Source organism: Melozone crissalis, unplaced genomic scaffold, assembly GCF_028551555.1.
Source record: "Melozone crissalis strain CALT ecotype California unplaced genomic scaffold, PUWL_Pcris_2 ptg000033l_1, whole genome shotgun sequence".
In the NCBI taxonomy this organism is placed as follows: domain Eukaryota; kingdom Metazoa; phylum Chordata; class Aves; order Passeriformes; family Passerellidae; genus Melozone; species Melozone crissalis.
Window position 1 is genome coordinate 8228525 of NW_026535811.1, and position 121896 is coordinate 8350420.

The 121896-nt window shown below is 42.7% G+C and overlaps 5 protein-coding genes across 10 annotated transcripts; 2 read left to right on the forward strand and 3 right to left on the reverse strand.

Moving 5' to 3' along the window:
- Nucleotides 1–17921: 17921 nt before the first annotated feature.
- On the forward strand, nucleotides 17922–79141 carry PPARA (peroxisome proliferator activated receptor alpha). 4 transcript variants are annotated; one of them, XR_008483292.1, is made up of 8 exons: nucleotides 17922–18026; nucleotides 31864–32108; nucleotides 33933–34093; nucleotides 35035–35173; nucleotides 37556–37758; nucleotides 40556–41003; nucleotides 41180–43640; nucleotides 79130–79141. XR_008483292.1 is itself a non-coding variant. In XM_054281819.1 (8 exons), the coding sequence occupies exons 3-8, from the start codon at nucleotides 31901–31903 to the stop codon at nucleotides 41425–41427; spliced, it is 1407 nt and encodes a 468-aa protein (XP_054137794.1). In that variant the 5' UTR covers nucleotides 17922–18026; nucleotides 19597–19652; nucleotides 31864–31900; the 3' UTR covers nucleotides 41428–44024. The 4 variants fall into 4 exon arrangements, 3 of the variants coding, with proteins under 3 accessions (XP_054137794.1, XP_054137792.1, XP_054137795.1); XM_054281819.1 differs by lacking the exon at nucleotides 79130–79141 and adding an exon at nucleotides 19597–19652 and having other exon boundaries at nucleotides 41180–44024; XM_054281817.1 differs by lacking the exon at nucleotides 79130–79141 and having other exon boundaries at nucleotides 41180–44024.
- CDPF1 (cysteine rich DPF motif domain containing 1) lies at nucleotides 51319–59105 on the reverse strand. The gene is given in 3 exon segments (XM_054281788.1): nucleotides 51319–51465; nucleotides 56795–56906; nucleotides 58993–59105. Coding segments are annotated over 3 exon segments (372 nt in total).
- On the reverse strand, nucleotides 66620–73700 carry PKDREJ (polycystin family receptor for egg jelly). Its single transcript, XM_054281789.1, is given in 5 exon segments — nucleotides 66620–67101; nucleotides 67362–67398; nucleotides 67401–67503; nucleotides 67505–67568; nucleotides 67733–73700. Coding segments are annotated over 5 exon segments (6654 nt in total).
- TTC38 (tetratricopeptide repeat domain 38) lies at nucleotides 74011–91257 on the forward strand. 3 transcript variants are annotated; one of them, XR_008483293.1, is made up of 15 exons: nucleotides 74142–74167; nucleotides 77606–77683; nucleotides 78136–78217; nucleotides 78553–78724; nucleotides 79672–79845; nucleotides 80674–80749; nucleotides 81795–81914; nucleotides 84037–84096; nucleotides 85133–85171; nucleotides 85921–86002; nucleotides 86800–86965; nucleotides 88883–89042; nucleotides 89317–89390; nucleotides 89852–90208; nucleotides 91220–91257. XR_008483293.1 is itself a non-coding variant. In XM_054281822.1 (14 exons), exons 1-14 carry the CDS (start codon nucleotides 74031–74033, stop codon nucleotides 89943–89945), a joined length of 1401 nt encoding a protein of 466 aa, XP_054137797.1. In that variant the 5' UTR covers nucleotides 74011–74030; the 3' UTR covers nucleotides 89946–91147. The 3 variants fall into 3 exon arrangements, 2 of the variants coding, with proteins under 2 accessions (XP_054137797.1, XP_054137796.1); XM_054281822.1 differs by lacking the exons at nucleotides 74142–74167; nucleotides 91220–91257 and adding an exon at nucleotides 74011–74054 and having other exon boundaries at nucleotides 89852–91147; XM_054281821.1 differs by lacking the exon at nucleotides 91220–91257 and having other exon boundaries at nucleotides 89852–91147.
- A 2087-nt stretch (nucleotides 91258–93344) lies between these two features.
- LOC128940407 (zinc finger CCCH-type antiviral protein 1-like) lies at nucleotides 93345–120890 on the reverse strand. The gene is made up of 15 exons (XM_054281791.1): nucleotides 120594–120890; nucleotides 118566–118698; nucleotides 115709–115958; nucleotides 115491–115601; nucleotides 114402–114470; nucleotides 113363–113449; nucleotides 111688–111789; nucleotides 110152–110275; nucleotides 108778–108943; nucleotides 106801–106921; nucleotides 106150–106246; nucleotides 105659–105740; nucleotides 95709–95839; nucleotides 94421–94572; nucleotides 93345–93846 (listed from the first exon to the last, which is right to left on the reverse strand). Exons 1-15 carry the CDS (start codon nucleotides 120872–120874, stop codon nucleotides 93491–93493), a joined length of 2262 nt encoding a protein of 753 aa, XP_054137766.1. The 5' UTR covers nucleotides 120875–120890; the 3' UTR covers nucleotides 93345–93490.
- Between the last annotated feature and the right edge of the window lie 1006 nt (nucleotides 120891–121896).

Sequence of the window (121896 nt, forward strand, 5' to 3'; positions counted from 1 at the left end):
GGGGTTAAAAACAAGACTGTTTTTTCTCCATGAGGGGATTTAATATTTGGGTTAACCACTTGATTAGCAAGGTTATGACCTTTGTTTATGGAATAGCTGCTGTATTTCTAGCCCAATGAGAAGAAAAGCTTTGATGTCCAGAGTGCTGATAGTGAAGTATGTATTTTCTCTGGGGAAATGTTCTGTGTCAGTGAGGAGCAGGAATGAAGTCTAATGAGGACTCAAAGGAGCTTCTTGAATAATTGTCTGGGCATGGGGGGGGAACAACTAAAGTGACAAACTTACCAAAAGCTTTCTATGTGAAGATATAAAACCTGTTTGGATATTGCTGTAATTCTTTTGGAAGACTGTGCACACACTTCTTAAACACAGTGATAAAGGTGAAGAAAAGTTTCAGGAAGAGAAATGCCCTGGGTTCTGAACTGAGATTTCAGTAGAAAAGGTAATTAAACAAAAACTGACAAAGCAACTAATGGAAGTTCAGGCTGTACTTCATAGTTCCAGCTTACTCCATTATCCCTTTTCCCTCACATTTCCAGCTCTCTCCCTTCCCACCGAGCCCGGAGAGCTGCCACTAGAGGTCAGGTGTTCATCGCTCTCCTCACTGCCATCAATCACCTCTCGTGCTGCTCGGTTAGAAACGAGCCTGCCTGAAAACAAACTAGAAATCAGAGCAAGGAGGAGCTGTGAATTTACACCCCGGTTATGTGTTCTTCACAAATCACAACATTTAAAATCTAGTTACGATTTCATGTGAGAAATCTGCAGTACAAAGATGGGATTTCCCAACAAAGGCAAAGAAAGCATTGATTCAGGTGCTGGACCAAAACCAATGGAGAAGCTATCAGTAATGGTGATGAAAATAATGATTAGGTACAGTACACGTAGGTTTGGAATGGTATAGGGCAGGTTCTGCTGTGATTTTTACCAGTAATGATTATTCTTCTCACACAATTATTGTTTGCCTGACCAATGTTTTGGTCTCTGCAGAAGTGAGTGCCAGCTGGACAGGCAGCATGAGCTGGGGGGCAAATCAGCTACTTTGCCCCAAAAAGAAGGATGCTGGGGGATATCTAGGGCTGGGTGCTGTTTTCAGTCTAAGGCTGAAAACAAAGGACATGGGGCTAAAGGAACTGGGGGAGAGGATGTAGCCAGCTGAAGTTCCCATCATACAAAATGCTTGGGAAATCAGGTTTTGTTTGTTTCCTGGCACACATGCAAGGTGTGTATGGCTAGGAATAGTTCTATTAATTTTTCCAACTTGCTCTCAAGCTGTTTAGTAACTACACAGTCAATATTGCTGCCTTGTGCAAAAATACAAATGCAAAATTTTATTGGTTGGGTCTTTCCCAGTGAATGTAGTGAATAGTCATAGAAGCTAACACAAGTAGAGCAATCATTCCAGGTCCAAATGTAGGCTCATTTCATCAATACTTATGTATTTTATGGAGGATCATGATGATTTTCTGAGCAAGAGCCTAAGAAACAAGAGCCTAAGAAAAAAACAAGAATTTAGTGGCTTAAAATGAGATGTTATTTAAGTTAACTAAGCCAGCACAGGGTGGTGACATCAGAGAACCCCACTTAAGTTATTGCCTCCCAACTCTACATTTCCACAGGGAGATGTATTAAATGAATTTATGGGGATAGATCCACAGGCCAAAGGCATGTGCAAGGGTATTTAGCAAGCAGCAGTTGCAGTCTCCTGATAACACAGCTCCAGAAACTCCAGCTCATTCCTGGTGCTTCTGAAAGGCCCAAACCCAGCCCAGCACGAGGAAGGAAACTCCCCCCTTATCCTTCTCTTTCACAAAGGTGTTCCCATGGCATGCCCCTGTTCCACAGATCCAAGCAAGAACAGGGATTTTGCTTTCTGTAGGAGAGATAAAAAATCATCTGCTGTCTTTCCTTTGTTCAATAAAAGAGTTGGGTTCAGTTTTCTGTCAGAAACCATTCAATAGCAAAGAAAGAGCTCTAGGCTATGTGGATGCAGCCCTGATCAGCCCCAAGCATCACTGCCATTCCAACACTTGAAACTTCTGGTTTTGTAAGCTTTTCTCTTGAGACATCTCCACAGAAAAATCTGGAGAGTATCCAACCTCATTTTAAAATGTATTTCACCTAACATACAGAACATCTTGTGTAAACCACACTGAGATGACCTTCAAAGCCTGTTCTTTCCTTCACTGCCTCTTTCAGAGTGTAGCAAATTCTCTTACAGAGATTTCTGATGGTAACAAAAATCATTAAATATGTCCCAGAGCAGTCTTTTATTCATTGGCATCACTATGTTTTCAAAATATTTTCGAGGTGTGTTGAAATAACTAATTTGAATTTGCTATTTAATCTGTCCTTCCATGCAAAATTGCAGGAGACCTTCAGTGCAATGTCTTAGAACTGTGACAGGTGAGAGGTGGTATAAAATTTCATCATGAAAAAACTCAAAGCACATCAATTCCAAATTTTTGAGAGATGTAACTTTATCAACAACTGGAAAAACAAAATAATCTAAGAGTAAAAACTTGAATTACCAGTCATACACATTAGGAATAAGGAAGAACTGTGTTTATTTAGGTTTGGGAGGGTAGGCTTTGGGGTTTTTGGTAGAAGTAAGTCTTTTTATCTTTGTTCAAATGGTGAGTGGCTGCTGTTCTAGGCAGCAATATGGAAAGGGAACAAGCAGTTTTGTCTCAGGTGTTTTCTGTTCTCTCCACCTTGTTTTTGCACAGTGCAATCACCGGTACAGAAGTCCACAGTTACTCAATGTCCATTTACTGCATGCAAATATTTTTGTTGTGATAGAAACATTATTTTAGAGGATGGCACAATGGCCTTGTTACTATTTTAAACCAGCTGCTGGTAATATGAAACTACTCCCAGAGTACTTGAAACTGCTACTGTATGGTTTGCTAAAACTGCATTTAGGGTTTGTTTCGTGGCTTTGATGACTACATTGCTCAGATCCTGCTGTGCCTTGTACTTTGTTTGCTCAGAAGAGGGACTACAGCTTTCTTTTCAACCAGAGAGAAATTTAAACAGCAAATATTTAATTTTTAGGCTTAAGTAATTTCCAGGGGGATATTATTTGTTATTTGTAGATAGAAAGCTTTATAAGGATTTAAAAAATAGTTTAGAGGAAATTACCTATTTGTGTTCTTGTAATGCCATAAGACAACTGCAAGGAGAAATGTTTTTAAATGAGAGAGGAATGGTTCTATCAAGCAAATGTGAAAATAAATTCAATAAGTAGGCATTCATCCTAATTTAGCAGAGAAGCCATGTATATACCTTGAGTGTTAAAAGGTCAGTCTAAAAGATCACCTGTTATATCAAACTTTCACTGATTTGAGGGCAAAAGATCTGCACTCACAGTTGCAGCTGTTTTCTGCAGGGCTGAATTTTCACCAAATCTCATGATTCTACAGGGCCTGCACAGTTCTGGGTGCAGCCCTGTGAGGTTTCTGTGCCTGCTGACAAATAGGAAGAATAACTTTGTTAACACTGAGTGACTGCACTTAGTAAAGCTAAGCCACTGCAGGTGGTTTTGAGTCCTTTCTTTTCTGAAAAGCAGTGCTTTTAAAATCCATTTAATGCTGGAAGTTAAATTAAATGCAGCAAGGTGTTCTCTTCAAGCTGCTGCCTTCATCTCTCTGTAAGTTCAGGCCCAGGTGTTTGGAGACACATCAGCCAAAGGTGAATATACACAAGGAATATGTGCATCCATCTATTCCTGACAAAGAGATAAAGTGACTGGTACATGTGGAGTGCAGGAGAACTGACCTCCTATCAGCTGCACTCTTGCTGTGTTGACCACTTATACTTTTTGTAGTGATACAAGAGGAAAGCAAGCATGCAATTTTACTGTTTGTTAGGGTTTTATAAAGTAACTTTCTGGCTATGTCTCTCTTCTACACCAGTGAATCTGGCAAGGCAAAAATAACCATATTATTCTCTCACAGCACCCCCCAAAAATAGGTTAAAACTGCTCCCAAGGTGTGGGGTAGACAGGGTGTAAGGTACTGATAGAGACAAAAGGGTGGAAACATCAGTAGCCATTCTGCCTCCCAGCTCCTCTCAGAGCTCTTCACTGTCCATTAAGTACAATTTGAAGGCCTCTGTTTCTTTCCTCCTCAATGTCTCTGCATTTGGTACGTCTCAGCAGTCCACTATTTTCCTTTTTTAATACCAGCTTCCCACTGCTGAGCCTCAATCTGAATACCACCCATGAAAATTGATGAAGGTGCCAAGTCCAGCGTGGCGTTTACAGAGCAGAGCTGCCACATCAGGCTTTCATTGTGACCTCTGTTGTGACCCTGTGTCCTCAGGCTCTCCCTGGCAGTTTGCTGCTGCTGTAGCAGCAGCTCCACTGTGGGAGGAGCTGCCCCTTTTTTGCAGCAGAGCTCTCTGCTCTCCATGAGGAATGAAAAATAACAGCGGTGGGTTCCAGTATGCCTGGCATGAGGGATGTGGCTGCCAAGAACAAAGGCTTGATCCTCGTGTTCCACAAAAAGAACAGCTCAGTATACTTAGCACATTGCTCCCAGTGATTAATCCAGGGAATAAAGGTGGGCTTTTTTCCTGAGGCACATGAATATTGTTTAAAAGTACAGTTTTATTCTCTTGGAGCAGCAACGCCTTAGAATTGAATAGCCTAATTTCTACTAGTGCTATCGTGGCTTGTGATTAGGAATGGAAAAACAGTATAAAATAGTAGCCTACTGTATCAAACCTATTCGTTCAATAATCTTTTTGATATCCAGGAGCTTATCAGAAACCTTGTGTCAGGTACAGACTGCACTGGGTACAACCTGCTATTCTGCTGGAGCAGATGAAGGCAGATCAGCTCTGCAAATTCAGAAAACTGCACATACTGCAGGAAGCATTAGGTTCATTTTCATACATTTGTATTATCGACTTTTCTTTTAATGTAGGGTTTGTCTCTTCACTCCAAAGTAACTCAACCTAGAGGCTATTCAGTGAAGAGCCTTGCTGGATTCAGGCCCACTGGAAACTATTTATCACTGTTTACAGAAGAGAAAAGCAGGGCTACCAGATTAGCAACCAAATCCAAAACTGCCTTCAAAGTACATTCTCCGATAGCACAATACACATCTTTCAAATTTATGGACATGAGTGGATAGCTGAGAAAAACATGAAACCATCATTTATCCAAAGACAGCCTGACTTTCATGAGCCATGGGAACAAACTAAATGTGCATACCTTCCAGAAGCAAACACTGTAGCCAGGTCTCAAAGGTAACTCAAATCTGACTAGATTAATTTAACATCTGTTAGCTGAATCAAAGCATCATTAGTATAATATACATACCAGCTGTAAAGCTTTTATTTCTGGAGTGAAAAACCAATATAAGAACTAGAGACAGAAAAAACAAAAAAAAATGGTTGGTTGTTCCATTTGGACTCTCCAAGGATTTACAGAGTTTAGGAGAAAAAAATCACCATTGTATTTTATTTTTAATCAGAGATTCACTGGGTTTGGATTAAGTGTATTTTGATACCAGTATTCCACTCTGATTTTTGAATGTCTAGTTTACCTTTATTTGGGTAATAAATCATATTTTTCTGCATATAGTTCATGGGATTGGTGGTGGGGTAATGACTGACTTGAGCCTTTCTTCTAAGAGCAAATCAAAGTTGCTAAAATGTCATAGGATCTTTAGCTATGTACAGGCAAACAGCACTTTACAGAATTGAGAGAAATGGTAAGATTTAGCCCCAAAGAACTGAATAGTCAGGTAAACAGGAATTTAGTATAATTGCATTAGAAGTAGTCAATGAAGAGTTGGCCAATTGGAAAAACAAAGTTTGCAAAAGAAATAGGGCTTGAAGGACTATCCTTTGTATCCTCTCTTGAAGGATACAAAGAGAGCAGGCGAGGACAGTGTGTGCTTGTGAAGAGGGACATTGATCCAATCAAGGGGTTTGAAGATGGGGGAAAGATAAAAGGAATAAAACTAATACTGGTGCAATGGGAAACCAAACAACCCACCAGGGATTTCAACCACTCTTTGATCTGTTTTTTAATATCTGGAGAAAGAGGATATGGCCTTTACCACCTTCTTCCAAAGTATGGTTTAACAAACAAGTGAACTGATGCAACACTTTACAGCTGCAAGGGGGAAGATCTCCCTTCTCTCCTGTCCCAGTGTCCTCTCCTCACCCTTGTCCCTGCTCTGCTGTTCCTGGCTCCCAGCTGAGGCAATGCAAATCCCTGACCTGCAGATAACTAGCCAGTCTTTTGGGGGGGTTGAAAAAGGACATGAATACTAAAGCCCAAAGAGGGTAAATTGTGGAACCTGTGCCTGAAAGAAGGGGTAGGAGGAGGGAATGTGGTTTTCCAATTTCAGCAGTGCTACATTGATATTACCCCAGAAGGCTCCTCTGCTGCCAGAACACTGTGAAGTGCAGTTGTGTGACACCTGGCTTTGAGGCTTTCTTCCTGACTCAGTTTCCACTCTGAACACTAGCCTATGGCATTGCCCTTCATAAGGAAAAAAATTCACTTTTTTACTTTGTGTTGTAATTAGTTTTACTGGGTCAAAAAGAAAAAAACAAGAGGCTTGTGTTTGTTTTTACTTACAGCTGGTGCTGGAGCACAGTCACAGGTAATAGCTAATCTAACTGTAAAATCTGAGTGGAGGCACAGCTCCTGTAATTGCAGGGCCAGGCAATCAGGTGATGTCAGCACACTCCAGGCTGGCTGGTGTAACCTCAGTCACCCAGAGCAGTGCCCTGCCTTCCCCGCGCGGTGCCACGCGTCCCTCGCGCTCTGCGCGGCCTCTGGGGCCTCCTGCGCGTGCCCTGGCACAGCTGGGGACGTGTGGCACAGTGACAGGGCACTCACCTGCTGCGCTGCTCCTGGAGGCAAACTCCCAGAGTGTATGTGTGAATGAGATGTACAGGGCAGGCTTATTGACAAGATCTTTTTTCTTTCCAGATTAAATAGAAATAAATTGGAGGGATACTGAGATATCAGAAACATTTGAAAATGCAAGCCTAACATTAAACAAACATTTGTAATGCTGAAGCTCAGGATAAACAGCAAATATTTTGTGTTCTCTAACAAATATTTGCAGAGTTGCACACAGATGAATTAGGTAATCAGGGCAACTGCTGTCAGCAACTCAAAATGGGTGCAAAACTATATGACACAGCTCTAATTAACCACTCTTGTTCTTGTTCTTGGAGGCTCCCAGAATGGCATCAGTGATCTGCCTGTTATGTTGTCAGCATTTGGGAATTTCTGGGGTCTCCAGCTATGGCTGTAGAAAGGGTGAAGCCAGATAACCAGTGTGTGTGCACCCTGAGAGACAGGCAGCTGGCAGGAGACCAGCTTTGGTGTATTTGCTGTTCTACATTCAAACCATACGGATTTTGTCTGCCAGTTTCTAGAGCAAAATGTACCTCAGGACATAAACAGGAGGTAAAAAGGGAGAAAGGGAGAGAATTATATTAAGATATGCAAAAGATAGCAACAATTTCATTTTTTTTAAATGGGGAAATAATTCAGTTAAAAACAAAATATCTGATAACAACAGTACACAGAAAAGCAAACTTCACAGGCTGCTCCTTAGACAAGTTCTTGTTCTTGCCTATTTTAAACCATATACCCAAGTTTTCCTTTTGGCTCTTGCTGCTTTTGGAGTGAATGAACTGATACGAGAAAGACAGTTTCTTCACATTTTTGGGTTTTTTAACTGGAAAGACATTTGCTCAGGGATTATTATGAGAAAAAAACTGTTTGGAAAATATGCTGAATATTGCAGATGTATAGCTTAGAAAACATGCTGGATTTTCATCTAGTTCTGAACACAATTTCTATTTCTTGCACATTCAGCATCAGTTTTGACAAGGTCATGAGGTTTTCAGGACCAAATGGAGCATTTCAGTCTTGGTTTCACTAAAGAGAGATGGGTCTTGCTACACAAGGATCTGTCATGTGCAATTTTGTTTACTTGGGACTGTTTGCTAACCTCCAGCTTCAATGAGTCACGGTATTTTTACTGCCATGCTGTCCATTCCATAGGCTTTAACACACTCCTCCACTTAATTATTAACAAAGTCCAAAGGTATCCACCCCTCTCCCACACAGATCTTCCAGCTAAACACAGCTTTGAAACCTCTTCTTATTTAAAATTGTTCTTTACGGTTTGGATAAATACAGTGTTAGCAGTTGATGCTTTCGTGTTGCTGCAATGACGTCCTTCCCCACGAAGCTCCTGCTGCTGTTTACATTCCTTATGTCCAAACAAGCCAGACTTGCCCACACTGCAACAGATATCCTCTGGCTTGGCTCCTCGTGGTCCAGCTGAAAATCACCTCCTTTCCCAGGGTTCCCTGTAGTCACTGAAAGAAGCTCTTCCTTTTATTTCCTTATCCCTCACATTCCCTGCCACAGTCACCTTTTCCATGTCCTTGGTGAGGCTGGACCAGGGTTTGGTGCCAGGCTGACTTTCAGGGTAGTGTAGAGGACTAAACTTCAGCCCGTGCTCCTCCTGGATGTGAGGCACATGCCATGAATTAGATAATGAAATTATTCTTATTTTCTGCTGCTATTTTCTACTATTTTTCAGTTTCCTGATCTGGTTCACAGCACAGCCCGGCAAAAAGCTGGAATTGGGAACATTGAGGAGTGATGCAGCATGGCATGAGAACAAATAAGGTAGTATTGAATGTTGGGATGTTTCTGAGGCCACAGGATCAGAAAACTCCGACCTTTCTTTTGCTGGCCTGGGGTAAGCCAATTTCTAGCCAATAATGAGCTTGTTAATCTTATAACAATGTGTTTTCAACTCTCGTCTGACCTCCCTCTTCTATGTTTTTTAACATTTTGTGTACAAATTATTTTATCAAACACTTTAAACAATTTTAGAAGTACAGTCTTGCTTTAAAAAAAACCTGTCCAGGACTTAATTATGAGCAGCTCCTATTCACACAGCAAAGCTGCTCAGTGTGAAGAGCAGTGAGAGGTACTTGAACAAGAACGTGCACAGTCAAAGTTTAAAAGAAAAACTGGTACCTACAAAGCAGCAACCCCATTATCTGTGCTTTTGTTTTGAAGTGTGACTTTTAGATGTGCAATGATTGAGCAGAGAGTCCCGATATGAGCTGTGTGATTGTTCATCCCGAGGCAGCTGTGGCTGAGGCCCGGTGTATCAGTTGTGAGCGCTGGAAAGAGCTGGGTGTGTATCACAGCAAGGTGTTAATCACAGCCTGGAAACCGGGTAGGAAAACAATCTAAGCTCAATGGTTACTCAGCTAATTGCTTTGACTAAGTCTCACATTTACACACCCAAAGCACCCAAACTCAACATTTTTACTTGACAGTAGAAATACCTCCCCTTCCTCCGGGGGAGATAAGTACCAGCAGTACAAGGGAAAGGAAATGCTTGCATTAAGGACCCCGGAGAACTGCAAATCTGTGATTAGATGAGCTCTGGGAAATGCGCTGGTGTGGACACGCAGCAGCACTACCACCCGGGAATATCCTACTGTGTGCCACAGGCTGCCAGCTCCGGAAACGGCAGCAGCCTGTACTTTCCCTTCGATTGCCTCAGCTAAAACCAAACAAACCCAAATCGGCTTAGCTTTGAGCTCCCCTTCAGGAGCCGCCGGACTTTGCACCAAAACAAGCACACATGCACGATTGGCACTGCATCTCCTCAGCTGCTCTGGAGGTCGTACAATGTGTGCACAACCACTGCAGCTCCCTGCGTGCTCTGGCAGCAGTACAGCCTGTGCAACCACTGCACACCTTGCTAAAGGTGTGCCTACACCTCTGTTGCATGAGATGTCCAGGGTATGGAGGCAAACAGAAGCTGCAACTTCAGTTTTCATTTCTGCACTTGGACTGAATTATTTACAAAGCAAAATTATTTAGGACAAGCTGATATTTTCACAGCAATTCCTTCTTGAAATCGACATAAAACACGAGTGAAGGCCCAGGAACTTCTGCAACTTACATTAAGGCTGCAACTAAAGCTAGACAAGGATAGATAAGCACTGATGCTGGGAAAATTGACCAGTGCCAGCATAAGCTGATCGAGGCATGCAAGGGAGTAAATACACACTGCAGAGGTGCATAGGAGGACATATTAAAAAGAAAACCAACTAGAAATTGCTAATAATTGTATTAGGAAACACAATTTACCAAACATTCTGTCTTGCTTCTTTTTGTGCTGTGTCATGCTCATGAACAGGCTGTGCAGGGAAGGAGCAGTTTCCTGCAGCATTGGTAAAGGACAGCAGAGAGTGCACCGGAGGTTACAGGAAAGGAGAGTTGGGAATTGGAAGCAGACATCAAAGGGGGTACAGAGTTGACGTAAATAGAAAAGAGACTTGAGAGGGGACAGTGAAAGTTGTTAGCTTTAGCTGGAGACAGGGGAGAGCGAGGGCCAAAAGATGTGTTGCAATAGGACTTGTGAGTAAGGTCTGAATCACAGTTATGGGGGGACAACAGGGACAGTTTTAAGTACATCACCCAAGAAGAGAATCTCAGTGACATGGATAAAACACCAGCTGGGAAACTGAGACTGGGAAAAGGGGGCAACAAAGGCTTCACTGAGCCAACAAAACAAAAGCGGGAAACCTGGATCAGAAAGAAACAGAAAACATTCAAATAGTATTCAGTTCAAAGGACTTGAAATACAGGGATAAATGAATTAAAATGTATTAAACAATTAAATTAAGAGTACATTTATTTCCAAGGATAATAGGGAAAAATCTGCCAAAAAAGGAGGAAACCTTTTCCCTCTGTCACACTATGGCAAGTCCCACATTGATCAAGGAAAGGAAGGAGCAATTCACCCCAGAAAGAGAATAACAAAACTTCTCCCCAGTTCAAGATACCAAGCAGTGATTTGTTTTCTAAAAATGTATACATTTATTATATTAAGCTTAACTGATTTTTAGCAGTTCTTAAGACCAAAACCAAAATGCACTAATAAATCTGTTAAATCCTGCTGAATCTGGTAATGCAGTGTCCAGCACAAAAAGAAATTTATAGAAAAGCAATATTGCACTGGAAAAAGAAATTATTCAGATGAGAAGGTAGGGCAAATTTGGGAAAGAATAGCCACAGCTGAGTTTTAAGAGTAATTGGTTATTGCCATAAGGTGTTTTCAAGTCAGTAATTCTCTCTCTACTTCCTCCCCATCCAGCATGGGCTCCCCCCTCAGAAAAAAGATTTAGGACAGCCTATTTTACTGTAGGAAAGGTGCTTGCTCTGCTAATAGTTTTCTTTAAAGAACTTTTTTTTTTATTAAAACAAAGAAATGAAACACACTGGCTGTAATAATGATGAGGGGGTAAACACTAAAAAAAATTAATTCACCAATTCTCAACCTGGCTGGCAATCGTGTAGTGAAAACCCATAGTGACAATGACAGCACCAGCATAAAGAGTAGTTAGAGGAATTCTAAACATTTTGGCTTAAGAAGGGTTAATAAGTTTAAAGCACCATGATCTTACATGCAACTGCTCTGAAATCTTTTTGACACAGGAAGAGATGAATGGACACCTGCAATGTTTGATCTTGACGCTCTGACAAGTTATGAATTGTTTCAGTAAGTGAAGAGTAATGAGCGAAGTAACTTTCAAACATGGAAAGAAATTATCTGAAAGATCAAGGCTATGCCTTATATAGATGGTGTGGCATGGTGAACATCTCTAACAGAAATTAAATGTAAGTAACAGCTTCATTGCTTATTTTGTTGGGAAATTTAATCTCATCCTAAATTTTTTTGATTGAATGTCTACATAGTTTTGTGGAAGAGTAGGCTTGTGTAAACCTGTAAGTTGCATCCTGCTTCCATCCCAAACCTGTCATAGTAAAATGAGGCAGATGAGTCTCATGTGACTTATCTAAATGTTTTCATTTATCACCTTTAGCCTTAGAGCTTTGTTCTAATCCAGAAGAGAGACATGCATCTAAAAACAACCAGCCCTCAAATCCAGCCTGACTTAAAACCAACAGCAAAACAAAGCAGCACAGATATTTCTGTACCCAGACTGCTGTGCTCAGAAAGAGCTTCATAAGGAAAGCTCAGGGTGGATACATCTCACTGTCTCCTCCTTCTCTTCATCAGTTTTCTTGGCTGTTGTTTGGGTTTTTTTAAGGGGCTTGATTTAATGAGAGAGAATTGTGCTTCTAACAATGATTTGCATACTGCATATATTGAATAAATCAGATTTAATCCTCTCCTGTTCATTATCACATGAAACTTTTGGCTTTGACATATTTTGACCAGGCACAAAGGGGCAGGATCCAGCATGCACAAAGTTATACAGAAAAAGAATCAAATTACACTCTGGCAGTTTTCTAGACTTCTGCTAGTGACCTCTGCTCATAAAACTTGTTGCTTTGTGATTGTTCAGGCTCCTCTATTCTTTTAATAAGAATGATCCAAATATTAATGTAATTAATTTTCCATTAGTACATGTTGGTTCTGTAAGGCTTCAGTAGGCACTCACAGAGAAGCAGAACCCTATCTATGCTATTTCACTGATAAAGTGCTGGCTACAATACTGAGTCTCTGCAGTTCCCACTTCCAATAAATACTCAAATGGGAAGGCTCTATGGCTCTATCGACTTTGTAGTGGAAGTATTTCACCATGACCCAGCAAAAACAGGGCCCATTGTCTGTTAAAATCTCTACCATCAAATCAGCAGGAGAAACCACAGCAAATATTTGAGTGCAGGGTCAGCCCACTTCCTGCATTCTACCCATGGCTGGAGGAGGTGGCGAGGGCGCTGCCAATTTTCCCTGGTATGGTCTGTCCTCCCAGACTTGTGAATGAGTCTGTGCTGACTTGGAGCTGCTCATCTGCTCCCACAGAATTAATATGAGAGACTGCATATCTGGCCTTTAAATAAATGAAAAGGCATTTCTCTTTTGCAAATGAAAATGTTTTGGGATAGAAATGCTGTGCACGGCTGTGCAGGCCTCTGACAAAGCCAGCTGGCTGCTGGAAAGATGGAAAATCAACAACTGCACAAATCTGGCTGCTTCTTCCACAACTGTCGAGCTCTTAGGCAGTTGTAATAAGGTTATTGCATATTAATAAAATATAATACTAATTCAAGGTTATTCCAGCTAAAAACCTAGTAAATAATCTAACTTCTGATTTCCAAAAGCTTGCATATTTAAATAGCTGATGGATTTTTATATTTAGTATAGGATTAAGTTTTGAACTGTGATATTTACACAATCAAATCAGTAATCTACACTTTAAAAGCTCTTTCAGCACAAAAGACATTACTACAGTCTCCTATGTAAATATTTTAAGCATGGAATAGATTCTCCTCCTTTACCACTTTCTGCATCACCAGTCATTTTCGTGGACAAAATATTTCCAAATTCTTCAGAAGAATCACTTCCAGAACAGGGGTTAAGAGAGCTCTCCTCCATGCCTGGAGTAACACAGCCCTCCCTGCTGCAGATGGAGCTTGCTACATGTTTGGTGTGGGCCGAGGAGCCCACAGCTCATAAACAGGAAACAACCCACAACTCATTTTGAATTCCAATAAATATTTTGTGCTTTACTGCCTTTGGGACAGCGCTTGTGCATGAGTCAGGGCAAGATGAGGTGTTGATAAAAAGCTGAGTCAACCTGGCATGCCTCTCACTAGCAGCTGTGGCAAGTCCCTCAAAACGTGCATAGTCCCCAGGCAAAAGCCTGCATCCATTCCAACACCTTGCTCTAGAAAATTCTCCTGCAGCACTTGCATCATGTCACCTCAGCTGTGGTGAAATATGTAGGTGTTAAACTGGGAATTAGCCTGCTAAATCAACTGATTCTTGTGGCATTGGGTGTTGGCCAGCTTGGGACAGACCGTGAGCAGCTGTAGTTGTTGAGAAGTCGAACTGTGACCAGAACCAGTTTGAAACAGTCTGAAATGCTTTAAATCAATATAAGGCTTTTATTTACCTTCTGTTTTGCATGGTCAATATTGCCTTTTGCTGTCTGGTCCTGAGCCATGCCTTTGGGGGCTTTTCAGCCTCTGCTGTTACTGTTGTTTCTGCACCGAGTGCTCTGGTATTCAGGGCCATGTGCTAAACCCAAATTTATGAGAAATGTATGGAATTAAGTGTAGTGCTTGCTGCAGTAGTTTGGACCAAACCACCAAAACAGTGCTCTCTTCCCTTTCTAGGCCTCATTTAACTTCCCATTGGAAACATCTGAAGTGAGTCTTATTTTATCATCCCAGTACTGTGCCATTGACTACTCAGCTCACTAATTAAGTGAGATTCCCGATTAAATTTTGGGTTTGGTTGGTTGGTTGTTTTTTTTTTCTTCCCCACATGGAATGCAAACGTGAAAGCAAGCACGCATTTATATGATTTTGAGAAGTGTTTCGTAGAGCACAGATGGATGGGCACAACCACGGCCCCTCCTCGCCGGCCCTCAGGCAGGCGGCGCTCACCGCGCCCGCGGCAGCCGGGCCGCGCCTCCGACCGGCGGGGCTTTATGCGCCCCTCACCGAACGTCCCGGGGGCTCAGGCTCGACCCCCTCAGTCCCGTGTGCCGGTAAAAATGCGGGAGCACGGAGGGAACGGGAGCCGGGAGGTTGTGAGGGGGGTGAGGGAAGCGAGAAATGTGAGGGCACTGAGGAGTTCAAGGGAAGTAGAGGGATGTGAGGGCAATGTATGCAGTGAGGGGTGGGAGGGATGTGAAGGGAGTGAGGGCAGCGAGGGGCGTGAGGGCAGTGAACGGAGTGAAGGCATTGAGGGCAGTGAGGGGTGTGAGGGCAGTGAGGGGTGTGAGGGCAGTGAACGGGGTGAAGGCAGTGAAGAGTGCGAAGGAAAAATTAGGAGTGTGAGGGGTGTGAGGGCAGTGAACGGAGTGAAGGCAATGACGAGTGTGAGGGCAGCGAACGGAGTGAGGGCAGTGAGGAGCGTGAGGGCAATGAGGGGTATGAGGGCAGTGAACGGAGTGAGGAGTGTGAGGGCAGTGAGGAGTGTGAGGGCAGCGAACGGAGTGAAGGCAGTGAAGAGAGCGAAGGAAATGAGGAGTGTGGGGGGTGTGAGGGCAGTGAGGGGTGTGAGGGGAGCGGGGCCGCCCCCGCCCCGCCAATGGCGCACGGCCGCGGCGGGAGGTGTGTGCCGACCTCACTTCCGGGACCTGTCACCGGCCGCTCCCGCCCCGCTCCCGTTCCCTCCCCGCTCCTTCCCCGCTCCCGCTCCTTCCCCGCCGGCAGCCGGGGACACGGCTCGGCTCGGCCCCGCCCTGCGCGGCCCGTGGCAGCGATGCACGGTACTGCCTTAGGGGCGGCCTCTGCCCGCGCGGTGCCCGTGTCCCGGCCGGGGCGCCGGCAGGAGGCGGGAGCGCCCGCCCGGGGTTGGGTGACGCCCCCGGCTCGCTAACGCGGCGGCGGCTTTGCTAATGACCTGTCCTTTCCTCTCCTCCCCTCCCTGCCATTCGCTATTACTTATCTCTCCGGCGCCGCGCTGTGAAGCCCTCGGCGGAGCGGACAGCAGCAGCCGGAGGTAGCCGGCCCGGGGAGATGCTGTAGCGGCTCCCGCTGCTCGCTCGGAGCGGAGCCCTGGCCGGCTGCGGGAACGGGGCCGAGGGGCTGCGGGACGGGCAGAGCGCCGGCCCGGCGCAGGTAAAGAGACTCCCGGGAAGCCCACGGGGAGCGGGGTTTCAGGGCGCTGGAGGTGGGAACGGAGAAGGGGGTAATGCGAGGGGCTGTCACACGAGGGGCTGGTTGGCAACTGTCATGTGTCCCAAATGGAACATCTGGATTGCCCTTAACCTGGAATGAACTCGGGCACGAGGCAGAAAGTGCGTGCTTGGAGGTGCCCGCTGCTGGCTTGGCTCGGTCCGGCGGGCTGTGCTGTTCCCGGCCGGCTGGGCAGAGGAGGGTCCTCTGTCCCGAGGGCGAGGAGCAGGTCACTGGGAACGCCTCCTGGGCTTGTTCTGCGGTTTGCCGCCTTCTTGGTTGTCCCCGTGGGGCTGGATACTTGCTTTTCAAAAAGTATTCCCCGAGTAACAAAGGAAATGAGTTGGTAAAGGTGTTGCCTTGTATTCATATGAAGATTGGCCCAGTCTCACTCAATGACACGGGAAGCTGTTCCTAAGCTCTCTGATGGAAGTATGAGCACAGGATTCGTCACACAGGATTATCTGGAATGATAATGTTTGGCACTTTTGGCATTGGGTGTCTTAGTAGTACTGCACTAATAAAGGTGTTGCATAAGTTTTGTTGTGAAGGAAAATCGTGGTCAAACTCCTTGTATTACAGAACATGCACAGACTTTTCTCATTGGCACCTGGCTCTGCTCACCTATTAAAATTTGCTTTGCAGGCAGCAAAACGGATCAGCTGTAAAAACGATTTCCTTTGTAAATCCTGAATCATTGATGTAGCACTGAGGCTGCTACCTGGTCTCGTGCTGAACTGAGGCACTTGTGGTTCGTGTGATGTGGTCACACGTCTGCTGAACCCAAACCAGCACCGTAACTTCTGTTGGCTGGCATGAGCAGCCATCAGCTCCCAGTGGCTTTGAGTGGCAACTTTGGGAATTTCAAGTAATACAATGTAGTGCATGGGAAGGATGAGGGCATGCAGACCTTACCAGAGGTTTGTGGAACTCCCCAGACTGCATGCTTGCTGTCTCTTCCCATGTTTGGAAGGAACTCTTAGCATGGTCCAAAAAAACATTCTTATCAAGCTGTTGGTGCTTTATATTGACTGTCATCCTCTGCAGTCAGGTGCATGGGGAGTTTTGGCTACCTGCTGGAAACACCTTGTGGGTTTGTCACTTGCTTTTCAGTAGTTCTTTAGTGTCCTCATTTTCTGTTAATACTGTAGTCCTCATAAAGGGTATAATGAATTTTAAACCATGGAGAGAGGGTTACACTTCAGCTGTGATTTCGTGCTGTTATGCTTTTAGTATTTCGTGTGCAGAGTGTTATAAAAATATAAGGGACAATAATGTCCTACAGGAGAGTAGGATATATGGCCTAAGATGGTAATCTTGTTCTAAAAATGGATTCTAATGCTCACTGTTGCCCCAAGGAAACATAACTTTTCTAATTATTTTTTCAGAAGCAGCTTGAACTTCAAAATTACAAACAGCTCTATTATTGTCCTTACTTTTCTATAGCTTTCCTGATGAGATTTGGGTTCTGACTTCTGCTTCTGTTGCACATGTCATATTTTTGCAAGGGGGAAAACAGAAAACACCATACTTACCTTGGAAAACAAATGAAGTTGAATTCATATTTCTTAAATGTACAACCATATTTTCTTACATAATTTTGGAATTTAAACATATTTTAATCCACTTTTTCAAAACCTCTCTGCATCTCTAATTTGTTTGATATTTTTAGCTATATATGCTTTTTAAAAAATATATAGACCTTATAAAGTATATAAAACCAAAATCTCTACCTTTGAGATGTAAATCCTCAAAATAAAGGTCAATTGCAAACACATCTCATGGGGCTGTGTGTGCACCTTGGAAACTGTAACTGCTCTAAAGGTGTCCACAGAAAGACTTTGTGAGAATGCTCTTTAGGAGTAAAAGTATTTTACTCTATAACAGATAATTAAAATATCACAGGGCTGTCACTATAGTGTTCTCAGTTGAGTGGTTTTGAATTCTTTTAGTATGAAAGAAAAAAATCTGAATTATATTGGGATATACCAGTTATATTCCCTAGCTAGCTAGATGTCAGTGTGGTCCAGCTGTAAAACTAGGGACATATTAAAAAAACTCAGTCATTTAAAAATTATCTTAGCCCAAGAGAAATGAAAGCTTTTTTTTCAGAAGAAGCATAAAGAAATATTTTTCTTAAGTTATATTACATCATAGCCATGTAAAATCAGTATTTTAAGCCCTGGGGGATTTTATTGACACTTTTTTTTCTTTTAAGAATGTCAGCAGCTTTTTATTGATGAAGAACTGCTTGTTATCACCAATCTGCACATGAAATGGAAGGAGAAAAGATTCTGGAAAACAACTTCTGTTTCAGCCTTGCAAGATGCTGCTTGAAGGGGTGAGTACATACATGGACTGGGCACAGAATCTCTGTAAAAAGTGATTAATGTATAGTCAAATGACAAGGAAAGAAATCTGAGCATGTAGTGGCAATAAATAGCTGATAACCAGAAAATAGTAGTACAATCAGGAGAGCAAAGTCAAACTTCCTTATAGTCTGATATCTTATAGTCTGATATCTGCTGCTGTCTTAGGTGCTAGTCAGTAGAATTCTGAATTCTTAATATTCTAGAAGTAGAGTGCTCAGCATTTCAAAGGACCAGGTCTGTTAAATTAAATATTGAATGACATTTTATGAAGTAGAAGGCTGAATCTTTCACTGAGGTGGAAAGCCTGGTAAGTTTAGGCTCTTCATCATCACAATGCTCAAAGCTAAAATCTCTCCAAGAGTGTGATATTTGACGTGTTGTAAAGATACTCAAGTAATGTGAGACTGTTGTGTGACCAGATTGCATGTGGCATTGAGATGTTGCCAAATCTGACTCCACTTCCTCATACCACTTCTCATAGTTTCTGCTTATGAAACAATATTTATTTATAAGTGCACTGCATGTGTCTTTAAATATCTAAGAAGTGTAATTTCTGTGTCCAGTGAATCCTCTCGTGCACAGATTACTATAAATTATAAACCACAGCTCCCTGGCACTCTAATCCTGACTGAGGCTGGAGCTGTTACATGACTGGTTTGTGTTTAAGGCTTTGCTAAGTCGTAGAATGTGTGTAAGGTGTTAAAATATTTCATACTCTGGCAAGATGCAAACTACCAAAGAGGCACAGTTTGTCCTGTGGTGCTGTGTTCATCTAAATTTCTTGGTTTAAGTTCAAGTTGTCTCATGCCTGTGGAAACACTAAGAGTAGGAGAGATTGACAAGCATTTGGCAAATTACCTACCCCTTTCTAAAAATGCTGGTACACTGTCATGGGTTTTAAAAGATTAATAAACTGAGAAATTATTCCCTAAATCTTTCCAAATAGTAAAAGAAACTTGTTCCAAAATGTGTCTGCCTTGAGGAGCTCAGAGCAGAGAGCTGGAGTTGCACTGAGGTAGTGCAGCTCTTTGGCATGTTTCCAGGCAGATGAAATACATGTGAAAGCAAGTTAGTCCAATATTTTCATATTTCATATTTTTGTATCTCATGAGTTTGTTTGCATTTTGTTGAGAAGAATGTGGAAGGAAACCAGAGCTGCTGTTTGGAGTGCTGGTTGAACAAATCCTTGCTCATTTTTGAGTGTATAACATCCTGCAGCTGAGAGAACTTATCACGGTGAATGGTTTAGAGTTTGATGTATTTTAAATGGAAAAATAATTCTGCAATGACTTAATATTATCTACATTTAACAACAACAACAAAAGAAATCATAAAAGTGGATCATTTGAAACTATTCTACAGCCTGTGGTTAAGATCTGGAGGCAGGTCCTGCTGTTTTGTTGTGTATATCCATCCAGCATCCAGCACTCTTATGCTAAGTTCTATTACCTGAATATAGGTTTGTATTGCCATTCTTTGTTTTGTTTTGTTACACAAATTAGTGCTACATGCCTGCTTTGTTTTAAAAATCATTTACAGGAAATGATTGATATAACAAATCACAGAGCAAACCACTGAACATGAATGTTCAGAAGGTAAGAACAGCTCATGTTTTATTTGCAAAACCTTACTTGAAAGTGAAGGCTTGAATCACTGATGATGTTTGCTAGCCTGCTGTCAGTGTTACAGCTTCAGGAAGAGTGGTACAAAGTACCTGACACTGCAGGCATGGGGCAGGCTCCCATTAAACAAAACCAAACAAAGCCAAACCAAACTCTCTGGCATCTTTATTCAACATGTATGGAAAACATTCCCTGGAGTAGTAAGGCTGAAGAATATAATGTAGAACCAATTGGATGTGCAGCGGGGGAGAAGGGAGAAGGTGGCTGCTGTGTCAGGAGGCTGCTTTGGAGGCTCTTGTTAATTAGTGCCTGGTGGCTTTCTGTCCAACAGAGCAGAGGAATCCTCCAGTACAGCTGTCAATTAATTCCTACACTCTGATGTTAAAATACAATTAATTGCAGCCCACGGGACTGTTGGCTCATTGGCAGTTTTCAGTGGAAGATTACCAAAAGCCATATATATATATATTATATATATATATCTATATATACATATATACATAAAATATGTAAATATATAAATATATATATATATATATATACACACACATATTTTTTTTTAAATATATATATATATATAAAGTGCACACATGCTGTGTGCAGTTAAGCAGGCCAGTGTGATCAAATCAGGCAGCAGCTTTGTAAGTAAGAGACAAGCTTTAGTACCTATGTAAGTGAGAGACAAGCAGCACAGGGTTACTGCCTCTGAACAAAGCAGCAGCTGTACCTGTGGTTCTGTGCTGGGGATGTGCAGATGAAACTGTGCATAAACAGGCCAATATTTTCAGGATAAATATATCTTCTGGGCTCCTGATTTTCAGCATGTATGAATGAACACATAAATGCAAAAAAGAATGGGATGTCCTCTGTCGGTGGTTCCTGACAGCCCTACAAAGACAGGCTACAGCAAGAAGAAGTGTGGCTGCACAGCATGGCTGGATCTGATCTAGGCTCCTCCTTTCCCTCTCCCATCCATGCTCCTCTGTCCGTCCCGTTCGCTGCCCCTCGGTGGGTCTGCTCAGCTCTCTCTAGCTGTCCGTGGTTTTCCTGTGTTACCGATTCAGTGAATGGAGCTGTGTCTGCGCTGGGGAATTCAACTGGCCAGGGACTGTTGCCGGAGCTGGCCCGGAGTGTCGGGATGCAGGGAGGCAGAGCAGCGAGCGGTGCCCCGGGCCGGGCGCTCTCCTGGGAGCCTCTCAGGCCGCTCGGGGCCACAGCGGTGTCGGGCAGGCTCCGGGGCAGCTCCGGCCCGGGGCATTCACGGTGCCAGCGGGAGCCGGCAGCGCCAGAGCCAGCGCAGGCACCGGGCAGCAGCGCGGCTGGAAGGACAGAGGGACACGGCAGTGCCAGGGAGCTACTGAAGGGACATCCTTTTGGTGTGTGTTACTTAAGCTGACTTGGCTAGGTACCCTTAAAGTAACCTTGTTTTGCAGCCAGTAACTCTGCTTTGGAGAGGGACTGTGTGCTCTGTCCCCCATAACTGCTCTTGCAATGTCTGATTCAAGGCAGCTGAAATGCCTTACAAAGTGAAGTAAAACTGGAATATGAAAATACATACATTGTTTTTTAAAGAGATTTTATTTTCCTGGCTCTTCCATTGGACTCATATTCTTCCTCCACCTCTCTGCAGTTCAGATGCTTGCTTGCTTAGAAGGAGTGGGGTAGCAAATGTACAGCAGTGCTGGTATTGCTGTTAAACTGGGCACCAGATACCCATCACATCATAGAGGATGAGCAGGGAAAAATGCCAGGGAAACAATTGGGTATAGTTTGGCACTTTTTGATCGTGCAGGGAAACAATTGGGTGTAGTTTGGCACTTTTTGATCACGCAGGAGTGTGAGGCTTGTGATCTGCACACTGTAGTGAGTGACCTGATTTAGAGCTGTGAAGTCATGTGTCCCAAGTATATCCTCTATCTGACACGTCAGGAGCTTGCAAGTACAAGCACTTGATGTCCATTTGCCAAAAAATGTAGATTAATTGCATTCATGCCTGTTGCCAAGGCTCCTGTCAGTAACACTAACTCAGTGTAAACTTTGGTTTTGTGTGATACATTTATCACAAAGAAAAACTTCATAAGGTAGGAATGTCTGAATTGTCAGAATAAAACTAAAGGCCTTTCTCTTAGCAAAAAAAAGCAAAACCACAAACCAAAACCAACAAAAAGCCCAGCAAGAAAAAGTGAAAGAATTTTGTTTTGCATTCCACTCTAGTTGTGGCATGACATTAAATGGAAGTTAGTTTATTTTTAGCAGGTTTCATTTGTTTATTTACTTAAACGTAATAGCTGAGCAACAAGAGGAAAAGTATTTCTAATGAATGAGTAAAATTTTAGCACATTAAAGAATAAGTAAACTACACAACTTCAGGTGCTAGTTACAGAAGACATTGGATTTTTATGTGCAGGTAGAAGAGTGTAAAAGTTGGCCCATTGGAATGACTCAATTTTCAAAGACACTTGCAAGCAGAAGAGGCCTAAATTTGTAACATTTTGTGAGAGTCATTATTTTTTAAAGGATATAAATCCCTCTGCTAAGCTGAATTTAATTTATCAAATAAGTCATGTTATTATGTCTGCACAAGGGAATAAAGTTTATCAGGGAAATAAAACCACTGAAAATACACAGTGGTGGTGTTCTCTGCTAAGAAGGCGAATTCAGGCTTCTTGAATGTCTTCCAGAAACAGATGTAAATTCCACTGTAGCTTTTCAGCCAGTGAATAATCCTGGTCTGTTATGGGTGGTGATGAATCATGCAAGGAGCTGCAGATGGTGAGGGGGGTGCAGCTGTGCAGATGCTGGAGGAGCTGAGATGGGAGACTGGAGCACCAAGGGGGTGAAGGAGGTGACTTGGGATGGGTTCATATGGGTGAGAGAGGAGAGGGAAAGACAGCTGAAAGAATATTGAAAAGGACTGTCACCTGAGATTTGGGGTGGGGAGTGAGCTGGTGACTGAAAGGAGGTATTCTTGAGGAAGAAACATACATTTTTTGGAACAACATTTTTTGTTGTTATTGAGCTTGGAAGCAAAAATTGCAGTATCACATACCAAAGCAACATGTCTTTTGTCCTGAGCCAAAACGATAAGGAGCCCAAGCCAGAAGTTTAAGCTATAAATGAAAAGAGAAAACTAAGAAACTTCATGTCTCTCCTACTTTCCTTAAGTAGGAGAGCTTTTGTAGGAAAAGGTACAGATGCAAAGTTGTGGGCTTTTTTATTTCTATTTTTCTGAGCAGGACATGTGTAATGAGATCAGTGTGGCAAAAATTGGGAGTTTGTCAGATGGAGAAGTTGTATCTGTGTAAGTTAAAATCCAGTCAATATTTAGTCCCACTAAAAATGGGAGGTTGCAAGGCCTAATCATTAAATGGCAGGTAAGACTCAAATGGAACTTTTCATAATCTTAAATCAATGTGCTAAACACACCTTTCAAATTTTTGCATTAAGTAATTTCAATTTATCTTTTTCTTATTTTCCTCTCCTTGCAGATTGAAAGTTTTGTTCCAAAACAATAGCTCTTTATTCAGGAAGAATGTTGCCATTAAGATGTCTGCAAGAATTAGGGGGTGGTGCAGGCAAATGTCCAGATCAGTCTTGGAAGAGAGTTTTCCTCCAAAACTGAGAGCAATTTTCAGAATTGTTTTCTTACTCTTCTGGTCTGGTTACCTGTCAGGTTGTGCAGCATGGTCTGCTGTCCTGTGCCCCAGCCCAATAATTCTGAACCTACAAACCTTCTCAAATTACAGAGAGCAGTAATGGCTGCAAAGGCACTAAAGTTCTGGGAAGAGGAAAGGAAAACACATTATTGACCCTGCTGAGGAAGTGATGCAATGTGAATTCAGCAATTGTCTGTTCTGTTTGAGCTCTCAGTTTCCAGCCAGCACAGGAGGACAAGTGAGCTCAGGCTGAAGCAGCCTCAGTGTGTTTGTGATGCTTTGGGGGTGCCATGTGGGCAGGGGGCAGTAGTAAACACCTGTGTGAATGGTGGTTATCAAATCTGGGCACTGCCTCAGTGCTCCCAAACTTTTATTGTGCTGTTTAAACTCACAAAACCATATGCAGCTGCAAAAATTTCATTGCCAGTCAATAAACTCAAAATGAATTGGCATCTGTCATATATAATGCATGGCCTTGAATGAGGTTGTTGTATTTATGAATGAGTTGAAGTATCTATGTCATAGGAACAATCCATTGCTCTTCTTTTGAAGAATAAGCAAGGTTGAAATAATACAGGAAGGTTAAGTATGCTCAGAAAACAAAAGATTATGTCATTATTTCTTATGCTTCTCTTATAACATTTCAGCTAAAGACAAGTATTTTTATTTACAACACAGCAAGCATTCTAATTTCTAAAGAGCATGTTACTGCTATATGTTATGTTATAATATCTATATTATATATAGATGTTATGATAACATACTAAAGAATATGTTATTATCAAGAATATATACCACTTGCTATCACACACAAAGGTCTGCAGATAAAAACCAAAAGGGATTCCTATATCCTGTTTTGTAAGAACACATTTGAAGTTATCTGTACTTACACATGAACCCTAAATATTGTTGAAATACCATCAGTTTCAGAAAGTGCATCCAAGTGTTTGACTTTAAGTTAGTGGCAATTGGCTTTTTCTTTTCCTAAATATAGTATGCCTGAATTTTCACATTTCTAAGGAGGAGTTACTAGACAGTTATGCTTGTAAAAGTTATGATGTTTTCATTGACAAAACATTCATGTGTGTTATGTTTTTGTGGGTTTATTTGGTTTTGGGTGTTTTTATCAAGCATGTGAGCAAGTAAATCTTCTGAGTGAGAGGTTTATGTAGCAGCACCATCAATATGCCAAAAATTTTGCCTTGCACTGCATCTGTGTATATTAGATTATAATTTTAATTGACAATCTCAGTTGCACAGATGTCTTTAATTTGTTACCTTATGAAGTTTATTTTTACCATATGTAGTGAAAATGTATTCTGTAAGAGACTTAGCAAGGGGCTTACATTTTATTTACTACAGGAATTGATTATATTGGAGATAATCATTTAGGCACCACTCTAAAATGCAATTTCTATTTGCCTGTTACCCTCTGATGTCTGTGTCCTTCAACAAATGAGGTCTCAGTGGAATATCAGGGTATAGTTAGAAAATTGTCGAGCACACACTTTTCATAACCTGAGATGCAGTAACCACATGTGTAAGGAAACAATTGCAGCATTCCAATTTAGTCTGAAGGATCTGGTTCCCAGTGAGCAGCATGTTGGGGCAAATGTGTGGGCTGTTTGTAAATGCTGTACATGTTGTAATCAGCTTTGACTTCACCACTCAAACTTATTGTTGTGTATTAATTTTAGGAAAAAAACACCTGACTATGGCTTAGGGCATCTAATCTATGCCTGCAGTTCATAAGATGCAGTTTTTGTGGGATTTTTGGTTTGTTCCTTTTTCTTAATTCCCTTAATTCCAGCCATACCATGCAACCAGATTTAGCCTCAATCTGAGCTCTGATCTCTGAAATGAAGGTGTCCCTAACTGTTAATCAATTCAAAAGCTTGGCTTATTTAATTAGCTCATCAGACATTTAAACAGTATTGCAAAACTTGGAAAAACCTGGCAACTTCCAAGTCAATGGGCAAGGAGTTTTTGGGACACACCAAATAAATGGGCAAGGAGCTTTTGGGACACACCAAATAAATGGGCAAGGAGTTTTTGGGACACACTGAATAAATGGGCAAAGAGTTTTTGGTACACACTGAATAAATGAGTAAGGAGTTTTTGGGACACACGAGGAAAGTAAAATAACTTGAAGTTCATTAAAGGGGTAATAAAAATAAAGCAAACACTCAGATGACACATTTGTGTGAACGTGACCTTGGCTCTTGGATCAAATAGCAAATACATGTATGTCGTGTTTGTCTGAGTGTGACCTCTCCTTGGTTCAAATATCAATCATAAATCAGAGCCCAGCTTTTGATGTGCATGCAGCAGGAGCAGCCTCTTAGATGATGCACCAGATCTCCATTTCTCAGCAGTTGTGGTCTCCACATGTCAGTGCTCAGCACACACACCCAGCATGTGTGGCAGTGTGTTCTCTCAGCTCCATGGCCTGCCAGGTGTTATCACAGAGGCTTCAGAATCTGTAGAACTGTGAAGCACAACCTGTTGTGATTAGCACATGTAATCTTTTGAATCTTCCTCAAGCATGGAATAATTTGACTGGAATATTGGAATATATTCTCTTCAAGTCTATTGGAATATAGACTTGAAGAGAAGCTGACATTGAAATGGATTGGATAAAGAGCAAACCCTAGGGATTCATTTGGGAGGGGAAAGGAAAAGGGGGAGTGTGTTGCAAGTGCAAAGTTGTAAATGTGACAGTGGAGTGGGGATTTCAGTAGAAGTGCTGGTGAGCTGTGAGCAGCATTGGTGGAACTGTAGTGAGCCTGAGAGGCAGCACATGGCAGAGAACACAGACTGCTCTATAACACAGAGGTTACTAAGATGATGCCATGGCTTAGTTTCTTGCAGAAAATAAATTCTTCTTGTCCTTTTGAGTCTCTTGATAATAAAATATACTTTCTTCAGTGGTTATGCCTCAAAAATACTGGATATTATGAACTGCAATAAGAATATTTGCTTTAAGTGCATTAACAACTAATGTAAACTGAATAATCTTCCTTCATGCTGCTTTACAGGCTGGGTTTTTAGCCATATTAACAGTAGTATCTTGATTCTATAGATTAGGCTGACATTCAGTTTGATTATAAAAATGGAAACAAACATCATTACAAATTGAGAGATTTTTAGGCCTTCCATGTGTCTGGACTATAAAAGTTGAAGCAAGACAAAAGACTTTTTTAACACAAAGTTTTTCACTTGAGTCTTTGGCAGTGCTTGCTTGGGCTTGCTACTGTCTAAATTTCAGGCTGGATTATAATGTAGTTAAAAAATACAAAAACCTAGGAACTCAAAATACACAAAGCAACCAACAAAAAAAAATCCCCGAAGCCCCACAAACAAACAAAAATCCCAAAGCAACAAAGACCCCTCCAAAAACACTTCTTGAAGAAAACAGTAAATTGAAGGAAGACATTACAGGTTTTACAGGTTTTTCAATAACCCTGAGTATGGTATTATATAGTTTGTTAATTTATATTACTCTTGACTTATTCTGAAGTCCTGAGTAGACAGCTCTTTAAATGATTCAGCAGACACAGATTTAAAAGAGATTTGAAAGCTTTACTTTGACATGCAGCTATTTCTGAGTCTAGTTTCAGTTCAGCATTCACTAGACAGAAAAGCCAAGTCTTCCTATTCCCAGTTACAGAAATCTCCAAAGCATTTACTTTTTGGATATGAAAACTCACATTTAGAGGAGAGAAAAACAAACCAAACAACTGAAAAATCTCAGTCATGCTGGCATTCTATGCAGACTTGAACCTATTTGAGCTTGAAGGCAGTTCAAACAACACCTCAATCTGCCCTCTTTACAATATGGGATTTTCCTTTTATCAGAAGGGCCTTGATGCAAATTTGATTAATGCCATGTTTGATACATCCATTTGTGTGGAAGAAAGCAAGCATGATTGCTGATAGGTGTAAACTTGAGGTGACAGACCTGTAAGTCTTGTCTTTGGAGCCTGGAGGCGAAGGTTGCAAAACCTTCCTGTCCTGCTGCTGATGAAACCAAATGTGGCTCCTGCTGCCAGAGGGATTGCAGGGGCTCCTTTAAACACAGGCTTCAGATCCTACTGCAGCCATACCCAGGAGCTGTGGTCTGCAGCTCAGCTGTCTGGTACAGGCTGGCTGTCTAATGGTGTGCATGAGAGATGGTGCAATCTGTTTTCTTGTCTAATATGAAGCCAGTGTAAACACAAAGTGTTCTGAACAGAGTTCCTAGTTACCAGGGTCTTGAGGGGCTTGTTGAATTCAAAATTCTCCTTTAGAAAGCCACTTGATGCTAGGATGTTGCTTTGTTCTTTACAAGCAGCTGAAGTCTTTCTTTGAGCTAGATTCTACTCTCAGCTTGAGTTTCCAGCATTGGAACTTTAATTTCATTTTTGTTATTTATTTTTTGGAGCGTGTTGTGTCACCTCAGAGTAAGTGCCTGGATCTTCAGGCAGTACTGGATTTCAGTGGCAATTTTACAGCTGGAAGGTGAATATCTATGGGATGTGCACATAGCTGCCTGCATGACAGTTCCACAGCCCTGCCAAAAGATGGTCATACCCCTTAATGTAATAGAGGTGCTGTCTGATCTGTAGAGCAGTTTTCACCTCCCACAGGAGGCCAAAGAGGCATTGGCTTCTTCACCTCAGGCAGTGCAAGTGCCTGCCCTGCAGACCCAGCCTGTCCTCACAGTCACTGGATTCTGCACAGGAGGTTCAGGCTGCACATGCAGTTTTATTTTGACCATGCAGCACGTGTGTCCCTGTTCCCAGCTGCTTATTTCTTCTCTCTCCATTGAGCCAGCACTAATATTTGTAAGGCTTTGCAGTGAACTGGATCAGGGAAGTGGTTGGATTGAAAAGCACCACGTTTTTAGTGTGTCATCATGGCCTCCAAGATCAGTCATGGCTCTGGAAATTCCATTGAGCTCCACTCAACCCAAACATGTTAAGTGAGCTGTTTGACATTAGGTGAGATGAATTGCCTCTCTTATTTCTGTTTGCTGAAAATTAATTTCCTCTTTGTAGTTTTTTCTCCATTAGTGACTGCATCTGTTGTGTGAAAGTGAGAGGGTATGATATTTGAAAGAAATAGTTTCATTATCTCCTGAATAATTTTGTTGCTGCCCTGTTATTAGTTGCTTCTTAAACAGTAATCTTGGCAAAACAAATTTCTAAAACTATTTAGTGTACAATAAATGTGTTACATAAGTGAAAAAGGGAAATAGTGAATAAATAGTCTTGAAGGTCTAGAAATCAGCTGAATTCTTTAGTTACATTGTAAAGGAGGGTTGAGTGGTCCTGTTCAGAGACACTGATCTGTAACATACACTAGCCAATGTAATTTAAAATCCACTGGCACAGAAAATCCTGGGTCCAAAGAAACACAGCTTCCTAGCTCAGTAAGTTCTCCTTGAGTTTGGCTGAGCAAAATAAACAAAACAAAACAAAAAATTTCCATGTTGTTTTTGTCATTTTGTCTGGGCTTAACCCCAGGAGGCAGCCAAGCCCCACTTGCTCACTCACCTGCCATGGGGCTGGGGAGAGAATTCAAATCAAGGTTGCATAAAATTTTTCCTTATGTGACAATTTTGCTGTCATTTTTCAAAATTAGGGCATGTGAATTTTGATTTCTTTTGAAGGCCAGGATACCAATAAGTTGCATGTGGTATCTTGGAGTACAGCTGAGTAAAGGGAAGAAAGATGACATTTTTCTGGGTGAATGTTTTTGAAGATGGGGTGTGCAACTGGCAGTCTTGATGAAGGGGGTAGCTTACAAAAATTTTTCATCACATGCATTGAAAATGTTCTCTGACTTTTGTTATTAATACTTTTAAAAATAAAAATAATACAAGTATGTAAAGTTACAAACTATGAAAATTGAATAAATTATCACATAATAAATTAGAAAATATGCATCCTTTGCCAGGTGGAAGTCTGGGTGTCACACTGTAGGTACCAAATCCTGTTTTCCTTTTTTTGTGTTGAATCAGGATATTGGAAATATTCTACACATTCAAGACTCTTACATATGTACATTCTTACATATTCAAAGCTCTTCCTATCCAGTGAAGTTTTCTAAAAATACCTATTGCAATCACGAGTTTACATGTGCTGTTTTCAACCCCAGCATTCTCCAAATGACCTAGAGGTAATGGCTGTTTCAACTTTAACCCTGGTATTTGCAAGCAAGCCCTTTACACGATCAATTTGTTTATGCAGAAAGATCAGACTTTGTTACTGCTTCCCAGAGACCTTTGCATCTCACAGACCTGTTTCCTTACAGAGATTATCCCTGGTGTGGCAAGTATTAAATGTGGAAGGGCTGGAGGTTTGGTATCCCTCCATCCCTTGCCAAAAATGAAGCAAGTAACTGATAGCTGCATGTTGGGGTGTTTTTCTTTAATAATCTGACTGATTTCTTTGGGACTGATTTCAAGTTGATAGGTAAGTTACTCAGTGGGTATTCACTGTGGGGTGGTGGGAAAGGACTTCTTGTGAAAATAGACGTATTTCAGAGATAACAGGATGTGAGAGAGTAAAACCTGTTTGGCCTTAAAACCATAATTACATTAAATGGGGTCCTTATTCTTCTATGTTCCATTCTCTTGTTTTCAGTTTATGTGTGTTGGTACTTGGGCATAAGAAGGGGGTTATGGGGACTGAATCATTGTATGGGAAACTGAGAAATTCCTCTGCCAATGTCTTTGTGGCACAGAATTTTTATCAATACTTAGAAGACACAGATCTTTGAGTGGAATCATCATGCTGCATCTATTACATCTACTGTTGTAACATGTACAGGGCTTTTGTAAAGCAAAAATCTTTCTGTGAATATAAAACAAGCTTCATACTCATTACCCTTTTTATTTTAGGAGCTTTTTTCATTCAAGCAAGGATCAATGCATCTTATGTGAAACCTGCCAGTGAAAGCATATGCATGTGCAAACATGCACTGAACACAAGAGAAGCCAGAAGGCACTTTACTGCATAAATACTAGGCATATTGCTTACAGATTTTCTGTGCTTATAAAAAAATTAATTGTCTGTATTGTGAATATTAGTATATTTTGAGTCTTCAGAAATTGTTATGTTGTTGCCATGCTTGCTTAAGTACCAGTTAATCATTAACAAGAGTGCTAATGATTAAGCAGCTGTAATTTAATTGTAGTGTTTGAAAGTACAAAAGGGTATGTAATTTAATAGTTAAAACAAGAAGCACTCCATTTATGTTTCACTAGCTGTTAGGTTGTTTTTACAGAAATTTAGCTAAAAAGGCTGCTGAATTTTACATATTGATTGTAAACCTGGAAGGTATGGTGTGGTTTGGGGGATACCAGGCAGCTGTTGCCATGTCCAGAGGTCAGCTCTCAAGCCTTTCCTTTGCCTTCCTGACAGATAATGCCTATCTTGGTTGAGGGTAGACTTCAGTTTTCTCTTAATCTTTTCAAAATATGTGTGCTGGATGAAGAAGTGGCACTTGGAGAGATGTGTATGTGATTCAGCAGGGAACACTGAGTGGAAGGAGCCCAGTGCCTACTGGAACCTCCCCAGCTCTCCTGGGGCTGAGTGTCTGCAGAGGAATAAAATCCTTCTGTGCTGCTTTGGCCCAGCAGAGCTCCATGGAGAGCACACTGCAGGAGCAGTGCCAATCATATGCTCTGCCATTCCTCTCTTCTTTTTGCTAATGGCTCCTTAGGGAGACAAATTTGGGTTGCTTTGGGTTGCTGGAGGTTTCTCTATACTTTTCCCCCATCACCAAATAGATGTATCACACAGATAGGAATTTAACTTTATTTTCACAAATTACATACAAGGGATTTCTCTTTTCTGAGTCTGAGTATGTTCTGGTTATGTCAGGGATGTGGTAGATAACTAAGAACAAACAGCACAGTTAGCTCCAGGTGTTTCTGGGCTGTTCCCTGCTCTGTGTCCAGCTCTCACCCACCAGCACAGTGGGCACAGTAACATCCCTGTTGTCTGTAACTGGAAATCATGGATAAATTCACATACTAACTGTCCTACATATTCCTGCTTGCTGCACTATGTGACATGGAAATGATTTTCCTTTTCTGGATAAAACTATCCTGTTTCAAAGAACTGGGCAAATAAATCTGTACTAATGGTATTTGTAGAATGGATGGCAACTTAGTAATAGTGACAGCATTGCCCTTATTTCTCCTGCTCAAGAAGAGTGAGGAGAATATTGATATTTGTTATAAGTTTTGGTGGGAAGTGCATAATGCCTTCTGTAGAAACACTTTTCTCAACAATGGAGAGAAAACAACCATCTACAGATTGACCTTGTCATAACTTTCATTCATCTTGAAATCTTTTGGGGAATTTTCCCCACCCTGTGCTCTTGATGATTCATGTTGCATAAAGTTTCCAGAGCAATAGAATGTTGTATAATATTTCACTTTTGGATTAGAAATCCTGTATTCAGTGTGCTGCAACTGATTCAAATATTTTTTTAAAAATATCTGTTTTGGTTTTTTTTAATTATTCTTTCACCAGTATAAAGAAGTTTAAGTGACTGCTCTACTTGATCAAAATGGTGGACACTGAAAACCAGCTCTATCCCCTCACTCCCTTGGAGGAGGAGGATATAGACAGCCCTTTATCTGGAGAGTTCCTACAAGATATGGAGAACATTCAAGACCTGTCCCAGTCTCTAGGTGATGATAGTTCTGGAGCTTTAAGTTTAACAGAATTCCAGTCACTGGGAAATGGTCCAGGATCTGATGGATCTGTTATAACAGGTAAGAGTTTGGTTTAACATAAAACTTGCTTTTATAAATAGAATGGTAGAAATTTATAACTACTTTAATGCTATAATTATTGTTTATGATGGAGTGACACTAGAAATATATAAGCTGATTATGGCACAATCTTAAAATACTTAAGGCTAAAGTTAATATATTAGACAAATGTCACTGAAGAATGCCTGTAATATAAAGTTACATAGGCTTTGGTAGATCAGAATGGGAATCACTGCAGTGCTGTGGGACGCTGTGGAGTTCTCAGTAAGGGTTTCCTGTTGAATCTGGGTGTTTGCAAGTCTTTTAGCGGGAGAGCCACGTGAAGCAGTTTACTGTTAACCTTTTGGTTGGTTTGAATTATGCTTTGTTTTGGGGGGTTCTTACTTTAGATCAATTCCCAGCTTGTGATCCCTATTTCACCTTGGAATAGTAGAACTGAAGCAATTGAACAGTGTGGGTTTGAAGGGAATGGGGAGAGCTGCCTTCTGGCACTATGGACTGAAGGAATGTTTCTAGAACTATGATTTTGTTCCCTTTTGGTTGCAGACATTCTCATGAGAGAGATGCCTTGTACAGGAAAAGTTATAATGTGCTTTATGTGTGTATTTGTTTATAACATGGTCCTTCAGGGGCTTTAGAGTTATTTGAGTGTAGGTGTGTACAAGGCCTACAATAATTCAGCTCACCTTCTACTGTCACCTTCTCATGGAGTATTCAGTGCTCACTGCAAAATGTGCTGGTTTTGTGGTCAGAGAACATGCAAAATGTAAGCTTGCAAGGCTCAAATTCCATAAGGCAAGTAAAATGAAATAGCACTTTTAAAAAGCCCTGGGGTTTAGGCTGTTCTTGATGACTCTGATGCCTGTGAGCTTGGCAGCACTGGCAATGGAGACTCTGAGCTCCGTGCCAAGGTTTTTTTTTCCAACATAATACTTGCTGACCTACATTCATGAGTGTTTCTTAATCTGTCTGTTAAAATAACACACCCATTAATTTGCTGAAGTCTTGTGGTGCAAGTTGCAAGATGGAAGATAAAAGAAATTCTGGCCTCAGAAAATATTTTCCTCAAACAAGGTGGAAATATTAATTGAAATAAGTAAGGTTGGAACGTGTTAGTTTTGTAATGTGTTCATCCACTGGTGGCACGTCTGGTGAGTTTATTTCATTGTAGGATTCAGAAATGCTTTACCCATTAGAAGAAAAACACAAAGTATCTGAGCCAGGTTATTTTAGAGGCAGGCATTTGTGTTACCTTCCTTTTGACATCTGTTCAGCCTTTCTACTGATGTGCAGGACTCATCCATCTACTTTTCAGCCCTCAGTTTAGATTGTCATTTAAAATTATGAGCAGCTTTTCAAAGGTCAGGGGTCCTTATGTGTATCTGAAGTGTATCTGTGTGAGGTAAGAATGTGTCTCTTGTGGTGCTGCCACAAGAGATGCCCTGCTCATCCCTGCAGCACAAGAGATGGAAGATGCAAAGCCAAGATGAGCTGTTCACAACTTTCTGCCAAGAGCAGTGGTGTGGTGTGTATTTATTGGGTCCATTATCACCCAAATAGTTCTTGTTGCCAGAGTCACTTCAGTAAGACCTTTTCCTTCTTGACATCCCATGTCACACCAAAATTAGCAAGGTATACCCTGTATTCTGTCTGTGTTTGCACTGGAAATATGAATTATTTTTCAAAGAATTATGATTTAACTGTTAGTTCACTTAATAACTATTAACACAAGATTATTTTTCAGAATAAGCTCATTTTTTGTGTGATTGTTCGTATAGAAATTGTATCAATCTTGCTCATGAAGTGTTCCTTTTTTTTCTTTAGACACCCTTTCACCAGCATCCAGTCCTTCATCCATTAATTTTGCCATAGCTCCAGGTGGCATAGATGAATCATCCAGTGGAGCACTAAACATTGAATGTAGAATTTGTGGGGATAAAGCCTCAGGCTACCATTATGGAGTACATGCTTGTGAAGGTTGTAAGGTACAGTCATCATTTTCTTCTTAAGAACCTAAATCATGTTACTTTATTTATGGGGTAATGTGAAGATAAACATTTGGTATATAAAGGTTTCATTACTATATCTCTAGCCATTACAATTCCTATCTGTGATCTTTTTTTCTGAATTAAGTCATCCAGATACCATAACTCAGACCTTCATCAAGCAGGAGCAATTCACACTGATAATTTTAATACTGCTTTTCTGTGTTTAGTTAGTGAAATACTAAAACAAAACACTAAACTGTGACAAAAAAAATCGAAGTCTTCTTGCTCCACTGGCATTTTATTTGTGTTGGGAATATGGAGGAGGATAACACATTCCTGTTGTACCAGCAACAAATCCTGAATTTCTCACCTCCACCACATGCTGCCTGAATCCCTTAGTCTTGTACCTCTTGTAGTTTTGGGGCCAGGGCATGTCTCTAGCACCAATTACTCTTATCATTAATGCATAATTCTTTGCATTAATGATGATATGACCCATGAATTATAAGATTCTTTTCTTTTTCTTCTAATGTTTTAGATTTCCTTCTTTTTTCTATATTAGAAGGTAAGAGGAGAGAAATAACAGTCTTCGTGTACAGCTTTCTTTCATGCATCATGTCAGTATGATCATTTGAATGTAAATCTTATGGAATAATGCAGAATATCTATTAGAGATGGGGAACCAGATCCTAGCCAGGTGTGTCCCACAGCCTAAATGACATGTTGCTCTGTGATGTGACACACAAAATGTTGAGATGGCTCTGGATTTGCTGTCCCTGTGTGTGAGCAACCTTGCATTGCAGACTGGAGACATCCTGGAAAGAGCAGTGGAGGCAGAGGCTGTTCTACAATAAATGGTAAAAGAAAAAAAAAGAACTTTATGATTAAAGCTTAGTAGTCACCATTCATTAACATTGTTTTTTCCAAACTTTTTATAGGGCTTTTTTAGAAGAACAATTCGTTTAAAACTCATCTATGATAAATGTGATCGCAACTGCAAAATTCAGAAAAAAAATCGTAATAAGTGCCAATACTGTCGTTTTCAAAAGTGCCTTTCAGTTGGAATGTCACATAATGGTAGGTAAGAGTGCCCTTCATTTGTTTGTTCCTACCCAGAGTTTGCTGCTGGAGGCAGGCACTTGGATAGCATTTTTCCTCACACACATGAATTGAACCTCAGATTTTTTATGGGATAGGTCGCTGTGGGGGTGCCAGTTTCATGTGGTTGATACAGAGCTGCTAAATGTGCTGTTATGAGCTTTACACAGTTGTGCTACGTCTCACTTTGTCCATATGAATGTTCATTTATTTGCTTTCCTCACCCCAGAACTTTGGCACCAGTACTGCCATTGAAATAAATTTCAATCCTGGAAGAATTCTGATTGAGGGTTTTGTAGAAGAGTAGGAGGAGAACAACTGCTTTCATTGTGAGAGGGAGTGATGTAGGATAGAAATCTGTAGGAAAGCAGCCTTCATTATTTTTCAGGTTACAGTGCAACAGCTCTGGGGCAGATGGTTCAGAAAGTGGGGAGGGAGGGCAAAGGTCTATGCTGACTGTGCAACAGGAATCTGGTAGGTTGTTTGTTAAACAGAATGGTTTAAAATTCAGAGCATTTAGATATCCAGTTTAAAAGTTATGTTGTTGTTTGTGCTAGTGATCTAAGATAAGGGTGGCAAGCTTGTGGCTTACAGACCAATTTCAGCCCACAAGGCAGTCCTCTGTGCAGGGCGGAGCTTGCTGAGCAGCACCAGTGAAGAGGGGAGAGGCCAAGCCATGAGAAAGCACATCTCACCTGGCCAGATGACAGTGGTTTTCCTTGCTTGGCTCTGATATTGTCCAGGCTGAACCTGGGGGAAGGTGCAAGGTGAAAGTAGGTAAAAATACTGGGATAGGTGAAAAACTGTGGGTTAGGAGACAAATTTCCTAAGGAAACTATGCAGTTGGGATGGGAACATGACTGGGGAAGCTGCTTGTGACATTGTAGTCTAGAGTCCCAGCAGGAGGCATTGGGAGAGTTTACCCCCTGGTTCTGCTGAAGCCTGGCTCTCTTGCAGTGAGCCTTGACTGAGATTGAGGTGCACTGGGAGAGGGTTGGTAGTGTCTGCAAGACTGGGCATAACCATCCTCAAAAAGTGTGCTGGACAACAAAGTGACATCTCAGGCTGGGAGCTGAGCAGGGAGATGTGCTGGTTGGCAGGAACTGATCTCCATGTGAAGCTGTTTCATCCTACTAAAAACACTGTGGCCACCTGGGCTCCAGTGGAAGGGAATAACCACAGTTTTATTGCAGCAAACATGTGGGAAAGGGAATGACTGCTGATTTGCTAATACTTCCCAGGAAAAGCACTACTGAATTTACACCCATGTGTAAGGTCTTAAAACTGTAAGTTTTAGTTTAGAGCAAGTATTCTTCCACTTTTTCAACATGTTGGTGTGACCACCTTAAGGGGAAGGAAGCACCTAAGCCAGATTCCAAACAGGCTTTCCATGTTGGACTTCCATTGAATCCACAGCTGTATTTCAGATCATGCCTAGAGTCACCTCCTTATGTCATGAGAGGATCCCCTGGGCACATTGAAAGGCTGATGGTGTTCATGCCTTGAATTGCTCAGTGTAAGCAGTGAGGTCCTGTCCTCACTGAAATGCTGAAATGCAGAACAAGCAACTCCCTGTATAAGCCATCTCAAACCCTTGCACACCTCCCAAGGGTAAAATGGGGCTGCTTTAGCTTGAAACTGAAACTGAAGAAGTGCCCATGAATGGCAAGACCACTTGCCCAAAAACCAGGAGACCTCCATACCCAGAGGTGTTTCAGACCTGCATCTTCTGCCTCTCAGAAAGATATCCCAATGACTGGATTGGATATTCAGACTGTTCTCCTCTCCAGTCCTGCAGGGTTAGTCTGTTGGGAAAGCAGTATGGAGTGTGGAAGGTAGAGAAGACTTTTTTGCCTTTGAGCTGTAAATGCAGATCTTTGGGGTTCCCACTGGCAGTACAGATGTGTTGAGTGAAGAACTGGATGCCCCTGCAGGTTCTGAGCCAGCAGTGGGATTCAGGCTCCATTGCAGCTCTCCAGCTCATGTGTGTGCTTTCTGCCAAGCTCCTGTCACGAGTTTACTTAGTGCTTTGGAAGCTCCCAAGGTGGACTTTGAGTTTCACATTGGGAGCTGTAGAACTCAGTGAGGAGAAAACAAAATACAAGTATATTTAGGTAATGCAGAAGGGAAAAGGAATGTGTTCTAGCCCACTGCAGATAGCACTTTGTATTCTGAAACACCTGATTTCCTTCAGTTTAGCATATTAGTCACTGACTGTGTTGGGAAGGGAGAGATGTCTTCACCTCTTCACCTCTACCTGTTTTTCTAGACAGAAAAATCTTACTGCTCTGATCAGCAATGGTAAAAGGCTTAAGTTCTTGTATAATTTGTGCTTGTTTTACAATTCTGTCCTCCCATCAGCAATACGTTTTGGACGAATGCCGAGGTCTGAGAAGGCCAAGCTCAAAGCAGAAATTCTGACAGGTGAAAATTATGTAGAAGATTCAGAAATGGCAGATCTCAAATCACTTGCCAAAAGAATTCATGATGCCTACCTGAAAAACTTCAATATGAACAAGGTTAAAGCCAGGATCATCCTTGCAGGGAAAACCAATAACAATCCAGTAAGTACTTTTTCTGTTACTTTAAAATAAAACTGACAGGTGTAGAAAGTGATTGTAATAATATGCTAGACACTTTAGCAAATCTTTTAGAAAATAAATATCATGGTAAACAGACATGAAATATTCAAAGGAAATATCTATAGTAAATATGGTTGCTTTTAACCACTATCAGAATAAAAAGAAACTATAGGAAAATCAGGTGATTTCCTTGTAAATGAAACTCATAACCCTAAATTATTGTTCTTAATAAAAAATGAAGTGATATCTGAATGTGAATACCTCTTGATATGTTCAAGAGGTTCAAAATTATTTTTCTATTATGACAGTGAAAAAAATGCATTTTTCTGTCACAAATGCCAGGATAAGTACTATTAGTTTGTAGGGTGTGCAGGTGCTCTGCATGACTTTTCCTTTAATCAGAATAATATTTTTAGCAGGAGGGGAAAGAAAACTCGAGTTTGTAATTTTTTGTTCATAGTGCTGGCCATTTCCTCACCCAGCCTTCCTGGTGTTTTCTGAAGTGTTCCTTTGAAAGGCAGAAGCAAGCAAAGTTGTGAAGACACATTTGCTGTAGAAGTTATTTTTCTTTCAGGGTAATTTAGCCAAGGTCTACCTAATTTGATCAACTGCTTTTTGTTTAGTAGCACATGGGAGAGTATAATCAATGTAAGGACTTGCTTGTTTCACTTTATGCATATTTATTAAAGCTCTGCTGTGATCTATGTTACTTTTATGTAAAAGGTAATTATCTTATATTATCAGCAACTTCAGTTTCAGTAAAAATGTGCAGGGAAGAAACTTTACATATGCCATAATGAAAACCATGTAAGTGTGGGGATGAGTGTTATCAAAATGGTAAGCAAACTGTCTTCTGCATTATGGAATTTGGCATATAATAGTCTAGTCTAGTCTAGCCTACAGCTTTAGAGGAGAGACACATGAATAATCCCAGCCTTTTTCATTGCACTGAGAGGTGTGTAAAATGAGGCACAGGCTTAAACATTTCAGGGTTACAGGCTGACATGAGCCCACAGTAAATACCACCTTTAGCTTCTCTGCAGAAAATCAGTTTTGTGCTTGTTACCCTGTGTCAGAACCATAAGCCACAGCTTGTGTCACACATGCAGGGATGGATCCTACAGCACCTAATCCAGGTTCTCGTATTTGAATGTGTCCCACAGCCAAGGGACTGACCAGCCAACAGTGACCAGCACGTGTATGCCTGGCTGAATATGCACAGAAAAATCAATGAAGAATCAGCCCCAGGATGTTGCAAACACGCTGCTATCAATTTTTTCCATATGCAGGGAAGAGCAAAGGGGTTTTAGACTATTTCATACTCTCTTAAGAAAAAAAAAAATTCTTTTTCTTTTGATTTTTCAGCCGAAAAGCAAATGTTAAAATAAGGTGGGTTTTTTTGATTGTAATTAGCAGCCCACCTGTTTCAGAAATGTGTATTAACAGCTAATTTCAGTGAATCCTCATTTTTGGCACCACTACAATTAATTTCAGAATGAATGAGCATTTTTCATGAATGACAAGGTGTCATTTTTTAATTTAGCTCCCAAGTCCTTAGCCATGCCTCTTTTCTGCATCCTGAAATGATGTTAAATTTTTTTTTTAAGTAGACAGCATAGAGATAGCATACATTTTTTAAAGGTTTAGAGATGTGTTGTGTTTTTTGCTTTGCCACTTTCCACTCATGGAAAGTGAACTTTTCCCATGGAAAGTTCTGCTCTGTGTAACTGTGCTGGAGTGAGATGGAATGTCCAGTAGCCATAAACATTTTAAAATGGAAAACCATAGGAACCTGACCTGTTGGACAGTTTTCTGAAGGAAACAAATGAATGCTCTGAGTTCCTGACAGAACTCATGTGTTCCCCATGCTGTTTAATCTGAGCTGAGCAGAGCAGCACAAGGAGGGTGCTTGGTGTGTATGGAACTGAGTTTCTCTTCAAGGTCAGTTGCTGTGAGTTTGCTAGACTGGGAAGCACTGGGGTTTGTTGTTTTTCTTTAGTGGATTGTACTTCATTTTGGTTGTTGCCCTGCAGATATATATCAAAATATTTTTGAGTTCTGATTGTTCATAAGAAAGTCTGAATGCTGCTTTTGATAATGATGTTTTAAGAGAGTGGCTCATCTGTTTGTAAAGCATGTACCTTTCAAAACAAATGGGATTATGGGATTTTGTGCTTGGCTTTCTAGTGGGATTCTCTGTTTGGAGATGACTCAGCACCAACTGCAGCTAGAAAATTGGGACAATTGGGACATTGTCTATGAGAATCTGATAATAAAACACAAGAGAAGTGCAAGGTTCACATTCTTAAGCAAATATGCTGCCCTGTATTGAAATTACTGCCTGTAATTTCCCCCTAGGGTACTTTAGGAAAGCATCATGATGTGCATCAAGTGTGGTTAGTTTAGGAATCAATAGGAGCTTAGGCAGAATAACCTGGACTCCTGGAGAAGGTAATCCAAGTCTTTTGTGAACCCTCTGGGACTGGCTCTGAGATGGATTTGTGCATGCCAAGCACAGGAGTGCTGGAGCTTCACTGTAACTATTAGAGAAAACTAAATTAAAGATATGCCATACATCTTTACATCTGACTATTTGCATTGCTGTTTGCAGGGCTGGCTTGTTAGGTATTGCAGTTTGTCATACACCGTCTTGATGACAAAGTGATAGTTGAGCACTGAATAGCGTGGAAGTGAAAATTTAGCAAAATTCTTATTTTTTAGCTAGAGAATGATTAATAACCATTATTTAGTGACTGAACTAGTGTTTTTTTCTCTGCAGCCATTTGTTATACATGATATGGATACCTTATGTATGGCAGAGAAGACCCTGGTGGCAAAGCTGGTGGCCAATGGGATTCAGAACAAGGAAGCAGAGGTTCGAATCTTCCACTGCTGCCAGTGCACGTCTGTGGAGACTGTCACAGAGCTCACGGAATTTGCCAAATCCATCCCTGGCTTCTCCAGCCTGGACCTGAATGATCAGGTGACACTGCTGAAGTATGGGGTGTATGAAGCCATATTTGCCATGTTGGCCTCTGTGATGAACAAGGACGGGATGCTGGTGGCTTATGGGAATGGATTTATAACCCGGGAGTTCCTGAAAAGCCTGAGAAAGCCATTCTGTGATATAATGGAGCCAAAATTTGATTTTGCAATGAAATTCAATGCACTGGATTTGGATGATAGCGATATTTCCCTTTTTGTTGCTGCCATTATTTGCTGTGGAGGTAAGCATGACCCATTTGTTCTCTAAGGTAGTAAATGTTCATACTTCCCTCTGGTGAATTAAAAATTTTAATGGAAAAGCTTCTATCCTCTGGAAGATTCAGTTCTACCACTAACTACACTTTGAGGAATCATTATAAAATTATGACATGTATTCTTTTGCTTGTTTTGAGAACAGATCGTCCTGGTCTTGTAAATGTAGGACACATTGAAAAAATGCAGGAGAGCATTGTGCATGTACTGAAACTCCACTTGCAAAACAACCATCCTGATGACACCTTCCTCTTCCCAAAACTTCTCCAAAAAATGGCTGACCTCCGACAGCTGGTCACAGAGCATGCTCAGCTTGTTCAGATAATCAAGAAGACTGAATCTGATGCACATTTACACCCTTTACTACAGGAAATCTACAGGGATATGTATTAAGGACTTCTAGTATTTTTTTCCACAATATTTAAAGACAGAGAAATACAGATGGGAGCAAAACTACTTGTACAGTTATGGGCTGTTCACTCAGCCCAGAGCAGGAAAAATCTAAAACTGGGGAACTGGAGTGTTACACTTCTTTTGGTTTGGGATATTTGTCTTCTTTTGAAAAAGTGCTGCAGAAAAATACTGGTCAGAGTGCTCAATGAAGTGTCTTACAATGGTTCTTTTATTTGGAAATTTGAAGATTGGTAAGGAATACATATTTGTATAATAAATCCGAATGTTAAGTAACAGAAATGAACAAAATTGTATTTCCTCTTGGCTTAGTCATTTTAGTATTAATGTAACAAATTCAGCACCTTCCTTCCAGGTATCTGCACAATCAGAAAGACAATGCACTTTTGCCTAATGGTAACTACTGAGAACCAGCTAACACTTTTTCTTAAAGCATTCAGTCTAGGTGTAGCAAATGGCTGGATATTACTGTCCATACACTTCTAAAAATTTGGAAAGATCTTTCATCCATTGTTGCTTTAATTCCATGAAATGATGTACAGCTTCATCTACTGTTATGTTGGCATACTTGGGATTAGCAGGTTTAAAAGAGAGTTCTCTTATGAAATTAAACAAAATCCAAAGAGTCATCTAAAAGACAGCAGAGATGCTCCAACGAGTGTGTCTTGAAGAGTAAACAAGATAAACTGATGGGACCTTTTTGTTTCAAAAGTCTGTTAAGGAAATGTGCAAATATCACTGATGAAAAAGAGATTGTATACCCTGTATTTTTGTACAACTTGTAATAGCTCAGGATGCAGTTTTGACATAAAAATACTATTTTGAATTAGCAAGAGTTTTGGAGAGACTGAAAAATCTGATCCTACCCTAGGAAAAAAAAGAATTTTAACTTTCCATCAAGGATACTGCACTCTACTGCAGTGACAATGACTCCAAAGGAATGACTGGATAGGAAAGGCACCAGCTTTCCTCTAAGTGTCTTGGCAGTATAATTGTTTGGAGCTGTTTGCTTTTCTGATGAATGCACTGCTTCATTTTTTACTCACTTGGATATATTTCTATTCCTTCTTTGGCCTCATGGATAGAAGTGTTTGGTACTTGTTTTCACCAGATTTTGTCCTTGTGGATAAGGTGATGGTAACACCAAGAGCAGTGTTTGTAGGTGTCAGACTGTGTCATAGACTGGAAGGCAGCACAGCTGAGAGTAAGTTTATTGTGTCCCTAGGAGTAAACTGATTTTTTTGCTGTACTCCTGCTGCAAAAGCAGCTACAATGAAATGGCTTTCTGACTTTGCCACTTCATGGGCTCTTTTCAGAGAGCTGCCCAGAAGTGCCAGCTGCATGCCAGGCACTCTGCTGTTTCTCTTTCATTTCTTTGATACAGTAACCTCACATTATTACCACATAATTTTACTTTCTGTTTCACAACAACGAGGTCTCAGGAGCAATGCCAGCATTTTCACTACAGTAAAGCTTTCAGTGGCACAGGAGGACACTTTGTATTTGTTTTATTGTAGCACATTTGAAGGCACCAGAATCTTCACTGCAAGGATTGAGTGATGGAGTGAGAACATCACCTTGTCATTCCTGTTTCAGTGGCAATGCTTGTTTCTGTCCAGGCACAGCTGGACACTGGAAAAATTACAAATTGAAAGGCAACTTTTTGGGGTTTATCTGGGCAATGATTGTGGCAGAAGTTATAGATAATTACAGATATATTTAGTGTAAAATATTGAAGCACAGGCCTCAAATTTGGTGAGCATCTAGGGCAGAATAGAAATAGTAACTGCATGTGCACAAAACTTCCTCCCCTTCCCCGTTGCCAGCAGGAAGAACACTCAAACACTCAGAGAGGGATGTTGGTCTTGCCAGCAACCCTCAGATGAGAAATGGGCTGCCTTTTGTGTCCCAGAGCAGCACACAGTGTGCCCTCAGAAACAGAGGATTTTAGGAATGCTGCTGCTTTATTCTTCCAGCCAACCCTGTTTCACTGAGGGGGTTTGGGCCATGGAAATAATTGATCTGTGATATTGCTGATGCAAGAAGTTGTCAAAATATCAGCCATTCTGGGATGCTGTTCTGAAACTGTAGGAGCCAACTGTTAGTTTATCCTCTAAAAAAAGGATAACTTGAAATATTTTCCCCCCAAAGGTCAGATTTTTTGCGAAGGGCAAATTTCAAAGTTGTATTCCATAGTCTAAGTGTACTGTAGGTTCTCAGGAAAAATCAGACACAGTCAGTGAGCATAACTATTTTTCCAGCTCTTGTTCTCAAAAGTGGCTAAAACACTTTAGTAACACTTTAAAACATGGAAAATTAATAATAAATACTTAAATTCTCAGCAAAGCTATAAAGAAAAGCAAATAGAGTAACTCAGTGAAAGATATAATATTTAGCAGTTTTAGCAGCTGTTTGTAACAAAGTCCTGTTATTAGTATGAGAAAAGTGAATAATTTTTTGTTATTTGAAAACTAGCAAGAAATTTTTGACTACTTCCTTGGACATTAAAGGTTTGATTTCTGTTTTAAATTAAATTTCAGACCCTGAATAAAAAAAAAAAAAAAAAGAAAAAAAGAGAACACATCTCTGAATTACAGAAATATGAACAAGATGTTAACACAGCCTAAAATTCTGGATGGATTCCACTGCCCACACTGCTGTCCCGTGCACATTCCCACAGTCACTTCAAAGAGTGGCACAGGGCACACAATTCCCTTCCCAAGAATTAATGGGCAAAAGAATTTCTCATTTCTACATTATGCTTTTAAGGAATTACATTTGCTCCTTCAGGAGATGACTACAGCAGGTTTTGGCCAAGGAGATTTTAAAGTTACTCAGTTTATGTCCATTTTTTTTAAAATTTGGATTGCAAACTAGTCTCAGATGTATTTCTGATCAATTACTTCAGCAGCTCCTCTATGTGCAGATAAACTAATAGTTTTAAATACCCCACCTATGGAGGAAAGCAAATTGATCAGATTTTAGGATTAAAATGGATTAAAGATTTGCTGGCTCATCAGGTGCAGTTTGGATCTGATTCTTGCCAACATAACTCATTTTACTGTCATAGCATGGAAGAACTCTGGTTAGCAACCAGACCCCACAAACAGCTCAAGGCAAGAGGCAGCAGATGGATAGAGAAATATCCTGGGAAACAATGGTATGGCTTAAGTTTTCAGCAAACCTACAGATTACTCATTTTTGAGCATTGTTTGGAGGGAAAATATTTATTTATTTATTTATTTATTCTGGTGCCCTAGGTACTTTTTGTCAAAGGGGAAGGGGGGAAGAAGAGGAAGGTTTTGTGCCAAGTATTAGGGAAATCTGAGGTTCATTCTTCTCTCCTCCTTAAATATTTCCTTTAAAGCCGCTGTTTAAAAAAAATTAGTTACTTTGTACCTTTCAAAATTTCCGATCCCACTTTTGCTTTAAACACAAACTGACGCCTGATAGCAAAGTTTCCACTTACAGCAACGACACCTTGCATTGCATTTAAAGAAATCACATTTTGTGTTAGCTGCCATTTCCATGTGCCTTTGTGCTCTGCTTCCAGCAGCTGCTGCAGAGCTGAAGTGCTGCCAGCCAGCAGAGTTTTGCATTATTCCTGCCCCGTGCAGATCTCGGAAATACCAGCAGTTGCACTAAGCCTGTTCTCATGAGAGAGCTGGCACAGGGCTGCACATCAAAGAGCTTATAATAAGCATCCAAACATTTGTTTGTTTATTCAAACTGCTGAAACCTGGGGAGATTTATTCATCACGAGAGCTGGGTCACATACGACTGAGTTTGAATTTCCTCGTTGCTGACGGAAAGCCTGGACAAAGCTGGGCCCCATCTGAGGCAGAGCAGCTGGGGGATATCCTGCTGTGGCTGCAGAGGAACAGTTTCAGTCTCTCCTAAAAAGCTCCCTGGGACTTCACTGAAAGTCTGCAACTGCATTTGACAAATGCATTTGCAGCTGTCATGGTACTGCTTAAGCATAAGGTCTGCAAATAATGGTCCCTCTCAGAAACCCCTCGTCCTTTAGGAAGTGTTGGAATGTAAGGTGGAGCGTGGTATCTGTGCTTGCTTCTGTCCCAAGTGCTTTCCTGATAATCAGTTGCATATAATTTTTGTATTTAGGTTTAATCAGCTTTATTTTCCTTCTTTTACTGGAGATTTAAATAATATATGGGTTTGATCTAAGATTATTGATATTATGTGTTGTGGGATTTTTTTAATTTAATGTAATACCATTTCTTCATGTTTCAATTTATAAAATACAAGAATATAAATGCAAGGTTTAAACTTTCACTGAATTAGTTACAGAGGTGCTTAAAGAAAATGTGTAAATTATTTAATTTAAATATTTGTTACATACTTTATCTTGTGAACCCTTTGTACAGTAAGGAAGTATTTCCTTTTATGGGCTAAGGATGAAGGGGCTGATGTCAAAGACAGTTTGCTATTTATTCCTGTCTAGTCTTTATTGCTGTATCATTTTTGAAGAACTATCACAAATTCTTCAAAGTTATCAGTGTTTGGTGTTGACCATTGTAACAAAACTTTAAAATATTTTTCCACATAGAACACAGACTTTCTTTTATTTAATTTTAATAAAAGCAAGTCTAGTTGAGGAATAGCTGCAATCCCAAAATTGAGTTTTTAACTCAAGGTCACCAGTAGGAAAAATCATGTGTAGAACTGAGTTCATCTTTGTTTTGCAGCATGGTAGCTCATTTTCCTTTGAAAAGAGCTAAAAAGAAGCTGCATTTGGTTTGTGCACCGGTGCTGGTGTTTTCTGTGGAGCTGACTTGTGGCTCACTGGGAATAACAACGTGTACTCAGGATTATTCCCTGCCATCTGCCCTGAGGGCAACCTGCTGCTTTTATAGATGTATTTCAAACATGATTTGGCAGCACAAAACAAAACGTTGAAATGGCATTATTGGCTTCCCTGCAGGAGGGATTTGAAACAGAATTCAGAGTCTGCTCGTAGGGATTCTGTGTCTGGTGCATGCAGGCGTGACAGTCTTGCCTACAGCATCCTTCTAAGGAAATCTGATATAGGAAATAAGGTACCTTTCAAAGGTATCTACCTTAAATTTTGCTGTGTGAATCACCAAACACAGTAGGTACCACAAGCACAATCTATTACAAATGTTCTAGCTATCATTTGTACTTACTTGCTTTTTATTTGTAACATGTAACACTTTATTTCCTCAAATTGCTGCAACTTGGCATTTTCACTTCATCAGTGTCACCACACAGGTATGTTGTCCCCTGAGGTGTTTGTGTCATGTTTGCAAAAGCTCTGCTGGACTTCCCTGTGCTGTCCTGCAGCCACTTCCTCTACCCTGTCACCTCATGTGACACAAACCCACTGTCTAACTGAGCCCACCCTAAGGAAGGCTGTTTCCTCCTTTCTTTTTCCTATTGTGCTCACAGGTTTTTTAAATCTTTTTCTGCTTCTGAAGCTGGGCTGTGTTTTTTTCTTGAGCTCCTTTATTGCGTCAGTCTCGCCAGATTCCATTGCTGCGGATGTTTCGAAACAGAATTCCTGCTGCAAGGACCTCAATTGCAGATGAGCTGCTTCTGCCAGGGGATAGGCAGCGTGCACAAGAGACTGATCTGATTACAGGCTGGACCTTAAGGACTGCAAGATCAAGCATGAGGTACTTGAAGTAGCAGTAATATTTTGGTGTATTTTCTCACGTTGGGTATGCAGGTGATCCCTGTTGTGGTAAAGACACCAGCCTTGTGTTCAATGCCAGGAGTTTCATGGCATTCTTTCCACTAGAAGGAAAAAAGATTGGCAGGATGGGGAAGACTTCAGGGGAAGTCCTGAGCCACTGCAATCCCGGTGGCACAGCAGTCCTGTGTGTGTAGGAGTGCAGTGTCACCCAGCAGTGTCACCCGGCAGCCTGTGTGGGACGTGCTGCAGAGCTGGGAGCAGGTCACCACCCTCCTGCAGGTGACTCACCTGAGCCACCCCTGCTCACCCCGTGGCTCATCCAGCACACAGCAGCTCTCTCCATGGAATCACAGTGCCTTGGCCCTTGGGCAGAGCAGAAACCTGCATGGTTCAGTTACTGCTTTAGTGGTAACGAACCTAACCAACGTTTCAGTGCTATCAGTGTGCTCCAGAAACCTCAGAGTGGTTTGGCAAAGTCTGGCTTAGCAGATTCTTAGGGGACCTGCCTCCTGAGCAGCTCCTGCTGTTCCACAGCTCCTAAAACAGTTGCTCAGAATTTTCTCTAGGAATGCAGCACCACAGGTTAAGTGCCCCGGGATGTTGAAACCCTTCCTCGCCTTTTAAATGGTCTGTTATCTGTGTCTCTTAGGACACAAAAGAAGCACAGTGTCGTTGATGTTGCCAAGCCCTAATCAATAGAGCCAACAAGTGTTTCATTAAATCAAGACATCAATTTTAAAGAGAAAACAAAATAGCTTATTGTTTCCAGTCAGCTGTTTTGGGGACATTGGACTTCAGTAAATACAGAACGTAGAAGGAGCACATTTCCTGCAAGGAGCAGTCAAACCTAATTCTCATGGAATGCTTGTTTCCCAGTAAAAACCACTAATTGAAGCCAAGTTCCCAGGTTTCTCTCTGTTAGAACAATGCAAATGACACGTCCAAGGATGAATGGATGCCCTGGTCTCGCAGGGATTTTTAGGAAGGACAACATATCTTGCACTTGTGAATGTTAAAGTCACATCTAGCTACACACGATGATGCATTCTCAAACGTTGCCAGCCTACTGATCTAGGATGAAAAAACTTGAACTAAACATTTTTTTCCTTTTTTTACATTCTGATTTTTTCTGCCTTCTTTAAAAACAAGAGGTTGAATTCACAGTGTTTGTATAGAGACTGTAGGAACCTATGTGCTTTAATCCTTTCAGACTGAATGTAAACCAACTTAATTTGAAATACGGTTTTGCCTTAATGGTTTTAAAAAAATAAAATATTTTTAAAAGTGAATTTAATGACATGTGATGATCTTTTATCTCCAGGAGAGGAACTCACTGCAATGAGACATTCAAAAGGCAGCCTATTTGAAGCATCTTCATGTACTGATGCTTCCCTGTGTACTCTTAGATGCCTTTTGAAGCAGGAGTGATTGTGTAACATACCCAGAGACGTTGCATATACATTTATTTATATATATTTCATAAGTTTGGTGTACATCCATCATCCAGCTGTGATCTTTCATATTCCCATGGGTTGTATGGCTGGTTTGAGACATCCATGGAATTCAACAAGAGCACTTCTGTGTGAAATGCAGCACTGACTAATTCAATGAGCACACCTTCAATTAAATCAGGCAAGTATGTCACAGGTAGTGGTAGTTGTTTTCCTTCCAGAATCTGGGGATATTTTCAGCTGGTAACAGAGTGCTGAAGTGAAAATTACAGCAGAGGAAAACTACTCTGGTTTCTTCATAGCTGTGCTCAGGAGCATGGAAGACCTGATGTTGAGCAGCAGAAAGTACTTGAAGACCCCAATGAAAACAACCTGTAAAGGCTGTGCATCCATGAAGAGCAGGAAAGGCTGGCCATGGTATCATTCAGGCTGTGAAATCACATATATACTAAAATATGATGATACTGAGACCATAATGCTCATGTTCAGTGGGAATACAAGAATGTGGGATAACTAAGTTCGAACAGCTGGGCACAGATAATAATCCATTGTCATTCCAGGAAATACCAAGTAGAATGTAGGGCAGTCTCCTTTCCCTAAAGCATAAACCAGAGATGCCAGAACACATCTGCTGTCCCTCTGTGGTACCTGCTGGCTTTTCTGCACCTACCAGGTCTTCACTGCCAGGTAACTGTGAAGGAGAGGCATCCCTCACTTGGTTTTTCCTGCTGCATAATAAATAACTGAGCTGTACTGAGCCAAATTAAATATTATATAATTTTGCTCTGCGGTTCTGCTCCCTTTTAACCCTGAGTCCTTTCACCCTTCAGTTCAACATAACAAGTTCTTAAAGGCATGGAAATTTCTGAGGGCTTTAAATGACTCCTCAGTCATATTGTAAATGCAAATATAATGGTTGTGAATAAATGAGATAACTGCTTGTGCCTTAAAAGGGCACAGAGGAAGCTAAGCAGGAGGGAAAACAGGTTAGAGAGATGAGATCCCAAGCTCACTGACATTGGAACTGCACTAGGCAGGCTTTCAAAACCTGCTTTTAGGAGCACAATCTGTCATGAACAATGGGAAATCCAGGAAAAAACATATTTCAAGGTTTGCTGGTGTAAACATATCCTGTGGTCTCACGTAAACATGTTGCTTTGGGAGCTTGATTATAACACCAATTCCAAGGTGGGAAAGTGCTCTCTTCAGTTGTGGGTTTAGCACAGGACATGCTCTGGTGTTTATACAGAACAGACACAGACACACCACAGCTTTTAAACAGTGTTCCTAACGTGAAACTGAAATATAACACCACCCATCTTACATAAGTTTAGTATCACTTTCCCTGAAAATACAGTCTTTTGTAACTGCAAAAAGGAAGCTGAAATGTTGCCTCATAACGTGGATCTTTTTTTCTGCATTTAGAGACAAACATATATTTTATTTATTAAAGCACTTAGGGCTTAAAAAGGCCACTAATAGATCCAGTATTGCTCCTTCAGTCACTGCAAGAAATTTCAGTCCTGATCAGAGAGCACCAATATAGTAAGTTCAGAAAAAAGAAAGATTTTAGGACACTTCAATGTCCTAAACAACTCATTGAAATAATGTTGATTTCTTTTAACAAACACAGGTTCATTCTACTAAAATGAAGGATTTTTGATGGATTATATGGATGGAAGTGTTGGAAAAAAGAGATGTTCACCAAAGCACTAACAAGTTCTGAAGCAATGACCAGCATTTACTTGAGTAAAAAAGGTGATTTTATGATTAGGGAGCATTCTAGATGTATCCTCAAGGCATGTGACTTGGGTTTTACATAAAAGCCACCATAAAATCTTAAGAACAGTCAAAAGAGATAACTGAAGAAGCTAATTTTTGAGCTAAACAAATTGCTGTTTCCATTGAACTTTTTACCTTTTTACCTGAAACCGTGTTTCTGACATCCCTATTACAGCTGCAGTTTATTTGTCTGGTTCAGGAAAGAATTGGGCATATTAATGGAACTTTTCTATTTCCAGATTAACTGCTTTGAAAGTGAAAAAGAAGTCTCCTTTATTGTAAAACATAAGCCAAATGTATTCATGTTCCTCTCCAGCTGCTGTGCTGACATGGACTGGAAGGTTAAGTGAAAAGTGACTGCAAGTGCAAGGGACTTCTAAATACATTTATTGATTGCAGAAGCACCAACCTTCAAAGTCTCAAGTCTCAATGCTGTGATAGCACTAAGATTACCATATTGAGAAATGTAGGTATTATATTTAGGACATTTTCTCACAGCACTTTTATTTCAGACTTACATTCCCTGCCTTATGTAATCTTACAGGCCAGCACTGCCAGATTAACAATTGGTGTACTCTGACTTGCTTGGGTATATGCTGAATTAAGCCAGACCAATCTGTTTTGGAATTTCGTAACCCTGTAGGGAGTGTCAAGGGCAACACAAGGCACTAAAATAGCAAATGTGGAAACCTGGACACGGTTCCTGTGTCTGTGCTGTTTGGTTTCTTGCTGCAAGCATTCCACATGGTGACAGGAGGCTCATCTGCCTCTTTTCTGGCTCCTCAGCAGCTCCCTGGCGCGGCGGGCGCTGCACGGGGATGTCTGAACCCAGGCCAAGGGCAAGGAAATGTGCTGCTCTCTCTGGTAGTAGTGAGCTGATGAAGGTCACTTCTTTAAAAGGAGCAACATGATAGTCTCCAAGCAGAGAGGAGAAACCCCAGCCAAAGAACTGTCACTCTTGGACCTTCAAGATTTATGCTTCGTATCCGTTTATTTGCAGGATTTCTGCTGGGGCTTCCTTTTATCCATGTCTTCTATTTCCAAAGGAAAGGCCTTCAGGTTTTCCTTCACACAGGGGAGGCAGAAACTTTTGGAGGAGAACAGACTACAGTTCTGTGAAGAAAATAACAGTTCTGTAAAGAAAATAACTAGCATTACTACACAAAATGGAAATGCTTACATTCCAGTCTCATTAAACTTTTCATTATATTTAGAATTCTTCTAAAATGAATTATTCTTCTTCTAGGCTGAAATATTCCAGCAATTCACAACTTTTTCTTACTCAATAATTCTAACATGTGGTTAGAGCCAACAGGGTGAAAAATAAAACCCCCAAATCAACTGTCCCACTGCTCCTATTGAAGTGACCTTCACCAGCTCCCTGCTACAGGGAATAGCAGCAGCCCTCCTTCAGCTGCCTTCTCCTTCCAGCACCATGCATAGGTTTCCTGGCCTGCTCACTGAATTCCAAATAGGATTTCATGGCTAAGCTGCAGCTGGTGTTGCTGATGGATTATACCTGGAGAGTGAATAAAGGTGTAAGAGATTCCATGGGTTTTACTGAAACAGCAGAGTTTTCCTCTAAGTTCTTGCTTGATGAAGATTTCTACCTCTTGGGAAGATCTTCCAAATTCCTGCAATGGTGTGTGAGACTTGGAGCCTCAGCACACTCTTCCTCACCAATCTCCACAAAAATGGCCTAAAGGCCCACACAAGTACCAAGTGCTGGAGGCTCTCACAACAGACCATCTTTTCCATAACTCCCAAAAAACCTGTTCTTATTTCCATTAACCCATGCACTTGTATTGTCCTAGGAGACTACTAAAAAGTATCACTATTATATCAATATCACAGAGGTGTCCAATAACCAGAGTAGTTAAATGAACTCCATTCATCTGAGACAATCCAAATTAGATTTCATCCCTTACCCTCAATAAATGTGCTCACTGGTTAAAACCTAGAACCACACCTGGTACTAAAGCTTGAGCTAATGACTCTCCTCTGAACTCTTGGTGGCAAAGTATAAAAGCTGCTGTGCACAAAGAAGGTATTTTTGCTATCCCTGTTCTGTTCACAGTTCATACAGACCCAATTTTTTTTCCCCCAGGAGCTGTAACCAGATGTTAGTAATTGAATAGAAAGAAGCAAAACTGACAGAACAATTTAATGTATTTGCAATATAGGGTTTGGACAACTGGAAGAGAAACTAATTAATGTATTATTCCTTTGCTCTGCAGCGAGACTTGACATCCCTGGTTCTCTTGATGTGCTGGTCACCAAATTCCAAATAGGATTTCATGGGTAAGCTGGAATTGGTGTTGCTGATGGATTATTCTTGGGGATTTAAGAATGAATAAAGACATCAGTTTAGATAGAACTGGACAAATGGATTCCCTGGGTCTTTCCTAAATAGTAGAGTTTTCCCCTTGCCATTGTCATTTGCAGCTGGCCTTTCTCTGGGAGCTAGGCTTGGCTATCCCTGTGTTCCTCTCCTTGTTTTTGTTTCTATGTCACTATCTGGGCTTTAGCAGCAGACTCAGATGATAATTATATCAAAATCACAATCAGCCTGCTTCCATGTGACTTGGAAGCTTGGGGAACAACTTGTCTTCATCTATTGTCCTTTTCTGCATTGACTGCCCGGCCCCTTCACCCTCAGGAATGAGTGTGAGGCCTCAGTCTCTGAAAAGCCCTGAAAGTGGATTTCAGTTGCACAACCTCCAAGCCTATTGTTTTTTGTCTCTTGGTATCCATAATACATTAAGCTGCCAGTTTAAAGGGGGAGATTAGAGTTTCAGCTGGCCCGGTTATTGTTGCTTGCATTGCCAAATGGCACACAGGCCCCAGTGTCCCAAAGGTGGCCACTGGGCCATGGCAAAGGGGGGGAGAGGCTGTTCCTGCAGGTGGGATCCCCACTGTCAAGATGCAGCTCCTCACAGGTAAAACAGGTGCTCAGCTTGCATTCTTTTGGCTGAAACGAGTTGCTAGTGCAGATTTTGGCCACCAGGAACTGGGGAAATCATGACTATGAACCCCTGAGCATGTAACCATAGTCCTGCTCTCTCTGTCCTGGGATTTTCAGCCTAATTTTTCTTTCAATGCCCTACAAATTAAACTTACCATGTAGAGTTGAGCCCTTCTTTTAAACCCTTATCCTGATACAGTTCTGTGTTTAATCAGATGATTCTTTAATGTGTTTTCTCCCTTCCATGACCAAGGCAGGAGGGGGCCATTTCAATTCCAAATTTAATAGTCCAATTCAGGCAAAACTGCTGCCAAAGCATGCTGCCATGGTTTATTTCTGTTTTGACATGAATCATGGCTGAAAGTAATATATATATAGGGATGGTATCTACCACAATACGTAAAGGAAAGGCTCTGCCTGTCTCTGTCCAGGACTGACCCCACATGACTGGAAGTTGAGTGGGAAGCAGCTGTAGTATTACATTTATCACTTAATGCCTACAATCATGTGCTCAGTCACCTTCTGCTGAGGTGAGCAATAAGGGATGAAACTTGCTCCCTTTCCTCCTTTCTTCTCCAAAAACCACCTTTTTTCCATGTCTTTAGAAAGTGTTGTAATAAAATATAAGTAATAATTTTAAATTACTAATATGGTCAGATTATATAATTTCCTCTCCCCTTTTCTGAAGGGGTAATATGAAGAAGGGCACTTAACCTGCCCAAAGACTTTTAAAAGCATTGTTATTATCTTCCTTTTTGTGTGGTTTTGGCATGTTTTAAGACATTACAAATAATCATTGGAATTATTCCCAGCTGGATCAGAACTAATGGCACTTACCAAGGCACTCTGATAAAAGACTTGAGCAGGGTGATACAGGCTACAAAATGATTGAAGTAAATTGAGTAAAACTTCAGAGGATATTTGGAGATATTTAAGTTTATGAACACTATACAGAACAGCTTTAAGTCATGACTTTTACTGGCACAATAAAAGGAAATACACTTCAGCTGGCATGGGTTGTCTCATGAAAACCCTAAAATCTGATCTGTCTCTCAAGGTCAGAAAAGCCTTAATTTTGCCACATGTTAGGTTAATTCTATTCTGAATTACCACAATTTAAAAAGCAACCTGTCACTAAAACCTTTCCAATTGGTCCAGCTTCTTTGCAAAGAGGCCCAAGAAAGGATGATTTTCTTCAGCTTCAATTCCTATGTTTTAACATTTAACTCAGCTCAGGAGTGAATTGATGTACTTGGGTCAAGCACAAGCAGGAACCACAGCCAATACAAAGATATTATTCTACCTTTGTCTCTCTCTATTGTCTTGGATAAGTTTTTACTTCTCTGGACTTTATTTTCCCTACATGAAGAGGAATAGTATGTGTTTACTTACTTTGTGGTGTGGGTGTTTAAAGCACTAATTATCATTTCTGCAGATCTCTTTCAATGTTACCTAAGCAGTATTGCTAAATTCATTTTGAAACCATAGTCATATGTGTGATTCACTATCTGGCCTGGCCAGTTTGGTAAGAAATTCATTCTCAATTATTTACAATCAATGTTTTACTTTGAATGATACCATCAGGGGAATCTTGAAAACTCAGATAACAAGCAGTAAATGACTGACAGATTTCCACAACAGACAAAATAAGCAGGACTTTCAAAAAGATTAGAAGCTTCCATTAGCTCACTGCAAATATCTTCTATTCATTGCCAAAACCCAGGTTAACTGAAACAAACACATTTTTTCAAAGAAAAAGCCCCACCTTCATTCAGAAAAGCACAATGTGTGCAAAGACCCTGAGAGGCTGAAATGCTCTATTTCTGACAGCTCAAACTGCCACACTTGGAAATATCTGCTGAATCCTTTCTAAATTTAAGAGACTTGATTTGGGAATGAGAATAGTTAAACGTGCTCAAGTTTGTCCCAGATGTGTCTGTGTTCCAATTCCTCTGCTGTTAAAAAGAAAGGATAAACCTGGCATGTCAAGGCAGGAATCAAGCCCCTAAGCCCAAATTCTCTGAGTAGCTGCTCTTGGCTCCTCGTTGTGCTGTGTGGGAGGGAGTCAGCCCCTGCCACAGCAGGGACAGCAGGGAAGGTCCTCCTCATGTCAGCTTTGCCTCCACACAACTGCCCTGAGAACCTGGCTCTGGAAACTTGAGCCCAGCCACCACGGCCACAACCAGAAAGTGCTGGCACTTCACCTAGTCACAGCCTACTGGTAGCTCCAGAATAGAAAAAAACCAAACCAAACCCTCTGAGCTGCAATCACTTTTGGTGACTTTCAGTCATTTAAATGTCAGAAGAGACCTCAGAGATAGGATGCTGAGAAGTACTCCCAGTGCAGGTAGCTGGGTGGGCAAGCTCCCATGCCAGCTGCACACTGTGCCATGGATGGCAGGAAACAACTGGAGCCCCCGTGCCAGGAATGGGCACAGATCCCTGCCCTAACAAAGGGCTCAGGGCCCTGCATCACAGTCTGGGAGAGGACTGGTCACCCTGAGACTCTGCAGGAAGACCCCAGACCCAAAATTCCCCATGGGATCAGGGGCACAGACTGTAGGGGTATAAAAGCCCAGGGGTTCCTTTGTTCAGGGCCCCTCCCAGAGGAAGCAGCCTGAGCTGTTCCTGCTGCTGCACAATTCAGTTATTAAACCTTTTTTTCCTGAAATTGGATCCCAGACAAACCTGGGCAAGAAGTTTCTTTAACAAGGAAATAAACCCAATCAGGAGAAAGGTGTTACTGCATGCTCCTCTAAGCCCATCCTTAGTGCTGACTGCCACAAGTCAGAATAGCAACTAAACTGAGCCAAGTGAGCCAGGATCCTTCTGGCTGTGCCTGCCCAACTCCCAAAATCTGAGACTCACAGCAAACAAAGGGGCCAGTTCTGCACTGAGAACAAGGAATTAAGACAAGTAATTTTACACCACCTTTCTGGACTGCACTCAGATTTCATAGTTTAAGGTTTCCTTCCAGCTGCTGCTTAAATTCATTCTTCCTCAGAGAGCAAGCATGGCATGGTACAACTCTCTTCCCTGCTCACTTTAAACATTAACTTTTGCAAATAGGATGACAGCCCTGTGCTGTGAATCTAAACCTAATAATCCATGGACATTTATATTCCCTTTATGGAAAAAAACCCCGATCTACTACTGTGTGTGATCTATACTATTACATTTCCTGGTGCTAAGAAAGTAGAAAACAGCACTCCTTGTGCTTGAGAGGCTGGACTGTGCTTATCTGTAAGTAGAACACTCACAATGCTGATCATTTTAATTTAATACTGAGAGGTTCACCTGGTGGAATCCACAAGAACATACAATTATGAATAATTAACATACATGTAGTGGTAGGACAAGAGGGAATGGTTTGCCTTAAAAATTGATTGTTTGGGATTTGCCATTTGATCTTTCTCTGACAGGTCACCAGGACTGGAACAAAAAGCAATTATTGAAGCAGTTTTGCTTGTTACTTACTGTACCAACACACACTGCTCTGCTACACAAACTGCAGTGAGACCTAATGATGAGGAACTTGTCCTTGCCGGGGGTGAAAGGATCCCTCATGTCATAGGCTTCTTCCAGAAGCCTGCAAAAGAATAATTTCGGCCTTTTAAGTGTATACTTCACACTTGTAATTGATTTGCTCCTCTTGCTGTTGTGCATGAGGCAATGCAGCAGCTCTGCAGCTCCTTTTCTCTTCAAAACCTTCAACTCTGCAGCTGCCTTCAATCCTCTGCTGTACTTCCTATCTCTCTTCCAAAAGCAGAGCAACTGGTGAGCCTGTCAGTGTCGTCTTACTAAGCTTTTCTTAATGCTCTACCTTAACTACCTTCCATTTTTATAACAGGTATTCCTTAGCATGGCCAACTTCTGTACCCTGTCAAGTCACCATTTCAATGCACAGCTTTTAATGAGAGGTTTTCTTCCAAAGCTGTGTGCATGTGAGTAAGAAATACAAAGGTTTTTTCTCTTGGTTATGTTGCTGCTGTAAAGCTGAGGTCCCCAGCTCCTGAGAGCAGGAGCTACCAGCACAGAGCCTTACAGACACCTCCAGTGTGCTTTCTTTATGTCACAGACTGTACTGCTTGCTCCAGGGTGTTGAGGGAGTGCATTTAATAATAATTTAGCAACCTGCTTGGGAAAAACTAAAGCTTTACTTTTTCTGGGAGCTCCAGGCAAAATAATACAGAAGCCAGTTGAGCATCTGTCTGCACAGGGCACCCAGCATGGGCACCTGGCTTCCTCCTGGGCTTAAGTAAAAATTGGATTATGGGAATAATATGGATAAAAGGTAATCTGTCAACTAGTACTGCCTTCTCCTTGTCTCCACACACACAGAAGTGTGTGCAGGACTGTGTCCAGCACTGTGTTCCTCTCTCCTTTTTCTGTTCACTCAAACAGAAAATGATTTGGCCAGAGCCTTCCACTGTTAGGAAAGATCAGGCATCTTATCATGGCAGATCACCCTGTCAACAAGCCCCTGGGATACAAAGGCAGGATTGTGTTTGCAAAGCTCCCCTTGCAGGATTCCCAGCCCTCCTCAGTGCAGAGCCATTTGACAAGGGGCCCTGTCCAGCACATTTCCTGCAGCACTGCCTTTGGGATGTGAACAAGCCAAGAAAGATGGGGTGTGAAGCTGTTTCTTAAAGCCATCTATAGAAGTGTGATGCTTCAGCATTATTCTTTTGCTTTTGGCACCTGAGCAATCCAAATAAAGCTGGGTGTTAACTCTGAGATTGGATAACCTAAATTAAGATTCACATTCAGACTCTTCAGGAATGGACCTCATCAAAGGTGAGCCATTGCTCTGCTGAGTGGGAGAGGGAAAACCAGTAGCACTGTGGGTTTGGAGTGATAAAAAGACAGCTGCCCAAGGACAACAGCCCCAGCAGGTGGTGATTAACAGCTGTTTCCATTCTTTAAGAAACTGAACAGTCTTATTGGGGTGAAATGCTGAGTACATGCCTGACTTCCAGCTCCACAGAGTTCCTGAACAAGTCATTGTTGACCATGATGGCCTCCACCAAGCTACTCTTGCATTTAAAGCAAAGTGCTTTATTTTATGGGGAGTTTAATGTCTGTAGACAAAGCTGTAACTGCACAATTCCTGGTCAAACTATCCCTACTTAGCAGAGAGAGAAAAGGCTTTGGTCCCTGAAAATATGAATACATAGTGAGCACCCACACACCCTGATGCTGCATGGTCAGACAAAGGATTGTCCAATCCACACAAAAAGCACTGCTGGTCAGAACTCCACATCATGCCAGAGAGCTCTAACAAGTGTTTTTGCCATATATATTGCATTCATGCTGTGTGTATGTATTGCTCAGCTCAGGGAGGCTAAGTGAGGGAAGGGCTATTCCCAGAAATACCAGGCTGGCAGTCAGCAATGTTCTAGCAAGAAAACATTGGTAGAGTAGTCAGTGAGGCTAGGAAATAGGTTAAATACAGATTTCTGCATGGTATTGAAGCAGGGCACAAAAACTTATTGTTGTTTTTCCTACCAGCACTGACAATTTTTAACATTCCTTCCCCTTGGAAAAAAGGAGATCACTTTAAGCACCAAGCCTCATGTTTAGGGTCAGTAGAGAACATTATTGAACTCATGTAGAGCACACCACAAGGATTCTAATGCTCCTAGCAGCAATGAAGGATCTCAGAGGGCACTTACACAACTGAGTGAGAGTTTGGTGACATCTGCCCATAATTTGTGTACAAGTCTGATAACTCACACAGCTCATATCTGAACTCTCCTGCTGTCTGAACTTCTTTGGGAGCATCCATTTTTAAGCTACCTGCAAGAAACACACACACAAAAAAATCTTTTAGCCTCAAAATGCAATGCTGGGAACATATCTGCAAAAAGATTAAAGTGACCTGAGACATCTGGCTTTGCAAATTAAAACCCAAAGGAAAACTGACAATTGCAGACCTTGATTAGTAAATATTTTCTCCCAAACAAGTTTGTTCCCATGTCCCAGTTAAACTTTTAAATTCCTTAGACAGGTCTATAAACTGCAGACTGGGAGCCTAACTATAAAGTTCACCTATTAATTTGGAAGATCCATGAAATAACTCAGGTGACAAAGCACATGGCTGTGATCCCTGCTCAGCTGAGGTCTGCACTCCCTAAGTGCTTCCCAGGACACTGCTCCCTCTCTGCAGAATTCCAAGCCAGTTCTGCAATGTTCATCTTCTCCCTCAAACTGGGGCCAGGAAAGGGTTTTGGACCTCACTCAGGAGGAGGGACCAGGAAGGTGTTTGCAAAGAAAAGACTGTGTCTTTTTCTTTGCTTCTGGTTCACCTTGGAATAGAGTTTTGGAAGCTTACCCCTGACTCCCTGTTCCCATCTGGCTTTCTATGGGAATGAGGCCAATGGAATCATCCTATACTTTGATAAGGTGTTGGCCCATTCCAGCCACGTGGGACAAAGGAGCAGTCACCTTTTAAAAGTTTAGATACTATAACTTTGATGAAAACAGGCAGAAGGGGAAGACTGGAGAACACCCATATATTTCTGGTATCCAACACCTTGCTCCATGGTTTCTGTCTTACTGAATCACACTAGTTACTAATGCAGTAACAAAAAAAAAAGCGCCAAACCTTTTCATTTTCTTCTTCTAATATTTTTTCCCTTATTGCTTTTAATGAACTCAATTGGCTTGCAGAGGAATCCAACAGCTGCTAACAGTAGCACAAGGTGAGAGGCAGAACTGCAGCACCAGCAGAAAGGCAGGGCTGAGATGAGGGACCTGCACATCCCTCTTTTGGTGACAGGGGCTGCTATTTCTGCTTGCCCAAGAGAGTGAAACTGAATCCTCAGAGCCATCTGCTGACAAGGTGAACTAGGGGCAAGGTGAAGCAGAGCTGGGACTACTTGTCATCTAAAGTTCCAGAAGAACAGGGAGATCCTCAGAGGCTTCATGACAGGCATCCAATTCAGAAAGTCCTAGCCTGTTAAACCCTGAAACCTAATTTTGGAAATAATCTCCCTTAGCTCATCACTCCTTTACCACTAGCCTTTCCACAGCCATTCCTGGCATTTCAGTAGCACAGAGTTCTTCAGATGTAACACAAATGGGGCTGGGCACTGGATTTATAAATAAATTCACCTTGAGAACACCTTAGGAAGCTATTTGTTCACAAGTTATATGACCCTTGGATATGATGTGCTTTCCCTACCTCACAGGGATGATTGAGAGCATTTAATTAACTCAAGTGCTTTCAGATTTGTCAGTTAGTTGTATGGCATGTACATGCTACCCATTTCTTCTCCCTGTATATTGTAATTCAGATTCTTCACACTATGAGCTAACTCAGCTAAGAAGTCTGCTTTTTGAACCCTGCGTTTCTGTAATCAGTCTTCCTTAAAAAGGAGAAATCATTAACCCCAAACAAGTAGAGTATAGAAAGTCACTTGAATCAAATTGAGAGGACTAATGCTGACTTCTTTAAAATTGTGCAAAACACCAAGAACCACAATAACAAAAAAAGAAGTATTTATGGCAGTGAGGGTCATAGACTTTGGAATGAATGTGTCCTGATCCCAAGTTAAAATAACAGCCCTGGATTCAGAGCTGAAGCACATTAGATATAGAAACACCTGCTCTCTCACAGACCATGGCATGTAGAACAGAATCTGTTCAATGCCTACCACTGGGAAGGAATGATATCTATGTGCAAACACATTTTTGGCTATGCCAGTTGAAAAGCATATGATCCTGCCTGCAAGGCACAGATGAATTTATGATGCTTTCCATCTTACTCCCAGCTTACAAGTCACTGGTAGCAGCTGTACCAAGTTTTATTTCACTGGGAACATCATTTGTCCTGAGAGCTTGTCTACACATCAGCACTTGGGAAAGTTAAGGTTCCTAATCAAAGCTGAGGTCAATGAATGCACAGATTTCAGAGTTAAATGCTCCCATTCAGAAGTAAAGTTTGCTGTACAACAAAGTAAAGACATTTCCTTCTGAAGAAAGATATTTAATGTCAAGTTCATGCATGTGCTTCACACCTTTAGTCTAAATTGCCAAGCAGACAAGTCCTGAGATGCACTTTCTCACAAAGAGTGGCTTCCAAAAAGTTAATTTGCTTTGAATAACCATGGCTTTATGCCATAAACCCAGCTGAGCCAGACAAAGGTTTATCACATTGGTCAGCCCATTGGTTTGGCACTACGTGCCATCCTAGCAGGATGTGACAGTGTGCCAGGTGTTTGTCTGCCCTCCAGACATGTGAAGCAGAGTGAGAACTCATTTCTCTCTAGCAAACCAGCAGCAGGATAAAGGACCTCTTGAGGAAAATGTCCCTTCTTAGTAATGACAGACAAATTTGTAGTCACAAGCAGCCCAAACCATCACCAGGTGCTACCACTATGGGGTTTTTCACCTTGGAATGTTCTGAAGCAGCACCATTTCCCAGTAACACATCACAAGTCTGTCTGGCTGACACATGCTGAACAAGTCTTTGACAACAGCTTGTCTAGAACTGAATTCTGCCTGAGCACTTTCCACTCTGACTGGAAGCCACAAGGTATTTTAACACATCTATACCTGACACACATGCCCAGCTCTTCTGGAAAGAACACAGATATCCACATGCTTGGGTAACCACTGAACCAACAAGCTCTACAGAAGCTTGCTAGGTCAAGCCTAGAGTGCTGCAGGATGTGTGTGAGGTTGGCTCGCATATCCTGGCAAAAGGTGAAGCACACAGATTTCAGTGCCATAGTAAGGAAATAACTGCAGTAAAAGAAAGGCACAGGTTGGGTAGTGCTGAAAGAGTGTTTCTATGCAACTGATACCTGATACAGACATGGGGAAATGGCTCTCAGTCCAGTTCTCTGGAGACTCCTAAAGATTTAAGGGCAATTCGGGTTGGAACACACTGCTCAGAGGCCTGGAAGGCATGCCAGAAATCATAAATCACCCTCAAATTGTCAGGGTCAGTGGCAGTAGCACAGATAAGTAATCTGATTTTCTTTGCTTCAAACCTCATTAGCACAAGTATTTACAATGCATAGGTTAAGCCCCTCTTAATACTCCACAGGAGACTCCTGTATTTCTGAGTCACTGATAAACAAGAGAAACCATAGAAGAAACAAAGTACCTATAAACAGATGCAAACTTTGATTTGAGAGGCTGTCAGATAAAACCAACACTGACACACCCTTAATCCTCTTCTACGAAACCCTTGTTTCTTTTACCTGCCAGGATTTTCCTGCAGTATTTACTGTTGATGACAATAATCTATTAAAATATCCACAACTCGATTTTGTACATGTAGGAGTGCTCTAGTAGAAGGGCAGTCCATACCCTGGCATGTGTCAGTGTTTGGTGTGACAGATATTTAAACACACTTCAGCACCAGCAACTTGCCTTCTTCAGAAAATCTGCTGCCTAACTGATCAGGCAGGAGATAAAACAGCAGAACCTTCTGACTTGCTATTTAATCCCCAGGTGAACAACTTTCTTCCTCCTGTTCCTTCATGCTACAGCCCTGAAGGCATGTTCAGGTCACCTGTGGCTGCCTCCCTGCTCTTCCTTTGAGGTGACTTACCTTGGGTTCAGCATGAATTAGCCCAGGACTGCAATTTCACAAGGTGTGTGAACAATCAGAACTTTCATCCTTACTCCCTCTCCCAAAGATCACTTGATTGAATTAAACCTTGATTTGTTGCAGCACCCTTTTCCCCCAGGCTGGGGGTTGTGCTGGCTTTCTCTGCTTGGAAGGAACAGAGATCCCTGCAGGCTTCCTTCTAGCCATGGGTCACAGAGCAGCAGGACAAACAGTCTAAGTGGTCACAGATGTGAAAGCCAGGGTGTCTTCTGAACAGTTGTAGGGACAGAGGAGTAACACAGACAGGCAAATCAAACCCCTTCCTTAGGTATAAAGGCCTTCTGAACATACAGTGAATCTCAAAAAGTCATCTATACCTAAGGTCCATGATTTCACAAAGCTGAGAAACCAACACTCAACAAAAACTAAGTCCAAGTGCTCTTGACTCAGAGATGCTTGCTCTGAATTAGGCAGCATTTAGTAAGAATCTTAAATTAAATTAGCAGCATTTAGTAAGAATCTTAATTTAGGTGGCTGCCCAAGGCATCATCTATCCATAATACAAGAGATCCAAACACTGAAGTGTTGCTGAAGTGATCATCAGTTCGGGATCACAGAACAGTTACTCTTTGCCAAAATGGAAAAACCAGACCTGAGGTCAGATTTCATTAAATCTCCTTCTGGTTCAACCACAACAAAAAAATCAACCTACAGCAATAGCAACCCTCTGTTCTGAACTCATTTTGTCTCCCTTTGACACTGCAGCTCCCTATTAGAAATTTGTTACATTAACAGCCATAGTGGGGAAGAGAAAGTTGCTCTATTAATATATAAGTGATCACCATTACTTTTTAAGTTGTTCTTAAAAAAAGTGAAGTGCAGGGCCACACAGGTACCACTGAAAGTATCAGCTTGGTTAAGCACAACCTAAACTTAGTGCAATACTTTCCAACAGAGTCTAAAAATAGGAACACCAAGATTTTGTGGAAATACAGGAGGAGAGGCGAACACAGTATTTCAGGAAATAAGTCACTGCCATTGGACATAATCCTAAAAGGAAGAAATAGAGCTCCAGTGATTGATCTCCCTACAGAAAGCAAAGTTGGGACTATAAGGAAAGACTCAGCCCCATGACAATGTGGAGCTGGTGCCAAATTTCTCCTGTGACCAGGAAGATGTTCAGCATTAACATAACTGGGAAAGGGTATTTCTTCCAATAAAGTGTGACTGCAACTCTCAGTTTGTTAGGACTGAGCTCGAGTTGGGGACTGCAGAATGAAGCAAAAAAAGACTTATCCAGAAGGAAAAGCAAACAAAACTACCAGAGGAGTGAGGAAAAGCCTGGGAATAAAGACAGGCATGTCCCTGCCTAAAACTTCTGCATGTACATGGCCCAGCACACCTTCTGCAGCCATGCTCATTTCCTCTGGGACATGCTCCTCAAGGTTTGTTATCCCATCTGGGGTGAACAGTGAGCACAGAAAAGCAGCAGAGAGATCCTCTGGCAGCACATCTGATGGAGCAAAGCTCACCATCACCCAACCCTTCAAAAGTTCTTTTCCCAGACACTTGCTGGGAATTGTCACAAACATTTGCAGAGTTCCTTGTTTCACACCTTCACACCAACCAAACCTTCATTGGTTTCAGTTTACAGTGGAGGTTATGAAGACTTTTAGTCAGGAGTTAGCAGCTTCCAAACCTCTTGACATACACCTGTGTCAAATTCCTGTCTTCTAGCCAAGCAGCAATATGGAACAAGGTGAATCCAGGCACGCACAAGACTTCCTGAATTTTTAGCAATGTTTTCAGGTTACTCTGTTTGCCCCTGTCAGAAAGACTTGGTTTCCCAATTAGTACTTGGATTACTTTGCCAAAAAAACATGCAGGTACTGAAACTGCACTTCTTTCAATACCTGATGCATCAAACAGGTATCAAGGCATACATACAAGAATCACTTCCACAGTTCTCTGTAGGACACGGAGAAATATGTGTTCTTAGACAGCTGAAGACCTATCTTATCACTGACTGCCAGGCCATTCCTTTTGTGCATGGTCTGCACCCTGCACAGTCTGTTCTCCAGAGGGTCTATACTTATGCTCTTTCCTTCCAGAAGTTCTTTTGGACAAATTTACTTCTCTGTTCATCACAGGTAAAACAGAAGAAAAATGGCTTTTTCTCATATGACAACTGTAATCATGGCTGGAGATGTGTGGATCCTAGAATTCACTAAAACCAGAGTGGACTGCTCCTCCTGGGTCACATGCTAGTAAGGCAGACACATAACATTTTCAAAGTTCTGACTTTTTACCCAAGGAGCTCAAAATCCACCAAGAATTTGCAGCATCCTCAACATGTCACAAATATTTAATAAACTTTTCTTTGGCTTTAGATCTCCATCTGTCCAGTACACACAGACAGTTCTGACCAGGATTTCACTGAGGTCCAAAAAGAAGGTGTGGGCTCAGAGTAGAGCTAATTAAGCAGGAAAGCTGATAGGGTCTTGACAGAAATTTATGTTGCCCATGTTTTTCAAAGTTTTTCAAAGGTCTAGGTAGAGAAGGCTTAAAAACACTGTGATGTTTCATGCCACATTTAAATGTGTGCTTCTCTTCTGCACATATACATGACTCCAAGCATGGTTAATGAGTAATTACTTCACTCATGTTGGGAAAATTATGACAAAATGAATAAACAGCTGGGGGAGAAGATGTAGTGCAAAGTTATTATGGCCTGCAGTTAAAAGCAGACTTCAAAGGAGGCAGCATGGTTCAGGTGTTAGATGGGGCAGCAAAAAAGAAAACAGAAAGAGCAGGTGAAGATGTCTTCACCAGGCTCTGACAAAAGGAGCAAAAACCACTTGCCGCTCCTTGATTTTTCCAGGCCTGGACTGAAGAATAAACAAGCCCAAACCATTGCAACCACATAGATAATCTGTTCCTTTCTTAATCCAAATCTCAGGTTTTGCCTGTCTATTGGGAATTTTGGGGCTTGTAACACCTTTTTTGGTGTAGTGATTTTTGTAGTAGTAAAAACACTGATTTAGTCAACAGATCAGTGCAAAGGTGATGCACAGGCTAGAGAGCTTGGTATCTCAACCAGCCTGGGGAGCACATCTCCGTTACAAGTGCCTTTATCAGCAGAATCCAAGTAGTTTCTTACAACTGTCCTAAAACAAAAACCATCTTTGGTCTGAATAACCTCAGACTGCTGCATCTGGGCAGAATAAAACTTTCAGGGGAGCCTTCATGTGGCTCTTGACAAAACCTTGTCATATTCGTAGAGATAACAGACTGTGTTTGAGGCAGGACACAAAGTGAAACAAGGCATCACTAATGCTTTTATTGTAACACGAGAAGTTAAGGCACGTGGAAAATATTTCTGGTATGGCACCCAGAAGCATGAAGGTCTTAAATTTTGTTTACTTGAAGCGTGCCATTTCAGTTGTAAGAATATAGTTCTATATCCTTACTACCTGCTAATGCACAGATCCACTTCTTTGGCTCAAAGGTGCCTGGAGCTGGAAGACAGCGACTTCTAGCTCGGGAACTGTGAGTGTCTCCCCGTCAGCAGTCCCCCACTCCCGGTTCCCCCGCCCGGATCCCGTTCTCCGCCCGGTCCCCCTTTGCCCCACAATTCCCGGTTCTCAGCTTCCCCAGGCTCTCCCTAGATCCTCGTTTCCACCCCTACGCGGAGCTCCCAGTTCCTTTCGCCCCGTCTCCCATTCCTCGGTCCCTCCTCAGCTCCCTTTGCTCCCCATTCCCGGTTCCTCAAGCCTCCATTTCCCGTTCCATCCCGAGCTCCTTTGTGCCTCCCGATTCTTGTTTCCCGCTGGCTCCAGTTCCCTCCAGCGCTCACTTTCCACCCACTTACCGGGGCTACCCCTTTTCCTCGTTCCCGCTCCCGTGTTCGGTTCCCGGCTCCCTTTCCCCGTTCCCTCACAGGGGGCGCCAGGCGGCCGGCAGGGGGCGCTGTGCGCCCGCGAACGCCTCCCGCCTTCCCTCATGCCCTGCTCCGGCTTTGGGGACATCCTGGCGTTCCCGCGTGTCCCCAGCTCTAAGGATGGACACCCCGGCGTTCCCGCGTGTCCCCAGCCCTCAGGATGGACACCCTGGCGTTCCCAGCGTGTGTCCCCAGCCCTCAGGACGGACACCCAGGCGTTCCCAGTGTGTCCCCAGCTCTCGGGATGGACACCCCGGCGTTCCCAGCGTGTCCCCAGCCCTCAGGACGGACACCCAGGCGTTCCCGGTCCCGGGACGGACACGCCGGTGTTTCCAGCCCTCAGGGTATGTTGTTTTTTTTTTTTTTTTTTTTGCTCTTACATCAGCATGTGCTCGGCCAGAGGTGAGAGCCATGCTCAGCACGGGCATCACCTCTGCGAGCTGGGCAGAGTTGATAGTGCCCGAGAAACGAGGTCATGCTTAGCCACAGAACTTGGGTGTGAGAAGTATTTTGAAAGCAGCTTCTATTCAGGGACTGACTGTAGTGGAAACTGTTGGCATTCTCAGTGGAATATGCAGTGGGAAATTCAATAGCAGTGATAAAAAGACAAGGTGATGGATGAAAACTTTCATGAAAATAAGTGCATTTATTTTAATTTTTGCCCTTCTCAGCAAGTTTTCGTTCATCAGCTTCCAAATGCTGATATTGCTTGGTGCCTCTGACATCAGCAAGTTTCAGGTATCTTTCTCAGTTTCTTCAGCTGTGTTAATCTCTACAGGCTTTTCCTGAGTGTCCATTGTGGTATCTTCAGAGTATCTTGGATCAACTGTGCTCTGAGTTTCTTCAGGTGAGTTAGTTTCCACAGGGTTTTCCTGAGTTGCCTGTCCGGTATCTTCCGAGTTTTTTTGACGACCTGTGCTCTGAGTTTCTTCAGGTGAGTTAAACTCCACATGCTTTTCCCGAGTTACCCATCTGATATCTTCACAGTATCTTGGGCGAATTGTGCTTATAGCTGTGAAAAATAAGGTTTTCAGAATTGAATTGAAAAACACGTTCTGGAGAAAGGAGGTTCCAGACGCTATGAGCCACTCCCGGGAAGTCTGGTAGCCATAGGACAAGCCATAGAGCACGATGAAGAAGGATGAGAGCACGGTTATAGTCAGAACCAGGGCCCAGGCCATAGGGACACACCACCAACACAGCAAGGGCTCACTCTCCGGGATCTTGCGGAGCCGCCTGATGGTCGTGCTTAGTCTCCTTACTTTGGACAAGATGCTCCCTTCTACGATATTGGAACCTGGCTTCTGGGACTTATTACCCATCTGAGGGGAACTCTCAGGTGTCGTCTCCTCCTGTGTGTCAATTACATTTGCATCTTTTTCAGACATTATGCAATTATTCCAGTACCTAGAATCTACCTTTGGGTACATCTTAGTCACAACAGGAGCAGGATCCTTCTGGGAATACTTAAATAAGACAATTATTAACATTTCCACAGGGAGGGTAAGCAAAGCACATTCAATTCCTACCGTTATTGATCTCACATACCTCAGGTATATTGGAGCTTCGTCATCCTTTTCAGCATTAAAGAACATAATGTTAACAAGCATGGTGAATAACAGCACTGCTAAAAATGTGCACAACCTTTGGAACCTGCTGAAAGCCCCAGCGTTAACAGGAGCAAAAATTGAGATCCACAGATGGTACTCTGTCAGTCTCCTGTTAAAATGAATAAGGAAATAGTCAGCTTTGGGTAGAGGTGTCTGGGGGTCTGTGGCAGAAAATTTCAAGGCTCGTGAGGGATGGTTCTTGTCAAGGGAAAGCCATCTTCTGCACAGAAAGAACCAGACCTTCCTGGTGGACATGTCCTCAACTTCAGCTCTGCTTAAGAACCAGGTTGAAGATTTGCCATCGTTATTGAGCCTGATCTTCAAGGAACTAATATCTCCCAATTTTTTTTTAGTAGTTATCAGAAAGCAATCAATGCTTCCCCGTTGGAAAGCTGGAGAAGGCCGGTGCCACAAACAACGGAATTTACTCCTGCCGTACTGGCCGATGAGCTGCAGGAAAACCTGTGCTTTGGTCCCAGCATTACAGCGACTGCCTGTGTACAGAGTGACCAAAAAGCTCCCATCATCAGAGGCCTCATTGTCTGGCAGAACGATAATGTACTTGACCTGCCTCTCAGCCCTGTCTTTTCTTATAGCCCAGCAGCACAAAAGCAAGAAGATGATAAAAATACAGAGCAGTGTTATGAGGGTCAGTGGGTTTTTAGGTATGTCTGCTATCAGGTTTCTCCCCAGATCTATTGTGTTGGGAAGAACTATTACTTTGGCTGCCAGGAACCTGATGCTGGGTGCCACAAGGGCTGACACACTCCTGCGGTACCGCGTGGTGACACAGATACAGTGCACCTGCTCCCAGTTGGTCAGGGGACCAATCACACATGTCTCTGGGCTCCACTCACTTTCAATCCCATTCAGAAATAGGCACTGGTCATTAAAAATGTATATGCTCACCATTTTCTGGTTTGGGTACCTTAAGATATAGTGTGTCTCCAAGATAACAGTGATGGTCTGAGCGCCTGCACCACTTTTCTGCACTAGGTTTTCCAGCAGGGACTTGTGGAGACAGACTATATAGGGACCATTAATGCTGCAGTCATCAATGATTGTCTCATTTTCATTTGCAATTGTTTTCCTGTTGTGAAAAGCAATAAATGAGGCCACGGGCTGAGCGCCAGTAAGATTGGTACCTGTAAATATCAGCACCTCAAAAGTAACTTTTAATTTTGTCTTGATCTGGAAGTACATGCTCGTGGCAGTTTCATTGATCTCAAAAAGAAATCCTCCAGTTGTGTAAGTTTGTGTTTTATCGGGTCCCATTAGTAAATTAAAAGTTGCAACTCCACCTTTCCTGGCAAGAAAAATGTCTGCTCTTTCAGGCATGAATGGAATTAGATCCCCATCAGTCTTAGTCTCTGCCATTTTAAACCCCATGACCATTGATATAATATCTGATGTGTAATCTAACCATGGGAAGGGGCTCTCATCAAATTCAAAAACAACAGTGGAAAACACAGTGTCCGGCGCCACTCCTGAAATGTTTCCTTTTCTTATTATTGGATAAAAACAATTGTGGCAGGTGTCTGTTTCAGGCAAACAATTTGTAATGTTCCAGGCTTCAGTTTTCTTCACAGTGATATTCCAGTGTCCTGTTTCTATTAGAGTTTCTATTTCTTGAGGGACTTTTCCCCAGAAAACTACCTCTGTTACACCTTCCATGATGGAGAAAACATGTTGAATTCCATTTGCACTGACATTCTTGAGATGCAGAAGATCAGCTCTTAGGACATTGGCCAAGCATCTTAGTATTCCACTGGTCTGAATTTCTGCTCCCTCAGACCAATTGATCTGACTCCTCTGTCTCTTCAGAATTCCCGTTACTTCTGTCAGTTTCCCAATGGCAAGGTCTTGTGACCTAACATTCATTTTCTCAATTGACTCTGTGATTTCAGAAATAACAGCCACTACTTGGTTGATTTCCATGATGCTATTTACTGAAATATTCAAGGCTGCTTTAACCACAGCTTCCCGAAGGTGAGCCTGGGGGAGCTGGACAGTTGGTGTGGTTTTAACAAAGTTTAAGAGTGAGGCCGCAAGATAAATCAAATAACCACCTCTAAGACGATCGCTGAGCTGCTGAGCAGATGTGGACACGCTTAAATGGCTTGCTGAATCCAGCAGGTCATGAAACATACGTGCAAGGAACTGAGTGCTGTGTGGCTTCCTCACATAGGCACGTAAACTCACCTGGGTAAATGCCCTGAACGCATCACGGACTTGAACGTGAAGTATCACACGGTACCAACGAGAGGGCATTCCAAGTGGGAGAAAAGATGGAGGAGTTTTAGGCTCCGAACCAAAGTACAGAATTGTGCCAAATGTGTTTTCCACCACAGAACTTACTGTGGTAGTTTGGGGTACGTTGGAAGCTACTATCACTTTATATGTCAGAGGTAAATGGCTGTCAGAAAATCCTCTACACTTAACAACAAATTTTGTCTGAAAGGCAAACCCGTAGCGGGGTCTGATGTTACACTTGCCAGCCTTAGGTGGAGTATTTACCGCAAAGGGTTTTCTGAAGGATGCAGACCTACCATCCCAGGTAGTTACGCTTAAGTGAAGTACGTAGGTTGGATATTCAGGCTTCATGAAAGTCAGAGCATGTATAGACAGGTAAGCCCCAGACCTCCCTGTTGATGTTTTGGAAGCCCAATCAAAATCAATTTCTTTAGAGGTGTCTGAAAAAAGGGACCAGTAATATAGTGGCTTGTTGCTCGGTTTACAGTTTGAGCATTTTCCAGATAGGGCAAATCTCTCTGTTGGAATTAAACTGGCACCACAGTTTTCAATGCATTTAATATCCAGAATGAGTGGAGGGCCAGGATCTATTTCTACAACTTGATCAGCATAAGCCATCCTTCTGCCCTTTTTAATCACCAGGCGAAAGTAGTATAAGGTGCTTCCTGGGAGGTATTCTGGTGGTATTGTTTGAATGGGACCTGAGGATGTTACCCATCTCAAATCCTTCTGCAATGGATGGCATTTGTTTTTCCATTTGAATCTCATGGTTTTATAGTCTTCAAAGTCTTTAGTGCAGTACCAAGTAAATATCATTGTTCCTTCCGCTGCATCAGGATCAGAGGATCCAGAACCATCAAGAGTCCATCTGTCAGAAAATTTCACTGTGCGGACCGAGCCTCCTGAGATATTTGCCACTAGATCAGCTCTCTCAACCTGAACATAAATCATATCATGGGCCTTGAGGACTGTTGAGGTCCTAATTAGGATTACCTCAGCAGTGAAATAAAACAGATACAACCCATAATCTAAACTATTAGCGGCAACAGTTAAATGTATCATTCTCACGCCAAACATGCTAGAAGTGTCTACTGGGTTTGACCAGTCCGGGTCAGATTTTGTGTCCGTAGCAGGATAGACTTGCCATTGAGGCTTGATCGATATGCCAGTGTCGCACTCTACGTCCAACCTGACAAAGAGGAAAAATTCTAATGCCCTTTTCTTGTACAAGATATTGGCATTGGGAGTAGGTCTCTGAATCCAACACCTGACTATCTTACAATTTTTTTGCGCACAAACCACTGGTGTTTCTATGGTTTTTGCAGTACGGTTGTTGAGCCTGACACTTAAAAGAGCCGGTATAGGTGCGCTGCTGGTGCAGTTCACTTTTGCCACAAACCCCGTGTATTTCTCTGCATCAAAGGGTAAAGCAGAGCGACGGACAAAACGCGTGGCATTTTTTACGTGGTCATTGTACGTGTACGTGCTACTCTGGACAATATGGTCTTTTTTTGTGCCAAAAAGCTGCAGATAGAAGGTCCACTCGCACTGTAGCATCGGATGTTGGGTAGGGATAAACCACACTAAATAACTAAAGTTCTGCAGAACAGAAGGACGGGCACTGCTGAAAACGTGGACGTCAAGGTCTCTTTCTGCCAGTGACCTAATCAAAGCCCTCTTCTGATTCATATAAAGGTACATTTTGAACTTGTACCACTGTAAGGCCAGAAACTCTATGGTGAGTAAGTAGGAGAGCTCCTTGTATTGGTAGAACACAGTGTGTGTGTTAGGACGATCTGTGGAAAAAGTGCTGTTGTTGTCTTTAGATGTGTAAAATGTTCCCTGGTTGTACCTGAAAACGTAAGTGCTGCTGTTGGTCTTCCCTGGACAAAGGTTGACATGTACGGGAGTTTCTTTGCCAGCAGTTAAGCTCAGGGTACCATTGAGCAGGTGCAGTTCCCCCATCAATTCCTCAAACCTCTTTCCATCAACATGGAAGTAAACGCTGGCCACCACCATCTCATCCAGGCTCTGAGGTGTAGAAATGGCACAGAAGTTGCTTGGCAGTGTAAATGAACCGTAGGAGCACAGCCACCCTCCTATAGCCTGTGTGTCCACCAGTCTGTAGGCAAGTGTACTCAGGGTAAGGGGCTGAAGCCACCAGGACAAGCTGAGGGGCTGCTGAGGAACACTGAGGAGCTTGGAGCTGACGCTGAGGACATGCACCAAGTCAGGCTCCACCTTGAGAGAGAGGTTGAGGCTTATGTGGGGCATCTGCTCAATACTGACCAAAGCAACGTGGATCCCGGGGTGCCTGTAGCGCACAGTCAAGCGGTAGCTGTAGTAGGTGGCACAGGTCTGTTCCAACTCAACTGTTGGATAGACGGCAGGTGATGTTGTGTCCTGGTGCTCACTGCTGGGAAGGAGAAGGCTCGAGGGGACACCTCCCCGGCTGCTGAAGCGGTACTGCCAGGCAGCGCTCTTGAGGCGTGCACACCAGCCCAGCTCCACGGGCTGCCACGCTTGGATAACGCGTGTCTGCGGCCAAAGCACGAACAGCCGCACATCCTGCTCCGCGATCTCGACGCTCACGGTGCGGTGAAAGCACTCGGGCGCAGCGCAGGAGGCAGAGGAGCACTGCACTGTAACAAGGCTGGAGGCCCCGGGCGAGGGAGCTTCTGTCTGCAGTACCACCCGGCCTGACCAGCGTGAGATGTTCCTCAGAAAGGCCGCGTTCAGGTACCAGAGGCAGCAAGGTGGGGATGGCGGCTGTCCCTCCTCCTCCTCCTCTACCTCCAGCCCTGCTCCTGGGGCGGGCTGGTAATGCAGGGTCACGGTGCTGTTCCACAGGCACGACACCCTGTGCTCGTTGTCCTGCCGCTGGAAGACTTGGCCGTGAGGGCCCGGGCAGCTGACCCGCAGGGGTGACGGCTGGAGACGGACAGGGGACGCCGAGCCCCGGCGGCAGCAGGCGAGCAGCTGCATGAGGAGGAGGAGGAGGAGGAGCGCGGCCATCGCGGCCAGAGGGGACGGGGCGGAGGACGCGCGGCCTGCCGGGGCTGCTCGTTGGGGTGGCCCAACGGCTGGGACAGCAGCCCGAGGGCACCACAGCCTCCTCCGCAGGGCAGCTGGTGAGAACACTGTTTAACCTCGGACACCGGGCCGGGCCGGAAGAAGGAACAAAGATTTGGGGATCAATAATCGCCACCGAGCTGCGGCCTGCGTCCCTCAGCGACGGCGCGGGGGCTCCGCGCGCACCCGGCACGCACCGCCCGCCGCTCGCGCCGCTGGCGGCCCCGCCCCCGCCGCGTCAGAGCAGCGGAGCGGCGAAATTGCCCAGGGACCATGGCTGCGCTGAGGGACTGCAAGGTGAGCGCAGGGCTGGGGAGCTGCGGGGCGACCATGGCTGCGCTGAGGGACTGCAAGGTGAGCGCAGGGCTCGGGATTGCGGGGAGACCATGGCTGCGCTGAGGGACTGCAAGGTGAGCGCAGGGCTGGGGACTGCAAGGTGAGGGCTGGGATGAGGGGCTCCATGGTGAGGGCAGGGCTGAGGGGCTGCAAGGTGAGGGCAGGGCTGAGGGGCTGCGGGGGAGCGGCACCGCTGAGGCGCCGAGCCAGCGCGGCTCGGTCCTGCCCGTGCCCTGCGCCCACGGGCGGCGGGCGCCTCCGTGGGGTCTCGGAGGCTGCCGGCGGGCAGGCTCGCTGTGGCTGGAGCTCAGCCTCATACACTCCGGTGGGTTTCGGAGGAGGGAACTGCTGTTGGGATCTGGAAAAGGGGAAGAAGGGTCGCTGCACTCATCTCTTCTACCGGGGAAGCAGAGCCATGTGTGAGCATTTCTGGGTCTTGTTCCCACGGCACCCACCTGCCCCCTCCGTGGGCCTCAGAAGCGAGTCAGGCCTTCGATTAACTCTAAATCAGCCGCGGGTCAAAGGGTGCAACCTGCGGGAGCTGCTTACTGATTAAGTAATTTGAATGCTCTCTTTCTGATAAACTCCTTTTATGGTTGTGTTTTAGTTAATTAGGGCAGTGGCAGGTTAAAACAAAGTCTCGAAGATTGCGTGAGACAGGTGCGTGACTGACAGAGCTTTGGGGATCTGTCACGCAAGGAGTTCAGCAGGTGCCAACTGCAGCCCACGGAGAGCACAATTCTCAGAGCCAGCTAAGATTCTAGCAGAGGAGAAAATACAAATAAACAGTCACCAGATCTCATGACTGAACTCTAATCTTAGAGCAGGGGAAAGGGCAAGGCTTTGGTCTCACCAAGAAGCAGTGAGGAGAGTAAAGGCCATGGCTCTCAGAGTTAGAGAGAGGGCTGTGGGAGGTCAGTATAAGAGAACCCAAAGGCAGCCTCTGTGGGAAGGGGAGCTGATGAGCCTTACAGACTCTTGAGGCTGATATTTGCCCACTCACACTCCCTCCTGGATTTCTTCAGTCACAGTCTGAAACCTCACTAGAGAGAAGCCCCAGGACCTGAGTTGTTTGGGCAGGACCCCTTATGTATGTCCTAGGGGACAAGGGGTGCTGCCTTTTCTGTGGTTCCAGTAATTCTTCAGCTCTCAGTTGGCAATGACAGATTAGGCTTGGAGCACATCTTTTACATCTCCTAGGAGCCAGAAGCTGCTGTGGGGTGGTTCTTCCCTGTAGCCCATTGTCCTGATGTGCTGGTAGTGGCACAGAGTAGTGGCATCCCTGATGTGACACAGTCTTGCTGCCATTCTCCTGTTGCCAGAGTGGGAGTTTTCCAGTGAGGAGTGAGTCAGGTGGACTGCAGCCATAGCAGGACAGAGTCTTTCCAGAGGGGCTGGTAATAGCACATACCTCAGCTAGATCAGCACTGTCCTTAGAGATAGAGGCAGACACATTTTCCACTAACCCTTGTTCTGCTGGTTTGTTCTGGTGCTCACATACAGACTTCTCCATGCTTGTGAATCAGCATCAAGTCCCCTCAGAATGGGACATCATTTTCTGCTTGGCAAGCACCTCAGGCTGTTGTGTAAAACAGTGAAACAGGCAGTGATGCAGAGTCCTGCTCCAAACAAAGCTTGTTTTTGATGACTGATGCTGAGGGTGGCTCCTGGCCTACTTTGCAGGGCACCATGGAACACAGCCAGTAAGCAGCAAGCCTAACCTTGCTACCTGCTTGGATTTTCTCTTTATTCTTTTTCTGGATGATAAATGACATAGAGAATAAAAATTTTCAGCTCCCCTGAGGTTGCTGAACAGAGCTTAAGGACTAACTGGCAAAAAGAGAAAACGGGATATATATATATATATATATATATATATAAAAAAGATAAAGGTTTATATAGGTATATATAAACATATAAAGGTATATTTATAAATAAATAAATAAATATAAAAGATAAAGGTTTATATACGTATACATAAACCTATAAAGTATATTTATGAATAAATGTATATGCACATATATATATATATATATATATATAAAATAAAGGTTTAAAGGTATGCACACAGGATTATAAACATGGCTGGAACCCATGGAGAAACAGAGAAACAGATAAGAAGGATTGCAGTGGTTTTTTTTGGCAAGTTGTGTAACACAGAAACAGCAGCACATGTCCAAAGAAAAAGTTCAAGGAAAGGTCACTTTTAATATCAAAGCATTCTGTAAATATGTCCACCAGAGACCCCTTTTTATGACTCTCCAGGGCCAGAAAATAACTTCCAATAGGAGGAAGATGCATGCAAATTCATTCTAGGAATCAGTTCTGTGTATTAGATAAGAAGCATGTATTAATAAATATGTATGATTATGATGGATAAAGAAAGACCTTGTTGCAAAGTCTCACCACACCCACAGAACAAAGACAGTGTGTCCTGTGCAGATAACAAATGCTTGCTTCCTAGTGCTTCAGATTGTGTTAGGAAGTTTATTCCAGCCTGTTTCAGTATCATGGATACAGGATGAATTGTAAAGAAAATGTGTAATTTTAGATTCAGGTCTAGTCTTTCAGGCATGTAATTTGAAGACTCAATTGCTTTAGCTGTTGGAATGTGAGCCTTTAATCCAATCACAGTGGGAAAGCTTTAGGATATGTTAACAAAGTTGACTTTGCCTGGTTACTTAAAAATTTTGACAGATTATTATAGCTAGGAAATGCTTTAAAGTGTAAAATGAGAAGAGCTGAATTCTTGCAGCATCAGGAAGGACTAAGCTCCGTTAGGAGAAGTCTGAATTAGCTTGCCCCAGGTCTGTTTCTATAGTAGTTGTCTATCCTCCATGTTCTATGTACTGCATTAAAGTAATGCTGAAGTGATTGGGGCAGCTTCTCAAATGAACCCTGCTCACTTGCCAGCAGCCAGCCAGGAGATGTTGTGCCTCAGTCATGTTATGTTGCTAGAAATTGGCAGCCCAATTCTGTTTTGCTTTTTAGCTTTATCCATTTCCCATGTTCCTGTTGTTGTTAGGCTTGTGTATAAATGTGATCCAAATTTGCAGTTGGTTAACTCCAGAGACTGAGTGGATTTGCTCTGCCAGGCTGTTTGGTCTGCAGGTTGATTCAGAAGAACATTATTGTTTGAAGAAGATTACAGATTTATAGATTATAGGAGAACAGGGTTTTATTTTACCATGTCTCTGCTTCACACAAGGTGTGCCTGTAGCAGAGGAACTCACCAGCAGCTCTAATGAGTTCAGAATGGTGCTGTCATTATGGGCTGGGCAACCTGTTTGATTTTCTTGGGAATTGTTGGCTTCTTTATCTCCAAATAATTGAATCTTAATGTAACTGCAACTGAACAAAAGGTTTGTTTCTGCCTCACACTGTATTTCCAACTTTTCTGTTTAAAAGTGCACAGCTGATGAATATACCAGAACAGCATCAATGTGAACATGTGTCAGTGTCAGGAAGATGAGGGTGTAACAGGAGCACGTTTGTGTTTGTTTGTTGTGCAGGCCTGGCAGGATGCTGGACTTGTCCTGTCCACGAGCAGCAATGAAGCCTGTAAGCTCTTTGATGCTGTGCTCACACAGGTATGACTGAAAATGGGATTTGAAGGGATTCATGCATGGAACACTCTTTACTGCAGCTGATATTTAGATTTCTTATCAGCTGGGAGAGCCTCAAAATGAGGCCACCACAGGAGTTCAGCCTTTAGCTGGCTGCAGGAAACCCTTTTAGCAGAGGGCTGTACCAGGTGCTGCAGCCGTGGTGAAAACCTCAGCAGTGAGCTCATTCCACTTGACACCAACAAATCAGCCAAAAGCCCTGCAGAACTCCAGGGTAATTGGTTCTGCTGGTGACTGAATTAAATTAAACCCCAGTTTTTCTGGTTTTATACTACACTAAACCTTCCCAAATGCAACATTTGTCTTTTAGTCATTTGCCCTGCTTTTGAATTTTGAGTGTCGGTGAGAACAAAAAGAAAAAATCCTCCTTATCATAGAGGATTTCTCCACCCTGTCTTGCTCTGTCTCTCTTACAGTATGCAACTTGGACCAATAATGAGAGCCTTGGAGGTATTGAAGGATGTCTCTCCAAGCTAAAAGCAGCAGATCCAAACTTTAGTGAGTATAACCTTTAATTCAGAGCATGGGTTGATGCCTGTTGTCTTGGTATTTAACTGACTTTGTTTATGCAAGGGCAAGGTGATAATTTATACAATTCTGTAAAACTTCAGAATGTAAGCAGGGAGAATGCTTTTGTGTGGTGTTTTTTTCCTTTCATTTCACACAATATTTGAGTGGCTGTCATAAAAACCTTCTGAGAACTTTAGGCTTGGGAGGCTTCCTGGACCCCTGTGTCCACAAGTGAGTTGTATTGAAAGTGCTCAGCTGCTGTGGTGTTTGTGGAGCTGAAGGCTGTGCTGTGGGCTCAGCTGGTGCTGTGCTGTTTCCTGCAGCCATGGGACACGTCCTTGCCAATGGCTTGGAGCTGATTGGCACTGGAAGGAGCGTGAGGCTCGACAGGGAGCTGGGCAGCGCCGTGACAGCCATGGTGGCACTTTCCAAGGCACAGCCGCTGACAGAGAGGGAGAGGCTCCACGTGTCAGCGCTGGACGTGTTTGCCAGGGGGTGAGTCCTGTGTCACCCTGCTCAGGGGACTGGGAACAGTTCCTGTGTCTGCTGCAGGCAGAGCTGAAGGCTGGCAGTGGTGCTGTGTCATGGTAGCTGACCTCTGGCAGAGGATCAGGACGGGGTGTCGCAGATTGTCCCTGAATTTCTCTCTGCCCCACAAGTGCCATGTCTAGCTGGGGAGCAGCACTGTAGGAAGTGCTCTATTGCCACCACTGCCTAGCATTGAGCACTTCAAGTTTAAAATGTGCAACAGATCCATCAGTGTAGAATTAGGAAATGAAGTATTTGGCTACAGCAGGGTAGAGACTCAGGTGCACAGACAGAAAATTACAGGCTTCTCTCTCTTGTCTCCCTATGTCAAAATCTATTTCCTTGTAAAACAGGGAGATAAGAGTGTCACAGTGTGTGCTGTAGGGGCACACTGCTTCATTCCATATGATAAATCTGTATGAACTGCAGAACATATGGCCTAATGATTCACTCTCATTATTTGTTTGCCAAACAATTGGGCAAGCATGGGTTTGCCTCACATCTCAGCAAAGGGAATGAGTAAGCTACTGGGGCCCTGCCACTGGGTTTGATTCCTGCAAAGGAGAGGGAAGGTGTCTTTATACATACAAAGTTCCATTAATTATGGTGGGTCCTTCTATTCAGCCCTGGAGGAAAAGTTTTAGGTTTATGGCTTAAGCTTGTTTCATTTTCCTTGTGTGTTACAGTGATTTGGTGTAACCCAACACAATTTCTTTCATAAGATTTCTCAGAAGGTGCCAAATGAAGATAATCCTATTATTATCTTAGAAAAGACTAAAGAATTCCTTCAAGGAAGACAAGAAGTCATTTGGTGCTGAATTTTCTGTTTTTCAGCATAGTTTGAGTTCAGGACTAACAGTAGGGGCAGGCATGTGTGCCTTTTTCAGTGATGGAAATAATTTTTTGATTTCTAGCCAACTTCCAAAAGCTTGTGAGCTGTGGGAGCAGATTCTGCAGAGCCACCCCACTGACCTGCTAGCCCTCAAGTTTTCCCATGACACTTATTTCTACCTGGGGTACCAACGCCAGATGAGAGATTCTGTTGCTCGTGTTTATCCTTTCTGGACTCCTGATGTTCCCCTGAGTAGGTGAGTCAAGCTTCACTTGGAAATTCCTCTTTACCTGGTGTGCAAGGACTATGTGGTTTTTAAGTTCAGATTTACAAGTTCAGATCTTTTGGAAACAAGACATGCAGACAAAAATCAAGAGTCTGGAAGTTAATCAAATTGGACTATGGATAGAACATGTATCGAGTATCCCTCTTGACACTGTTGGGGAGGGATTTTTCCTAAGTGAGCTGTCAAATATAACACATGGTGTGTAATACATAGGATAAAATCATGTCCCTACCCAGAACAGTGGTAAAATTTCTTCATTTCTTCCAAAAAAATACTATTCATCTTGATCCATTAAATCAATAAGGTACACATAACATCCCTAATTTTTCTTTATTTTTATGGCTTAATTGGATGATTTACAACCAGTTTTAAAGGGCCACTTCATGTAAAAGTACCCTCCTGGTGTTTTGTGGGCACTGGGGAAAATGTAGATTACCTTGGAGATGCTCAGATAGCTTTGGTGACAGCAGTGTCTCACTTCTAGCCTTTGAATTCTGCATCTTACAGCTGTTTTGGAGATCAGCAGCTGGTTCTGTGTAGCTGGTGATTCCATCTCATCCAGAGATGGAAATGTCCATTCTGATGTGCATCTTGTCACTGTTTGCCATACTGGTGTCTTAGGGTCACTCATTTCCCCTGAGAATTAGCTTGGTAGTTCTGTATCCTGTGAGCTTGAACCCTTGTAAATTGCTCTGCAAGGACTTTTTTGAGTTAAATGCTCTTTCTAGTGTGTTTTTTCAGTCCTGGACTAAACCTTGTTATAAATGGATGATGTGTTCTTTTCCCCCCTTCTGTTAGCTATGTGAAGGGCTACTACTCTTTTGGACTTGTGGAAACAAACCTTTATGACCGTGCTGAGAAGGTTGCCCATGAGGTAAACTGCCTGCTGTTGGTGCTGCAAGGCTTGAGGATTCTCACACAGGGTGTTGGTTCCTGCCAGCTGTTGGTCAAAGCAGCAGAGAGATACAGCTCACATGGAAATGCTCACAGACCTTTGTGAGGCTTGTTGATGACCCTTCTCTCATCTCTGCCCCACCAAGGCAGTTTCATGGACTGCATTCCCCTCATTGCTTATGAGCCTGCCCTGTCACGTGGGGTCAGAACTCCCCTATAAAATCCACATATCAGCCACCTGCTGCTTCCCACATGTGTAATTGCCTGTTTGCTCCTATTAAGGAATGTTGGATTGTTTTGACATAATCACTCCTGTTTGGCTTCCTGCTCCCTTTTGTTTTCCCAGATGCTTGTTCCTGGGTTGTTGAACAATTAACTGTAACAATGTTCCTGGGGATCAGTGTCAGCCAGCCTGTTTCCTTTCTATGAAGATAGTAATTACACTTTCTCCAGTCCTCAGGATTATCCCTGTCCTCCGGGAGTCTCAGACACAATGAATCTCTAATGGGTGTTCTTGGCAAAACTTCTGGTACATCAAATTGCTGAAAGTGAAAACAGAGACTAAACCCTAAAATTTGACCTTTACTAGGTTCATGACAAACTTTGCAACATGCAAAAAGCCTAGTGGGAGTTTTGGGCCAAGGAAGAGCAATTGGCCATTTTTGGAAAAGAAATAGTTATCTGCAAGGCACTATATAATGGAATATATTGTGCCTGCAGTTCTTTCATTGCTGCATGTCTGTGAAATAGATGTCATTTCACAGTCATCATCACAGCCTGTGTTTTAAAGTGTTTTGCAGGTGATCTCCCTGCAGCAGAAGTTGGGAAGTGAAGTCAGCCAAGAAACATTCTCTTCCTTTTCTGTCCAAATCAGACTTGTGGGCTGTGGTTAGTTGGAGTGGTACAAGGATGTACTTAACATGCAGCAAGTAAAAAGTAGTCTCTTGTTTCTAGATAAGCAGTGACAAATGTCTGCATTTGCAAGTTTGTAAGGCTCATTGTGTTTTCCTGTTTTTCTCTCACAGGCTTTGGCTATAAATCAGACAGATGCGTGGTCTGTCCATACCATAGCTCATGTAAATGAAATGAAAGCAGAGGTGGAGAAAGGCTTAAAATTCATGGAGGAGACAGAAAAGAACTGGAAGGTAAATGTTTTTGTGGCATCTCTGAGGAAGCTGTTCTTAGGTTTTCTTTAATTCCTGCAGCCAAGTTCTTGAGTCAGGCCTGCAGCCCTGTTACAATCAATGCAGAGTTTGCACATTAGAGGAAATCCTCCTTTGAGGTGCTGCTACTCTCCATGCAGCTTTTAAGCAAGAGGAAGGAAGAAGTGGCGTCATGAGGGACATGACTGTCCCTATTTGTGATCTGTTTGTGGTTATAAAACCAAAGTGACCACTGATTCTTTCACAGGCTTTGTACTTAGGCTGAAGTAAGCACAGACAGTCATTTGAAGGACCTGGCTAAATCTCCTCATGGGACCTAAGATGAGATGAAAAATGACACAGTCAAATCAACTGTTTCAAAACACTAAAATACTTGTTTGCTTCTAGTAATGGGGAGGGGATTTTAAGAACAAAGAAAAGAGAAATTATGCTCTTATGTATTTTCTAATGTACTAATTACTTTCTAGTGTGTCAGTTACCTTTATAAATCCAACATGTTTGATACCATCTTTCAGAGTATTGAACAGGTTAATTAGTCTGTTATGTGGTCCTTTGCTGTAAATTAGGTTTTATTTTGTGTTTGATAGCATTTACCCAGTGATTAAGTCTGTTATATTGAGAGCTGTGAGGTTTGCCTTTGCTAGAACCCACAAGAGTCTATTTTAGAGTCATCTGAGCTGACTGTCCCATCTCACACCAAGAGCAGGACTGGATAGTGGGACTAGAAAGGCTGGGTTTGTGCTTGTTTTATTTTTTAAGTTAAGCATGCAGGTACTGGGCTTGGAAGTGCAGACAGAAAACTCTTGCTTGAAGTTCACACCAGAAAGCATTTTTTCTTTTAATATGTTAAAAGAAGTTTTAATGAAAAAGTGATTGACAGTTTGGGTGATGCCTTAAAAAGCCCAATCAGTGATTTTTGGATAATTTTTTTTTAACTCTTGGTTCTTAAAATAATTGCATGTCTCTGTGATTCTTACTCTTTTATCTAAATATCCAAAAGAGTCTTACTCTTTTATCCAAAATCAAGTGCAAGCCCACTTGTCTCTAGCAGTTTAATCTTTTTTAGAACTCAGATTTAGCAGCAGGGAAAAGGTTTTGCTTTATTTATTCAGGTAATTCCATGATCTTGTTTGTGTGACATTTGAAATGGCAGTATGATATTCAACTTGATATTAGCAGTGTTTATGCCAAGCACATAACTGCTTCTGTTGCTTGGGTTTGGTTTATGATTTAATATTAAACAAGCAAAGATTACCAGAATGTTTATCTTAGAAGCCCTGACATTTATTGGGAACCTTTACCTTTGTGCTTCCTGAAAGTGCTTGTTACAGTTGTCAGTATGACAATAAAGATGATTTTTCCACTTGTGAGACCATTAAGTTTAACTACAGAACCAGGAGAGAGTGGGAGGAGAGGGGTGAACCTTTCTGGTATTTTAATTTTCACCAAAGGATTATGGAACTACATTTGTCTGTTTTTAATGCATTCACAAAAATGAGCTGCAATTGCCTTGAGCTGCAGGCTGGGGAAGGGGATTTGAAGTTCTGGTGCCTGCTGGAAAAGGACAGTGTGAAATTGGGGCAGTTCAGCAAAAATTCATCTCACCTGATGAGCTGCCAGTGTGTTTGGCATCTCTTGCAGCTTCTGTAGCCTGTAGTAAACCTTGTTTAAAAGTGATTCCTCTTTGTCTGAGGTAGGTTCTACATGGCTGGGATGAATGGCCCTCATAAGGCCTCCATATCCTCCTCTCTCCACTATCTGGCCAGGTTATTTCAGACAAGATGGCTAAATTTTAGATGAGACAAATCTTACTCTTCTTAGAGATATGGATTAAATATCTTTTTTTAAAAGGGTGCTGAAGAAAAATGAATTCTGAGGCATCCAAGTGAAACTCTTAAATGATGTGGGGGAACCTTGGGTTTGAGATGTTGCCCTGAATAGCTGTAAGTGTACCAAATGAGAAAGTGTCCTGGCAGCTGATTTAAATTTCTTGTCTCTTTTGTGTCTCCTGAAGTACTCAGTCTTCCTGAAGGAGGAAACAGAAATCTGACTAGATAACTTGGAAAGGGGAGTTAATTTGTAAATATTTTTTCTTTCTCTCTAGAGCAGTGATATGCTTGCTTGCCATAATTACTGGCACTGGGCTTTATACTACATTGAAAAGGTATGAGATATTTTCATACATGTGCTTTATGGTCTAGATAGGTTATCTAAAGCTCTTTAAAAGGCAGAACTAACATTTGCTTGGGGGGGTCAGCTGTTTGAAGGGATGTTTTTATAAAATAGCACAATTCTATATTTGCAAAGTGGCATAGTTCTTTATTACTGTTATTCTGAGAATTTTAATTGCATTGGTCAGCACTTTCAGGATCTTTCTATGAATGTTGAAATATTGCTGTGAAATTATTGCGTGTTTGAAGATCCAGTAGTCTCACTAATTACATTTAGCACAGTAATTTGATAGCAAGATGAACACAGATCTCTAATTTTGAGACAAAAATTAACAAAATTCTTAGCAAATTCAGTACTCATTTTCTGGCTCAAAAATTTGCTGACTATAAAAAAAGAGGCCATAAACTCTAAATTGGGTTGCCAATGCTATTAATTGTTGTTACTAATTCTTACTATTGAAAGCCTTTAAAAATGGTTGAAATTTTACCCAGCCTGTCAAAATTTCCTTGGATTTAATGCTTAGCACTTGTGGGGCTCAGCTTAATAGGGAGATAAATGTGGCATCCCTGAGAAGGCAGCATCCTTTGGCCAGAAGGCAGAGTAATACAGGAGGAACATAATTCTCAACAAGAATCCAATAGTTTATTTATTTTGTCACTTCCTATCTACCTAACTTTTTTGAAGGCTGCTTAAAACCATTTTTCCCCATCTCTTTGCATACACCGTGGGATGCACTGATTTTTGCAAACATCTATGAAAAGAACATTAGAATGAGAGGCAATATCTCCATATTTCTCCTCCTTGCTCAACTTGTGCCAGTATTGGTGCTTCTTCTTAGATGGAACCTCAACACACTGATCATTTTGCCTATTAAATCCAGGTTTTTCTGCTTTGAATGCCTCAAGGTTTCTTTGGCTTGGTTGGTTTTGATCAGGCAGTCCTGAGGAGCTGTTCTGGTGTCTGTTAATGTGTTTGTGTCTGGGTGCTGTGTCTGCACATTAACCCACAGTCCTCCTTTGCTTTTCCAGGGGGAATATGAAGCTGCTTTGACAATTTATGACAAGCATGTGAGTAGGGGCCTTTTTATCTTTACTGAGGTCATGCAAGATCATGATGTGATGATGATGTGTGATTTCTTCCTGCTGTGTGACATTGAAACCTATCACAGTGCATGATCTGTGTATAAATATTGTTTACATCTGTTACCACAGGCTTTTAGGGAAACAGCTTCCCAGCACTTCTGGGGAAAATGCCCCAAGGATTGAGTGTTACATAGTTTGAATGCTTAAAAGGGCTGCAGTGGTACTGATTTCCATTCTGTCCATGTTTCTTATTCATACCTTTCAAAGGTAAATTAGTCAAGTCACCTTTACAAAGAACTGGTTTTGCATGTTAGGTACAAAGTCAACTGGATTTCAAAACAATGTTTGTAAATCAGCAGTATCAATTTAGATAACATAGCACATCTTTGTAAGGACTGTAAAAATAAATACTGCAATAAGAAGGTTGCTGGGCAGCTTTCTATCTGCTAACATTGATCCAGTGAAGTAATATTTGTGGCAGAATTTTGGAAAAATAAAATACTGTGGTGACTCTTCATATTTACTGAGAAAAACAACACATGTAAACCATGTAAGTTTCTGTCATTGCAAATTCCTTTATTGAAGAAAAATGGAAATAGGACTATTACAAAACAAGTAATTTTGAATTAATAGAAGGATAAAATTAATTTAGAACTGTAAAAATAAGTTTGATAATCTGAGGAAGATTCCACTAGTGCATCACTTGGCCATCCTATGAGTACTTGTGATTACAGATTGCTCCTGTGTGCCTGGCAAGTGGCAGCATCCTGGATATAGTTGATAACTGTTCAATGCTGTACAGGCTCCATCTGGAAGGTAGGATATCCTCTGGCCATTCTTTTTTATAACTTTCTCTTTTTCCCTTCCCCTGCCATTCATGTTGGGGAACTATTTCAATATAATTACACAGCAAGTTTGATCAGTGTTCCAGACGAAACTTGAGAAAAGCATCAATGTGAAGTTTTTAATAATTTCCATAAGTTTTACTCTTCCTAAGAGCTTCCATTTTCCATGCCAGCATGGCATAACAACTCCAGTGCATAAGCCTCTAAAAACCCATAGCACTTTCTGGATGTAAATTTCCAGTCACATCCTTTCTTTTTCTGTTTTGATCCTGATTGAAATAGTATGGGTGTATCATCCTCTGGCTTTTGTACTCCCCTCACTCAGTGGCATTTCCCCTTTTAAGTCAGTGTTTATAGACTGGGATGCATGGCAGGGACATGATGGGCAGACAGTATTTCACACTGTTCTGCTAAAACACTAATGATGTATTGGGGTTTTTATTAAATCCTTCTTCTCACTCTGCCTTGTGATTCCTACAGATGGCTCATGGTGAACAGCACCTCCAAAACATTATGAGCAATCTCATAATAAAGCCAGAAGCTCACACAATGCAGACTAAAATAATACCTTTAAACTCCTGACAGTCAAGAAACTCTTGGCCCACATAAGGCGGACTGCTGCTGAGCATTATTGCTGCATACATTTTGCTACATCAGGAAATGTTGAGTTCAGTGGGAATGCATTTTATGCTGAGTGGCTGACAGTAATTGCAGAGTTGTACCTTCTCATGTGGCAATGTTATTGAGAGAAGTATTTTATACTCTTAGGTGTAAAGCTTGGGGACAGGTGGAATGATCTGCTTGGGGTTACAAAGAAGCACACCAAGGATCACATTCTTCTGTTCAATGATGTGCACTACTTGATGTCTTTCCTTGGAGCCAAAGACCACAAAACTACTGAGGAGCTTTTAACAACTCTACAGGAACTTGCCAGGTAAGCAATGCAATTCCTGCACTGGGCTCAGTGAAAAGCCCTCTGAGCTTCAGGGCAGTGATGTCTCTGGCTTGCTGAAGCTCCAACATGCTCCTCCCTGCCTTAGCATGTCTCCAGTTAGGAGATCCAAATTATTGTCTATTTATTGAGTTAATGTCTAGAGGGGTTCCTCATGTTGAGCAGAAATCTTTTGTGTTTGAGGTCATGGACACCACCTGAGCAGTTGCTGTCTGTTTCCTTTTAGTGGGGTCACACTAAGCTGTGTTACAGACAAGGAGTAAAGTATATTAATAAGAACATTCTACAGGATATGTCAGCTGGCTGTGGTGGGTCTTTTCTGCTCTAGTTTAAAAGGTTAATGAGAGAACATTAGTTGGTAGTGATGTTCTAATGGCTACTCTTTGATGTGGTGTTAAGTCCATCTCCAGGAAATTAGATTTCAAGTACTACTATAGTAATAATCTAGAATATTTCACTTTCAAATTAAGTTATTTGAAAAAGTTGAATACTAAAGTACTACATCCAAACAATGAAGGTTTTGTGTTCCCTTAGGTATTAAATGACTGTGAATTGCCTTGTTTATTTTTTAAGGGGTTGATATATAGATGCTTTAAATTAAAATTCTTCCCCCCACGACACCCTTTTTTTCCTCTGTTTAAGCATCTGTTGCTTCCTTTGCCTTTAAAAAGAAGGAAGGAGAACCTGAAATTGTCACTATTTGTTCCTGACTATTTTTAGTTTTGAGGAATACTGTAACTTGTAATACTTATCAAAACAAATAACTTTCAAAGCAAGCCTAAGTATGTCTCATTTAACTAAAGTAGAAAACAGCAAATATTTTTTGTTATTTATTCTATTATTTATGTAAGTATGTCAGGATATATAAAGTATAGAAAACTGTCCACCAGAGGCTTTAATGAACATATGTTCAAATAAGCTATTTATTCTTTTGCCCAGTGCTTCCTTTCATCTACTTTCAGCCTTAATAATACATGTGTACATTTTTAGCTGCAATTTGAAAAATTATAAAGCTTCATTTCATTATTTGAGAAAGCAGGCTGAATGATTGGATGAGCTGAAGGGACTGTATTAATGATTGGATTAATTTACATCTATTGCAAATGTGTAATATATAAATGATAGCCCAGAGGCGTTTTGTATGTGTTAAGAAAGCAGTGTTACACCCTGGGCACAAACATCTGGCCTTGCACCCGGATTTTTGCCTGGCCTGAGCCATGGAAAGTTGCTGGGAATTTGTCGGGTGTCCCATGGCGCTCTCTGGTGGTTGTGTCACAGGCTCCTTTCCGTGGAAGTGCTGGACAAAATGTAGAAATGAGAAATTGTTCCATTATTTTCCTCACTGACTGTCTGAAGCTGCTTCAAAGCTGTTGTGCGCTTTTATTTCTCTAGGATGCCACAGTTTGTTTAAGGAATGATAAGCACATAGGGCAGTGTTGCCTCCTGGAAAATGAAGGCTGGCCCAGTGAAAGAAAAGGAAGTTTTGTAACGCTGATGTGGGAAGGAGCTGGCTTTGCAAGGTCATGCTGGGAGCTGTGTGCAAGGACTGGTGGCCACATGTGGCCAGACAAAGGACTTGCAGTAGGATGCTCTGGTGGGGTCAGCACAAGAGAAACTGCAGTTTTCTTACAGCCCAAAGTGTTTATTGCAGAACTAGGAGGGGTTGGGCTTGTGCCTTTTGTGGGTGTATTCAGGAGGATAAAAACTGATTGCTGGATGAGTAACAAAAAGGTGAAAGTAGCATAACCACACCAAAAGATATGACCTAAGTCAAGTACCTGAAACATCAGGCTTTGTACAGTAACAAAAAATAACCTGTCTGCAGGCAGGGGCAGACTGGCATTGAAATATGGCTATTTATACTTTGTTATAAAAGTTAACCGCTTTTTCATTCTACAGAGCACCTCATGAAGACCAGCAGCTTTCCCTGGCTCCTCGTTTGGGGCTGCCACTGTGCCAGGCTTTTGTAGAGTTTGAAAATGGGAATTGTGACAAAGCTGTAGATCTGCTCTACCCAATCCGTTACGAACTCGTCCAAGTGGGAGGCAGTGATGCTCAGGTAAAGCAGATCCAGAAAAGACTTTTTGATGTGACTCAGTCCCTTCTCAGCAGCCACCATGAAGCACTTACCTCATTCAGTCAAACACTGAAAAGCTGAACTCTGCTTGTGACTGAATCCTGTTTGCAAACACTTACTAGCAGGATTAGCTATTTATTTTTAATGTTGATTTGTTTCCTTCCTGTGAATTTAATAGTTTGGTAACCAAGACACTGTAACCAGCCATACATTATAAATTACTTACTAGTTGGTATTTTCCTGGTTTTTTTTCCAGAGAGATGTTTTCAGCCTGTTATTGATTCATGCTGCTTTAAATTCTAAATCAAAGGCCAAACAAAACCTTGCAAGGTGAGTATTTCCCCTGATAAATATTTGTGGAAGTAGCACTGTTGCTAAAAGTAAGGAGTAATGAATATACTCTAAAAATAAGAAGTAATGAATATATTCAAACCACTAAATTTCAGGCTAAAATTTTGTGTTAAATGTAGCAACATTTAACCAGGATAAAAAGTACAATAGCTTCCAATTCCAAAAGTCCACTCTCTCAGCCTGGATGGATGATCTGTGTATGTTCAAGGGTAGTTGATTTTCAATGGTTCTGGATTTTCCAATGGTTCTGTCTTCAACTATAGCCTGTTGACCATGTGTGAACTGCAACTGCAGTCAGTGCCACTGCTGACATCTGCTTTGCTGGGGTCAGAGGTGTTCTCTGCCACGTGTGCTTGCCCCTCAGCACAAAGCACAGCCTGTTTAGCAGAACAGTCCACATTTATCACCCACTGCTCACCCTCCTGCCTCTCCTTTCCCAGGTGTCTCCTGCATGAACGGGACCTGCTGAGACCCAAGTCACCAATGACCGAGCGACTGATCAGGAAGGCAGCAGCTGTGCATTCCATGGCATAGGGCTTTCCTCCAGCTTCAGCTGGAAGAGCCAGGAGCTTTCCACAAAGCCTGGGAGCAGGGAGTGCAGGGGTGCTGTGAAGGAATTCAGGGAGGTACTCAAGCTTAAAAGATTTGAGAATTATTTCCTTAAAAAAAGACAGCTGTTGCATTTCTGGAGGTTGTGCCTTAGATGATTCCACAAGGAAAGAAGAAAACTTGCTGATAATGCAAGCAAAACTTGCTGACAAAGCTTTCTGGAGCATCCCAAAGGCACTGCTGCTCTGGTATGTTTTCCTGAACATTCCCTCTGGCTCTGATTGTACACAGTGCAGTAACGGTGCCTGGGTTCCAGTCCTTCTTTGGCCCAGCTTGTTAACTTGCCCTACATGTGAATTTAAACTGCTCAGGTAATTCAAAGGGAGCTTTGAAATAAAGCTAATAGGAAGATGCAGGGCCAGAACCAGTACAGGCATGAACTGAATTCCATATTGAGCTTCCAGCCCATGCAGGCAGGAGTCACAGATCTGTCTGCATTCAGGATCTCGTTCCAGGTGTACATTTTTAAACTCTGTCTCATAAAATGTTAAAGTTTTCTCCCAGCTCTCCTGGCCTCACAGGCCTGCCCCTCCTTCCTGTCCAGCTCAGGCTCTTCCCCATGTCCCACAGCAGCCTTGTCCTGCAGTTTCCTTTTGACCTAAGAAGGCACTTCCATAGCTGGCCCTGCACTGCCCCTGGAGTTCCTGCATCGTGGAACAAGAGGTGGAAGTGCTTTGCTGATATTTTGCTTTACCCAATCCTCCCCTGATGCAGAAATAGCTTATTTTTAAAGGAAGAATAATAAAACCATGTAAGGGATTGCATTCCTTGCCTTCAGGTGTTCAGGTTGGTGAGCATGCTGTTCTTCAGCAGACAGCTTGTCTGCTCAGCCATGGTGGGGATGACTCACTTGGGACACCTTAGTGGATTTTAACTATTATTTTTAATAAGTGCACTTCAGACAATGACTTTAGACAGGTAACTTTTTACTAGAGGAATGTAACAAATTTTGAAAGGAACAAAAGCCTGAGAAAGCTCTGGCTGGCTATGCAGAGTGTGATCAATGTAATCAATGACAGCTCTACTTTCAATAGAACACGATTGAGAATTTTGTCTGCTTTGCTTTAATAAAGTCAAAGATGATCTTTGTTAAGCAAGCAAGTACATGACTTCTTTGCATGTGTGAAGCTTTTAAATGTGTTCTTCAGCCTAATTTCATGGATGTGTAGCAGTGTGCACCCACTTTGTTTCCACCACAGTGGCCAGAAGCACGCAGCAGTGGAGAGCAGCGGCATCTGTGCTCGCACAGGTCACAGCCCAAGCGTTAGGAGGAGGCTGAGGTGCCACAAGGTGGGTGAACCATTGTTTCTCTCTCATCCTCCTGCATTCAGAGTATGCATTTTCCAGCTTTTCTCCCCCTTCAGCTCAGTTACCCAGACTGCAGCTCTCCCCCCCAGTCCAGCCCTCTGATGGAAAAGCCAAAGCCTTGTGCACCAGAGAGCTGCATCCATCCCTGCTGCAGGGTGGGTTGGACCATGAACAGCTCTGCAGTTCCTGTACTGCTGTGTCCTCACTCTGTGTGTGGTGCTCTGGACTGATCCTAAGCTGTCAGCATCTCACTGGCACCCTCCCCACCCAGGCATGGGGCTTTCTCCAGGTGCCTGATTTAGAGTCTTTCAAAGTTACTCATCTGCATATTAAAGAAGTACATCCCTAGAACCTCTCAGTACCTCACTATTTTGAGATTTAAAACCAACAGTTCTGCCACTACCTCACTTAATTCTTTTACCTTTTCTTAGGACTTCATTAACTGCTCAGAGCAGCTGTTTAATTACATGAAATCTAACCAAACTACCCCATCACTTTAATATTAAACATCTCCTAGTTAGGAAGTTCATTTACAGAAATATTCTCTCCTTAGCAATTAGCTAAACACCCACCCTACCACAGCAGTCCAAGTGTGCAATTCCCTGATATAGAAACAACAAATGAACACAGGGAATGCAGGCAGGGGCTGGTTCACTCAGCATATTTAGTCTTGCCATGTTTATGTAAAGACAAACTGCACACTGAAAGTGCCTGAACACAGGTTTTATTTGCAAATACAACAAGCTCAGTAATTCAGGAATTCTACAGGCAAATAAGAGAAAGAAAGATCTTTAAAAGTGATAAAATCTTTACCACATGTTTTCATTTAGCTTTAAGTAATTTCAGTAAGATTTTCTGGATTTATCTTTTCTGTTATTCTTGGGAAGAACTTGCTGTCTTTGAGTGATTGACAGATTTCTATCACAGATGCAAAAACCTTAGAGGCTATTGGCTTTCTGTAAAACTTATCTGAAATAAAAATTACTGCTCCTCTGTCCTCAGTCCCAGCTTCCCTCTGAACAGCTAAAACTGCCTGAATATGGCATTTTGTACAGAGGGCCTTCAGTTTGATCCACCTACAGACTCCCTGCTAACATCCAGTAGAAATTGCAGAGGTTTCTGACCCAGGATCACCCCCAAACCAAAAAGAGGACCCTCACTTGTCAGCACCCTGCCCCACGCAAGTGGGCAGCAGAACATGCAGACGGTGCCTTGGGACAGCAATTCTACCACTGGCCTCAGGAGAGCCTAACTGGTCTCTCTTGGTCCCATTCTAATCTGGAAAACGAAAATTACTGCACCAACAGGACAGAACATCTCCATGATCCTTAAGGAATTTCTCCTGTCCTACTGTGCTATGTGGACACACCCACTGGAAAGCCTGGCTCATGGGAACACAGCCTTTGTGTCCTTGTGCCATTATCTGCAGCCAAACCACCACATTTTGGTATCTGCTTACTCACATGTGGTGGCTTTCACAGTTTCAGCTGAGCTCTGCTTTTGTGTAGGTTACAGCAAGTAACTGCTCATTTCCATAAGGAATCTGATCCAACAGCTTTCTGATCCATCTGCCATTGTACAGATGAAAATTCTCGAGAACTAACAACATGGATTTACAATATGCTTTTCCTTTTTTTGTTTATCATTTTAACTCAAAACACGTACCAGCATTAACAAGCAGTGCTTTGAAAACAAACTCAAGTCATTATTACCTACACTGAGTTGTTTATAATAATGATAGCTGAGAGGATCAAGAACAGGTGAGTTCTGCACTGAAAAGAATTTCTGGCTACTAAACACCTGACAGCTTCCTTTAAAACTACTGTAGTGTTAATTTTTCTTTCAACTGTTTGCAAAGAGAAGTCCTCTCTATTTTTTTAGACGATGCATTTACAATTATTTGCCCACAGCAGTCATAACATTCAATTTCCCATCCCACAATTCTGATTTTTCTGCTATGGTTATCAAAATGTCTGTGCTTCATTTAAGAGAGGAAGAGAAGATAAGGCAGTCACAACAAATGTAACATCTGCTTTGCCAGCCCTCCTCAATGCAGAAACTGGATTAACATTCTGAAGAACTGTATTAAAAAGAAAAAGGTCACTAAGTAGAACACCTGCAATATGAAAAACAAGATGATGGACACAAACTGCCACGTTCCTCTAAGATATGACACATTTTCTTCCCTCCTCTCTAGACGCTCTTGTTCCTGTCTCTTTTTGCGCACTTGTTCCTGTGTCTTTCTGCACATTTATTCTCTCCTCTCTATACTCTATGATATACTCTGGGTAAATCTGGTGTTTTTCAAAGACAACAAAAACAGCAGGATTGAACTCATTATCCACACAGCTGTCATACAGCCACAGCTTGGCAGCACACTTCATTGGGGGCCGGACGTAGGCAGCGTTGCCTTTCACGTAGTCTCCAACCAGAACACGAGCCACGAACATGGAGTGTCCCTGCAGCGTGGCCTGACAGTAGGTGTGGGAATAGCAAGCATCTCTAGCAAAGTAACTTCCTAGAAAATGAGATGGAAACGTGGGTGTGAGGAGAATCTGTACACTGACCGCAAAATCTGAGCATTCTATGGGTTTTCAGGACTCAACTTTCAGGACTTCTCTTACTCAGTTTACAGAACACCACCGACATTTTTGCAAGAGAGGGGACTGCACTATGTTATTTCCATTCACTATTTGCTATTTCAGGAACCATTTTTAAAAGCTGTACAAATAAGCACACTCCAGGTCTGTGTGTTGTGATGAGAGGGACAGACAAGAAAACATGAGGACCTTCCAAGATCACACTGAAGGCATACACACCCTTCTGCTCCCTGCCATACAAACCAATTTGTAAGTTCAAATTATGATCCCAGACATCAGAAAATGCCACCTACACCAAATCCCAAATCACTAATGCTCTTAACACCTTGTGAGAAGACTTGCCCCCAACCCAAAGCAAATCCTGGCCTCTTCAGAAGCATCATAATACCAATTCTTGTCTTTTTTTTTTCTCCTTCTACAGTTAAAGACTTCAGAACCTTTGACTGCTGCGCTATCAGGGGAGTCTCAGCAGACATCTCACTTTCTACATACCCTTCCCATAGTTAGTTCCATTGCTTCCACAAATTCTCCAGTCAAAGTTCTGACTGCAGACTGTTTCCATAAAGGTGACGTCAGCTCCGTGGAACAGGCGTTTTTCCTGCACTTCCTTTCCTCCATTTTCCTTTTTCATCTTTTCTTTTTGCCTGATAAAAATGAAGGGGAGGAGAATGTGAACCATGGAAGAAAAGGGAAAGTTAGAGCAATGGACTGAGTTCATTGAGAACATACTGTGAACATACTCTGGTGCCCAAAGAACATGTGGCTGCCCCATCCCTCAAAGTGTTCCGGCCAGGCTGGACGGGGCTTGGAGCAACCTGGGACAGTGGAAGGTGTCCTTGTTCTGTGCAGACTGGAAGAGCTTTAAGATCTCTTCCAACCCAAATTACTCCATCATCCTCTGGACTTGGCAATGTTAAACTCTGCCTGCTTAGCTTAATTACCTCATTGGAGGAGGAGAAGAAATATGCACTATTACATGCTTTGAAGTCTCTTATGTTTTGCTAGATGAAAAGGTTTTATGAATCAGTAGCTGATAACTTTCTGGATTCCATCATTTTGCAGGTGAAAGCATTTATTTGAGCAGTATATTTCTACTCCATTACCATTCCATACAGTCCTTGAATACTTTCTCTTGTTTTAAACTAGACAACTGTTCTAAGCAATAGCTTAATCCTACATCGAACTAACGTGAACATGTTTGAACCCCAGCTCTAATCTGCTGGTATCCAGCTTGGCCTAAGTACCTAGTGTTCAATATCACTGATGCAGATGTTGAAAACCAGAAAGGAGCTCTGGAACTCAGACATCATCAAGTTAAACCACGAGGATTCTTTCTCAGTGAATACTGACTGTTCAGCAAAAGCACTGAAATAAATCTGACTGGAACAAAAAGGCCCAAGCAGGCTTTACTCTTTTTAGCATTTCATACACTCTAAATGGATAAAGATTTGTAACACAGAGCACATGTGCAGCAAGCAGTTATTGCTCCATCCCCAAGACAATCACTGTTCACATCCCTGTAGGTATCCTCATCCCAGTTCTGCATATGCATGTCTTTCTCTCCATGCTCCTCTCTCCCTCTTCCAAGGAGCCATGCAAAGGGAACCTCCCCAAATTCTGTGGAAGGCCTCAGACACCAATCTCACTCCTGAAATTCTAATAACTAAATACCAGTCATGTCAAGGCACAGGTGGCAACCTCCTTTCTTTCCTAGAAAGCACATACAGGACACTGTTCTTGAAGACTGCTTCCTCATAAGGATAGGGAAACAAGTACTAACCACTGAAACACCTTCCAGAGGGATGGGTTCTGAATCCTCTGTATTTTAAGGATGCTGTAATTTTTCATAGTCTGATGAAACAGCTGCTTTATTTCATTGTATTCAGAGGTTGTGTTGCTGATCACCACTGCCTATAAAACACAAACCAAAGCAAAAAAAGGCATGAGGCTGCAGTGAGTCTGGAAGATGCAGAGGCCTAATTCCAGCAGATACACTTTCAGAAGGGCCCCAAACTCTGTTTATGAAGGGTTATTAAATGCTTTAGGTCATGACTACATGAATAACCAAATACCAAGAAAATCAGTCTGTCACTCCTGCTTTGCAAGGACACCTCACCTCTCTTCAGGAAGGATGTTGAAAGGTTGATCATCTCCAGGAGTTGACACCTGAAACTTTAAATCTCAATAGAACAGAAATTGCAAAAAGAAAATTTGACAGATTATTCCAGAGAGTATCAGTTTCATATCTAAAGCTGATTAAGAACAAAAGATCTTAGATAACAGCATCATTTGTAATTAGACATTTATGGGAGCTTCAGCTATTAAAGATTAAACAAACAAAACACAGATACCCTCCTGGCATTGTAGTGTCTTACCTTTTCAAAGTTAAAAATCAGAAAGCTTCACTTTAATATGGACTTCAAAAGAACCCCTACATTTCTAAACAAATGTGACATCCAATGCCTGCTTAAACAAATACATCTCCTTTCCCAAAGGAAACAAAGTCTGTTTAGCCATTATCCTTTTATTTATTTATCCATACATTTGTGTTTAAAAATCCATTAAGAAATGCTCATTTTTCCCAAAAAGAATTTAATGCAAAACATAATTAAAACATTACTTGATGTCTTCTGCTTGTTTATGTCAGGCATGAATTTTCCATTTTTTTCTCCAAAGTAACTCATGTCTTTTATCTTCTAGTATCAACATTTATCTTCATAAACTGCAAAAGTGTGATGCTGGCAGGCTGATGTCACCTGGTAATACTTTCCACTTTACCACAACTTAAGCCAAGTGGGAACTCAAGATTACAAAGTGAGATCCCAACATCCCACATTCCAAAGTGTTTTAAGCAAGAAAGCTGTGGCCATCCTAAAAGGTAACAAGGAAAATAACATCTTACCCTACCAGGCAAAAATTCCCTGTTTTAGAAGGCTGAGTTTAGAGAGAAAATAAAGTAGGATAAAATTTGTGTTTCACAGATACATTTAAGTACTTACTGATGAGGAGATCACCCACAGGGAAGTGTTCTAAAGATCAGCTGCACAAGAAATAACTATTTCTTTGAATTTATTTAAAAGCCTTTAAAAATTTGAGTGAAATTTCCCATGTCTCAATACAGGAGCATTTTCCAAAGCTTTACAGCACAGCACATAAAACAATCAGGATATGCAAGTACTGACTGCACAGTCTGTGGCACCACAGCCCAAATTGCTCACCATCACCTACAGGATGAAGATCATGTCTCTGTATTTCAGTACTACATGTTTTATTTAGGATCACAGAATGGTTTGGGTTGGAAGGGATCTTAGAGCCCATCCAGGGAGGGCAGGGACACCTTCCACTATGCCAGGCTGCTCCAAGCCCCATCCAGCCTGGCCTTGGGCACTGCCAGGGATGGGGCAGCCACAGCTTCTCTGGGCACCCTGTGCCAGGACCTCACCACCCTCACAGGGAAGAATTTCTTCCTGATACCCAGTCTAAACCTACTCTCTGTCAGTTTGAGGTCATCCCCCCTTTTCTCGTCACTCCAGGTCCTTGTAAATGATCAGCTCAGCACAAGGGGGGTTCAGGGGCAGGACATGTCCAGATCTCACCACCAGCAGCCCCAAGTCCTTCTCCCAGGGCTGCTCCATCTGCTCATCCCCAGCCTGGGTTGTCCTGGCCCAGGTACAGCACCAGTACTTGTTGAACCTCACTGGATTCCCATGGACCACTTCTTGAGTTTGTCCACATCCCTTTGGATGGCCCTGTCCTTCAGGTGTGTCACCTACAGTGTTCAGCTTGGTGTCATCTGCACATTTACTTATACATTAACAATTCCCACTTCAACTGTGGGATCTCAGTCTCTCAGAACTGGGGTGCAGGGTGAACAAGACCCCCCCTGGGGGGCTCGGGAGTCCTGGAATGCTGCCAGAGATGTCTGGTGGCTGGACTTTGATCCCACATGGGAGATGACATCAGTATGAGGACGGGAGGATTTCACTGGGGTGAATGGTGAAGGGACAAGTTAATTGGAGTGTGAGATACAGGGCTTAAGATTTCTGTACAGGGGGGTCTAGAGAAGTAAGATGGAGGAATTGGGGCGTGCCCTTCTCCTTCTTCTTCTTCCTCTAGACCTCCATCTTCTGTGGTGATGTTGGCACTCCGGGATTGGACCTTACTAGGGAAACACTGGTTAATAAGGGTAGAGGGTATTGGAGAAAAATGATAAATATGGTATACGTAACTCCGGGTATAAAGATAGGTGACCGCCCCAGGGGCTTTCAGTGTGTGCCCATGGCTGACTGCTGAGCAGAACTCTGTCAGGCCAAGAGAAAATCTTTTAGATAAGCAATTAATAAACACCAAGACCAAGAACAAATCTGAAGCTTCCTCTCGTCCTTTCGAACCCGGGGGCCCAAGGCCATCTTTGGGCTTTTCCCCAGACCATCTGAACAGCCCAGAAATCCCACAACTGGCGTTCGCTGTGCGGGCTATCTCCCACCAAACCTTTCGGGGGGGGGAAAGCCCTGAAGAGCTGAAGAGCCAAGAGAACAGCACTGATAACTCCAGAGGAGGGAAGCCTGAAGAAAGAAAGAAGAAAAAGAAAAAACCGGCCGGGAGAAGCTGCAAAAATCAGCAGTCACTGAGAAATCCCATCTCTCAGCTTCTGCTGAAGACAGCTCGTAGCAGAGCGGCCTGGACTGGGACCAGAAAGGCGCCTCTGATCCATCCCTCGTAATCTGCTGGACGGAGAACAAGGGCCTCCAGACCACGCTGGCGACAGATTCGGTAAGAAGGCCAAAATAATACTATGGGGGCAACACTCTCCCAAGAACAACGGGAAATCTTATCCACCTTACAAAGTGTAGCAGAATTATATACAGAAGGGATCCCAAAGAAAGAATTAAAACAGCTGTTATTATGGGCAAGGCTCAATTACCCACTTGCAGAGACATATCTTTTGTTCGAAGTCGGGTTTTGGCAAGAGATTAATAGGCATTTATATATTTTAGCAACAAAAAAAGATGAGACAGCGTTAAAGCTACTCTCGCCGGCAAGAATCATGTTACAAGGTATTGCAGTCCAGTCTAAAAAACTGGAGAAGCAGCGAGAAGCTGCGGCACCCTCAGAGGAGGGGGCGGAGCGGCAGAGCTCCGGAAAAAAAATTGCTCTGGCTTTGAAAGGCCAGGGGGAAAGGGCTCTCGAAAAAAGAGAGCGGGAAAAAATATTAAAACCCCCGATCAAAAAATGCAACAAACCCCAAGGGCGTCCTGAAACTCCAGAGAGTGTGGAGGAGTCAGGAGCAGAAGGGGGGGAGCAGGAAGATAAGGGATCGGGGGGGGGGCCTGCTCGCGGCGAAAGCGGCGACGCGGCGGCGGCGGCGGGCGCGAGCAGCGCCGGTGAGGATGAGGACACGCCCGCGGAGGGCGAAACTCGCAAAAACCGGGGGATAGACTCACATACCAGCGCGGGGGCGGCGAGCGCGCAAGGCAGTGCTGGGGAAGAAAACGCAGTTCCATGGTTTGATCTTCCAATGGGATGAATCACAAAAGGACTCTTTGATAATCATAGAGTGGATTTTCCTACCGCACAGGCCCGCGAAAACGATTCTCACAGATCTGGAGATGGCAGCACAAATCATCATAAAGGCGAGAACAAGGCTGCTGACAATGGCAGGAAGAGAATTCTCAGTCATCAGGTTACCTCTGAAACGAGACTACTTCGATTGGGCAATGCAACAATCGAAAGACCTGTTAATCGCATTGTTAGCGTTCCCAGGAGCTTGCACAATCCACTTTCCCCAACACAGAATACTGCAATCGCAAATATGCTATAGAGCAAAACCACAGATAAGTGAAGACGGGATCACCGTGTTCACGGATGGCTCGGGGAAGACACACAAGTCAGTGATCACGTGGAGAGACTCAACGACAGGGGATTGGGAATCAGACGTGAGGATGGTTCAGGGCTCTCCACAAATTGTGGAGTTGGCAGCCGTTGTCCGAGCATTTCAGTTGTTCAAACAGCCTCTCAATCTGGTGACAGATTCCGCATATGTTGCGGGTGTGGTCAAGAGATTGGAGGGTTCGCTCTTGAAAGAAGTCAGTAATGAGCTTTTATACTCATACCTGACAAGCTTGAAAACACTGCTAGAGAGCAGGGAAAGGGAGTATTTTATCACACACATTAGAGCGCACACAACACTTCCAGGGTTTTTAGCGGAAGGGAATGCTCGGGCGGACAGGTTGACAATGCCCATTTTGCAAACGCTGCCGGACATTTTTGAGCAGGCAAGGTTAAGTCATGCGCTCTTTCATCAGAATGCGCAAGCACTGATGGAGTCCTTTCGTCTCACAAAGAGTCAGGCGAGGGAGATCATTAGTGCTTGTCCAGACTGTCAGCTTGTGCAGCCACCTTCTTCTACCGGGGCCATCAATCCGCGGGGGCTGCAAAGTCTTCAGTTGTGGCAAGCTGATGTCACAAAATACCCATCTTTTGGGAAGCTCAAAAATGTTCACGTTTCTGTAGATACATTCTCAGGTGCAGTCTTTGCTTCAGCACATGCTGGGGAAACAGCAGACCATGCTTGCCGACACTTTCTGCAGGCATTTGCAGCATTAGGTGTGCCTCAGGAGATAAAAACAGATAATGGTCCAACATACACAGGCAGGGTGCTTGACAGATTCCTGAAAAGATGGGGTGTCAGACACACTTTTGGTATTCCGCATTCACCCACAGGTCAGGCAATCATTGAGAGAACACATCACACCCTAAAATCCCTTCTGGACAGACAGAGAAGGGGTGAGCCAGAGGCAACACCTCACATGAAATTAAATAAGGCATTGTATGTGCTGAATTTCCTAAATAGCTCATCCTCGGAACCTGATCCACCGATCGTGAGACATTTTCTAAACAACACACAGGCAAAGCTAAGGGAAAATCCTTTAGTTTTGATCAGGAACCCAGAGACCGGACAAATAGAGGGTCCTTTCAGACTAATCTCTTGGGGAAAGGGTTTCGCTTGTATCTCCACAGATCGAGGTCTGAAGTGGGTGTCGGTGCGGCATGTGAAGCCATTCCGAACACGAGAGCACGAGAACGCTGATCCAAGAAACAAAGAGACGAGTACTCAGACAGAAGTCGAGACTCAGACTGCGAAAAACGACCCAGAAGAGAAATAAAAAAAGAAACCAAGGACCTTGGGGGGTTTTCACACAAAAGCAAAGCAATGGGTTTCATGATGCTTATGTGCATTGTTTTTTCATTCATTGCAGTAAGCAGTGGGGGAGATTTACCTGTTAGTCAACCAAGGCAAAATGTATGGGAGGCTTTAGCTCGGGCAGCGAATTTAGACAGCATCTGCCTGACACATTCAAGACCAGGTAAACCGTTTTCAGCATGCATGGTTGGATTGCCAGTGGACCAATGGCCAGTTCCAGGGCACTCTGCAATTAACATTTCGCAGGTCATTAAAAATCCTATAAAAGAGTGGTGTGCTTGGACACACCTGCTTCCTATGGCTTCTACAGAACCTCAGGAATTGGAGATTTTTGGGTCCATGACAATGAAACTCTGCATGCGGTTTGAGGCTCCAAAAGACACAAAGGTGAAAACTATTGATTTAACTCCCACTCATGAATTTTATAAGAATGCCTCAGCTTGGTGTAAATATACAAAGAGAACTACCAAAGGATCGATCCAAGTTCCGGTGCAATTGCCGCGGGGTCTGTTCTTAATTTGCGGGGACAGAATTTGGCACGGCATTCCTGCTAATGCCACGGGAGGTCCATGCAGCATTGGGGAAATTTCAATGCTATCGCCTGATTTGAACATGTTAAGAGAGGAAAGGCACAGAGAAAAAAGATCAATACAGCAATATGCAGCAGATTGCAATGATGAAATGTTTTCTTGGGACGAGAAAACGAGTATTGCTACAGCAATCTTCTCACCTCAGACAGCATCGGGGGTGGCCTTGACTCAGATCGACCGCATGGGTTGTTGGTTGAGCAAACATGCGCGGTCTGTGTCTGTCACATTGGATGATATGTTAAAAGACGTCGGTAGTGTGAGACAGGCGACTCTTCAAAATAGAGCAGCAATCGATTATCTATTGCTCGCTCATGGACATGGGTGTGAAGAGTTCGAAGGGATGTGCTGCATGAATCTCTCAGATCATTCAAAGTCAATTCATGAAAATATCAAAAATATAAAGGACAGCATAAATAAGCTTGGTGAGATCACAGGATCATGGATCGATCAATTGGCAGAATTCTTTGACATCTCTCCCATTTGGAGAGGAATCTTAAAAATAGGGTTTTATGTTTTAATAGTTCTCCTAGTCCTCATACTTGTTGTCCCATGCATATTTGCATGTTTAAAACATGCAATGAATCGGATGGCGAAAAAGATCTTTTTGGTGCAAACAGAAGGGGGAGATGTGGGATCTCAGTCTCTCAGAACTGGGGTGCAGGGTGAACAAGACCCCCCCTGGGGGGCTCGGGAGTCCTGGAATGCTGCCAGAGATGTCTGGTGGCTGGACTTTGATCCCACATGGGAGATGACATCAGTATGAGGACGGGAGGATTTCACTGGGGTGAATGGTGAAGGGACAAGTTAATTGGAGTGTGAGATACAGGGCTTAAGATTTCTGTACAGGGGGGTCTAGAGAAGTAAGATGGAGGAATTGGGGCGTGCCCTTCTCCTTCTTCTTCTTCCTCTAGACCTCCATCTTCTGTGGTGATGTTGGCACTCCGGGATTGGACCTTACTAGGGAAACACTGGTTAATAAGGGTAGAGGGTATTGGAGAAAAATGATAAATATGGTATACGTAACTCCGGGTATAAAGATAGGTGACCGCCCCAGGGGCTTTCAGTGTGTGCCCATGGCTGACTGCTGAGCAGAACTCTGTCAGGCCAAGAGAAAATCTTTTAGATAAGCAATTAATAAACACCAAGACCAAGAACAAATCTGAAGCTTCCTCTCGTCCTTTCGAACCCGGGGGCCCAAGGCCATCTTTGGGCTTTTCCCCAGACCATCTGAACAGCCCAGAAATCCCACATTCAACTACACATGTACTTTTGCTCTGCTGCATCCTTCAGGCTCATGGTGTGATTCCTGGGGTGTCCTGTGCAGGGCCAGGTGTTGGACTCGATGATCCCAATGGGTCCCTTCCAACTCAGCCTGTTCTATGATTCTTCTATTCTATGATCTCTTCCTGAGGAACTGAAACCTTTCTAGGTAAAAGAGAGGGTCAGCTCTCTTACACAAGGCCTGATCCTGTAAGAAAAGTACTTCTATTTATTTTATATGACAACAAAGCTGTTCTCCTTTCCATGAAATCTTTGTGGGTTTGTCCTTTTTTCCCCAAGGATGCTTCTAGTGCTAATAAAGGATCACAGCATCACACTGCTGTTGAAGGCTGATATGGCATAACTACACAACTTCAGCTTTTTTCACCTTCAGGCCTGAAAAGGAAATCCCACTGAGTGTGAGCATCTGCTACCCTGTTATCAGGGAGCAGAGTTCCCAAGGCAGAGAAGGAATCCCTGCTCTGGCAGCAATTCCCACCAGTGTATGACTGCTCAAGAGCAGTACTCAGTCACTCACACCCTGAGCTCTGCTTCACTGGGGTGTTTGTTGGAAGGAGCAGGGTTGGTGGCAGTGACCCCACCAGAAGTGACATCTATAAAATGGACATTCACTCTCCACATTGCACCCTGTGCCTGGTGCAGTGCAGCAGTCCTTGGCCTGCATGGCCAGGATTCAGCAGCACATCAGCCACACAGACTGACAGGAAACCACACATCCAGTGCACACTTTTCTCAGTTGTACATTAAAGACACAATTTTAAACCCAGCAAGAAGTTTCAGGATATAATAAAATCGTTTTTTTTTCCTTTAAAACATTTAAAAACTACTAATTCCACTTTGTGAAAACAAAGACAGGAGAAAGTCACACCAACTTCCCAAACAGTGTTACCAATTCCCACTGTGCATTTTATACACTTCTTTCTACAGAACCATTCTCAATTAATTAAGACATATAAGATTAAGACATAGCAATACTCAAAAAATAAGCAATGTTACCAAAGCACAGATTCCCATTTTAAGCCAAGATGACTTTCTGCCTATCTCACAGGTTCCTTTTAAAAATGGATCACTTCCAGTGCAGCTGATTCTGCCAGGATTATTTGTCAATGTCTGAAGAGAAGGCAGTTCATCGAGTTGGAGCTGTCAGCTCTTACATGGTCACCACAAGCATGCAGAATCCCAGCCACTCCCAATATTACCTACTGCAAAAAAAAAAGCTTAGGGTCCCACAGAAAGATTTCACCTAGCCCAGGCTTTCACTTTTAGTGCCAACAGCTATCATAGGCATTGTCACTTTTCCTTTCCTGTGAAAGGCACTCACAAGTTCGATTTTTTCTTAGGTGCCAAACTGAGCTCCCTCTACTCACACATCCCCACAGGTACAACCAAAAGATACTATGGATCTGTGCACTGCATTCCAAAGCTTTCCACATTCACCCCAGTGACTCCAGAAACACGCCAACAAATGTACTCAACTAAAATTCAGGCAAGTTTTCAGAGCAAGTATGGGAAGCAATTAAGCACACACAGCTCAAGAGACCTGAACAGAACAGAGGTACCTGCCTTTCTGGCACTCTGGGAAAAATTTATGCTTGTAAGTTAAGATGCCAAAGGAAGAGCATGTTCCTTTGTTACTTCCACTGGGCTCCAAATATCACAGGCAAATCTTCAATCTGGCTGCCTGCCAGGTTCCCACACACTCTCATTATTATTTAATCTTTTCCTTATGAAAGTCATGACTCAACAGCACGGTCTCTCTAGCAGTTTTGTCTGACCCTGTCCTCTATGCAGTAAATAATCAAGTGTACTTTGCCATCAAATCATGTTAAACCACTGCCTCCTTCACTATCAAATTTTGTTAAATGGTGATTTTATATCAACATAGCACTCCTCCTCTTTTCCAAGTGAAATGCTTTACTACACCCTGACACTGACACACAGCCACACACTGGTGCTCCTCAGCCTCCAGGGCATCTGTGCCAACACAACCTGGTCAGCATCACACAGGATCCTGTGACACAGTCAACAAGGAAAACCTCTCAAAGCACTACACAAAAGGCCCATGTAACACAAAAAAGCCCTTTTTTTTTAGAGTTCTGCAGTACTTCCAAAACTGCTGCTCTTCCAGAAGGACTGCAGGACCTAGAAATCTAAAAAAACACCCACACATTTTGGTCTTGGAAGACTAAATAAGAACACAGACTTTGGGCTGATAGGGGTTGGGTTTGTTTTGTGGAAGACATCACTGCAATGTTTGCTTTTATTTTATGGTTGTAGATCTTGATTTCTGCCACCTCCTGAGGCCAAGGTCTGCACTCAGATCCATGATGTATGTGACAGCACTGGAGGATACAGATTCCTGAATCTCCAATCCAAATTTACCTCCTCCTGCTTCAAACTCAGTGAGTTTTGGTCTTGTTGTTGTGTGGAGTTTTGAGTTTTTGGTATGTAGATAAATGCCTAAAATGCAGTTGAAGTTCAAGACAATTTGGCACCTGTTTCATGACCCCCTGGGAGATCACCTAGATCTTTAGCACACTCACCCAAGAAATTGCTCCTGTCCCTTTTTAGCATCCACACAGTTACAGCTGATTCAGTTAAGCTCTGAACTGTGCTTTTCCATCAGAATTACAAGAAGGGGAGAAAAAAAGATACCTTGTATCCGAAGTCAGGCAGTGCAGATGCATCCCAGTGACTAGGACAGCTCTGATTTGGAATAGAAGAATCCCTTTGGCTGCTTGCAAACAGAGAGAAATGAAGTGTTAGTAATTCTAGCACTGCTCCAGTTGGAGCATCCTCTTTAGCCAATTCCTGTATTTAATAATTAACAAAATAAACCACAAAGAAACTGGGAAATAGCCTCAATCTGTAGGCTGGGCTCTGCATGCTGCCACTCAACCACCACAGGCCTCTTGCACTTGCTTTTATGAGTAACAGCTGTGGCTGGAGTACCTGCAGTAATCTGTACCCCAGGCAGCAGGTGAGGCACCACAGCTGCAGTTTGTGACACAGCTTCTGCTCTTCAGTCCCATGGACAGGCTTCAGCAGCAGCACTTGTGTCTTTGTACAATTACTGCCAGCACTGGGACCCATTCTGCCTTATGATTAATTCTAAAATATGAAACAACAACCTAAAGAGCACTTACCCTGTCTTTATCTTCTGCACATCTTCAGAAGACACGAATTTCGGTCGCCTGCAAACCCGTCTTCGAGTGTTAAAATGAATATTTGTCTGAATCATTTCTTGAGTAGAAAAAAGAGAAGGGAAAAAAAGTTATGAATAAGTCTACAAGACAGGGACATCTTGTCCTCATCAGTCATCCTTTAATGAAAACTGCATATTGGCTGTCAATTCTACCTGCTGAGGAGTAGTTGCACACAGGCTGTGTAAGGTTCCTGTCTCTCCTGTAACTCTGTGACTGAACCTCTGCCTATCCTGCTTGCTCCCTCAAGCCACTCAGTGCTCTTTAAACATTGCTACAGCAGCAGGAAGATGCCTAACTTGTATTTTTTACCATCCACAGTGTTAACTTACTTTCCTTAAAGTTTATGACTTTATGTGAAGACTATGAACCTTTATATTCCTGGTCAGATGTGAGTCTGGAGAGCGTCAAGGAGTAAGGGGGGAAGGTTCCTTTTGTGAGGAATTTGCTCACAAAGGGCCACCACTACTTCACTTCCAGTAAGTGAAACTGGTGGTGTCAGGAGAGGAAGTCATACCTTCTAAAAGCTGGAAAACTTTGCAGGAGTCTATAAAGCACTGCATAGTTGTAGATGAGAACCTGTAAAATTACTACCTTTAAAATTGAGCTCATACTGATGTTGGCCAGCATGGAAAGGTACAATTGCACATGGATCTGCTTGATACAAATTCTCAATAATAGCAGAAGATGGTGAGGTCGTGCTGGTCCCTTCTTCCTTTGTAGGGAGAAGAGAAAAAAAATTAAGAGAATGAGAAGTATCACAGTCAGGACTAAACCCTGGATAACTAGCTGGGGTAGAGGGAAAGAAGAGGCCAAGTGTAGGATGACAAGGAATCTACCCAGAACTATGGTGGCCTGAGGCTGAGTACTGAATATGTGTAACATAAACACAAATACATAATTAGTAACTTTAAATTCCTGTAACAACTTGTGCTGGATTTGGCTGGGGTAGAGTTAAATTTCATCCCAGTAGCTGATTGTGGCTGTGTTTTGGATTTGTGCTGGAACAGTGCTGATAGCACAGGGATGTTTTAGTTATTATTTAGTGTAGGCATGCACAGAGCCAAGGCCTTTTCTGCTCCTCTCCCACCCCACCAGTGACAGGACTGGGGGCACAAGGCCTTGGGAAGATGCACATCCAGGAGAGCTGAGCCCAGCTGGCCACAGGGACATCCCAGCCCATACAGCATCACTCCTGTGTACAAAGCTGGGGAAGGAGGAAGGAGGGGACATTTGGAGTGATGGAGTTTGTGTTCCCAAGAGACTGTGGAGCCCAGCTCTCCTGGGATGGCTGAGCACCTGCCTGTCCAAGGGAAGAGGGGAATGAATGCCTTGCTTTGCCTTGCTTGTGCACACGTTTTTGCTGTAGCATTTTTCACCTTCAGGCCTGAAAAGGAAATCCCACTGAGTGTGAGCATTTGCCACCCTGTTATCAGGGAGCAGAGTTCCCAAGGCAGAGAAGGAATCACTGCCTTGGCAGTAATTCCCAGTCTTTATCTCATGCCATGAGTTTTCTCACTCTCTGCCCAGTTCCTTGGCAGGGGAGGGGGTGAGGCTGAGCTGCAACTGGCTGTGATGGGTACACCCAACTCCTTATCAAACCAAAGTAACTTTGGTTCAGGCTCCAAAGGAAGCAAAGGCCTAGGCCAAGAACTTTTCTAGTCTAAACACTTTTCTAGTCTAAAAACCCACAAAGGAACAGGGTGACATGGTGAGCATTGATGCATATGAGCTTGGAAACAAACACTGATGATGTGATTATTGCATGAACAGCAGGTGGTTCTTCCAAGACTAATTTGCCAAGGAACAAAAACATTGCAGATGTAAGGAGTCTCAGTCTTACCTTTTACTTTGCTTGAGATTTAACTATGAGCCAACCACTTCATTCCACAGACAGGAAAGCCTGAGTGAGCTCCCTGCAAGCTCTCCCTGCTAAAGAGCAGCTGGACAGCTGTGATCTCTCCTGGACCTGGGTGACTCCTTGTGGTTGAGTACTCTGTGAGGTTACTCTGAGTCTTTTAAACTGTTCTCTATCCAGCACCTTTCTCTGTGTACTTTTCCAAGCCCCTGGATCACCTTTGTGTTCTACCATTTGTGCTGCTATACTGTAAACCATATGGGATAAACTCATCTGCCTCGGGGGAAGGTGAGATTCTATATTTATTTCTTTTCCTGCATTTTTCAGATAGATTACTTTCTCATCAGAGGACTTGGACATACATGGAAAAAGACTGCATTTGATCTGAGAGAGCAGAGCAATCCTTGCATGTCCAAGGAAGCAGGGCATTGCTTGGAAAAGAAGCAACTTCTTCCCATGTATCTTAAGAGCAGTGTCTATATGTTAAATCTCTATGGAGCCATGGACAACTCCAAAAGGGAGCTCTCTTCCCTCCCTCCAGCCTGTCAGCATTTTAGCACATCTGTTATGAACAGATGTAGCCTCACTGCCTTACCCAACACTGTCAAATTCAAGCACAAGGACTCAATTAATGCTGTTGAGAAAAGGGGAAAGGATGCAGAGGCCCCACATATTCCTGCAGTAATGACTCAAAGCACAGGATGTGAACTCACTGGTTCCCCATATTCAATCCACTTGTCTTGGTTGTTCTTCCAGTACCAAATCCACTGTGTGGTCAGCAGGAATGTGGGCTTGGTGACTGATGATGGTGTAGAGAGGCGTCGAACCAAAGAAGAAGAGCAGGTCATTGTCTGGAAATTAATGTTCTTACTTGGAAAGCTGTAAGGACAAATTCAGGTTTATTAGAGTTAGGAATGCATATTTTATCCTCTCATCCCCAGTTTAAGCTGGTGCCATTTTCTTTAATATAAAGTAACCAAACTTAATTAGATCTGAAATAGGATTATTTATTTCCCACAGCACGTGGCAGCTCTGAAAGCCATTTCCAAGCTTCAGAAGTGAACTCTGGCCTGTGAGACACCAAATGCCACCTCAATCACATGTGGAACTCACTGCCAGCTTTACAGATAATGTCAGGCTCCAAGTACAATGAGGCAAAAGGAACTTCTGTGATAACTAGGTGTGGTTACAGTCTTTCTCAGTACAAAAGCAGAATGTGCAAAGTGTGTGACTGAATTTGCCAGCAAAAAACCTGCAGCCTATCAACTTTGTTCTTTTTCTGTGGTTACAAAGGATGCAATCACAGCAACCACAGCTGTGAGTTCTGCAAACTGCATTCATCACTGGAGCCACCTGGGCTCTTTCTCCTGCAAGGCTTGAAAAGTTAAATTCCCAGGCAGGAAGGCTTTGATGGCAACCACCTCTTGGGAATATTGCTTGTGATCTCCAGAAAACTGGCAATCAAAATCATCTGGTGCCCCAAGAGGCATGGACCAAAACTAGAATACTATTTTGTGAAGCCAAACTTGGGTGCCCTATGAATCCAGGTTGCTTTCAGTGGGACTTTTCAGAAAGGAGGTAAAAGGAAAAGACACTCTTAAAATAGAAAGAAAAAAGAAGAAAAAATAAATGGGCTGCTTACACAAAGGACATTTCATAAAATGTCTCTAGGTATGTAACAGATTACTATTATTGTTACTACAGATACTAACTGCAGTAGGAAAGCAATAGCTGTAGAGAAGGACCAGCTCTGAAATGTTGTCAAAAGGCCCAACTTCATTACTGTAAATAAACTGATAAATGACCTGAAATTCTAGTATTTTAAACACTGGCTTTTTACCTTGTACAGAGTTTTACATGCAAGATATAGTTTTGTTACTTTTAGAAGACAAAACTAGAGTGGGATTTTCATGCAACCATTCTTTCTTTGCTTTTTTAAAAGGAAAAATTCTTATTTTTACATCCTCCCTTCTGAGAGGCTCAGTAACCAGAAGCTGAGAAGTCAGACATCTTTAGGAAGGAAACACAAGTTTTCCTACACAGGTTCAATCACAAAACTCCAAGCAAGGAGTCCAGCATTACTACACCTGCTGTTCTTTGGGTCACAGTAGGCCTTTTCAATTTCCTCCATCATGGAAAGTTCTTTCCAGTTCAACCCATCATGTACTTCCCATTTATATGGCAAATGGTAATGAACAGATTTGCATCTATCTGTAATGAAATCAGACATAGTCAAGAATTCTGCAGTCATTAACACAGAGAGCAAGACAAGAAAAAACCAAAATAGAACCAGCATCTTTTATACTCTGAGGCTTTCTCTCCTGGGCTTTGGTATAAGCCATGAAGGCAGAGAGCTGAAAACAGAAGGGGAGTGTGTTTCTGCAGTCTTATCAAGAAAAGCAACATATATATATTTTATATATATATATATATATACACACATATACATACTGCCAAATTTATTTGAAAGACACCTGTAGTGGTTTTGGTTTGCTAATTTGAGATTTTTTGGTTAATCTACTAATTACTGTGGTTGGTTTAGTGTTGGTTAACTACTAGTGCACTTACTAGAATGTCTTGATTTATTTTTTGTTGTGAGGTAGAATTAGGAGAAAAGTAAAATAGGCTGAAAACTTTAAAAGGGTATAAATAGAAAATAAATAGAAATTTATTAATAGTAAGTAAAAGAAAGAGTAATAAGAATCAGAACACAATTTTTAGGACACTTCTCTTTACAACTTTTTTTTGTCATTGATAATGTAGACAGACAAAACCTAAAACTTTTAGTTTACTATTTCTAGAATAGTCTTTCTTTAGTTTACTTATGGAGAGAAGTCTTGTTAATTTTATGGAGCCTTCTCTACAAGAAAATAGTTCTCTTGTGGCTTTTAATTTCTACAAATAGCATCTGTTTGGGGAAATTTGTAATCATTAAATCTTTCTCATTTTCTATAAATTTTATCACAGCTGTGTTTATGGGCCATGTCATCTTATGGGGTATTGGTTTAAAGATGAGTTGTTTAAAAGCAGAGGTTCTTAACAGAGATAATTATCCCTGAAATTATCTATCTCTAGGACTAGAGATCTTTTCTTTCTTTGGGATATAGGATCTTTATCACTCATCTATCTTTTTCTGTTTAAACTTCTTATAGGATTGTAGCTACTTTAATACCTGTTTACTTCAGTATGCAGGTTTTTGCTTGATATCTACAATTTGCACACTTTCATTTCCTCATACTTTTAAGCGTTATAGAGAAAAAAAGAGTCCTTCTCTATAGTTTTACAAGAGAATTTTAGCCTAAAACGAAAGGCATTTCTTCATCTTTCTTATTTGGGACTTGACTACTTCATCGACTTTGGTGTTTTAAAGGGCTTTGCCACAGAGACATACCCAAAGCCTGCCCCCATCAAAAGGGCTGAAATAGGCTGGATGATCCACAGGATAAAGGGTTTAAGTATACCATTTGGCTTTTTTCTGATTATGTTTGTAATTCTGACAGTGTTTATTAATGACTTGGAAAGAAAAGAAACCACTGAGGAGGCACAACTGTCACCACTAGCCCGAGACACTGAGCAGGAGTGCCTCTGCAGACAAGTCTTCAACAACTTTTCATAAAGCTTACCCTTGTTTTTGCAGTACTTCCAGACATAGAACAAACAGATCTCATCACAGTTATCTTTTTTGTTGTCCTTTGCAGCTTCATCAGAGGAACTGTTCTTTTTCCCTACAGCAAAGAACATCACAATCCATATTTGCTTTAAGAGAAAGATTCTGCATTTGGTACTTCATCCCAGAAATAACATGGATGTCAAATCCTTGCAGTAGCAAAGTCAAGCACTTGAAGGGTCTGACCATCTCTCATACAACCCAACAGAGAAGTCAGGGCTTTGTGACTGAACAATAAGCCCTGACACTGGAAGGAGACTCAGTGAGAGACCTGACAAAGCCATATTCATTGTCTAGAGACAGCAGGCAAGGCAAGATCCTGCATGCACTGATACAATTCTGTCACCTTCCTAGCTAGGAAAAAAGGTGTCCAGGACAGTACAGAGTGCTGCACAATGCCTGGGCAGAAATTCCAACACAGCTCTGCTGGCCATCTGGTGCTGTGGATTTCAGCACTCAGCAAGGCTCACACATAAGCTGCTGCTCTCAACTACCACTGGGAGTTGTCAGGCTGTGTGAAATCAAGGCCCAGTGAAAACCACTGGTCTCAAGACTGGAGAGTTGTAAATAATCCATACCTTTATCTTTCCATACCTTTATCTTTACCTCCCACTCCTGCTGGCAGCTGGTCTCGGCTCTGGGCAGGTCCAGTGCTACTGGGTGTTGAATTTGCAGACAACCCTGACATGGGAAGAGATGAGAATCTTGACTCCATGTTACAGAAGGACGATTTATTATTTGATGATATTTATTATATTAAAAGAAAACAATATTGTAAAACTGTACTAAAAGAACAGAAGAAAGGATTTAATCAGAAGGCTTGAAAGGAATAGAAAGGAATGATAATAAAATCTTGTGACTGCTCACAGCCTCGACACAGGTGGCTGTCATTGGTCATCGAGTAAAAACAATTTCACATGCTAGTTAAACAGTTCTCCAAATCACATTCCAAAGCAGCAAAACATGGAGAAGCTGAAGCTTCTCCACAGAAAAGGTCCTAATGAAGGGATTTTTCATAAAATATATCTGTGACAACTGGGACCTGTGTGAAAAGATTGAATGAGCAGCACTGCTGGGCCACAAGCTCAGCCAGCTGATATCCCAGTCTCTGTGGAGAATTGGGATATCACACATATGGAAAGTCACACATGTGATTTGATATGAAACATTACACCGTCCATTTGTAGAATAACTAAAAGCACCTCCAGTCCTCCAGAGAGTACTGGACTCTGACAAGCTTTAAAGCCAAGGTCCTTCTGCCCAGAACAAGAGATTTACAAGTTGCTCTTCACTCACTGGAAGGTGTATCGAGGCAACAGCTCTACTGACAAAGTTGTAGTAATTCCCTATGGACAGAAGGCAAGGCAAGATCCTGCATGCACTGATACAATTCTGTCATCTTGCTAGGAAGGAAAAAAGGTGTCCAGGACAGTACAGAGTGCTGCACAATGCTTGGGCAGAAATTCCAACACGGCTCTGCTGGCCATCTGGTGCTGTGGATTTCAGCACTCAGCAAGGCACACACATAACCTACTGCCCTCAACTACCACTGGGAGCTGTCAGGCTGTGTGAAATCAAGGCCCAGTGAAAACCACTGGTCTCAAGACTGGAGAGTTGTAAATAATCCATACCTTTATCTTTACCTCCCACTCCTGCTGGCAGCTGGTCTCGGCTCTGGGCAGGTCCAGTGCTACTGGGTGTTGAATTTGCAGACAACCCTGACATGGGAAGAGACGAGAATCTTGACTCCATGTTACAGAAAGATGATTTATTATTTGATGATATTTATTATATTAAAAGAAAACAATATTGTAAAACTGTACTAAAAGAACAGAAGAAAGGATTTAATCAGAAGGCTTGAAAGGAATAGAAGGGAATGATAATAAAATCTTGTGACTGCTCACAGCCTCGACACAGGTGGCTGTCATTGGTCATCGAGTAAAAACAATTTCACATGCTAGTTAAACAGTTCTCCAAATCACATTCCAAAGCAGCAAAACATGGAGAAGCTGATGCTTCTCCACAGAAAAGGTCCTAATTAAAGGATTTTTCATAAAATATGTCAGTGACAACTGGGACCTGTGTGAGAAGACTGAATGAGCAGCACTGCTGGGCCACAAGCTCAGCCAGCTGATATCCCAGTCTCTGTGGAGAATTGGGATATCACACGTGTGGAAAGTCACAGGTGTGATTTGATATGAAACATTACACCATCCATGTGTGGAATATCTAAAACACCTCCAGTCCTCCAGAGAGTACTGGACTCTGACAAGCTTTAAAGCCAAGGTCCTTCTGCCCAGAGGAACAAGAGATTTACAAGTTGCTATTCACTCACTAGAAGGTGTATTGAGACAACAGCTCTAATGACAAAGCTGTATTAATTCCCTATGGACAGAAGGCAAGGCAAGATCCTGCATGCACTGATACAATTCTGTCACCTTCCTAGCTAGGAAAAAAGGTGTCCAGGACAGTACAGAGCACTGCACAATGCTTGGGCAGAAATTCCAACACAGCTCTGCTGGCCATCTGGTGCTGTGGATTTCAGCACTCAGCAAGGCACACACATAAGCTGCTGCTCTCAACTACCACTGGGAGCTGTCAGGCTGTGTGAAATCAAGGCCCAGTGAAAACCATTGGTCTCAAGACTGGAGAGTTGTAAACAATCCATACCTTTATCTTTATCTCCTGCTCCTGTTGGCAACTGGTCTTGGCTCTGGGCAGGTGCAGTGCTACTGGGACCTGTGTGAGAAGATCGAATGAGCAGCACTGCTGGGCCACAAGCTCAGCCAGCTGATATCCCAGTCTCTGGGGAGAATTATGTCCATCACATGTGTAATTTGATATGAAACATTACACCATCCATGTGTGGAATATCTAAAACACCTCCAGTCCTCCAGAGAGTACTGGACTCTGACAAGCTTTAAAGCCAAGGTCCTTCTGCCCAGAAGAACAAGAGATTTACAAGTTGCTATTCACTCACTGGAAGGTGTATCGAGACAACAGCTCTAATGACAAAGCTGTAGTAATTCCCTATGGACAGAAGGCAAGGCAAGATCCTGCATGCACTGATACAATTCTGTCACCTTCCTAGCTAGGAAAAAAGGTGTCCAGGACAGTACAGAGTGCTGCACAATGCTTGGGCAGAAATTCCAACACAGCTCTGCTGGCCATCTGGTGCTGTGGATTTCAGCACTCAGCACGGCACACACATAAGCTGCTGCTCTCAACTACCACTGGGAGCTGTCAGGCTGTGTGAAATCAAGGCCCAGTGAAAACCACTGGTCTCAAGACTGGAGGGTGAGAAACAATCCATACCTTTATCTTTACCTCCCACTCCTGTTGGCAACTGGTCTTGGCTCTGGGTAGGTGCAGTGCTACTGGGACCTGTGTGAGAAGATCGAATGAGCAGCACTGCTGGGCCACAAGCTCAGCCAGCTGATATCCCAATCTCATTGAGGAATTATGTCCATCACACATGTGATTTTCCACTAGCACTCCACTGCTGATACCACAGAGGTGCAATCACAGTTACAAACCCCAGCTCGTCACCGTTATTGCCAGCCACTCAACTGCTCTTTTCAATGCAGTACTTCAGGCAATAAAAGTGCAGCTCTCCCTCCCATATGACTCTGCCATGACTTCCTCCATTTTTGCAAGTGCATAATAGCAGAGAGGAAAAAATGTGTATATATTGCAAGAAGAGAAATACAAAAGCTGATTCCACAAGGAAACAGTTGGTACTATTATCTAGGTATTTACCTTTTGAAGGTGGCACATCCAGCATGCACTGCACTGTATCCAAAGTTGTCTTCACTTCTTTAGTCCTTCTAACTACTGGCTTTTTCAAATTATTATTTCTGAAGTTGTGTACTGAAAGCATCAAAAGGATGGCAGGGTTTAGCTAGGCAAGGCAAGAACAGTTTCTACCTCTATCAAACTCAAAATCATTATTAAGACCACTGTTTCTTGCAACTTACCATACTTCTTCGGTTCCCTGTTGAATTCCATATGCTTGTAATCACATATGGCCTGGAAGTTTGAAGCTATCTTCCCATCAATGCCTACAGTTTCCAACACTCTCAATGCATGGTCATCCAAGAGGTTATGGGACATCACGCATTGAGGAAATTTACACCTCCCCTTGAGAAAATAGTAACAAACATGAAGCTTGTTGCAGTTGCTTTGCTGTGTGCAGTGAGAACCTTTTTTGTTGTATAACTGGCAGGTCTAAAAGTGGAGAGGATACAATAAGAAATGGAAAAGCAAAATTAGAATTTTTGTTTGTCCTACAGGCATACAGCTTTAACAGCAGAAAAATGGTGATTAAAAGTCATGTGTTTACAGTGACTTCTTTAATGCAGACAGATTTCTTGCATAGAGGAGCAGGTATTTTAAGCTGACTCATGCATTTTCAGCTTTGAAGTTGTACATGTTTTGTTTCCAAGAAAAGCCAATCCAACAAGCTTAGGAGTGCCAAAATGGATGCAAGACAGTTGCATAAAATGGATGCAAGACAGTTGCATAAAAGACTGGTTTACAGTTATTCTACTTTAAAAACCCCTGTAGCATAATGAACAACAAAGAACAAATATCTCCATAAAAACATGTTCACTGTGTCAAATGAGTTATCATTTCATGGAGCTGAAACTGAATTTGCACTTATTTGTAAAGCTTATCCTGCATTGAAGATTTGAGCTTACAAAATGGTAAGAAAACTGCTTTGAGATTAGAGTACATATGGAAAAAGCAATGCACTCTTTATTCCTCTATTCACTAAAAAAGAGAGACAGAGAATCAGATGAGGGACCAAATTACAGACCAAAAACTCCTTCACATTGACCACTAAGCACCACAGTAACATTTTTGCTCCCAGAGCATCTGTAATAAAGCTTCTTTGAGGAGGACACATAGATGTGGCAGAGAGCCCTAATGTCACACTGGGACTCTCACAGGTCCCCTCCAAATCCCTCTTCCCAGGAGCCACCAACTGCTCAGGGATGATGGGGTGGGCATCAGTCAGTGGGTGGGGAGCAGCTGTACTAGGAATTACTTGTATCTCTTGGGTTTTATTAATTTCTCTCCTTCTCATTACAGTCATTATATTTTATTCTATTTAAATTATTTTAGTATCCTTATCTCAACCCACAAGTTTTACCTCTTTTCTAATTCTCCTCCCCATCCCACCAGGGTGGGAGAGAGCAAGTGGCTGCATGGTACTTATCTGGGCTTAAACCATGACAACAGAGAATCCACTACTTAGCTACATCAAGAAAGCACACTGTCCCCTTGCACCGGCCAAGAAACAAAAACAGAAACCAACCAAAACAAAAACAAAATAGGAGACCCAGAGAGGTGAGGGAAAGTGTGAAAACCCCTGATGTTGTGGTGCTGTTGTGTTTTTCTTACTCTGAACCCCAGTTGAAGTCAGAGAATTCCAAAGTGTCCTCTTTCTTGACAGCTTCCTACATGCCATGTCTTCATGGCACACACAACCAGTCAGCATTTCTAAGCAGGAAACAGCCAAACTGTTTTTTACATCCAACCTCCAAATTCTCAGGTTTATGAATGGCCTGCACTGATCCCAGTTTTCTCTTCGGTTTGCCATTTTACTGCATGATAGGAGTTAAAGTGTTCAATTACTGGTAATTATTGATGCCTGCCAGGGGTGAGGGCTGAATAGATTTCTAGTAATCACTGAAGGGTAATACCAACCAAGAACAGTTTCTACTATTTGCTCACTACTGGGAACTATTAGTATTCTCCTTGCTTACCATCACGTTCCTTCAGTCTGCCAGTAAAACATACTTTAAAACACTACACAATTTAAAAGAAAAAAAAAACATCTGCTTTGTCAAAGTCTAGCACTTTCACAGCAGGGAACAAAGAAACAATAGAACTGTTGTGTCAACAAATCTGTGGAGATTATAACCTGCAAAAGACAAGGGCAGTACTTTGGTAATTTCTTCACCAGGAACAGGGTATGACTGACTTTCAAACAGCCATACCTTGAAGAGAGTACTGCCCTTATACAGACATGCTGAACCAGAATGGAATGTTCAACCAAATTTAACAAAATCAACGAGTGGCACACAAACTGGGCAAAGATCCCTTTGTAGAAAGCCAGTGTACAAAAACTCCCTGCATTTTGGAAGAGCCAGATTTGACACAAAACTGACTGCAGTCATTTGGTCATTTTTCACAGGTTCTTCTCATCTTTTATACCCTCAAGCACCAAAATGTGTGCAGGCCTACATGGGCTGAAAAAAGGAAAGGGGCACTGCACTCACTTCCTAGTCTTCATCTCACAGAGAAGAAGCAACAAACTGGGTTTTGGTCATGTCTTTTACACTGTAAGCATGTACCATTATTGTGATCTTTCAACTCTCTCTTGCTTATCTCACCCTCTGTAAACCTCTGGTGAAGCTGCTGACATTTCTGTTTGCTGTTTTGAGCAGCTTTATGGCCACCCTGTTGGGATAACAGAGCTGGCAAGGAGACACGCTGTAGCCTTGCTGCCCACCTCCTGCTATCAGAGGGCAGGTCTGCTCCTGACACATCCCAGATGCCAGGGCCTTCTCCACATGTGTACTCTGGGTACTTATTGAACAGATTTACTGCTGTGGGGATGGTTTTCTCATTATTTTAAGTACACAGCCCTTTCACAGATCTGGCTTTTTGTTGTTTTACGTTGCCATTCCAATTCCTCCTTCATTCTGACTAAACCCATTTCATATCTTAACAGCTGGACATTAAAATCAGAACTCCACATTCTCTCTTGCCCTCTCCCATTCCTAATGAATGAAAACTTTCTCTTAAGAAACCTGTACAACTCACATCAGGGAGGAAGAATGCATCATTCTGGAGAAGCAGGACTTGCAGCTCATTCTCACTGAGGCCAGACAAATCATGTTTTTTTAGAACTTTCTTGTTCTCCGCATTCATGATGTCATGCGAGTACTTACAAGAGCTGCAAGAAAATACACAGAAATATCAATGTTTACTCCTTTGTCAAATTGATTTACAGAAGAACCTCAGATAATGTACAACTTGGGAAAAGCCATGAGAGAAAGGGGGCTTGGTGAGAGTCTCTGAACATTTAGATGGTGTCTGTAATTAGCCAGAGGATGGACAAACAGCAGAACTCCTCTGTGAAGTGTGGTGACCCTATTCTCCTCCTTTTAAACTCCAATGCAGGCTGACCCCAGGCATTCTTTGCCTCCAGGAAGACCCAAGTCAAGCCACATGACCTAAACAACCCGAAGAAAAGTTAATTTTAAAGGAGTACACCAACAATGCCAAAAGTTACAACAGCCTTCATTTTGTGAACATAGAAGGTTGTTGTCCTAGGGATGGCAAGTAAAGAAACATGCAAGAGCCTGCACGAAACAAAAGCAACAGTGAAGCTGAAAACAACACATTTTGTTATCTTCAGTAGCTGTGAAGTTTTATTTAAAAAAAAATCAAAAACAGGTAAGAAAGTTTAACTTACGAGTTTTGATTAAGGAAACAAGCTACAATAATGAAGTCAGTGCTGCCACATACAAAGCCAAAATCTGGTGAGTATGAATTAGAGAGGGGGATTGCAGGTTTTTTTTCATCTATTTGAAATGGTACTGCAAATCAGTAACAGAGAGGAGACACATACATAGTCAGCCTGTGCATTAATTTAATGCAGTAAAATGCAGCTTCCTTATGTCCTGCTCTTCAACATATAATGTGATACAGCTTTAAGATCAGACATACTCAACCAGTGAAAGTACCTGTTAATTTACCAGATTCAAGTCTATCCCTTTCTCTTTCAGCCTCTAGTTAACTCCTGAAGCTCTCCTCATGACAGTTTTACCTCAAGGTGTGTCTGCTCCAAGGTGTGTCTGTGTTTACTGATTTTTAACGCATACCAAAGTGACTTTAAATACTCTGTGCTATTGAGAGGGCAGATGGCTGATCATTATGAAGGTAATGGCCTCATTGCAAACTTTAATTCACACAAAGTCATCCATCTTGAGTGTCTGCACACAAGGCATTTCCAACAGTGAACCCCATGGGAGCTTGCTCTATTGTCTGTAATGTAACAAAAAATAAGAAAATCTTATCATCCTAATGATGAGAGAGAGACATGGCTTTTCCCCTCCATGCTATCCAGATCTTAGTGCACAGTGATCCATTTTTGTAGTTGCAAAGCTGGGTTGCTCTTCTGCATTTGCCTTTGGTTTCCTTCATGTTTTTTAAACCAGGCACCACCTTTGGCCACCTGTGGCTAGAAGAGGCTGCCAGGCCTGCCCATCCCATGAGTCCTCCCTATTCCAGAAACTGGGACTGATGCACCTGGGTGATCAAACAGTGCCTCTCAAAGAAAGGGCCACAAGCCAAGCAATGACTTCCAGCAAAACTCAACTTCTGTAACTGTCTCGAGCGAAACCAGAGGGCATGTCAGCACTTTGCTTTTTCCTTCTGAGAAATAGGTGTAAACAATTCCACCCGCATGCCAGGGAGGGCTGAGCAACGCGTGCGGAGACGAACAGATCTAAACAAACAAAAAGGAAAGAAACAAAAAACCCCAAATCGTCGGCGGGGGCAGGACACGAGTCCTTTCGGAGCAAGGATCCCCCGCGGCTGATGTGAGGGCATTCCTGCCCGCTCCTCCCGGGGCGCCAGGGCGGGAGGGCGCATCCGGCGGGGCGTGGGGCGTGGAGGGGGCTGTGGGAGAGTCTGGGGGTGTCAGGCGTTTGGGGGGCATGGGGGGTTGCAGGGTGTAAGGGAGTTTGGAGGGGATGTGGAGGCGTCTAGGGGGATGTGAGAGGTTTGGGGGTGTGAGAGGTTTGGGGCTGAGCGCATTGGGGTCTGCCCGCGCCCCCCGCTCACCTGGGCCCCAGGTGGCACCTGCCCATGAGGTGCTGCTTGCAGAGGTGCAGCCGCTCGCAGCCGTCGCATTCCTTGCGGACGCAGACCCGCGCGTCCGTCACGGCCAGGACCACCTGGCCGCCCTCCAGCAGCAGGAACCGCCGGGGGCCCGCCGCCGACAGCGTGTCCTGCAGCTGCAGCGCCGACAGCCCGACGTTCTCCTGCAGCTCCCGCAGCCCCAGCCGCCCGCCATGGGCGCACAGCGTCTGGGTGAGGAAGCTGGACACGGCCGGATCGCACATCCCGCTCCTCCGCCCGGGACGGGACTGTGGCGGGAGCGGGGCGGGAGCGGGAACAGCAGCAGGAGCGAGGCGGGGACTCGTCACCGCCTCTCGGCCGCGCTGGACGGGAATCGAAACCGAAGGCACGGGCGGGGCAGCGGCTGGGGGCAGGGACCTGCCCAGCATCGAGGCCTTCTTGGCTGAACGTCACGCGGGAAGTAAATAATGCCAGAAGTGCCTGAAAGGACTGTGAGGTTTCCTTGTTATTATCACGGAATCACGGAGTGACTTGGGCTGGAAAGGTCTTAAAGATCATCTCGTTCCGCCCCCTACAGAGTCTCCTTCCACTAGTTGCTCCTGGCCCGGAACACTGCCAAGATGAGGCAGCCACATTTCCCCACCTTGCTAACTTTTGCTTCTACACTAACACGAATCCAGTGCAGAGCATTAAGCATATAAAGCAGGATAAAACACATAACATGCACAAATGACTCTAATACTAGTTTATGTGGCAATGCCATTATTTTTCTTTCTTCCTGGCTGGCAGTGAGCTGCTGATTAGCACTGGTTGCAGTCGAGTGTCATGGCAGGGCTGTGAAGCTGTGCTGGTTTTGGCTGGGGTAGGGTTCATTTTCTCCAAGTGTCTGCTGTGGGGCTGTGTTTTGGATTTGTCCCAAACACAGGAATGATAACAGAGAGAGATGTTTTCATTATTGCCGAGCAGTGCTTGCACAGGCCAAGGTCTTTTCTGCTCCTTGTACTGCCACACTGGGGAGGGGCTGGGGTGCATGGGAAGCTGGGAGGAGGAAGGCTGGGACATTTGGAGTTACAGCATTTGTCATCCCAGCCCATGGTGACATGTGATAGAGCCCGGGTCTCCTGGAGATGGCTGAACACCTGCCTGCCCTTGGGAAGCAGGCAACAAATTCCTTGATTTGCTTTGCTTGTGTGTGTGCAGCCTTTTCTTTCCCTATTACACTGTGTTTATCTCAATCCAGGAGTTTTCCAGCTTTTACCCTTCTGATTCTCTCCCCAGTCCCACT

What these genes read in the sequence shown, in the direction of transcription:
- PPARA (XM_054281819.1), top strand. Translation starts at nt 31,901, where the DNA reads ATGGTGGACACTGAAAACCAGCTCTATCCCCTCACTCCCTTGGAGGAG. An exon ending in ATGCTTGTGAAGGTTGTAAG is followed by an intron (nt 34,094 to 35,034) that starts GTACAGTCATCA and finishes AACTTTTTATAG; the next exon opens with GGCTTTTTTAGAAGAACAAT. An exon ending in TGCCATTATTTGCTGTGGAG is followed by an intron (nt 41,004 to 41,179) that starts GTAAGCATGACC and finishes TTTTGAGAACAG; the next exon opens with ATCGTCCTGGTCTTGTAAAT.
- TTC38 (XM_054281822.1), top strand. Translation starts at nt 74,031, where the DNA reads ATGGCTGCGCTGAGGGACTGCAAG. An exon ending in AGCAGCAGATCCAAACTTTA is followed by an intron (nt 78,218 to 78,552) that starts GTGAGTATAACC and finishes TGTTTCCTGCAG; the next exon opens with CCATGGGACACGTCCTTGCC. An exon ending in GCCAAACAAAACCTTGCAAG is followed by an intron (nt 89,391 to 89,851) that starts GTGAGTATTTCC and finishes CTCCTTTCCCAG; the next exon opens with GTGTCTCCTGCATGAACGGG.
- LOC128940407 (XM_054281791.1), bottom strand. Translation starts at nt 120,874, where the DNA reads ATGTGCGATCCGGCCGTGTCCAGCTTCCTCACCCAGACGCTGTGCGCC. An exon ending in GGATTGAATATGGGGAACCA is followed by an intron (nt 106,922 to 108,777) that starts GTGAGTTCACAT and finishes CTCCCTACAAAG; the next exon opens with GAAGAAGGGACCAGCACGAC. An exon ending in TGCCTGACTTCGGATACAAG is followed by an intron (nt 95,840 to 105,658) that starts GTATCTTTTTTT and finishes TGTGTTTTATAG; the next exon opens with GCAGTGGTGATCAGCAACAC.